Genomic DNA, 141,174 nt, shown 5'->3' with positions numbered 1-141,174 from the left:
CAAGAATAACAACACAGATACCTTTTAGGGTCAGCCACGGGCCCAAAGAATAGAATTTGTAAATAAAAATATGATATACGACTCTCACAAGTCACAACACCTCTCAGTCATATCGACCTATCCAATGGCAGATCCAATAATGGATTCGATGTTTCGACACAACACTATATTTTGATGTTGAAATTTACATGTATATAGATAAACTTATGTTTACATGTCATGTCAGAGTACATTTTCTTAACTCAAAAATAATTCGTTACTAAACCTACTGACGAAAATGGTGTCATAAGACGAATAAAAAGATAAGAATAAAAGGTGTCACCCTCAGAAGGAAAAGGCATTAAATGCACACGTGTGGCATTTAAGAAAGACTATGGTGAAATAAGGCAGAGTATAATTTCATTTAGCGAAAGTGGTAGAAGCAGAGTACCTATACGGTATACTGACAGTTTTGTGGACACAAAAATATGGATGGCTCTGAGCTGTTTATGGGCCCACAACACACGAGGGCTTTTTGATGGAAGTTTTTGCACGGATTTCCCTTCAAACACACTGGTCTTTTATTTTTGCCATTCATCTATGTTGTCTTTAAATTTTATCTTAATTATTTATTTAATGAAAATATTCAGATCAGTTTCGCTTGGTATAATTTTTAAATTTTGTAGCGTATTTATCTTTAAAAACTAAACTTTTCTTTCACTTGCCACAAATTTGAGAGATGAAAATTAAAAATCATCCCGAAATAGGGGACATTTGTGCGAATGACTCCTTTTTGATTAGGATAGATTTGTGGGCCAAATGGCCTAATAGTCAATAGTCACATTTGTCTTTGAGCGGGGACAGTAGTGTAGAGATATCCTTTTCATTCACTGCTCTTTTCCTGTGTTAATGTTTTCTCTTTCACTGAAATTAATTAATTCTAAGTTCAAGATTGTTGGCTATGCTATCTGTGCACATCTGCATGTTTCTAGTATGGATGGCAAAATTGATCCAAATCTGTGTATTCGTTTAACCTGTTCAAGTTTTAATGAATTTTTGCTAATTAAAGTGATTTTGATGATTGGTTAATTTAGGTTATTGCGTGAATAACTCATAAAGACAAGCAGTCCCAACATATCTATCCATGTTGCCCAATTTTAATCCATATATGCTCAATTTTAACCCATGATAATGTAATTTGGATATTGTATTGCCTATTTGGTAATGCATCCGAATTAGCATTTTATTTATGTTGTAGCTCTTTCTTATACTAGGGGAGTTATAGAATGTAAATATGGAATTGTAAAAATAATGAGTCAGGTTGGACTAGACTCATTATTTAGTTTTAGTCTATCTTTTTTTTTTTTTTTTTTTTTTGTCAGTTTTATAGCGCAGTTTAAAAATGAAACACAAAAAACAACTTTTTAAAAATCTTTTGGCTAAAAGCGGTTTGTGTTTGTATTTAAATTAATTAATTTAAAAAGTACTTTTGAGCAGTAATTAGTGTTTGGCCAAGCTTTTAAAAAGTGCATTCTATGTGTATTTTTCTCAAAATTACTTTTAAAAAAAAGTGTTTTTGGGCAAAAGTTATTTTTTTAGCTTTTGAAAAAGCTATATAACTATAAAACACTTATTTTCCCAAAACTTGGAAACACCTCACCTTTTTTTAAATAAGCACTTATTGAAAAAATAAGTACTTTTGGGGGAAAAATAAACTTGCCCAAACATGCTATTAGTCTATCTTGACTCAACTCATTTTTGCCCATGTAATTTTTTACTAGAGTTAGGCAATGATCCATTTATTGATTCAATCCATTTTGATCCGATCATTTGTCACCCCTAATTTATCCATAGCAAAGCCAAGAATTTAATTAAGAAAATCAAAATATGAAAAAATACATATATATACACAGCGTCTATATATATATATATATATATATATATATATATATATATATATATATATATATATATATATATACTTAAAAACTTTATATATATATAGACACACACATAAAATAAGTTTTAACATACCTACACATTATAGCCAATGGCATTCCCTCAGACCTTATAGCTCCGACACTAGTTTAAACCATAAAAAACATGTGTGACAACCCTTGAGTACGGAAATGTGGGAGATGATGGACAGAAAATTGTCCATATGATTGAAATATTGTAAATGAAGAAGGAAGTCTAGTGATAATGAGAATATTTGAATGGGAAACTTACAAAAATGACTACATTTTGAGGGTTAAAAATTTAGCATAGCTACACTTTAGCTAATTACATTTCGTAGCTACAGTAGATACGCGCTACAGTAAATTGTATTCAAAATTCGGATTGTATTAAAAATTTGGCTGAGTCAAATTTTGCTGTATTCAAGTTTAAATTTCGCTGTATTCAAGTCAAATTTCGATGTATTCAACTAAGTTGTATTCAAATCTTTTTTTTTTGGTAATAAAGTTGTATTCAAATCAAATATATTCAACTCAACTGTATTCATTTGTAGCTACTTTTTATTTGTATTCATGAAATAACTATCTATATTCATAAACGAGCTCGCTATATTGATGAATACAACGAGTAAAAAGTTTATTTAATTTACTCGGGTTTCTAAATTTTCGACGAGCTAAATACTTTATTTTTCACAATATTTTATTGCTACTACTATTAATATCACTACTTTTATTTTCAACATTATGAGCATTACTTTATCACAAATTTTAAACGGTTAGTCATCGTTTCATTTTCGGGTTCGGACCGTCAAATTAATCACAAGACAACACTTTGCTAAATCCTTATTTTCTACATATTAATTGTTAATTGTCTTCACATATCATATATTGTACTATTTATCAAATTAGAAGCCCAAGAATAATTAAATAGCGGAGGAAGAATCCACATTTTCGGCCAAATTAATGGCCCAAAATACAAACACAATATTTTTTCAACTCTACCCAAATAAACAACACATTAATTAATTGGACCCAACCCACATTTCTTTAAATCGACCCGACCCAAATCCCGCCTTTGACCCGGGTCCACTTTTTAACAACAAACCTAAATCCTCTTTCTCTCCTTTCATTCTTTTCTCTTCGCCTCTCTCCTCTCTCTCTCTCTCTCTCTCTCTCTCTCTCTCTCTCTCTCCTCTCTCTCCTTCTCTCTCCACTCCCCGCGCCTCCCACCTCCTCTCCACTTCTCTCTGTTCTCCCCGCTCCTCTCTCTCATCCGCTCCTCTCTCTCCCGCTCTCTCTCTCCTCCTTTTTCTATAAAAACTATAAATGATCGATCTTGAACATTTAGAAAAAAAAAGGGAAAAAATCACAAGATTCGGAATCAATATTTACCTACAAAAACATAAAGCTTACACCTTGAACAAAAACATACCCAACAATTTTCGTAAAACAAAACTTGTTTTTTTTAATTTCTTTTTCCGCGACAAGGTATGCGATTAAAAACTTTAATTTCTAATCGTTCGTTCGTCGTTCGAGTAGATCGGATTCGACCTCGACGCCTCGTTCATTGCGCCAACAAGAGGTAAACTTCGATCTCTTTATGTTATTGGATTTTTTTAGTTATGTTTTGTTAGTTTAGTATCGATTTAGCACAATATAGTTAATTACGTCTTAGTGATTTTGTCTAGTCTAAATGGAGTAATCGGTTATGTTAGTAGTCAACGGTGTTTGTTAATTTATCTGTTCGGTTATGTTAGTTAAACAATGTTTGTGAGTTGATGTTTTGATCAAGGATTGTTTTATTTCTAAATTTTAGAACTATTATGTTGACTTTAAATTTTGTGTAAGACTTGATACGGTTTATCCTTATGATATGACTTTGTATGTTGACATCATGAGTAGTATATAAATTGATGCGTCTCTCTTGAGGCATTGCAAGTAATATACCTAATGTATAATTTTGATAGCTTGTCACGCGATCTGACTATATTCATGTCTAATTTTGGTTTCTCGAAATACGTGTGTGGTAGATATATATACTCATACTGTGTATGTCTTACTTTTCTCTATGTTTGTCCATGTCTACTTAGTTGTTAGATAATCATATGGTTTTGTTTGGCTGATTATAGTGATTGAGAATGTTCGTTTCATAATCAATAATCATATTTGTTTGGATTCATGTTTTAGATCGGTCATCGGTCACATATGTCCTAAAAGGTTTTGAGATGAAAGTAGCTTCGACCAATATAATATCCTATAAGATACTTATTGTCTTGCTATTGGTTGGGAAGTTCATCCCTTACAATATTACATGAATGTGTTAAGCTAAATTTCGATATTTGAGTACACGAAACTTGGTGTGTCTTCCTCAAACTATGCCAAATTCACAATGATTAGTAGCTTATTTATGTTTAGGTTTGATTAATCCTCCTTTACTGCATTGGTGCTATGTGATTTTGAGTTCTTTTTGCTTTAGATCCCATGCCCTTTGATCACTTAACCTTGTCCTTCCAACCGTCTTGCCGAAGTGCTTTGCACACCTCAAAAACCCATCTGTGTGTCTATGTTCAAAACGTGTGTCTACCACCAAATTTGCCTTGTTACATAATATGGTTTTGTGCTTCTCAACTCAATTCATATGTGACCATTATATAATCATAAGTATTGAACATTTTGTATGCCCATCAAATACCTTGAGGAGTTGTTTTTGGACTACTTTAATCCTGTATTATAGTTCATTAGTCTTGCATAGTTAGTTTCCTCCTTGAGTGTAAATTGGGCATTGTATCTCACTTTGGACATCTCTTGTCATAAACATCATGTTTGTCGTTGTCATGTTTTATTCCTTAAACTTCTGCATTACTTGTTTATGATTCACCACTGAAATCCTTTCTCCATATATTCATCATGTATCATTTTGTGTTTTGCATAATCCCTCCTCTGTGATGCTCTTCCTCTTGTCCTTGGGTGTTTGAAAGATGAACATGTCGAGTTTTGGTCGTTGTTTTGAACCAAGCATTTTAGCCTTATTCTATGCTTACTTTGTTGATAAAATTTAGGAATCGAAATCATTGTCATTTTCTTGATCACGTTTGTTCTTTCTAAACTACATATGTTTTATAGATTATTCCTTTAGTTGTAAAATCGCTTTTAATCCTTTCTTTGTGAGTCCAAGAAATTACTATTGAAATGATTAGTATTTACCTTGGATTCGTAAATGAAACTTAGAGTTCCAAAAATTTCTCTGCTATTCCTTGTGTCCTCTCTAAATATATACTATGAGCAAATAACCTACGGGACTTTGGGCTTTTCAATGAAAGATGTTTCAAGGTTCTTGAAATCTTTAGAACTTGTCGTGATTTGAAATAGGATGGTGGTGACTACTTAGTTTTGGTTTCTAATCTTCGTTGCCATATTTTTTAGTTGATAAAATCGCTGTTGCATTTTGTTATATCTCTACATTTTCTTCTATCTTTGTTTCTATACTCGATTAAGTTGATTATGTTCGAAGTTTAGCATTTTGCCTCATTTTTACTCTGAATCCTTTGGCCAAAGAATAATGAGGACTCGTACCTCCGTCTTTGAATGTTCAAGGCCATCATGCTAATAGTATTTTGAACTTTTGGAGCTACAATAAGTCACTGCCGTTGTTTACTATAACAAACCATCGATAATTTGGTTTTTAATTTGTGTTGAATCCTGATTTTATAAATATCACTTTGGCCAAAACATTGTTGACTAGTGTTGGTTGTTGCATAATTGATATGACTCTTTTCGGTTCGTTATGCGGCTATTAAAACTCTTTGTGAATATCTAATCCGAACATGGATTGGATCCATTATTTGGTTTAATTTCTTTTCTCATTATATGGTTAATATACCAATTACGGGCGGTTGTTTTAGTAAATATTGCTTATTTTTGGATTCGCATCATATATGTTAAGCTTTATTTATTGACACTTTACTAATCCTTTCTTTTCTTTTGTTCTTATGCATGAACATCGCATACGAGTCAAGCGACTCGTCGTCTCCTCCCGCATTTGGCGTTGGGCTAAAAGCCCAACATAACTCCCCTCGGTCCAATCCGCGGCAAACAAGAAAACAAAATGCGGGCCAAAGCCCAATAGACAAACATATAAACAAAAAGATAAGGGAATTCTTGAGGCCGAAGCCCAATAACGTGAACATCCGCGGCAATTGGGCCTTAATAAATGGGCAGGATCCATTTAACCTTTTCCTATCTTCCTTATTTTTATGGTTGTGTATTTTATTTGCCTTGTATGACTAACATTTTATTTTTGCCTTACTAGATTAAATAAACCTTAGTGACATTAAGGGTTTTAGTTTAATAATGGGTAGTTAATTTCACAAATTACATTCACTTCTATTTTTAAAACTATTTATGGTATCTACAACATTTATTTAAGTAATTGATTTTCAAAATAGCATGACTACATCTTTTAGCTAAGAGAATCATAATTTATGTTTACTACCTTAGAAGTTTAAAACGTCACGAATCTTACACTAATGTTAGCTTATTCTAAGAAATAAAAGGCAGATTAGTTTCAACGGATAACTTCTCACTTTAGTTCCTTTCCAACACTTGAAATACATATTTGTTTTAAAACAACTTTAGCACAATATATATATTAAACTACTAGTCTTTATATGAAACCTTTAAAATTTCTTTAACATTAATCTTACAATAACTCTTTTTTTTGCGAGTCGGCATAACTCACTTTTCTCCAAATACATATAAACATCACATGTCCTATTTCTTTTAGTTTATTTTATAACTAAACTCTTTATGCAACTATTATTTTCTACAAGTTTTACTTTAAATAACTTTAAGAATACTTAAGATATTTTCTTAAATATTTAAAAATACTATATTTACACTTAGCCTAACTAATCATAAGTCCGGTCGGTTAACCATTGTTAATGGGTCTTAAAGGGTGCCTAATACCTTCCCTTTAGACTAATTGAACCCTTACCTAGAATCTTTTTGTTTCGTAGACTTTAAAACAAATCAACTTTAAATAAATGACTTTAATAACCTTAGGTGCCCTAATTCACCATAAATAATTAGGTGGCGACTCCTTAACTTTAAATAACCCCGGAATTACCCGGATGTTGTAAACTATTTTGACTTAGGTTAAAATAGGGTATAACAGCTTGGCGACTCCGCTGGGGAATCATCTAGGTTCTAACCATAACAGACTTAGTTTTAATTAGGCTTGTGTGCTTGTTTTAATTTTTTTATTGATTGATTTTACGTGCTATTATTAATTGCTTTTGATATAAAAAGCTGTTTAAATGTTCTTGCTTTGATAAATTGTCATTCCGTATCATTTCTTCCACTCCTGGAAAACTCACACATATTCACACACTTAAAACGGCTTCGCGGTTCGCGCCCGTGCACTACTAAATTACCCCTTTAGTTGGATTGGTCTAGTGGATTTAGTCGATCAGCGGTGCAGTCGACGGCCACGGACTTTCCACTCCCAAGTTGTCCGCTTGGGGGAGCCTTGTGTCATAGGAAGCCAACTCTTAGTCGGCCTAAGATAGAGCTAAACCAACACCCGTTACTAGGGGCATACATTTCATGACCTAGGAGGTTTAATACCCTTGGTGTATTAAATCCATTAGACGACTTTACCCAAACGTCCAAGCGGGTTCACGACCCCAAGTGACACCAATCATACTTTATGTGCATGTTTGAAGGATAACTGTGCCTAAATATGGACCATTTGCTTTAACTAATTAAACTTTAGAGGGGAGGGAATGACTAACGTTTCTATGACGGTATGGATTTGCGTTGGAGTACAACAAGTGACGAAGACCAAGGACATCACAAAATAGAGAGCTTGTACACTTAGACATAGGAAAGCTCGTATTTACTTTACTTAGATTAGGAAACATTTTATGTTGTACTCATTTGACATTACATTACTTTTTTTGGGAAATAGAATTCGTTTAATTAATCAAAAGCAATGGAATGACATATTATGGCACACTTTACCCTTCAAACAAACGTTAGGCCTACCTCGACACAAAGAGGTCACGTGCATAATAGGACGCGTTATTATTGTTTGATATAATCGTTTACATTTGTTCGACAACTTGTTTGACTTTGTTTGATGAATTATTTGCTACATGACTTGCTTGACTCTACGTGATCATGACTTTGTGAGACTAACATCGGTTACACTTTATGTTTCTTATTTTTATTCCCAAAAAAGAGAGTTGATTCGTGTTGATATTCGATGGCCGACCATCCTTACCTCACAAGGTCAAAGACATCCTCATTACCTCGACGTATTTCTTTGTTCAAGGAGATGAAATTATTACGTCGATCCCGATCGCACCTATTTCAACTGGTTTGGAAAACATTGTGATCTCTAACGATTCTCCTGAGACTTAGAACACGAACTACTATCCAACATGATGAACACTCAAGAGATTGAGAATCTATTGGAGAACTAAATCGGATTTTCAAGTTGCGGAAGTTGAAATATATAATGGTTGCAAGGCAAAAGATTGCGCGTCAAACGGGGCATATTCTTGAAGGATATCGCATAGTATCAAGTCGGCAATTGCAAGATTCGGATAAAGCAAAGGGCAAAGCCAATTTAATACCGATTAAATTTGAAAGGGTACCATTGTCCCAACTACTTTCTTCGAGTAGCTAATAGGAACACAAAAAAAAAAAAAAAAAAAAAAAAAAAAAAAAAAAAACAACATAAAAGCAAAGTTCAATCATGCAAGGTTGGGCTCTTTGGAAGTGAAACAGTCAGCAAGAAATAACTTAATGACTTCATCTTCATCATCTTCCTCTCCATGGCCATAACCAATAGCGACGTCATTGTGCTGCAACTTTGGACCACTATCGCGATGTAAGTACCAAAAGAAGCTGCCGATTCCGCCATACCCATAAGCCTTCTCTTCTTGTGGTTAGCCACGAAACAATATTGCCTTAATCTCTTTGTTTTCTCCTCAAGTTCCATGTATACGGAATTTCTTCCATCCTTTTCTTCTCTTCCTCTAATGAATCTATCACATCCTTCCACTTTTGTTCCATACCATTTCCTTCCCCCCTCTTCAATTCCTGTAAATATTCATAACCGAAACAAGGGTTACATGTTTATATAGAGAATAAATCTTAACGTTCTTTTTCTAAACGAAATATTAAGAGAATCTAATATCATTACAAAACTGAATTTTGAATTTTTTTTTTTCATCACCATAATATTATATGCAATTGAAACAAGAGTGTATAAAAGATGTGTATATAGAGAGAGTGAACCTTAACATTCTTGATTAGTGTTTGAAGACTCATTAACTTCCTATGTGGCCACCTTCGAATCCCCAAATCCCTACATCTTATCTTCAAAAATGTCACCCCAATATTGAGTTCCTTGGTTGCTTGAATTATTGGCATGTAAAAGTACTTTGAAATTGCTTCTCGAGACAACATTTTTTGCTTCCCTTTTTCCTCAACACGATCATTAGTCATTATCCTTTCTTGATTGTTGTCACATAACAACAATTCCTGGTTCTCAGTTCTCCCAAATAATTGGGTACTTAATCCAAATCCACCGCTCATTTCGCTCCACATCCCTGCACCCATAACATTATAATACATTAGCTAATTTATTTAGAACAAATACTATTAGTGTATACAAATAGATATTCGAGAATATGACCATCACCAGGGTAGGGTTATAAAAAGATGAATAAATTGGATCTTCAAGAGTACAATCCATCATCAAAGGATTGTTAGCAGCATCAAAAGCGAAATCATACTGATGATCGATAGCGTAGTGTCCTGAATTACCTTGCATTTTTTCTTGGATTGGATTCATAAGGAAGGATACCAGAGACGTATATGCAGCATTGGTTCTATATGCACGGATGTTTACAAGTGGACGGCTGATCTTGAAGATGCCGTCTGCTTTTGCTTTTGGAAAGTAGACAGCTCCTTTCATAAAGTTGTCGGCCATCGGGGTTTCACACGGGGTAAAAGACTTTTTGAAAAGTGGAACGGCTGCTTTTTATAAAGCATGTCGGCCACGAAAAATCAATTGAAAAAAAAAAAAAAAAAAAAAAAAATCCGGAATTGTGTATAGATACGTATTTTTTTAAATGTAATTAAGAATAGACGTATATAACCGATAACAAATCTGTAATACGTCAAAACCATGATATACAAATCAAGAATCAATTAATTACGTTTTATAAGTACGGTTAAGAAATCTATTGACAAGAAATAATTTGTATTAGTACTTATACACATGAGAAATATATAAAGACAAGACTAGTACTTTAAAGTAAATTATCTACCCTAAGTCTACAATACAGTGACTTATACCTTATATTTGACTAAACATTTTAATTTAGGCTTGTCCGCCTTACAATAGGACTTAATCATTTTCATTTGGGCTTTGTACGCCTTATAATAAGACTTTGATAATTTATTTGGTGGGATACGTAGGCAATCCACATCGGGTTCGGTCCCTTTATTAGAAAATTTCAAACCATTTCCACGTGTCTTACGAACTACGTTCTGACCTGATTCCTTTGGCGGGATACGTAGGCAACCTATACAAGGTTCGGTCACACCACAACGTAAGTTTAATACATCCTTTTGAATCAAACTGGGGCATATTTTGAAAGATTAGACAAGAACGAATGAGTTAGACATCGACAAGACTAAGACTAAGACTACCGACAGAATAGTATAGACAAATGACTTTCCAATTGTGTCACAAAAAAAGATCTAAGGTCGGCGAAATATATTTACAACTTATATACAAATACTTACATATATATCTTTCCTTATATACATACAATTACATATATATTTCACAACTTATATACATATAGTTACATTTCCTTATACATATACTTATATACCTACTTTTCAAATGAAATACTTTCTTTCAATTGTTTCGCTACTGTTCATCTACCGAGGTTTGAACGGAGATTACAAGATCCAAACAAACAAGACGAATGGAGGGCCAACAACGTCAAGCTTCGAGTCAACACGAATCAACTTCCCCCCTCCCAAACTAAGAATTTTTCTTTGAGTGCAGGAACCTAAAACCACGAGATCAACAGTCAAGTCCATCAAACATAGCCGAGAAGCCTCGCCTTAAAAGCCAAACGGCTTTATTTCCAACTTTATCTCTACTTTCATTCTTTATTACAATAACTTTATGACTTTATTAACAATTATACCTGTTTTGTAGGTTACCGAGATTGAAGATGAATTAAATCAGGATTACGTGTCGCTAGTTTGGCTTATCACGATACCGTCAACATCATCAGCCAAACGGCTATACTATCACTTTCCCCTCTCTACTTTATCATTTATTTTACCAATTTTAATGATTTTATCCGAAACTTTACAGGAATCTACATTCTTATCATTCACTTTACCTACTTTAACCACTTTATCCTGAACTTTGCAGGAATCAACATTAAGTCTCCGAAGACAACCGGAGGGATCATCATTAAGTCTCCGAAGACAACCGGGGCATCATTCGGCTACACAGCCTCACATGCATAAGCCAAACGGCTACACTATGACTTTACTCTCTACTTTATCATTCACTTTACCAACTTTAACAACTTTATCCTGAACTTTACAGGAATTATCATCAAGTCCCCGAAGACAACCGGAGACATCATCCACTTTACGACTTTACCCCGGACTTTACGGAATCTGCATTAAGTCTCCGAAGACAACCGGAGATATCATATGGCTATACAATACGAATCTTCATCAAGTCACAAGACAATCTGCATAAGCCGAATGGCTACACTTTTACTTTACTCTCTACTTTACTACTTTACTTTACCATCCACTTTACCTACTTTAATGCCTTTACTTTAAATTCCGCAGATATCATTTATCATCAAGTCCCGGAAGACAGTAGGAGGCGTATTATCATTAAAGTCTTCAAACACAACTGGAGATATTCAGCATAAACATCGCGCATTCATTCAAGTCCCTGAAGACAACCAGAGACGACATTTGGCCACACTGCCTCATTATAAGCCACACGGCTTCATCCTCATTCTCACACTCATATTTACTATCATGTTACACTCTTTATAATTTTATACTTTCCACTTTATTACTAATTTTGACATGAATTTCGGTCTTTGACGAGAAAGTACAACCTACAGAGACATAGCACAACGTGGAACTTTATCTTACGCAGTGAACTGGGGCAAATTTGCTGAAGAGGAATATCAAACTCATAAGCAAAGGTCGCGGATCTACTCTCGAACTCGACTCCGCCTACGTCCACAAACATGTGATACGTAGGTTATCAAAAAAAAATTTCCTTTCATATCCCCACTAAAACTCTATTCAATCAACTCTTTCCACAATCTTACATTCCTTTCTACATCCCCAGCGTCTCCATAATTCAACACTGGGGCATTTTTTGAGAATTTACATCGTGTCTAGTAGAGTCCTACTTAAAGGTGTGTTGCGCGCCACATTTCTAATTAGGAGGCTATAAACATATGTTCCATTCTCGAATATTCTTGTCATCTGTCTACAACCCCCGCACAGTTATAAATCCACAAAAACTTTCGAACTACACATGGCCTGATTCTCGTGCAGCCCGAGATATGTAGGCGACTCAAAACTGAGGTTCGGCCATAATTTTCCCTAATTCCTTCTGTCCTCATAATATTTTCCACCAAATTCTCCTAAATAGTACTTTCTTACAAATTCATATTTGTTGATCGAAACAAAATTGGCTACTATGTCAACTTCTTCTCCCGAAAACTCTTACATCGTCTCCGGTCGAAGAGGGGCATCTGTTGACACCCAATTTTGTCCCTCTTTTATTTAATTTACTCGGGTTTCTAAATTTTCTGACGAGCTAAATACTTTATTTTTCACAATATTTTATTGCCACTACTATTAATATCACTACTTTTATTTTCAACATTATGAGCATTACTTTATCACAAATTTTTAAACGGTTAGTCATCGTTTCATTTTCGGGGTCGAACCCGTCAAATTAATCACAAGACAACACTTTGCTAAATCCTTATTTTCTACATATTAATTGTTAATTGTCTTCACATATCATATATGGTACTATTTATCAAATTAGAAGCCCAAGAATAATTAAATAGCGGAGGAAGAATCCACAATTTTCAGCCAAATTAATGGCCCAAAATACAAACACAATATTTTTTCAACTCTATCAGCCCACACTTTAATTAATTGGACCAGCCCACATTTCTTTAAATCAGACCAGCCCATACCCGCCTTTGACCCGGTCCAGCCCACTTTCTCAACAAAACCTAAATCCCTCACTCTCCTTTCATTCTTTTCTCTTCCGCCGCTCCCCCTCTTTCTCTTTCTCTCGTCTCTCTCTCTCTACGCTCTCTCACGCTCCCTCCACTTCTCTCTGTTCCCCACGCCTCTGCCACCTCCACTTCTCTCTGTACCCCCGCTCCTCTCTCTCATACGCTCCTCTCTCTCATACGCTCCTCTCTCTCCTCATATTTTTCTATAAAAAACAGAATCACTGAACATTTAGAAAAAAGAAAAGGGAAAAAATCACAAGATCTGGAATCAATATTTACCTACAAAAACATAAAGCTTACACCTTGAACAAAAACATACCCAACAATTTTCAGAAGAAAACAAAACTTGTTTTTCCCTTTTCCGGTGAACTTTATCCGCGACAAGGTATGCGATTCGCAACTCTAATTTCTAATCGTTCGTTCGTGTTCGAGTAGATCGGAGACCCGACGCCTCGTTCACTGCGCCAACAAGAGGTAAACTTCCCATCTCTTTATGTTATTGGATTTTTTTAGTTATGCTTTGTTAGTTTAGTATCGATTTGAGCACAATATAGTTAATTACGTTTACCAAGCTGATTTTGTCTAGTCTAAATGGAGTAATCAGTTAGATAGTAGTCAACGGTGTTTGTTAATTTATCTGCTGGTTATGTTAGTTAAACAATGTTTGTGAGTTGATGTTTTGATCAAGGATTGTTTTATTGGGTCTAAATTACTGCTATTATGCAACCAGCTTTAAACCTTTTGTGTAAGACTTGATCCTGGTTGATCCTTGTCTCATATGACTTTGTATGTTGACATCATGAGTAGTATATAAATTGATGCGTATCCTTGAGGCATTGCCTGTATTTGCCTAATGTATAATTTTGATAGCTTGTCCAAGTATCTCGATCCCTGTGGGTCTAGTTCTGTGTTTCTCAAAATACGTGTGTGGTCTGATATATATACTCATACTTAGAACAACTGGTGATTACTTTTCTCTATGTTTGTCCATGTCTACTTAGTTGTTAGTTAAATCTGCTGTTTGGCTGCCCATGTATGTGTTGAGAATGTTCTGTCAACATATCAATCACAATTTACTGTAGAAGCATGTTTTAGATCAGTGTCCAGATCACATATGTCCTAAAAGGTTTTGAGATGAAAGTAGCTTAGACCAATATAATATCCTATAAGATACTTATTGTACTGCTATTAGACTGAGGAAGTTCAACTGATTACAATATTACATGAATGTGTTAAGCTAAATTTCAGAACTGTGTACACGAAACTTGGTGTGTCTGCCTCAAACTATGCCAAATTCACAATGATTAGTAGCTTATTTATGTTTAGGTTTGATTAATCCTCCTTTGCTGCATATGGTGCTATGTGATTTTGAGTTCTTTTGCTTCTTGTTTTACATCCCATACCTTTCATTTAAGGCACTTAACCTTGTCCTTCAAATATTTGTCATGCTTGCATGTATTAAGTGCTTTGCACACCTCAAAAACCCATCTGATAACTTCATATTCAACTGTGTCTACCTGAATTACTGCCTTGGTGACATAATATGGTTTTGTGCTTCTCAACTCAATTCATATGTGACCATTATATAATCATAAGTATTGAACCTGGTTTGTATGCCCATCAGTACCTTGAGGAGTTGTTTTTGGACTGCTTGAATCTTTTTTGATAGTTCATTAGTCTTGCATAGTTAGTTTCCTCCTTGAGAATCTTTATGACATTGTATCTCACTTTGGACATCTCTACGATCATAAACATCAAACCTTGTCGGTGTCATGTTTTATTCCTTAAACTACTGCATTCTTGATTATGATTCACCACTTCTCTTTGTTCTAGATATATCATCATGTATCATTGAATGAATTTTGCATAATCCTCCTCTTCAAACATGATGCAACTTGCTGTTCTCTTTCATCTTGGGCTGTACTGCTTGTTGCTAAAATCGAAATCTTTGCGTTAGGTTGAACCAAGCATTAGGCCTTATTTATCGATTACTTTGTTGATAAAATTTAGGGCGAGATCATTGTCATTTTCTTGAGGACGTTTGTTGCTTTCTAAACTACATAATGTTGCCATAGAATTATTCCTCTCTGTTAGTTGTCGCTTCTTACCTTCTTTGTGAGTCCAAAAATTACGATGAAGCGATTACGTATTTACTTTGTAAATGAAACTTAGAGTTCCAAAGCTGTTGCTATTCCTTGTGTCCTCTCTAAATATAAACTAAGGCAACGAAGGACGGGATCGACCTCTTTCATAGCCTTCCAAATCTTTAGAACTTGTCGCAGCATTTGAAATAGGATGGTGGTGACTACTTAGTTTTCCTCATTTCTAATCTTCGTTGCCATATTTTTAGGCCTGAAAATTTCTTGTTGCATTTTGTTATATCTCTACCTGTTTTCTTCTATGCTGTTTTGCCCTGCTAAGTTGATTATGTTCAGAAGTTTAGCATTTTGCCTCATTTCTGCTAATCTGAATCCTTTGGCCAAAGAATAATGAGGACTCATGCCTCCATCTTTGAATGTTCAAGGCTGCAATAGTTCCTTCTTGAACTTAGCTACCTGTTACTGCCGTTGTTTACTATAACAAACCATCGATAATTTGCTGTTAAAATTTTGAATCCTGTTGCCCTATATCACTTTGATCATTGTTGACTAGTGTTGGTTGTTGCATAATTGATATGGGCTGCTGCTCAGTTACTCGTGCAGCTATTAAAACTCTTTGTGAATATCTAATCCGAACATGGATTGGATCCATTATTTGGTTTAATTTCTTTTCTCATTATATGGTTAATATACCAATTACAGGCAGTTTGTTTTAGTTGAAAGCTATTGGCCTATTTTTGGATTCGCATCATATATGTTAAGCTTTATTTATGGGTCACTTTACTAATCCTTTCTTTTCTTTTGTTCTTATGCATGAACATCGCATACGAGTTCAAGCGACTCGTCGTCTCCTCCCGCATTTGGCGTTGGGCTAAAAGCCCAACATAACTCCCCTGCGTCAGTCCAATCCGCAGTCAAACAAGAAAACAAATCTGGGCCAAAGCCCAATAGACAAAACGACACAAACGTCAACAATATAAGGGAATTTCTTGGGGTGAAGCCCAATAACGTGAACGATCCATGACAATTGGGCCTTAATAAATGGGCCAGATCCATTTAACCTTTTCCTCTCTTCCTTATTTTTATGGTTGTGTATTTTATTTGCCTTGTATGACTAACATTTTATTTTTGCCTTACTAGATTAAATAAACCTTAGTGACATTAAGGGTTTTAGTTTAATAATGGGTAGTTAATTTCACAAATTACATTCACTTCTATTTTTAAAACTATTTATGGTATCTACAACATTTATTTAAGTAATTGATTTTCAAAATAGCATGACTACATCTTTTAGCTAAGAGAATCATAATTTATGTTTACTACCTTAGAAGTTTAAAACGTCACGAATCTTACACTAATGTTAGCTTATTCTAAGAAATAAAAGGCGATTAGTTTCAACGGATAACTTCTCACTTTAGTTCCTTTCCAACACTTGAAATACATATTTGTTTTAAAACAACTTTAGCACAATGTATATATTAAACTACTAGTCTTTATATGAAACCTTTAAAATTTCTTTAACATTAATCTTACAATAACTCTTTTTTTTGCGAGTCGGCATAACTCACTTTTCTCCAAATACATATAAACATCACATGTCCTATTTCTTTTAGTTTATTTTATAACTAAACTCTTTATGCAACTATTATTTTCTACAAGTTTTACTTTAAATAACTTTAAGAATACTTAAGATATTTTCTTAGATATTTAAAAATACTATATTTACACTTAGCCTAACTAATCATAAGTCCGGTCGGTTAACCATTGTTAATGGGTCTTAAAGGGTGCCTAATACCTTCCCTTTAGACTAATTGAACCCTTACCTAGAATCTTTTTGGTTTCGTAGACTTTAAAACAAATCAACTTTAAATAAATGACTTTAATAACCTTAGGTGCCCTAATTCACCATAAATAATTAGGTGGCGACTCCTTAACTTTAAATAACCCCGGAATTACCCGGATGTTGTAAACTATTTTGACTTAGGTTAAAATAGGGTATAACAGTGATAACAACAGAGCTCCGGCGTCGCTGGTAGCAAGGTGAAGAGAAAGCATCGGGTTTCGCCGGAGAAGATGAACGGCGATGGTTCCGACGGAGAAGAGAGAGTGAAAGAGGAGAGAGAGTTGAGGGAGGAGAGAGAGAGAGGGGGGTTTGAGGGAAAAACACGGATACAATGAAATAAGAGGAGAATAGTTCCATTGTGTAATTGATATACAAAATTTAGCTATGAGATGTAATTAAAGTAAAATGTAGCTACTAAATATAATTACCTACTAGTGTTTGCCACACCATGTAGATTTTCCTATTTGAATTATCGTTTAAAATTTCTTTCAAATTTTTGTATGTACAAATCAAAACGGCATATTGCTAAAGGTCTACAAGACTACTCGTTATTTCATCACACGCGCAGATAAAAATACTAATAGTGGAAATAGAAATTAGAAAAACTTATGCCCTTCCCTGGTACAAAATGACTATTTCTCGTAAAATCGTGCTATATGAGGGGCATGCACACATCATTTTACAGTAAAGAATTAACATTGGAAACCTCAATTAGGAGGGGAAAAAGAGTATACAGAAACAAGTTAAGTCTATAAAGTTATGTACCAAAATGGAAAATTGGGGTATAATTTGAGGTTGAAATGCTTGTGAGTTATTTTAATAACGACATCTTAAAATAGCCGTGACTTTTGTCTATCTCTCTGGCCACAATTTTCGTTATTTAAAATTATGTAGACTCTAACGGTGACTCAATCATACAACAAGCAAGAGATGTTGTGGAATGATAGGGCTCCTTTCGCATTTAATTAGATGTCTCGGATTCGAACTTTGTAAATTTGTTAATATAATGAAATAACTTATTGTTAGGAAGTGTTTTATTCTCTATAGTGAATCAATTCGAAATGAATTGGAATTAATCAAGCTAGTGTGCTTCCAATAGTGGACCACTGAAAAAAATCCATCGTACTTGTTGATTTTAGTATGCAACTTATCGGTTTTCTATAAGTCTTTTAAGCATCGACGATTTAAAGGGGGGAAATTAAACCAAAATCAATTTGTCGCATTGTAGCTTTTTATCATTCTGAATCCCTCAAACGAAAATTTCTTAACATTCGAACCTCTTTAACTTAAAAAAGAATGTCACACATTTATATCTGTTTAGGAAAAGCTGTGAAATTCTAGTTTTTGTACCTTCAGAAGAAATCAAAAGTTTAAACTAGTCAGTGAATTCATTGGCGTCCTCATCAAATACTGTGCAAACATCAGTCATTGTCCCATTCATTGCTTTTGTTTTGGTTTCAAGCATTAAATTAGACAAATTTTCAGAGATTGGAAAGGGTCTCATTGTTCTTACCCTGGTAAGGAAAAATAGAAGTATTAAATTTGCCTACTCTCTTTTTACCAGCTATGTTTTCTTCGACAAAACTAAATTGTTTAAAAGTCATTATTAGTTCTTTAATTCAAATATGTCCGTGTTGTTCCAATTAGTGGAGTGTTCATCAGTTAAGATACTTAACGAGAGAGACATGATAGTTTATACAAGTATTCTTTTGATTAAGGCCTCTTTTCTAAGAGATGTGTAAGAATCTTAAAAGACAAATAATATTGACTTGATGGAGTATAATATATGTACTAGTGGACATCAAATTAAAGACTAGTTTGGACGAGTAATAACGTGTTAATATGATAAATATATATATATATATATATAATATATATATATATATATATATATATATATAAAGTTAATTTTTTCTGTCATTATATCATGTAGCAAAAGCTTTTTATGCTTGTATATATTGCGATGGTAAACAAAAACCATTTGTAAGCTTTGTGCCTTGGATGAGGGATTGGGTGGTCATCCTTTTTATAGTAGGGGTTAACTATATCTGAAACATAAGGAGATAAATTTGGGTAAAATCCAACGCAAATTGAACAGTCCTTCAAGTCTGGCTTAATTTGCAGCACAATGATATGTATACTTGAGGAGAAAGAGATGGCCTAGTTCAACTTTCAGCCCCAGTGATGGCTCTTCCCTCTTGAAAAATAGTATATTCGATTGAATGGTAAGTTATATTCTAATTAATAATAAGATCGAATTAATTCATATTCGAAAATAGGATTTCATCATACCTCGCCTTCTTCTTCTAGCCCTATCAATATCACGTACTCACAAAAGTAAGAGTTTTACAAGCGGCATTGTCCTTTTATTACTATCGCGATATTATGGGACTGGCCTTTCGCTTATTGTCCAAGTTTTTCCACTGTTACCCCATAGTGAATTTTACTTTTGACTGGCAGTTGATATCCTTTGAGGAGCAATATTTAATTTTTTGCAATCATTTGTTTCCTTTTAATGGAGTACTTCCTCCTTTTATCAAAATATCAAAGATCTGCTAAATATATAGTACTTATCATTTCCATTAGCTTTTTAGTTTCCAGTATGCAACTAACTTTCAAAGTTAGAACATCTTTTTAAATTTGCCAGGATTTATCAATACTAGCCTAATATCATGAACAGACAAAGGTAGAATTAATATAAATAGAGTCATAATTTTAGAATAATGGTTCATATGAAGAGATTCTTGTGAAATACATTTTCAACTCATGAAATTCTCAGATATTAGAAACTTGTTGATGACTATCATATATTTTGAAATTAAATCAGCCTAGATCTATCATATATTAGCAAAAGTTCCAGGAGCACAATTGTTTTTAATAGCAAATTGTCAATGACTATTAGATTCGCCTGTGACCATTAGTTTACTCTACTCTGATCAAAATATAATCTCAAGACACGTTCTGAGCAAGCCTACCCACAAAAACAAATGAATTTTAATTGAAAGAATACTATTACTCATAATTGGAAATCATAATTTTGTTGCGTATATAGGGACAGACTGAAGAAATCAAAATAACTTTCTTTTCTTAAAAATAAAAAGATTCTTCATCTTAGGATAAAAAGAAAAGAAAAGAAAAAAAGAAGAAGAAGAGGAACCTCCATTTCTAATGTATAATGATATTAAAAAATGAATTCATGTAGGGATGTGGCGGTATGAATAAAAGACCTCTCCGTTCTTAAATAGAGATCTCGGGTTTGAGCTCTAGAATGGAGAAGCCAATGGTAGCAATGGGCAGATCTACAACACATGATACGGGTTCAATAGAACCAACCATCTCTAATCTAGTCCTTGTTTTATATTAAGGAATCCACTTAATATGTATAAATAATCCATCCCGACCCAGTCAGCAAAAGGGTTAAGAGTTCAAAATCCATAAACTTAAAATTATAATTTGTCTCTATCCGGTACGACATGCTTCATCTTTCAATGAATTCTATGTTGTGCGAATCTAAATTAGTACGGGCCAATGATTTCTGAATTCATTTATACTAAAAAATTATTTAAAAAGAATATATCAAAAAATCAGATTTTTTTTTTTCAAGATAAAAAAAGAGAAGAAAGACCAGTCAGGGATGTGGTATAGAGGATGAATTAGGTGCATTTATCCTTAATTAGAAGGCTCGCGTTTTAGCCCTGTAATAGAGAAACCTCTGGTAAGTAGTGGTTCCTCTTTCAGTGAACCCTATGTTGTACGAATATAAATTAGTTTACTATAATTATACTAAAAATTATTAAAATAGGGTAGACCAAAGAAATGAAATATGTATTGGGAGAGGAAAGTAGAAGGGAATTTCTTGAGAATAATTAAATTAAATAGTTGTAGGAGCACTAGCAAGCTAGGTTGTTTGAACCAAAGATGGCATAAGAGAGTTGGGTAAAGGTGAGGCTGGCGCACATGGCTTGAGGTTTGGAGGGTACATTACCCACTGTCCCCATTCCCATAAGCCTTTTTTTTTGGTTGTTGTTTGGCCCCTCTTATTATTCTCTCTGCTTCAATAAAGCTTAGCACATAGTTTCTCCCTTGTCTTGACCTTTTTTTTTTTTTCAAGAAAAAATAATTTTTGAAAAGCTTGGGTTGCCAGATATGTTTGTTTTTGGCCAAAAGGGGTGGTGGGTGTGAAGATATATAAAAAGAAAATTGAAAGAAAAAAGTAATTTATGAATATTAATCTATCAATTTGTGAAGATTTCCATTGACTTTGGAATAGTGGTTAAAATTCTGGAAGAGATTACTAAATATGTTTCTCGCTAATCTCGTCTACTCTTTGATGAATAATAATTGGATTCTTTCGTTTATCTTCCCTCAGCCAAACTTAAGTACTATAAGTAGCTCAAATAAACAAAATTTACACACTAATATAGTGATAGTATAGTATATGTATATTATATATGTATTTAAGTATAAATATACAAAATTTATACACTTACGGGCTATGTTGTAAATTAGATCACCTGAAGATATTTAGCTGTAATTATCCCATCCCTAATAATTTTATGCTCTTGTCGATAATTGATTACATTGGGGTTCACCTGGCGAATTACTTGGGTGTAAGGTTTATAAAAGAAACCACTTTTATCATGGGAAGTAAGAGAAAAAAATTCACTTTTTAACGCAATATATAATAGGATAAAAAGAGATGCAGATTAAAGTCCCTCAAAAGGTAGACTATTAAGTAATGCTTAGCATAAGAAAATGCAGTTTGTGCCTCACAAGCATAGGTCATATTAAGTACCGTATAGTGGTGTATTATAGTAATTAAATCCACATGTTCAGGTATTCAAGAGTAATGTTCAATATATATACTCCATATTAATTATTACATAATTTTATTTTGAGATCTGAGATTATATCATGACTTTATCCACAATATACTTGAGTCATTGGCATTAAACTTAATTATATATATCTTAGCTGTTTATCTTGCTTCTCTGTGAAATTGTCTTGTTCAATTTTATGAATTCTTTAGTTGTCTGAACAAAATTAAGATACTCATATGATTTGTCAAGTGCTGCAGCCCCACTAAACCGCTATGACATATATATTGCACACTGCGCAAAATCGAGGTGGTAAAAGTAGCCCGTAAAAATATGATCTGTTCAATCCGCTCAAGTTTGAACTGATATCTGTCCGTTTATTAGCTAAATTCATTTCAATCCAATCCATTTCGGCCCATGAAAAATTGGGTTGATATGTTGCCCAAATTGATCTATGAGAAATCTTGTCAAAATATTTTCAAAAACTCATTTTTAAAAATTTAATATGTTATATATAGCCATAAAAAGAAAAGAAGTAATTTTGTTAGGTATAAAAATATAAGGAACTAAAAAAAAAAAAAAAAAAAAAAAAAAAAAAAAAAAACTTCGTAAAAATTGGGCGAGTTGGGCTATCACTCATTTTTTAGCCCACTTTAGCCTACCTCATTTATTAAGTCATTCCGTTTTAATCTGTCCAAATTCAGCTCAACCCGCTCATTTGACATTCCGAGAGTAAGGTATCAGATATTCTAGTATTCTGGTAATGGTAACTTCGGACAGTATAAGTATTAGCTAGCTTTGATCAGTATCAAGTAATAAATATGATACATTAACATATATTGTGTATGAGATACATATATAACTTGGTTATCAATTCTGACATTTTTCTAAACCAAAGGGCTTCTGTATTGGATATTCAGTAAAGCTATAAACCAATATGTTTGAAATTAGAAATTAAGTTTTTATGTATTGATGGTGTAAAAATGATTCACACAATCAGATTCTTAAAAGATTATTACAGATAGCATTGATCGGTAATTTAGATGAAATGGTAGCAACAGATTAAATGATAGCACTGATTGTATAATAATTACATAACACCATCATAGTAACAGTATACATAGTATATTTTTAAATGTTTGTCCGTTCAAATTACGAATTGTGTTTATATCATTCATTAAATCAGTGGACTTAACATGACTCCTTTCATGCATTACAGATACACTGCTCCATACGATGATCTAGCTTCCCGTGAGTGCTATGATAATTGATCCTAATAATTATTATAGTTTCCATCGACTTGAGTTAAGAATATTTTGATATCAGTATATAAGTTAGACATATTTGAGTAGGTATTTTTGTGTGTGGTTAAATTGAGTATTTTTTTTCACACTCGATGTACGGTATTCGCTTTGGATCTCGAGTAATTTGATTTCATAACGGAAAATTTCACTTTGAGAACAAAGCACGCCCTATCAAAGGTGATTTCTTCAGACCCGATATCTTTAATTAATTAAAAATTGGATGAAAGGGTATTTACCACCTCAACACAACCTTTAATAGGGAGAGTGAACCAACAACGTTGTCATGAGCGCTTCATTTTGTGTTGTCACAACTATTTCTTAAAAAAAAAAAAATGATAATATCGCACTGGTTTTCGTGAAGATTGAGTAACAGTTTAAATCTTTTTCATTTATAAAGTATTGACAAATGCATGAGAACAAACAGAGTACGAACACCTTGAAATATGTTGCGTGGTAGTATAAGTTATTTGAACACAAGAATTAAGGCAGACAATTTAGGGGACATCTAGCTAATAAAAGAAAAAAAGTCTCTTGGCTCTTTCCTCGTCTCTTGTTTACTTTTTGCCTTTCTTCTTTTTAATTATTTTACCCTTTAATTAATTACCTGATTAATTGATTACTTTTTGTTTGCTGAGAAAAAAGTTGTCATTGTTGTCCCCTTTAATGTCTCATCACACTATTTATCTCATGATTTTTAATTGATTATTACCGGAAAAAAGGAAAAAAGAACAACAATAAGTGAAGCCTAGCAAACAAAAAGCAGACGCAAAAACAGTTGCCAACTTGCTTAATCCATTATTCCAAACAAGAAAACAAAAATTTTAAAATAAAAATAAAAGCTATAAAACCCAATCAAAAAACCACAACACGTCATTGGTGACATAAACTATCCGACAACCCGAGCCCAAACCGTTTAATCATTCACTTCGACGTGGCAAAATCCTTGCCGTCTAAAAAAAAACCTCAATTGCCCAACACACTCTTCACATATTATTATTTCATATATAGCATGCTTTCTCATGCTCATTATACCCTTCTTACACTTTCATTCTCACCTTATATTCTTCAAAAACACCAAAGAAAAGAGAGTAGGCAAAAAAAAAAAAAAAGTAAATTATTTTTATTATATTCTGAAGGATTTTCCACGTTAAAATCTTGATAGAAATATGACGAGCGTACTGGGAGCAGAGTGTGACAAAATTCGATTGGATTATGAAGCGGAGACGGAGCTGAGGCTAGGGTTGCCAGGAGCCAATGGAAATGATGTCGAATCGACTAATAAGAACAATGGAAAGAGAGCTTTTTCAGAAACTGTTGATTTGAAATTAAACCTTTCTTCAAAGGATTCTACAATGGATAATCAAGTTGACAACATGAAGGAGAAGAATAACAATATTAATGTGCCAAGCTCTAATGATCCTTCTAAGCCACCAGCCAAGTAAGTTAATTAATATGCATTTCTCTTTATATTAATTGCTTTGCAGATAATATTTTTTAGCCTTGTAGGAGTATTCTTTTTAGATAATTAGAAAGGTGATGCATTTTTTTTTAAGTTTTATGTTTAGAGTATGCTTATAGCTAGTAGTCTTGGAATTGTTGACAAGTTCTTAAATATTTACTGTGTGTTTTATGTTTAGAGTATGCTTATAGCTAGTAGTCTCCGAATTCTTGACAAGTTCGTAAATATTTACTGTGTGTTTTATGTTTAGGAGTATTGTATAACAAAAATAGGGACAGAGAAAGTTTCTTTTCTGGTTTTTGTAGTTGAATTATCTCTTTTGTAAACCTCTTTCTCATGCAAATTGTAATTACTTCGTTTCTTGTGTTATAAGGTACTACTGGATTTTTATTGTAGATCATGCTAATTGAATATATGCCTAACTAATCTATGTTAGGGATCAAACATTGAACTAAGAAAGAACTTTGGGTATGTCAAAACAAAACTTATTATTATTATTATTATTATTATTGGCAGACATCGATCTAGTTCGACAAAATTCAATAACTTTGTTTAGATCTTATATTTGTATCAAAAAATTTATTTAATATGTATAGCTAATTTATTCAAAACTCCAAGAGTTAATTCTAAATTTAGAATTTATATTCAAAATCCTAATTCCTCCTCGAATTATTAGAAATTTTATTGAATAGCAAGGAAATAACACTGTTTCGTATAAGATTAGGATTACTATAATTCGTTTTTCTAAAATTTGTCCCGAATGGGAAAAATCTAATGTTAGGTGTCAGAACTGCAACCTATCATTTTGAGAAAATTGGACTTGAGGGATATGGCTGTGGTTGGTTCTTGATTTGTCTGGATGATGGGGAAAGGAACAAAACATTTGGAATCTTTTACTTTCATGACCCAACATTTTTAGTGGAAAACACATGGACCTTTTATTTATTATCTTTTCTTCCTTTTTTGAAAATGCGAATAATTATTTTAGAAAACAAATCTGGAGGTACTTTACATAGCATTTCTTTGTTACCTCTTGGTGAGACAAGGCATGTGTGTGCTTAGAAAGATAATAATTTCATTAATGCTACTAGTAATACTATATAAAAGTACTTTACATCTAGCTAAATCACTTTATTATAAAGTAGCTATCTTTTTCATTTCAACAAATTAAATAAGTCCTAATTAAGTTCAACATATATCTCTCATACCCCAAAAATCTCAAGTGGGGTATTTTGGTAATTAATTATTTTCTCTTATTCCTAAATTCAATTTTACAGCAATAATTGTTACTGCGCTTCAATCCAAATAAATTAAGATTCATTATACGAATTCTCACGATTCACATCGCTCCATTTAAATTCGTCTCAATTCAATATCTTTAAAAATAAATTAGCACTAAAGAATTATAGGAGTAACATTTTTATGGAACTAGGGATGGGAAAATTATGCTCTATGTCTATTTTTGAAAATGTTTACGCCACGTAGCTCAAACTTTGTGTATAAACACCCGATTTAGCCTTTATCTCACCTTTGATACAATATTATACACTTTATACAAGGCTAATACATTATGTTTAATGCTTTTCCCCCTGTATAATAATGTTGTATATTAGGCTACGTGGCGTAAATATTTTCAAAAGTTGTATATTTTTTAAAATATCCTTTTTTTTTTAATTATAAATTTTAAAATTGGTGGAAATAATTAAGTGCATGGTACTAATGGAAAATTGTGTTTATTATTCCATATCTTAGGGCACAAGTTGTGGGTTGGCCACCAGTGAGATCATTTAGGAAGAATGTATTGACTGTCCAGAAGAACAACACCGGCACCGGCGAAAGCTCCGGCACCGGCACCGGCGCAGCCTTTGTGAAAGTTAGTGTTGATGGTGCTCCATACTTACGTAAAGTGGACTTAAAGATGTACAAAAGCTACCAACAACTTTCTGATGCACTTGGCAAAATGTTCAGCTCTTTCACCATTGGTAAATATTTATTTATTTATTTAATTAAATTCTTTGCAATTTATTATATTTACACACTTCAATTAGTCATTTATAAAGATAGAGAATTTAATTATGTCCGATCGGTTTCCATTTTGTTAGAACAAAACACAAACGCATAAAAGAGTTTTAAATCTCTAAGCACAGATAATGTAAAATATATTTACATCAGATCACTTATAAATAAAATAAATCTCGTAGATTACTTACTTAGTGAGTGTTCTTATAAAAATGATACTCTAATAGTTAAATTACGTTGATGGTATAAATTTGGGAAACTCTTATCATTTTTTTTTTTTGGTATATAATGATTCAATATTCGGCATGCATCTATTATTCGACTAATTCATGTCCTGTAGAGCCTGTTAAAGGGGGAAACATTTTCAATTAAGATTCACCATTTTCAATGCTCGAAAATAAGACCTCTAATTAAAAGTAGATCAAAAAATCCCATTCATCTCGTCACATTCTGGTGGAATTTTTTTGTCTATTAACATGAAGTGAAACGAGTAGTATTATTTTTTCTTCATTTTGTCCTGATATAATAATTTTGTCTTGATGTGTAGGAAATTGTGGGACTCATGGATTTAAGGATTTCATGAATGAGAGCAAATTGATAGACCTCTTAAATGGCTCAGACTATGTACCTACCTATGAAGACAAGGATGGAGACTGGATGCTTGTTGGTGATGTACCTTGGGAGTAAGTTTCTACTTACATCTCCAATATATTTTATTTATTTTCCGTCATACACTTTTTATTTTGTAATGTAAATTTGGTGATTAACTTGACTACTTTTTACTTTTATTCTAGGATGTTTGTTGATTCATGCAAACGACTAAGGATAATGAAAGGATCAGAAGCCATTGGACTAGGTAAATATACTTTTGTGTTTTTATTTTATTATCTACGGTGATTAACTTAAAACTATTTTCCCCTTTCCATTGTAGTTTTCCTTATTTTCTTATCCAAATTCTTTCACTAACATAAATATTTAAACTTTATGCAGCACCAAGAGCAGTGGAGAAATGCAAGAACAGAAGCTGAACTTGATGTTCCACTTAATTGTTCATTGTTTTTTTCTTTTTTCTTTTTGGGTTTCCATGGTCAAATTATGTATTGACCTTGGAATTTCTACATCTGTTGTAATTTGATGGTTTATATATATAAAAATTATGAAAATGTTATTTATGAGAAGAAGAGATCTGAATAGTTGTCAACTGTATGACAGCCTCATATTGGTTGGAGCCCAATTTTGGGAATCTTGCATTATATATTATTGTATGTGTGGCCCTATGTGTAAGTGACAATTGAAGTTATCTAATAAAATGAAGACAAGTAACATGACATATTAAAGTTATTGGGAAGCAAGGCCATGTGCTTTGCTAATGGGGACAAACTTATAGGGATCGCAATTATTTCAATCACTAGTGTTGTGGAGGTATCAATTATTTATATGTGTGTGGCCATCCCCATTATTTTGCTACATTTTGAGATCCTGTATGTCATTTGCTGTTGTTTGGATGGATGTTTAATTATATAGAGATGGAAATGTGAGGATTAGTCATTTCACATAAAATAATTCTTGTTCTTATTGATATTCGAGAGAAGGAATGATAGTACGTACTTGATGATGACTTTTGAGATGCAATGTATCCATTCAAATATGCTAATTTGCAGTTACATTACATGGTAGAAATTGAAAAGAAAACTAGGCTCGACTTTTGACAGAGATAACACTTGTGTCTATAAATTTTTGCAGGGAAATTTATTCATTTTAACTGTATGAGCCATTTTTTTCAATTTGCGTCAATTGACACCCTTTCATTTGAAAAATTTACATTGCGTATATAAGTATAAAAATTATTCATATAAACTTCTTGAATTTTCTGGACTTATTTGTATATATACTTTTTTATATTTTAATTCTTATTAGTGAAAATACAAGTTTCGCCACGACCCTACAGGCTACAAGAGAAGTTAAGGTGAATAAGAGAGCAGTGACAATTGAGTAAAGGCGTGATGCAAATGGATTATATGGATAAACAGCATATAAAGCAAAAGGAAACTTGAGATGTCAGTTTACATTGACAGCCCAACAAACCACAGAACTGAAAATGAATGGTTAACCCGTTTTCAATTCATTTTATTATGGGTTAAACAAGAATGAATCCATATTAGTTAATATCTTAAATGAGCAAATTGAGTACAGTTTGAACTTCAAACCAGTATTCCAAAGTGACTCGAACTTCGAAATTCAAAATTTAGACACTGGCCTGAAGTTTGCAATCCTCAGTTCAAACATCAAGTTATGCCTTGCATAATCAAAATGAGTTCACATCGCTTAAAGAAAAACATGTACATGCCACTATAATCAAGTGTCTAGATGACAGAGGTTTTATTTGTAATTTATAAAAATAGTGCCGCCCCAAGCTATGACAAGCTTCTAATAGTCCAAAAAAAATCACCAACATAAGAATAAGAAGAAGCCTCAGAAGAAGGCAGCAATTTTGAACATATTAAAAAGTGGCTAAATCTTAAATACAATGTGAATTGTGGCTATGTTTTACTGAGAATCATTAAAGCGGCTACTTGGATAATTTTTCCAAGAAGATTGGGTCATTTTACTAGACCCTGTGACCTTAATGCTTGTTTCATAGCTTTGAAAGGGAAAATAAAAACAAACTGAAGCATAAACTAGCTGCTTCTTTTTTGTGGTTATAGTCAGAAAAAATGCTAGTTGATTCCCCAAAAGAAATGAATTTTCCTTGTAAAACCGATAACTCTCCTATAGGTTCACATGCTTGTATGTTCAGTTGTTCACCACAATTTTGGGGAGAGAAATAAGAAAAATCCCAAATGACGAAATGGTACATAGTACTAAAAACACACTGCGAAATCTACATATCAAACCATCACACAATCAGCAGACAGCATCACCTAAGAGAAAATTGACTTTGCCAAGCTATCATCTCAATTTTCCAAATTTGATTCTGCCAAATGACTTATAGTGAAGCATTATACTGACACAGAGGATGCAGAAGGAAAAAAAATTACTATCAGCACTCCAGAAAGTTCAATAGCTGATTTCTCTTGTATGATAGCAAACAAAAAAGATGATTTTTTATATTCTACTTATCTATTAGCATATGAAATATAGTGCAAATGCAAACTATTGTTGACCCCAGCGTGTTCAGTAACTAGAATTGATTGTCACTACGCATACTCTAACTCCAAACATAACCATGTCTAATATTTTAACATCAGGAGTATCATCAACCTTAACAATACCCAGCATTACTGTGTTAGTCCAACCAGAGCCAGGGGTAGGTGCTTATTACGCCCTTGAACGAGGAGGACTCGACGGCTGAAAAATGAAAGGAAACATTACAATCACATTAAAAGAGAACAATCCAATTTACACAGAAATGAAGTGGAAAGAGAAAAAACCTGATATTGCAGACTTGACCCCCAAGAAGCAGGGTTTCCGTCTTCCCAATTGTCCCTAGCATTTTGCAATTGCAACCAGTTAATATCAAGAAAATGGAACTGCAACCCATAAAACAGTAAGAGCAACAAACTGAAATTGCGAGACTGTAATCTAAAGGGTGAGCCGGCCACCTAAAGTGTAATCATGAAATAAAAGAAGACCAAAAAAACCTGCACTTCACTCTTTGTAGCTAAATGCACAAATGCAAGCACTACACCATAATTTAATCTGATCCTCACCCATCTTATATACGAGAAATTCACACGTGAATGCATATGGACAGATCCGCATTTCCATGATCTAAACTATAGAATAGACATGAATGTCACGTTTTAAGTGAAGACATAGCTCATTTTCATTTCTTTTAGGATGATATCAATTAGTGTCTGGTCAAATAAGAACTAGGCAGGATGCATGGCCTTTACTTCTTCTATTTTCATAACCTAAGCCATTTGTCTTATTTTCTCCTATGATACAACATACCTAGGTGGACGCATTGGATTCCATGCTCTGTGAGGCATCAGCGTCCTCATGCCATCATGGATAGGTGTTGCTATTGAGGAAAATGACCAAAAAAGCGAAAGTCAAACAGCTGGAAAAAAGTAAAAACAGATGAAGAACACCACAGCAACAAAGCAGCAGAAAAATGGACCTCCAGGATCTCTCGTGGGTGTCATGACTGGATGAAGTGGAGTCCTCGAAGGATGTGATGGTGTTTCACTTCCCAAACCATGTCTAGATGGCTCTCCAAAAACAGAACAATAATTAGACAGCTAGCACTCAATAACTCAAAGTTTCCAGCAGAAATACACTTACCGGATTGGTGTGGACACATTAACATTATCCAAAATATAATTGCGATCAACTGCAAGAAACATTAAAGTCAACAATGAATGTTCAGCAATTAAAAGTTGGATAAACAAAAACTTCAAAAAGGAAATGATAGTGTCCATAAGAGGATTCGACTAAGCTTACCTCCATAAAAATACAAAGAAGACGGCCTTTTGTTTTTATCGAATCATTTTTGGTTCAACCCACCCCACAACCCAAGAAAGAAAAAAAAAAATGAGGGCAACCAGATTGAAGAAAAACTTGCCTCTAACAACTTTCATCTGGGCTTCCAGCTCAACTCGGACTGAAGTTCCTTCGATACCAAGAACACACCCCTTACAGCCTTTATAGGGCCCAGGGCTAATTTTCACATCAGCTCCAATTTTCACATCATGCCCTCTTCCACCTCTATGTCTGCCTCCATCTAGAGCACACCAAGCATGAAAGTTAGAAGAAACAATGATTTAAACAGAAAACAGGAAAGTAAGGTTCACAAATGTGAAATGTAGCATTTAATCTAAAAGGCCAATGATCAAAAAAAGGACTCCATAGGTATATAAAATAAAAGGAATGACTTAGAACATCAAGATAGCACCATTATCAGAAACTCATAGCTCATAGTCACGCCACCTCTAGAGGATCTCATTGGATATTGAGGAGCATGGGATGGAGTTCTGAGACCCGCAGATCTTGATGAACACAGGTTACCCTAAAGGAGTTCCATTTAGGCAAAATTTTCAGATAGCAAGAGAATAGTTATGATATGCAAAAACAATTGCTCAAACTTCCAGAAGCAACAACATACAGATATACATACATTTCTATCACCATTTGCCTGTGAGCCACCAATCAACTTACAAGATTGGCTTTTGGCACAAATGAAACCAGCATGCTCAAGGTGATGGCGATCATTAATAAAAACAATTCCTTTGAAGATGTGTTCTACAGGACCTTGTTTTCCCTATAATTAACAAGAATGGTTATGACGACAACATACACAACGTATGAACAATGTCGGTAACAAGAAAATCTTTGGAAAGGGCATACTCACTTTGAAAGGACCCTCAATAACTTTTACCAGGTCTTTCACCGCTAATTGGTTCTCACAGTAATCTTGGGCATATCCTTTCTTCTCAACTTTCTCTTTGATCTCTCTAAGTCTAACAAGTGCTACCTCAGGTCTATCAGGCACACCTTTTAGGACCTATTAACATCACCTAAATGTGAGCAACACAATTAACGTAATAATGTCAACCTCAAAACTATAGTACTCACCTGGAAGGCTTCACTGTCTACACTTATAATCACACCAAAGCTTTTATTGCTGCACAAAATGGAATCAATTAAGAAATTTAGATATTGGTTTGAAAAGGACTAAACTGTTTAGTGCAGAACCCTTAACCCTTATAAGAAGAAAATGCTTACTCTAGTTTTACAAGGTCATGGAGCTCATACTCCCCAAAACGAGTGGGACCAGATGTAACTTCAGAACTCTGAACAGCATTATCAGCAAACACACAGAGCTGCAGATACAAAAAAATGGTATCCTCATTCTTCTCAAGGACTTCAGATTAGAGACCTCAAGTTACCAGATATGCCCAACTTACACGCTCCTTAGTTGTATTTGATATCAAGTTCACCACATGCTCCTTAACAGATTCAACCATACCAGTTGCACCTTCAGATGAACCAGATATTACTTTCACGTGATCTCCCATCTGAAAGTACTTGCGTAGCTCTTTGTCACTAAAAGCCAGAGTTTCCTGCCAAAGGAAACATATTAATAGTAAAAAGTACAGTACCCACTTCTTCTAACACTCGATGCATGAACAAAACATTTTCAAAGAAGGGGGAATAGTACCATAGGAAGGTCTTTCTCATCTGGTCTGATATGAACAGTATCTTCCTCAACTTTCTCAACACAGCCTTTCAAGTTCCTTTGTCCCCCCTTCACCACTATAACGCGGTCACCCTTCATAAAACGAAGCTTTTCAATAGACTAGCTGTATTGCCTTCACCACCCTCACCAGTTTGGCGAAATTTCTCAAGTTCATCAAAAGTTGGATGTATGTTCTGAGTGCTGATTGATTTCATTGCCACTGTCTTATACAAGAAACCATCTCTGAACGACATATTTCCAATATTGTCAAAATAGTCACCTGTCCTCGTGACGTATATTCATCTCTCTGCAAACCATGAAAAACAGATTTAACAATTCTATATAGGCCATCGATTGTGCTCTTATTGAAGCTAGAGATACCAAGGAACAATTACCTAGCTTCATCAATATTCATTAAGCGCGGGGGAGGAATAACTGCCTTGTTCTTTGGAACTTCCCTTCCTTCTACAAAAGCAGTATCAACAATGCAAGAAGGAATATCTACTGTTCATTACAATATCAACATTTTCTTTTCTTCAGGGGCATCAACATTTACTTTTAGGTTAGTAAAAAATTTAGTAATTGCCAAAAACCAGTACTAGATAATGATGGGGATCTACAAAGGTGTATAAAGTCAGCAAGTTAACTAGATTAGGAAGTCAAAAAGTTCTAACGACATTAACATTTAATACTCGTGCATTTCCAGAATGCAGAACCTATCAGTCTCTTCTGCAAATGAAGACTCTAAGTCTCTAATAATATTTGAAATACAAGAATCGATCAAATAAACATACCAACTTGTTTGCAAGAGCCTGTAAGTTAACCCTTGGAATTAATTTTACAATGACCCTCTGGCCCATATCATCTACATGCACAACCCACAAAGCAGAAAGATTGAATATCACAACAGAGCATCAAATAATTTACTCATTGCAAAACACACGATGCAGAATAGTTGACAACCATTGCAAGGTCTGTCTTGTAAGTTCCAGTCTTCATTCTGACCCAAGTATCCTTGGCAAGATCAACCGCTTTGCTTTCAACCGTAAGGATACCTGTCATCTCTTTGATGGGAACTACCTTTACGTTAGCGGCATATATATTGCGCATACCCTTGCAAGCCTGAAGTAGATTGGTGGCGTACAAATAATGGGGTTATTGGGTACTCAATACACAAATTATGTTATATAACGCTTAATGTGAATAAAAAAAGGCGAAATCTATCATATATCACATACCTCCCTCACATGGGCTTCTTTGTCTGCTTCAATGTATATAAAGTTCTGAAGATGATCAAGGGCTACAACTGATCGAATTTGCAATTCTTGTCCGCTATCAATTGCCTTTTGCATTAGGCAAGCTGCAACCTTCCTCTCATGACCAATCTACAGAACACGATGTTGAAAGAAAATTACAAGATAAAATCTTGATGGTTACAAATAGAAAGAAAACGTTGAGCGTTAAGAGCAGAGTGCCAACACCATACCGCACATTTCACCATCCACAGCTTTGGATCTCTGACAGATGGCAAGAGAGCTTGCTGCTCAACCTCTGTTGCTTCCTCGTCATACTCCACATGAGCTGACCTCGCATATCTCTGCTGAATGCTCCTCGTAAGCTCCTCAAGGTCTTCTTCTTGGTCATCCTATGGCAACAGCCGGTGACGATATTCACGTCTGGCACCATCCTCATCAGGTATCTCCGCTCCACCATCCACTATGAAATCTGCAAACAAAAATCTAACAATCAACACCAACACATACATAAGAACAGAAAAAGCTCAAACTTGTTAACATTTATAAACTAAGTTTCCGTTATGTTTATTCTAGACAAATAAATTCAGGTCCTTCGAGCTCACAGTGGAAAATAAATTTCAGCAAACACAAAGTGGACTGCGAGCAAACTACATGTAGTACAATTTTTTTGATAGGTAAAAACTATATAGAGTATATCGAAATAAAGATTTCCACAAAGCTGATGCCACTGCCTACGACAGCTAAGCCAGAGAGGATCTGTGCCAAATAATTTCCTTTTAGCCAATGGTGGTAAATATAACCAAACCATTTGGCTGATGCACTGTGTCGAATAATTTTCCCGAAGCTGATGCCACTGTCTACAACAGTTAAGCCAGAGGGAATCTGGGTCAAATAATTTCCTTTCAGCCAATGGTGCTTTTTTATAAAGCAACGAATCCTTTCAGCCAATGGGATTAAATATAACGAAACTTTTTGATCCCAGCCTTAGACAATCCCAAGTAAACTAAGGTTCGTGAGCGACCATTTCTTCCAAATTTCTTATACGTAACATTTTTTATACAGATTTCATAGTCTTAAACATATCCAGTCCCTTCAGAATCCATCTTTATTCTACTTTCAGTAGACAAGAAGTACCTACAAAATCCTTGCACCAAATTCAGAAATGCGAATCACAGAATAGTTCCGGCTTACTGCCTTCTCTTGATTATCCTTTTTCCCCACACACACCATATTCCACTAGTCCCAATCCTCGTTGCCTATTCATCAGTGTTCCGACAAAATTACAAGCCCAAAATTTCTACTTTATAGCATTCTAAACCTAGGCAAGTGAAACCTATTCACTTGCTCTACATCAACTCTTTTGTCATATCAACTTTATAAGAAAAAACATCACTGAATTCTTCTCCATTTCTAGATATTTCTAGGTTATACTAGACATATTTTCCTAACACCTATGACATTTTTTTTTTTTGATGACATGGAACCCGCGGCCTATCCTTCTTAAAAGTGCGCACGAGAAACTAAACTCCGTGCAATAGCCTGCAAACCACACAAGAGAGTTAACCCGCACTAGACAAGTCCCGTGCGACGAGCTCGACCCAAAAGGCAAATCCCCTGTTGTCGTAGGCCGGGGATTTCGAACCTGAGATATATCCATGAGCTCCCACGCTTTCATATCACAATAACGCAATATGTATTCTACTCTATTAAAGAGCTATTCAAGCTTAACTTTGAACCTGAGAATTCTGCGTTTTTAATTGAAGCTATGGCACATTCAACTTTCATGAATCTTTTTCTAAATAAAAACTACTATAACTTTCAAATTTTAACTACAATAAATGCTTTCTTTCAACCTCAAATCAAAATAATTTTCAAATCCCGATATCAAAAAAACAAAAAATTTCAATACATTTCCTGATGAATTCTTAATTAATCAATGAAGAATAAGGAGTCTGTATGTCGCGTTTAGGCCGCTTGGGGGCTTTACCTGACTAACAAAAAGCCTAGGACGAAGTGATCTTAGAAATTAACCAATCGCATTCCCAAAAAAATAATCTCAATATCGTATTAGTCAAGAAGAAAAGCAAAAAATGTGTTTTCATTATGATCTTACGGTAATTACTTAAATAGGGTCAACTGGTCAAGTTTTACTACAATTACTTGAAATATGTTTGGAAAACAGCCTTGGGTATGGCTTCAACTATTCCCGCAGCCCGTTAACCATGGACATATTACGTCCTCTATCACCGCCCTCATCTTGATAAACTTCCTCTTCTGCTTCCACGTCGTCGTAGTGCCGTCGTCGCGGCATTGTGTAAATTGGAGAGTTTTTAGGGAATTTCCAAAAACTCTCTCTGTAGGTTACGGTTCAGTTTTGCTTGCATGGTATGGCGTATCATAATTTGCCCTTAATGTATATGTGTAACTTCTTTTTATTTGCATCATATCCTCCACTTCTAAAATTTTACACCCTAACCTATTCAGCCAAAAATTATAGGAGTACTAAATTTTACGAGGGACAAAATAAAAGTTGCTCCTATATAATTATATTTAAGGAAAAGGTCTATTATTATTTTTTTTAATTATTTTTTATTACATAGGGGTAGGGGAAGGGGAAATGGGGGAAGGGGATTACAATGTGGGGATTCGAACCCTCACCAACATTATTTTGTTATGTATATATAGTAGCCCTTCTTGCGTAACCAACCAAACTCCCTGGAAAAATAGATCCCGCCAATAGATCCCTAGAGTAAAAGGTATTATTACTATGTTGATATTGCAATCTTTCAATTATCAAAATTACTTTTGCGATATTGCATAATTCACTTATCAGCGGATACAAACTTACAATCATTATTAACGCGACCTCCCTATTAAATTGGTCGACAATAGACTGATCTACCCAATGTGCACCCACTTATTCGCAAATCGCAATAATCTAAAATATAATGAAAGAAAATCGTGTACTACCATTAATTTCTATATTAATTAACCCGATCAATCTATAATTTATCTGCATGTCTATTAATTTCTTAAATATTACTTCCTCCGGATCAAATAGAGTGTCCAGTTAGCCATTTGCACGTACAACCCTTAAGAAAATACTAATTCCTAAAAATAAAAAAATAAAAAAGGTAATTTGACTAATCTGCCCCAAATTAAATAGGTATTTCACTATTGACCTTGATCACATAACACTTAATAGGGCCAAATCTGAAAAAATAAGATTAATTTTTTCTTAATTTGATAAGTGGACATTCTTTTTCATTTGATAATTGGACATTCTTTTTCACCAAAAACAAAAAAGGCTAAGTGAACACTCTTTTTTATCCGGAGGAAGTTTTTTTAGCTTGCTCAGCTGTCCATTTGAATCTTTCACAATAGTTATGCCATTAGTTTAAGTCTCCAAATAGTTATAATCTTATGAAAATTGAAAATTGAAGAGGCTTCTTTTTCTTTTGTAATTTAAATAGAATAGATAAATTAGTGAAGATGTACTTTCTCTGATTCATGTTATATGGCGTTTTTCGTTTGGACACACTCCTTAAAAATTTCACTTACCTTTAAAAAGTAAGAGGATATTTTCACTAAACTATCCTTAATTAAATAGTACCCTTTTTAATCCAACCAATTTTATTGCAAGTTAAAAATGAGTAGCGTCATATTAAAGGTAAACCTGTCAATTGGGCATGGTCGGGCCGGGCGATGTAAATGCTGGCCACATGGGGGCCGGTTCCGGACCGATCGGGGCCATAGTTAAGGGGCCGGGCTGGGGGCCGGATTTGAGGAGGGGAAAGGGTGTCTGGCCCAGCCCCCTACCCGGGTAGGGGTACATAGTGGGCTAATTCAGGCTGGGCCGGGTTTTAATTGTTTTTAAAAAAATTCTAATCTGTAGTAAATCAACATTTGATAAATATTTTCGGGAATCACAATACTTTTGTTTTGTTTCAAAAGAAGTTGCAAAGGCGTATTAGTACAACATTTCTACATTAACTAGAACTCCACAAATCAAGTAACATATTTCAATCGTTATCAACCTATACCTATGATCTCTCATCTTCTTAATAATTAGCATTTTGTATTTCTACTCATTTCTCACCTTCTGATAAACTTTAACCCCTCTATCCAAAGATCCGCTATAAATTTCTTCACAAAATTGCTCCAACGCACTAGTTTGTGTCCTCTATTCCAAAGTTATATCTCGTATACTAGAATACTATTAAAGCTATAAACCATTAAACATCTATTATTATACTGTATATTTATATTATACATAATTATATATTATTATAATACTATGTATATATTTATTTAATTATACACTAGTATTAAATATCAGCATTATGTCGCTTATGTACATATATACTGTGTATATATTTATTCCACCTATATATTCAATTATCTATAATATATATATATATATATATATATATATATATATATATATATATTTTATTATTATTTTTTTTGTGTGTGTGTGTATTTAATATACCCCGTATAAATATATTTATTCCGCTTATGTAATAGTATAATATTGTATATTCCACGTATATATTTAAGCATACCTTGTATAAATATATATATATATTCCACTTATATATAAGTGGATATTAGTTAGTGTGATTTCCTCCTGGTGTATAGTTTGTACGAAAGTTATTTCCTCCCCTTGCAGCATTCATATGGAGGGAAGTAGACTATGAACAATTGGTTGTTTGGTTTAATTTCCTTTTGCTTCTCATTTAGCACTAGAAGTGAGAAGGCTTGTGCCAGTGAAGGCAATGGATTCATCATGAGTATGCTTCCTCAATTTATAGTGTACATTCAACCACATGAGGAACTGAATTAATCTCTTCTCCTGTTCTGCTTTGTGCAGATTTTTCTTAGCACCACAGGTACAATTGCAACTGTACTGAGTTTTCGCATGTAAAGTATTCAATTCTTTCCACAACTTCTTCATTCGTGTATAGTAAGTGGTAATGTCTAGAGTTCCCAGAGATAGTTCATTTATCTCTCTCTGAATCTGATAAAGCTTCGCACCATTTGTCTGATCATATCGATCATCTAATTCCTTTCACAGCTCAACTGAGTCATTTACATACTCCACATTATCTGTCATTTCTTTCGCAAGTGAATTTAGGATCCACAAAGTGACTATATCGTCACACCTTCCCCATTAACGATACATGATGAACCAGGATCTGGTCTCTTACATTCACCATTATAAACCCTAATTTGTTCGTAACTGAGAGTGCTCGAAGAACACCTCTCCTCCATGACATATACCCTGTTCCATTGAAAGGAACTGGCACCAACATTACCCTGGGATTATCATATTGATGCATATATAGTGATGAACTAGTATTGACAATAATGTCGCTAGATTGTTCATCATTTTGAGTAGATTGTTCGCTATTTCAACCGCCATTTGAATAGAATCACGATCTTCCAGATTATCACATAGAAAATAGAGATTGTGTGCGATTTAATTGTAAAAATCGAATTCGATAACGAGAAAAGATTAAGGAGAAAACAACAATGAATTAATCGCAAAAATCGAATTCGATCTATGAATTCAATAACGTGAAAAGATTAAGGAGAAAACAACAATAAATTCAAATATGTATGAAAAATGAAAGAACTAATCGCGAGCTAACCTTGCTCTGATATCATATTAAGAATCAGAAGAAGTGGAAAAGCATATCAAGTTCAATTGTAAGAGCTTTAATGGAGAATCAGCTATGGAGTTATCAAGCCAAAGCAGAGAGGAATTGAACGAATTGAAAGAGACTAAGAAGCAGATATTTGGGAAAAACAACTTGATTGATTTCTTTTTGTGTATTACAATTAATATATGTAAGTGAGAATCAATAATGAAAATATCTAAGCTCCTATACTAACTTATAGTTGTCAATGAGTTGTCACTCTACTTCAGCCGACTATCACTAACAACTAATCTAACAGTGAAATGTCTAACTAACAAACTGATTGTACTAATAAGTAATTACTACTCTTAACTGATTTGATTTTGATTTTAACTACGGGCGGCAAGATAAGCGCATGAAAACATGACCCGCCCAACCCGTTTAAGTTTGGGCTGATCATTGATCCACCTATTATTATCTAAGCATGTAAGAAGTTGGGCTGATATGCAGCCAAATTGATCCATCTGAAATCTTGTTAACATATTTTTAAAAAGGTATTTGTTTATTTGATATGTCATGTATAAAAATAATAAAGAAAGAAAATAATTTTATTAGGTATTAAAAACTTATACAAGAACAAGCAAAGAAATTAAAATATAGTAAGAATTGGACGGGTTGGGTTATGATCCGCTTTTTAGCCCATTTAAGTCCAACTCATTCTAACCCAAGTAACTTTTGGACGAGTCAATAACCAGCCCATTTATTAAATCAACTAATTTCAACATGTTCAAATTCAACCCAACCAGCCTATTTGACCCTCTAATTTCATTTTTTTGTGCGGACTACCCGTCAAAGGCATTGGTCTTTAATTTTTGCCCCTCAAATTGCTGGTCTTTAATTTTTTCCCTTCGCCTAATACCATGAGGTTTGGGGTTCGAACTCGGTTCTCTAAAAAAAAATCGCAAGGCAGAGTTTTGTAGCAAAATTAGGCTTATTTGGGCAAAAGTTAGGCCTTAAGGCACAACTTTGCAAAATTCCAACCGAATTAAAAAAAAAAAATTACCTTAATGCAAACCTCTACCTTAAAGTAGAGTTTTGACTTATGTCTGAACCCAAAACTCTATCTGATCAGGTAGAGTTTGACTGCAAATTCTACCTAAGGCAGAGTTTTAACAAAAGCCTACTTTACAATTTTTTTAATTTTTTTTTAACTAAGTAGAAGTTCGAATTCGAAACCCGAACGAAGGACAAAAATTTAAGACCACCAATTTGAGGGAACCCGAATCATTTTTTTGCGCGGATTGCCCTTCTTTGGGGGTGGTCTTTAAATTTTGCCCTCATATTTGTGGTCTTTAAATTATGCCCCTCATATTGCTGGTCTTTAATTTTTGCCCTTCTCATTGCAACCTGAGCGTTCATGCAGAAATCATGAGGTTCTGGGTTCGAACCCCCGCTCAAGCATAAATTAAAAAAAAAAAAAAAAAATTCAAGGCAAGGCAAGGTTTGGGTTGCGTGTATGCCGGACCCGGCATACATTTGTTAAGGAATTATCAAAGTTATGCCGGACCCGACATACTCATGCCTTATGGGCAGACTTAGCATAAGTATGTCGGGTCCGGCATAACTTTGATAATTTCTTAACAAGTTTATGCCGGTGGAGGCATATTTATGGGCAAACTTTTAATTAAGCCTTAACTAAAAGTCTTTTCCTAGTTATGCCTTATGGGGCAGACTTTTAGTTAAGACATAACTAAAACTATGCCCCATAAGGCGAAACTTTTCCTTAAGGCATAACTAAAAATTTGGGGATAATACTCAAAATACCCCCAACGTTTGACCAAAATCTCAACTACACACCTAACCTCATGGGTCCTATTACCCCCGGACAAATTTTTTCGTAGCAAAATGGCCCTTTTTTTGCCGATGTGGCGAGAGCGTGAATACACCGCCCGGGCGCGTGACGGCCTTTAAAAATCGCATCCGACCGTTTTTGGACGCCAACTAAGCCGCCACATATGATGCCAAGTAGATAAAATTTGAACTCCCTCCATTTTTAGGCTACTTCATCTTCATCTTCACCCTATTTAATATCCATCCCCATTTTTTGTTGTCAAAATAATATCCATTATAAACGAAAATCTCAATCAAGAAAATCCACATATGATTCCGAACAACTTGTTAAAGAACAACTTTTCACCATAAACGAAAATCAAGAAAAAAATGAAAAATCAAGAAAGAAAAAGGAAAAATCCGGAAAAAAAATAAGGATGAAAAATCTAATCTTGTTAAAGAAAATCCGACTGGAAGTTGCTTGTTTGGAGTTGCTACTTGTTGCTTGGTCGAGTTGTTTAAGCACTAATTTTTCGAGTTGATTTTGGGAGAAAATTAAACTCCATTGCTAAGAATTGAGGAAAGCATGAAGAACACCAAATGGGTTTCTCTAAATTCTTGATTGTTTAATCAAATTAATGGATGAACTTTGTTCTATTTGGTGTTAGGAAGCTTCCTTTCACATTTGGGTTTGTTTGGATTAGATTTGAGCAAGTTGGTGTGATTTTTTTTCAACTCCTAATGAAGATGATGATGATGATGATAATGATAATGTTGATGAAGATGAAAGGAGAATTGGGTATGGGTTTTGATCCTTAATAAAAAATGGAGTATGAAAATTGAGAGTTTTTTTTTTTTTTGAAGAAGAAGAGTAGATGGATGGAGGAAGAAATTAATAAAAAATGGGGCAAAATTAAACACGTGGCACGTGGGCCGAGCTGCGTGTGGACAACCGCCATTTAATATTTGGGGTTGGCGAGATTGGGACACATCAAGAAAAAGGACATTTCGATATCGAAAAAATTTGTTCGGGGGGGGGGTAATAGGACCCCCGCAAATGTTAGGTGTGTAGTTGGGATTTTGGTCAAACGTTGGGGGTATTTTGAGTATTATCTCAAAAATTTGTCTTATAAGACAAAGTCTATGTCTTAAGGAAAAGTTATGCCTTATGGGGCATACTTTTAGTTAAACCTTAACTAAAAGTCTGCCCTATAAGGTATAACTAGGAAAAGACTTTTAGTTAAAGTTTAACTAAAAGTCTGCCCATAAGGCATAAGTATATCGGGTCCGACATAACTTTGGTAATTGCTTAACAAGTGTATGTCGGTGGGGGCATAGCGAAATTTAAACTCTGTCTTGCGAATTTTTTTTAAAATTTTTAATGAAATGGGAGTTTCAAACCGGAAAACCCATAAATTTTCTTGCCGACGAAAATTTAAAGATTTCAAACAATTTAAAAAAAAAAAAAACCACCCCAAAAAAGCCAACCCGAATAGGGATAATCGTGCAAATTGTCCCCCAAATTTAAACCAAAAATCCACCCAGAACGACGCACGAACACTCCTGAGCGCGGGGGTCGAAGGTTACGGAGTGATTTGCTTTTTGTTTTCTTTTGGTGGTGCAGGGGTTTAAAGTTTGCATATCGGAAACATAGGAGTGGAGTCTGAACATTCTCATTTCTCGCCAACAGCCTATCGTCTTCTCGAAAATGCAGCAGGTGAGTGAACTCTAAACCCTAACTTTTACCCCCCTTTCACCATTTGGGGCTCCTCTAATTAACATTACTTACTATTGATTTTGTGGAAAAAAGGCTGGTACCTCAGGCTCTGAAGTGGAAGTAACATGGGAGGATCAGCAGAATATTAACAAATTTGGCAGATTGAATAACCGTCTTCACGAACTCCATGATGAAATCAAGATCGCTAAGGTAATATGCCCCGCTCTCTTTTTTAACACTCATGATACGTATTTCCACTTTCAGTAGGTTTGTGTATGTATTTGCCGAAAAAGGGGAAAAGTTAAGGAAATCCGATGTAGTTTTGGAATTAATTCATACTCAATCCAGAACTTAAAATATAGGAATCACTCATATCCATTCTGCTCTATTCAGGATGATTTATTCCAATCCAATAATAAAATAGGAGTAATTTGTTACTTTAGGACCAATTGGGGTTCTTTGGAACTATAGTTTCTTTAAATATCACACTAATGACATACTAGTGACAAACACTAGAAGCGAATGTGAGTGTTAACCACAAAAATTAATCTTTAATCCCAATAGTTGGTCTGATCTATATTGATCCATTGCTTTCGTTGTGTTATGTCTTTAGGTAGGTGCACGTTCTTTTCATATAGATTGTAGGTCTTTGTTGATGATTTAGATCTACTTTGTCCATTTTTATCACGTTCAATCATTATAATGTGGTACCCTTGAGCCAGTGCGTATAGAGGGCTGCGTATGACATGTCAGAAATTATAGAAAAGAGGTGGTTTTATCAAAAATTGTTGGTCCTACATGCTTCATGTGTATGAAAACCATACTTTTATAAGCTTTCTTGTTTGCTTTGAGGACCATACACGTCAACAATGCTCTCTTGTTCGTATTTAATACTCCCTCTATCCCATTTTATGTGACACTCTTCCTTTTTAGTTTCAAAAGAGTAGCTTTCTGTATTTAGAAACAATTTGACTTTAAGCTTTCCATTTTACTCTTAATATCATGATTTAAACATAACTGCCATGACCTGTTTAAGACTACCAGTTCGAAAAAGCCTTCTTTTCTTTCTTAAACTTCTTCCAGTCAAACATGTTCGCATAAAATGAAGCGGAGGGAGTATATGAGTTCAAGTACCGAGAAATTTATCCAGGCAATTAACTCTCCGCTTTCCTCCATTTGGCTCTTGAATCATGAGCAGCACAGAGTCGTTCATTGCCCACTATCATTCTCATTTGTTTGAGCAGTTGCAGACCTAAAACTGTTAAATTAATATATCTGTCTTCTCTAACAATTAAAACTTCTGGTGAGACGGTTCACATAATTTAACATGGTATTAGAGTAGTTAGAGATAGTGGTTCAGTGTTCATCACCAATAGTCAAAATATTTCCACATGATTGGCCGAGAAAAAAAGATTCAGGCACACACATGAGGGGACTTGTTTGCATGCCTAAAATAAGTAAAAGTGCAATTACAATTGAAACTACTGCACAAACAGACGTTTAGATGTGCAACGACTAGCTCTATCCCACCTGCATGGCTGTTAACTTTTGTGGAGTCAACAAGAAACTGGTTACCATTCTGTTTTGTAAATATGTGCAAGAGTAATAGTTAGAACATGCGTAATGCATATAGAGAGGTCACATCAAATCTATAATATAAAGTAGTATTGTCATGAATAATATGATTCTTTTAAATTGATAGAGTTTCATCTTTTTAAAGATTATATTATTGTGACAATCTAAACAAGAAAGTGGGTCAAGTAATATGGGATGGAATGAGTACATTAAAATTTAAAACTATGAGGTTCAGCAAAATTTAAGAGTTCTTCGTGACTCTGAGTGGGCAGGCTTCTATTTTGCTTAGTATTATTTGGGGTATTTTCATTTTCCAGAAGATTGACACGTTAACGTTCTAACTTTAGAAGAGTATGGGCTAGGCAAGGGAGGATAAATTATTCTCGTAAGCTAATGAGCAAGTGTTTTCTCAAGTCCACCTGTAAACCTCAGTCATAGAAGGGGCCCTTGTTATGCTTCTAAGATAAAATAAACGGAACGAGAAGTTTCATTTTTGGCATCTGCTATATATCCACCTACACATACCAGATAGAGGTGAATCTTATGATCCTTGATGCTTTGTCAATTCCTCCGTGAATCTTCTGTACTATACGTGTTCTATCATTTTGTATGTTTAGATATTATTTTATTAAACGCATCTATGTGCAGTGCAGAAGAAGGTGTACTGGTAATATCAGAATAATCTGTTGCTTTTAATGCTGATACATATTCGAAAAGCATATAAATGGGGGAGTCCATGAGTAAGCAAAGTTCAGCCCAACATTTTCATGTGGTCAACTTTTGGGTTTGCTTATATTATGGTGAAGTGCAGAAAACTATTAGTTAGTGTGTACAAGTAAACAGGTGGATCTTGGATAGGAAGATCCCCTTGCTTGTGTCGAAAAAACGAAGGCTAAAGGTAGTTAAGTGCAAGTGTTGATTATATATTATAGGTGTTTAACATAAGGAATTTAGGAGGAAAGCAGTTTTGGGTGTAAATATTGTAGACTTGCTGCAAGTGATCGAGAGAGAGGGACTACAGAGAAGCAGGACCTTTAGGCTAGCAAGAATTTTACATTGTTCGTCAAAAGTAAATGTCTTACTTCATGAGCAAGCTATGTGAAAAAAATTGCTAATCATGGCAATCTTATGATGGTTAAATTTCTCCCAACGTACTGTTCTGTCTCTACTAACTCCATTTAATCTTTCTCAGGAAACATGTGAAAATCTTGAGGACGCAAGCAATGAGCTAATTCTGACCGATGAAGAGATAGTACGCTTCCAGATAGGGGAAGTTTTTGCTCACGTGCCAAAGGATGAAGTGGAGACCAGGATAGAGAATATGAAAGAGGACACTAGCAAGAACTTGGAGAAACTAGAGGAAGAGAAGGAATCAGTAGTTGCCCAGATGGCTGAACTTAAGAAGATATTATATGGGAAATTCAAGGATTCAATCAATCTTGAGGAGGACTAGTAAAATTTCATAATTTTCGTGTGCAACTGCGTTTGATTTTGCTCTTTGTGTTTAAGGGTATTCCTCTTGATTGGATTTTTCCATGTCTTGTGTCTTAAAACAGTTGGGATTCTTAATTGCCTCAAGAATATTTTAAACATGCAGGTTTTTCTGTTTCTTTTCTTTTCCCCCTTTCTTGGAGGGGACTGTATCAGCTGTACTTCTAATCAAGCTCTGCATTTTTGTTATTACCAGATTAACCAATAACAAGTTAACAAAAGCAAGCCTTGTCAGTTGGTACTGTTGGACCAGAAATTATTAATATTAAAGCTCTAAACTAAAGTTGAACTAGCAAGAGAACAAAAGATGCCTAATGCACTAATTCAGGGAACTGCGTTTTGATGCGCTTTTTTTTTTTTTTAAAAAAAAGAAATTATTACATAGAGGTAGGGAAGGGAAAATGAAGAGAGGGATTACAGTGAGATTCGAATTTTCACCAACGGCGCGAAAGTTCGGTGGCGTAGAACCAATCAGCCTTGGGTGTTTACATTTTGATGTGCTTCGTTCTGCATCAGCGCAACTTTCCTATAGAGAAACAAAGCTAAAATGATCGCCAAGTAGAGCGGATCTGGTTGATATTCTCTATCATTTATATGTTTGATTAAGCATGAGTATATTAAATTTTCTAAATAGATTTTGCCAGGTACCCAAATATATAGTGTTTTTGGTTCAAAATTAAAAATATAAAATGGTAGGTATGTATCAGGGTGAAAGCCAGAGCAAATAGAATTGTGAAACTTTTACAATATATTCTAGGTAAGGTTATGAGAGAAAACTTCATTTCAATTTTTAATTTAAGAAATTTTCACATACCAATATGCACTCACACTTTTTATCTATTTAATTCAAAGGCAACTCATGCCGTCGAGTTAAAAGGATAGGTTATAATTTAGTGAATTATAACGGAAGAAAAAAAAGGGGAGATAGCAACGATCAAAGATTAATAATCATCTCTCCATAAATACACACCTTCTTCTTTCACTTTCATTTCTTTCGCTTAATTAATTTTTCAAATCATTGAAGCCAATTTTTATTTGTACAAGATCTCTGCAAAATTAACTTCCAGTGATAAAAATAGATGAGTGAAGTAGAAATATTATGGGGTGAAGATTAAAGAGAGCCAACAAGGATAAAATAGTCCAAGAAACATGATTTTTTTAGTTTTTTAACACATTCTCCAAGATAAACAAATTTTCTAAATCAACTCCCAATAAATGTCATAATGTTTTCAACCTACTCCATCAGTGTACCCAAACTAGAAAATCAAGAATTTCTAAAACCCCACCAACCAATCCTAGTTCCAAGGCCACGTTTTTCTTACAGAAAATTAATTTCTTGATAATAATAATAATACCCACAAGGTCAGCAGAAGCCGTACCCAATAAAAATTCCCCAAATTATCTCTCTTTTGCTGCACTAGTCCAACACAATCTTGAACAACAACACTGTAGGTCTTACCATCAACAAAATCCAGAAAAAATGGCAATCATCTCATCTTCAGCTATTGCTGCTACAACTCTCTCTTTATCCCTTACACCAAAACCCATTTCTTCTTCTTCTTCTTCAGCTGTTTCAACAGCCAAGATTCCAACTTTATGTTCCTCTTCTAGCTCTCTTTTCTTCAACAGCAACAGGGCCCTGTTTATGGGTCCTGCTAGAAAAGTGACTAGCAGTGGAAAAAGGGGTCTTTCTTGCAAATGTTTATTTGGGCTTGGAGTGCCTGAGCTGGCTGTGATTGCTGGTGTTGCTGCCCTTGTTTTTGGGCCTAAACAGTTGCCTGAAGTTGGCCGTACTATTGGCAAGACTGTCAAGAGTTTCCAACAGGTAACATTTCCAAGAAATTTAGTCCTTATATTGGATAGATAATTAAATCACGAACTAGTTACACAATCAGGTCATTTGTTAGTTAATTATATGTAAGTCTCTTGTGATTAGCTGAAATTAGTAGTCTGATAGAAATGGTAACTAACTTTCAATAAGTATCTGTCAATTAATTAACTGTGCTTCAATAAGAAATAGATAATTCACCTACCGGAAATTTAGAGATTTGATAACTTAAAGAAAAATTGAACCTTTTAGATTTCAGAATAGTGGTAATTCATTAAGAATTTTGGTGAAAGATCATGTTTTTCTAATTTACTTTTGGGATTTGAAAAGGGTGTAACTATGTGGAGGTTGTTCTCGTATATTTTGCGTGTGTGATAGTTTCTGGCTCTGATTTGTGTGTTGGGTTTTTATGTTTTGACTTTGGAAATGAGTTTAGTCCCCTTTGGGTGAAAAAGTGAAGGTCTTGATGTGGAGGAAAAGAAATTCAAACATCTAATAGACCTGGATGCATAAATAGTTCTTGATGTGGAGATAAGGTTTGATAGTTGGTTAGTAACTGAACGAGTTCTTTCTATGAGCTTGGGTTGGAAGAAGAAATTGAAATACTAGCTATTGTGCTGGTTGAAATACGAGGAGAGGTGATTTTTTTTTTCTCATTTCCACTGGGATTTTGCTTGTGAGAGGATATATATTTCATAACATAAATTCTCATGACTCTAGAATTTTCTTTGTGGCAATTGACATAGTCATTAAATCTGCATTTGGTTCTAGTGAACAAGCTAGAAAAGGAGGCGTTGTATCTTGGAAAATGCACATGTCTTCGATGCAAATTCAAATGTTATGGATGTGCAAGACAAAGGAAAGTGAACTATCAGATGGTCATAAGATTACAAAGCAAGCCTGAACCTTTAGGATGAGGGTTGTGAAACCATAAAAAAGAACATATAGATAAACATAATTATGTTAGTGTACCTGAGATCTTAGATGAAGACGACCTCTAGAAGTTACTTCAATCATCAGGCAAGATGACGTAGTTTTTCTATTTTCATTGAGGGAAATCAGAATACCTTTTGACTGTGAGATAAATTGGTACTTCATTCAGGGTGTTTTAAGTGCGTATTATTACTCATACTCATAAGCTCTTACCAAAGTTTGAGTTAGACAAAATCCAGAGTTGAAATTCTTTGATCGTAATCAGAAGATATTCATCCTAATTGATGGTGCAGATGTATTGGTAATGAAATGGTGTTTCTATATAATGTGCTGGACTTCCATTACGCTTTTGAAGTTTAGCTTTAAGATGATGTAGATAAAAAATATCATGAAAATCATGGGAAAGTTCTGTGAACTATTATGGAGGGTAGAGCGTAGGAGCAGTCAAAGTTTTCGAAGGAATAGGTCTGGTGCACATCTTTCTGTTTGGCTTCAGAATTCCCATATTTCTAGCGGGGATTTTGGTGATAGAATTTATTTTCTGGTGAAATGTTTGCAGATCAGATACATGGGAAAGCCACATTCTTGAATACTGACAGACATTTTACTTATCCACCTCCTGAGAAGGGCCCAACTCAAGAAAAGCAAGTCTTAAAAAAAAAAAATGACAAGGCTTGGGAGAAGAGGCATAGCCTGTCTCTGTGACTAAATAGGAGTGAAAACACCCATTTCTCAAAAAAAAAAAAAAAAAAAAAAAAAGGTGGATATTGCCTGTTCTTCAATTAGAAATAGATAATTCATCAAGTCGATGATCTTCAGAATCTACCATGGAACCTAGGTTGTCAAGTGGGCTCCCTCCCCACTAAGTACCTAGGGATGCCTCTAGGTGCTAAAAACAAATCCAAAGAAATCTGGGATGAAGTTTTGGAGAGATGTAACAAGAAGCAGGCAAGGTGGAAAACTCAATACCTCTCTTTGGGTGGCAGAGTTAGACTCATTAATTCTGTCTTGGATGCCCTCCCTACATACATGATGTCTCTCTTCCCACTTCCCAAAGGAGTAGAGAAAAAGATTGACAAATTGAGACGAGACTTTCTTTGGCAAGGTAATAAAGTTGATGATGAAAGGAGATGCAAGAACCTGGTCAAATGGGACTCAATCATTTTGAACAAGAAAGAGAGTGGGCTCAGCATTAAGAACTTAGGATTACACAACAAAAGTTTGTTGCAGAAATGGCTATGGAGATCCAATTCAGAGGACAGTGCTTTATGGAAAAGATTCATTTCCCAAAAATATGGGATGCTAGATCAATTGATTACTAAAGAAGTTAATGGACCTTATGGTACTAGTGTAGGGAAATCTATTAGGTTCCAGTGGAATGAATTCTGGGCTAATGTAGATATCATAGTTGGCGATGGCAGAAAGACTACTTTTTGGGCAGACCACTGGATTGGCCGTAATAACCTTCAATCGACTTTCCCTGACTTATACTCTATAAGCCTCCAAGCTCAAGCACAAATCAGTCAAGTTTGGAGCCCTCAAGGGTGGGATCTTATTTTCAGAAGAGCTCTCAATGATTGGGAAATTTAAAGCTTAACCAATATGTTCCAACTTCTTAGCTTCCTTTGGAAGAACTTCAGTTTATGCTGACAGACTAAAATGGAGATTGAACAACAAAGGAACTTTCTCTATTAAGTCTGTTTACTAGAACCTCAACCTAGAACAACATTGATGGAGATTAGGCCCTGGAAGCTCATTTGGAAAGTAAAAATTCCTTTCAAGGTCTCTTGTTTTGTTTGGTTGGTTGTGAGGAGGGCATGCCTGACCCACGAGAAATTACAAGGTTTTTAGATTTGTTCAAGATGCTCCTTATGTGGTCAAGATGGTGAAACCAATAAGCACCTTTTCTTACACTGCAACACAACTACAAATCTGTGGAACATGTTCTTTTGTATCCTTGGTATCAATTTGACTATGCCTAATACTACTGTGGAGCTTCTCAGATGCTAGAAGAGTGTAGGGAAGAGAGGTGGAGAAGAAGACTGGTGGCCGATCATCCCAGCTTGTGTTTGGTGGACAATTTGGAAGGAAAGGAATCCTAGAATTTTTTAGGGCACTAGTAGCTCTATCCAGAAAATTAGGATGAATTGTCTAAATCTCTTCTATTTTTGGTGTAAACAAAATTTGTGGAGGGAGATAGGACACCTGGTAGATTTAATAGGACAAGTGTAAATGTAAATTTTTTTTTTTTTTTTGTTGGGTGCTCCCTTATACTTTTCTCCTGTAAAATAATTTTTGTTTCAATTGAAGCTGAATTTTACTGTGAATACAAGTCGTTACCAATTTCAAAAAAAAAAAAAAAAGAGTTGGATATTGCCTGTTGCTTTTTAGGATTTTTCTTGAAGATTGAAGAGTTTTTGGGATCACGCAGTAGTTGTAAGGAAGTTTACACCATTGCTATTCTCTGTAGTATAGCTCATGTCTGTTGCTAAGAATATGGAAGCACAGAAAGATAAAAATACGAGATTTTTCAGACCAGCCTCCGCAGAGAGTCCTCGTAGTGCTGATCTACACATTTCGCAGACTGAAGCTAAGTTTGTGAATACATCGTAGTTGAATAGTTCGGTAGGCAAAAGAATGAAGATAAGATGAGTAAGTATAATTAGTTAAATTGATGCATCTCTGTAAGTGTTGTTTGAGATAAAGAAATTGGAACTCTAAAGATTGCTCTTTCAGCACAAATAATATCAGGCTGCTATCTCTCTGAAGATTGCTCTTCCAGCACAAATAATATTAGGTCGCTGCTGAACCTACTTCCTTGCTTTATAAGGTGTTGGTGACTTCAGTATTCTGGTTATTATGGTTTTGAGACTCGGTTAACCCGTCGTGTGTACGCATTTGATGATGGAAGAGAATTGTATTGAGGGTGGCAATCAGGAAGATGGCTTGTCTATCATGATATGGGAAGATAAGTGACTCTGAAGATGGGTATCTCGGTGAGTCGGTGTTACTACTCTCTGGAGCTTTAATATGGTTGCTGATCTTTCTTGATCATGATGGTTATTGGTAGGAGTCAATTGTGAGTCCATCCTAAAGATCTGGTAGGATAGATGATGAATTTAGCATTTCCCAAAGAGGAGTTTGTAAAATCAGGGTATGGATTAAAAGAGAGCAGTAAAAGAATGAGATTCAGTATAAAGACAGTTACTTTCCAAGGTTTCCTATTCACAGGTCTTTATCGGGGAAAAAAAGAGTTCCTATTCACAGGTGAGAGAGCAGCCTCTCCCTGTTCTTATGTCTCTACTACAATCTGTATTACATGGACTCCTTGAGGGTTATCTCATACGGGTGCATGTAAAAAGACATGCAACTAATTGCTGATTCTTAATGCATTTGTGAAGAATCTGCTCTAGCTTCCAAGTACACACATATCACTCTGTTCAATGTGGGTACATCAAGGCCAACAAATAAAACCCACATTCAATATCCTTAAATGATAGGGAAATGGCAAATGCGTACAAGCGAATCCGTAGTTCCAGAAGACTTTCCTGCTCTCAAGTGCTGAGATAATAGTTAAAAGACTTGTATATGGAATAGAGATGTGACTACATTTCTTTATTGTCTCATTGAAGTAGGAAGATGTCTTTATTGAATTTACATAAGTAGGGTACCACTTGTGTGTTATAGCAGAATAATTTAAGATTCTCTTTTTATCATCATACTTTTGGTTCAATGCTCTTGAAGGCTATAGAGGGTGATCTTCTGAAGGAGATGCATTACATAATTTCTAACATATGTCATAATACAGGCAGCAAAGGAGTTTGAAACTGAGTTAAAAAAGGAGCCTGAGCCCCCAGTCGAAAAGGCCATAGAGGGTAGTCAAGAAGAGAAGCAAGACGCTCAGGTTGCAAGCACCAACGAGAGTTCATAAAACCATATAATGTAGTTTGCCACTAGCTATAGCTTCTAGTTTTTTACTGTTCCTGCAGCACGATTGTTTCTTGTATTTGACTAGTAATGTTGAGCTATTGTGTTTGATTTACATTCCTGCATTTACCCTCATTGACAGGTTAACCATGCCTTGGCTCCAACTCTTCATTTATTCGATATGGTTGCCATATTCAGCTAGGTTCCAGTAAAATACGCTACTATAAACATTGATACAAAACACACACACACAATTAGCGATAATCCTTGCGATGCTTCATAACCGCAGACGCTGCTCAAGTCGCAAGCCTATACCTTCGTGCAGAGCATTGAAGTCACAAGTCCTTGCCCTTCCATAGTCCTATTCTACTTTTATGCAAGTAAATTTCAACCATTTCCATAACATTTTTCCCCTAGATAATGACGGTGTTCACCAGCTTACTATGTAAATAACTTTTCCCCGTCGCTGTTTAAGCATGCAAGAAATTTTATATATAACTTTCTAGAACTTGCACATTTCTTGTGTTAAAAATACACCACCGTTCCTTGATTCCTTTACAGGATCATGTCCCTCGCCTTACATGTATTGCTTGGTCTATTTAGCACAGCCAACAACATTTCACTCTATGCGAGATTCTACACCGCCAATCCTTCCAACTGTTACTACGTTTGCACCCATGAACCCACCAAATAAATTATCTTTCCTACAACTGAAAAAATACAACCATGCCTCATCTCCAAAGTAATAATGGTTGGCTATATGAATTGTGTAAATTCAATTCCATTTGGGAAAAGTTAAAAGTCTATACGGACGTATAAAACACATTTTCTGCTATTACTATAGAGAAACACACCAAGCTGCTGGTATTGCCTCATTATGTGCACTACCTTCTGATTTTGAAAATTCTCACTCCAGATCAGTGCAATGATGAGCATAGACATTACAACCTTTTTGTGCATGAAAATCTATAGGTCAACTACAACAAAAACCTGCTAATTACAAAAAATTTAGAAAAATTTCTTTAATCCTTCACATCCCACAATTTACAACAGTAAGCGAGTGATCCGTGGATTCCTTCTAATAGCAGTCAAGCTTATCTTGTCTGACCACCCAGAACTGATCTTTGTGTATCATCAAAGATTTGTACCACTCCAAGCAAGACGTGGATAAATCTATGTTACCTGTACAAGGGGATAACATCATTGCAATAGCCACTGCAACCCGTCATATACCAGAAAAAAGAAAACCTAGATTACATCCCAGCAAAATCCCAGCTGCTGTGCCACATGCTAATCCATACTTGCTACTTCTTCCGGTTAATTCTGCAGGGCAATTTTTCGGGATAGTCAGCACTACATATACGTATTGTTTAGAGCTACTTTATTGAAATATCTGTTTCACGATCCAATGCTTGCAGCAACCCCACCACCATCCCTCAGCCCCTGAAGGTAGGCATGCAGTGTTCTTTGAACACTGTCTGCAACAACCCTTAATCTTCCCTGATTGGCATCACCAGCAGAATTCCCATTCACTTCTACAGTTCGAGCTACTCTTTGTTTGCATCTTTCCCAATCATCAACTCTCAGCCAGCAAGCCCGTCCACCATGGCTCCCCTCCATTCCCAGAAACAATACATTAGCATTCTCACCAAATGCATATCTCAACCTGACAGATACACAGTAAGGCAACCAAGCAGCACCACCAGCGGCGTTAATATGAGGTATGTGTGCATGATCAAGAACAACCGTCAGCGCAAAATCAACAGAATTATGAGCCCGATCATAGTGAATATTGCTTTTGGATGCAGATGTATTTTCTGAGCTACCATCACTACTATATCCAGCATGATTCTCAAGACACAATTCAATACGGGATTTTTGTGTAGGGACCATGTCACCCCCTTGCACTTGAGACAACCCTTTCTTCCAGGCAATGAGTTTCAGGAATTCTCTCAAAACTGAAATAGGTAACGTCAAAAGTGTAATGAATGACGCAACACGGGAAGCGTCATATGGCTCTGACGCAACACGGCGGCTGAAGTAATCACATATTTCTCCTATTTCTGGTTGTGTTAATTCCTCTTGGGCACTTCCGGGATTTTGCTGCTGCTGCTGTTGCGACTGATGAAACCTCTTGACACTAATAACTTGCAAGAGAAGTTGAACCCTGTGAACGCTAACAGCAAATACATAGCCCCTGCAGCAACAACTCCTTTCAGAAAACAGGAACTCAAGATCACAAAAAATTAAACATGCTCAAATGAACCAAATAAAACTAGCTCACACCCAAGCGATTGTCAGTAGAATATATTGAAGTAGCAGTAACTTTACTAGACACAAAAGGCCACCATAAAAAACTTCAGAGAAGATATTCCAAATATGGAATATATAAGAATATATAATTCAGATTATACATTTAAAAAGCACCGAGCTTTCTGGCCAATTGAAACAGAGTGCTAACAAGTTAGATAGTTTAAGATACTAAGCAGAACAGGTTGAACATCAAACACAGTAGACTAAAAGAAATTGTGTGAAACTAAAAAAGGACAAAAATATCCGGTGAGAATCTTTTTTTAATAGATTGGGCTTGATGAAGTTCACCAGGCCAGGGAATACGGTTCTAAAAGGAAAAACCAAGAGCACAAAAACCACAAAGAAACATGGTATAAATGTTATTCCCAGACTCTTCTTTTACAGTAGACTTGCCTGACTCCTAAAATATAATATTAGAAGAGCATGAAGCCACAATAAAAATAACTCGCAAAAGATTCCGATATTTATCAGGGGGTTATAGCATTACTTCTTTGAGCTGATCATAAAAAAACATGCTGAATGAGCTACATTGCTTGACTATTTTGCCGTAAAGCCTAGGAAAGAAGTTGAAATGTCAACACTCATAACATAACTAGAGTTTGACCTGCTCCAAACACAATGAATGATTAAGGAAGAGCATCTTTTTTTAGAAATGAAATAAAAAAGATATAGTAACATTAGCAACAAGAGGAACAAGTTATATTTCTACAATTTAAAATAAATACAAAATCAAAATAGAATACTCAATCTCTAACTGTTACAAAAAGTATCTTTTTATATAGTATCTACCCTACCCTCAAATGCTCCAGAAAAACCTTTCAAAGTCCTCATTATTTCTCCCCACTTAGAAGATAGAAAATTCATTTCTTGGACTCTATTTCCACACTCCTACCATACTCACATATAAAAAATTACAAGGATGTGGAGTCATGTCCAATAAACATCCATACTTCTCAAACCTTGAAGAAATATTAACCCCGTTATATTGTTTCCACCACATAAGACACTGCACAAGCCAAGATTTTTTCTCCTATGCAACATAAGTGGCATCAATTACAGACAACATATTATTAGCAGAAAATCGAAGCTAAGTATCAATGTTTGAGTGACAAGAATACATGCAAAACAATTCAAGCAGAAATGAGATATCAAAATCCCAGGTAAAGGCAGGGGAAAACAAGGAGAATGAAAAAATGACGAGCACCACTTCAGAAGGGTTCACTTTCATGCATAGACAGTGTAAATTCATGTAAGACGCGTCCAATGTAGAGGAAAATGTGAGAACTAAGAACTTGGAGATTCTCTTCCATTGCCAGAAAAAAAATGGCAAGCACGACTTCAGACAGGTTCACGTCATGCATAAACAGTGAAATTCATGTAAGACGTGTCCAATGTAGAGGAAATGTGAGAACTATGAGTTTGAGATTCTCTTCAATCGCCAGGTTTACACATCCAATTTAGAGGATATGTGAGAACTTGGGATTCTGGAAGTCCCTTTCCAATCCCAAGTTTCAAGGTTCGCTTCCATCCCATTCTCTCCACTACTATTCAGTGCAGGAGAATTGGATAGGGATTAGATAGAATACAGAATGATTGGAACCTTACCCCACAAAGAAGCGTAAGGCTGGCTGCTCCTGATCCAAATTCAGCAATGCACCTTCATTTTCTTTCAGAATTGATCCCAAAATCTCCTTCAGAAGGTCCGGTAACTGAGCAAAGAGCCACAGCACCCCAAGATATTTTAGAATACCTCTGAGAACCTTCTTGAGAGCAACAAGAGGAACCCATCCACCACCATACCCTCCATCATCACCAAGTCCAATAATTGCAGTATTCAGTTCTCCTCTGACATGAGCAGGTACACCAGTACCAGGTGGTCTGCGCAATGGCATTCCTGCATTCACCCCAGCTAAATTCGATGCTGGTGGAAGGCCATTTGCAGCACGGTTGAAACCAGTTACAGTGTTTGCTGGGCGAGCTAATCCAGCAGAATTAGAGAGATTAGTCCTGTTGGTATTTGCAGCTGGAAGTTGTGAACCAGCATTTAAACTATTTGAGTTACTCAAACTAACTGCTTGTTGAGAACCAGAAAAATTAGAGTCAATTCCATTCAGCTCCTGGGCAACATGTTCCATGATGAAAGGTCGAAATTGTGGACATGGCAGTGAACCTCCAACTTCTGGCCCCCCTTTAGGTGGTGTAGCTGGTTGCAACCAAACCTGATCTCCAGCAAAACACCTCATGTCAACAGCAAATTTTTTCCGATAAATGATGCGAATCCAGTACGGACCACGTAGTACCACAGAGACATCTATTGGCAGCAACGAACTCGGAACAATGCCAGGACCACCTCTTCCAGCAGCTGCTGCAGCAGCTGCCAACATTGCAGCATTAGGATGGCTGTGCGTGCCATGTGTACCCACAGTAGCTGAAACAGGATTAACTCCAGGTCCGGATGCAGGCTGATTCATGCTAGAGTTCACATTGCTTGGTAAAGATGGACCATAACTAGTCTGCTTTCCAACAGAAGAAATAGGCGCTGTAACACCAGAAACTGGAGCTGCTCGTGCCGGCCGCGTTGCAGCAGCAAGAGCATGCAAGGGTCCTGCAGTGAGACGGATGCAGTCCAAAAGGGATGCAACTTCAGCCCCATTGATGAAATCTTCAAGAAACTGTGAGTTTGTCAAACACAGTAAAATGGAAGTCGTTAAGTATTGGAACCACAGTGGAAGTTTTGAGCTTAAAATATGGATAAGTCTGAAAAGGTGTATAATAAAAAAGTTAAAATAAAATAGAAAGGCAATGCCACCACATGCAGAATCTTTCACAGGACTTCCATAGTTTAAACCACAACAATGTAATGGAATAAAGTATAGATTCAAGCTCTCAAGAAAAGGCCAATTATAGGTTCATATGCAATTGAGGCTCATCGTATTGTAGACAAGAAAAACAAAAGGAATAAAAGGAGACAGGCGAAAAAACAGAACAATTCATATGTAACAAAATGGAAAGCAAACCTTTGTATGTGGCCAAAGTTGATCAGGTGAAACATGCATTGTGCAGCCCTCTTTACCCGATTCCCATTCAACCACGAAGCGAGCAAGCACCCCAGAACCGAAACTGAACCACAGACTCATCAGTCCTACTGCCTCAATCCTGAATTGCTTTCTCATCTGTTCAGAAATTCTATCAGTTGCATCAAAAGGTCCTTTAAGTGCAGCCGGTGCTTTACTTTCAGAATTTGCATTATTTTCTTCAAACTTTTCATCAGCCCTAGCACCAAGCAACTTTCGCATACCAAGCGCAAATGTTCGAGCATTAGATAGCCTTTGGATATCAGCCACTAACTTCTTTATGCTATCAGCATTAACTGAAAAATAGCTCAAGACAACACCTTCAGAATCATAACGGATATGAGAATCTGCATCAGATGTATTGGCAATCCGAATTCCAGAACCCCATGGAGTACTATTGCTTCCTTTCTGAAGCTCCCACAAGTCCTGGAAGTGCTGGTCATTAATTTTCACATCCCAATACATACTTCCAGGTCTACCTAGCCGCAAGCATATATGTTGCCATGCGTCATCTCTGGCAAATGGAACGCGGAACCATAAGTTCGAGGATGCACTTCTAAGACCCACTTCTTCAACGTATGGGATGTCAAGTGACTCCATCTGACTAGTAAGCCGGGCATGTTTGATACATAGTGAGCAATGCCTGACTACATGAAGAAGGGAAGAAACATATATACTAGAAGGTGCATTCCCTTTATTAGCTTCAGCTATAAGACTTCCATAGCTATACTCTTCGGTTTTACCAGAAATATCTGAAGAAATAAGCATCAATGACTTAGATATATGGGTGCCAGCAGACTCCACGAGTTTCCTTCGCTTATATGATCCTTCAATGGACTGCATTGCTTGAAGTGATGGAAGTGAATCCAACACATCTGACAATGTACGCTTCCTGGGCAAAATGTTACATCTGGAAGCTGCATCTTGCTCTGACTTAGTACATGTTGCTGAATCTATTGCTTGGGCTGGCAAAAAAAACATGTGCATCAAAAGTAAGCATGCCTACTGAGCATTTAAAAAAAAAAAAAATTGTAGGAGGCGTAGCTATAGCAGACAGATGTATATACACAACCATGTAAAGATATATAAACGGCAATTGCAGAGGTGCTTTGACTTACATCCAGGACTTAAGACCAATGAGTTGGACTCAGAAGTCCTGAAACCACCTGGTACAGTTCCCACAGCAAAGTTTCTTGGGCCACTAGCTTTTCCACTTGATCCAGAAGCTGGAGGGCAAACTCGCTGTGGTGGAGATAGGAGTCGAGCTGACTGATTTGTAGATACAGTCAGCTGGTCTTCATCCAATGACGTATAAGATCCAACTCCTGCAGAGTGAGGTGATCTGAGATTAGTCAAATCTTGCTCAGACTTCGAAGCTGTCAACTTTTTCCCAGTTTGACTCCTTCCTGGAGCCGCAGCCAATGAACCAGATGAGCCCGACTGTATCACGCCCTTGTACATGGAGCTACTGTAGTTTCCTGCTCCCCGATCCCACTTGGGGGACAGTGTTCCAACTTTAAGACTCTGATAATTAGCAACACCACAGCCAAAATGAGATGCAGGAGAAGAACCGAATGTTGATGGGGGAATTTGACCAGAGAAAGAAGGGACAGAGGACCCTTTCTCAAGTTCGAATACTTCATCAACAATAGAACAAAATGTTGATGGCACACGGGAAGCAACTATAGAGCCTTCCAAGCTGAAGTCAGCAAGAAGACTATTTTCAGATGTTTGGTGACTGCCACCATCATTAGGTAAAACTGAAAGCAGTTTCTTGCTGTTGAGAAGACTCAAATTGAGCTCATCCTCACATATCTGCATCTGACCAATGTCAACAGTTTTTACACGAACCACGTTACTCAGATCAGCAAGAGATTGAGCTTTTGCAGGTGAGTCTGACTGACTTTCTAGCAATTTGAACACAGGTTTGAAGTCTTTGTCAAGTTCCATCAGCAAAAAGTATGCGCTTCCACATTCTGGAAAACCCATAAGCAACAAATTTGTACCACAAGAAATGCTCTTTGGCACCTTAACTGCTGCAGACCCATGTTCAAAGACCTGGGGGTTGGATTCGTATATCATAAAATCATTAAAAAAGCTAATCTCGTCAATTACCACTAGATAAGCTTAAATGATTTAAATTAAACTCCTAAATGCAAACACCATAATTTGATCCAGCCATTGCATCTACAATACGTATGCGGCAAGATAAGAAGATCAAATGAAATGCTATAGAAACTTCAATATTATTGATATAGTGGCAACTAATAATCAATCTATGGGAGAAGCAATAAGCCATGCCAAGGCAAAATGGCAGTCCAATTTTCTCAGATTCAAACCAGGAAGGGGAAAGAGGAAAGAGAGTTTTAACTATAATTTTATTAGGGAGGTTTGACCATCGGTCCGACAATCAAAGACAATAGAGAGATGCACGGAGAAGGTTTATAATATCATGATGTGAAGGTCCCCTTGGTCAGAGAAATTCCACCATATTTTCAATTTCATCAAAGTCAAGGCAGAACAAGTCTGAAAGAATGACACAAGTGGATTATTACTCTTCCTTTTTCCTAGATTGCTAGTCCTTTAAAGCAGAATCTAACAGACTAGGGAGGAAAAAAGAACATTAAATATATGAGGCCCATTACACCTGTGGTGCACCTATTTGTTCAGGAAAATGAGAAAAGCGTGGTAATCTTCCAGATAAATATGTGAACAATGTACCCAAGGCCCGAGGGTGAACCTAGCAGTTCATACAGCTCAAATGAAGATGATGAGAGACCAAGGTTTGAATGCCAAACAGAGGCAAAAAAGCTAGGTGATTTCTTAACATCTAAGTCGTGATGGATAGAGTCACCAAAAGAAATGGGTGAATTTTCATGTCTATCTAATCCTTTATGGATAGAATTACTCGAAATCTGTGCTGATAGGAAGGATACATGTGCTGGAAATAATCCAGGTGTAGAAGTTGAACAAAACACTACAATTATCACAAAAGAGAAGACATGTAAAATGTGAAACTTATCATCTAGTGATGAATGAGCCATTCCGAAACCACTAGAAACACAGCTCTATTGTGTGCCACCGATTTCACCAACAAAAACGCCACGACCTTACATCAATCACGGACCATAATGCTAAAAATAACATATGTATGGGAGGAATGGAAAGGACAAAGCGAAAAAGACGACGATGTAGATGCACACACATTCTGAAGGGAATTAGTTTAGACATGGGGAACCTGCGTTTAGTGGTCAAACAACATAAAGATACTGTGGCTAGCACACTTTTCTAGGACATTGCAACGAAGATGAGTAGATGATTCCAATGTACTTCACTGCGTTTTGGCTCTAGATTTGTCCCAATCAATTTTAGGTTTATCCCGACTCTTTTAGAGGTAAAACAACATAACCTGCGACCAGGATATCTGTCCCAATTTAAAATGTGTGCAGGTTTTAGGAGTGACTTCTTTCAAATCAGAAATGGGATTCGTATTAGATTTGTAAGGCGAAACAAATATTTGAATTCTACAGGTTTACACAGACATTCATGTTCATAGGTTCATAGCAGTCCATTGATATCCATTCTGTTCAATGTTTCAACTCAATCTAGTGAAATTAGTCATACACTTGACGCTACCACTGTTGATGACTCTCCATGGGTGTGGCATGTGCAAGGCATCATTTGCAACTCCCAAAAATAGGCACCAATGACCATGAAGTTTCAAAAGATCTACTCCCTCCGCCCTAGTTTATGTGTCACTCTTTCCTTTTTGGTCAATCCCAAAAAAGAATAACAACTTTCTATATTAAGTAAAAATTTAACTTTAAACTTCCCATTTTACCCTTAATGAGATGACTTATAGCCATACAATTATCTATAGCTTGTTTTAGACCACAAGTTCCAAAAGTCTTGCTTTATTTTTTAAACTTCGTGCCACCAAACACCATACACATAAATTGGGTCGGTGGCAGTAATATATTGCATGGCACCTTGTCTGCATAGTCTTACTAATAAAGTTTTCTTATCCGGGTAATCTTACTAAAAAGTAAAACAATAATCATAGCTCCACGCAACCTAATGCTTAAGCAAAGCTTATGAAGTTAATACCATTCCTGAATGTTAAAGGAAAGCAACTGCGAGAAAATACAAGACAAAGGAATACTGGAATAATAATTAAACCTCTCTCGTCAGAAGCCTTCGCTCTCCAAATGAATAAACAGAATAATCTAATAGCCAAAAGACAAGGAAAAGAAAGATAAAAGATCCATGCATACCTCAAGGCCTAAGAACCTCCCAATACACGCAAACAAATGTAAAATGCTTTTGCTTCTCAAGCTAATAAAAGCCTCAGCAGCTGACATACTTCCCTGGTTTAGGGCCTCTTCACAGTCAACAACTACTGATGATGATATAACATTCTTGGAAGAGTGAAGAATGAAGTGTCCATTCCTGGAATATAACAAACAATTAAGAGTTTGCAGAAAATAATAGCATTCTAATTCTTGTTTCCTGGCTGGGATTCTCAAAGAGAGAACCAGAAAACAGTGCACTCGAAGCATCTCACAAACATCAGAAGCACTTATGACCGTAGATAATCTCCAAGGACAAGTATTTCTAGTCAGTTTATTTGATCAATTTTCTCCTTGGACATAAATTATCCAAACAAATCATAGACAATCAGGTAGAATTTCTTAACAATATCTGACATTTCTGCAAATATTGCAATGATCAAGCAACATCCAACGTTATGTAGACGAACATCCTAAAAATATATACACGCATATTTTCAATACAATTCGCGAAATAAAGGCTCCTCTAAGTAAATCAGTTTCCAAATTTTTTTCATTCCCTTATAAATGCCCTTCCTATCTCATTATTGTGTGTGTGTGTGTGTGGGTGGGGTGGGGGGGGGGGGGTGTCTGTCTTTTTATCCAAAGGCATTCGCCACAACTGGTTATCACATCATGGGCGAAGCCACACACTCTAGAGAAGTGAGCACTTCAAACAATGACACCTTGTTGGTTTTTGAATCTCAACTTTGAGGAAGTGGATTAATATCAGGATTATTGTATATAGGATGTAGAAATTATTATTTGTTATAGTACTAACTTCATAAATATGTGGTATGTATAGTTTTTGCGCTTATCACTCTTGAAATTCGTATGTATTATTTATTTAGCTTTATTTGCGCCTTTATAGACTAAACTCCGCGCTTTATTTTCGTTTTACACTTAAATCCCCAACAAACCTTAGCGCCTTTTTTGCATTTCTTTCTTTGATAACACTGAATCAAAGAAGATGAAAGGACCATAACACTTTTATATACGTTCATTTTCTTCACAAGCTGATATTCAAAAATCCTAGTGTATAGTTTAAATTGAAAATTAAGCATGGACGAGGAGAAGATTACAAAACCAGTTCCGTGGGCTGATGTTATTTGTCCATGCCTTCCAAAAACAAATAGAGTTTCCTATCCCCCTAAATCCCATGTCCAAGTTGATTCCAGATGACCCAAATGTCTTTTTGATGAGCTATTGTGGTTTGACTCTCAGGTTTGACGATTTATCAGTTCTATGTTTTTTTCTCTAGTATCACCACTTACAAGTGAGAGAGAGAAAAGATGAGAGAATTGAGTGTAGTTTTGGGGAAATGACAAACTAGTCCCTCCCATTATTAACATTTTTTTTAATTAACAGGGGTGTCAATGCAAACTTGCGCACACTTCAACTATTCACTGGTAACGAGCAAATCTACCCAAGGCTTAGGCACGTGCAAAGAAATCACCTAGTGTTGTTTTTGTCTTTGCTGGGACTTGAACGCTGCTGTTCAAAGTTTGCACCCAGTTCATTGACCACTACATCACACCCGTGGATACTGCTCTATTATTAATATATTGTTAGTGTGCTATTTAAAAGAACATGACAACCTGTCATTTCACAAACCAATTTACATTAGGAAATATCGAAAACTTAAATTTTGCATCTTTCGGTGTTTCACAAACCAATTTAGATTAGGAAATATTGAAAACTGAAATTTTGCATCTTTCGGTGTTTCCCATGTACAAACTCACAAAAAACATTCTTGGCCCACCTCTCTTGCCCTCATCCACAACAAAGGTTGGCCCTCAGTATTCTGCACCCATGGGCATATGTCCTGGTGGACTGTTCCCTTTCTACAGAGCTTCATAGGCGTTGTCCGGTTTCTCAATCAAATGTTTGGATGGGTAAAAATAGAGGGAAGAAAATAACAAACTGGGATCAGTTTTGGTTCCTTTCGGAGCAGACAGTGGCGTCAGAGCAAGAGGAAGAGCAGACTTGAGGTCGAGTTACATTCTTTTCTGGTGTGACACTGTATGCTGACCCAATAAAAAGACTACCACAGACTCAGCAGACCAAACTCAACAAAAGTGTGAAATGGTCCAAGGTTGTTCGAACAACTCAAGTGTTGCAATTGGTTTCTCATTAATCGGAGATAACTATTCCAACCCTTATCCTACCGATACTCATTTTGATTCATGCTAATACTCGGTGGCAATAATTAGAGCACATATACCAACATTTTCCATGTTAGTTCTAGATAAAAAGTTTAAAACACCAAGTGAAATCAACTTCCAAGGAGAAAAGAAAAAGGGGGAAACCTTATGTTTATTGCAAGGGTGAAAAACGATGAGCCAAAGGCACGTACACGCAGGACTTCCTGGCCTTGATACTCCCTGCTGTCGAACTTGTTATCCTTCTGCAAAGAGAAAACAGTTGGGCAAGAGTTAAAGAAGGAAAAAGCCTATCATGCAGATATAGTACCAGAAAGTCGAGACAAGATTAGGGGACACCTTTCAGGAAAGATTATAAGTTCTTCTTTTTTGATAAGGTAAAAGTTAAGATTATAAGTATACTTCATTACTTACAAATAGCATCTGGACCTCAGCTTGGTTGTCTTAAGACATCACTTTATTAACATATGCAAAAAAGATCCACCAAAGTTGGTCCCATGTCCAGACTTAAGAAACAATAGCAGCACTTTAACATGCAAAAAAAAAAAGCTCTGAAACTTAGTCATCTAGAATCTCCGCCTTTTGCTTTGGGTAGAGATGATAATCGAGCAATATTATGACTCTTTTTATGATCGTAATTGGGCTGCTTCACTATTCCATTTTCATTAACCATATATGCTCTTCGAGGATAAACTAAAATAAACGACAAAGAAGGCTGCTGATCAATTACATCATGTGCAATGTCATGGGCGGCTTTCCAGCCATGCCCCATGACCCTTTGGATGCGCCCCATGGTGCCATGACAAGCCTCTTATGACGGCCCCGTGCTCGGATGCCCCAAGTGACAAGGTTGCTTCTGCCTGTGTCACCCCATCAATGTTCCCTCGCTCGCGCCCCTGCGCTGGCCGTGCCCCAACGCGTTTGCAGCCCTGCTACAGTGCCAGCGCCCAGCGCCCAGTGCCTGCGCCCCAGTGTGCGCGCGCCCTGTGCCCTGCGCGCATACATGGACCCGCTCTATGTCTCTTTTGTTGTAAATATCCCTTTTGTTGTAAATATAGAATAGTTTACACAGCAAATTTATGTCTAGTCCCGTATTGGGTTTTTATTTTTAAAGCATTATTAGGGATCAACAATCAAAACTTTCAAGCAAGCAATCAATTCTTTGCTCTCCCCCTCGACACCGCTTGCTCTCATTGTAATAGCTTTCATTAATGCAAACAAGCTCTCTTTCTTTCTCATTCTCAATTCACTTTTCTGTTCTCTCTCAATTGCTCTTGACATTGGTTTTCCCGACCTGCGGAGGGGACCCCGGTTGGGCGGACAAGAACCTTGGAATTATCGGTTGCTTAGCCTTGAGAAGTCAAGGCGCCGTAACAGCAACAATGCACAGTTCACTATTTGCCAGTCTATATAGTATGTCATATCAACACAGGAATTGTTTTATTAGTGGATAACAAAGAAACTTACCTTTGCATACGAATTGCCTAGAGTGTCAATAAATAGACCTTTTACTATCGAGCATGTACCTTTTTCATAAAGATGGTCAATAAGTAGACCTCACTCATCAAATAGAAAAGTCAACAAGAAGACCTTAACACCCTAATCTCTGTGAACGAAAATAATGCATACTCCCTCACATCTCCAAAACCTTATCGTTAGGACTGACAACACATTGGCTGGTATAGAAATGACCTCAGTAGCTGGAATCATGCGTAATATTGAGTTAACACAACGTTCTTTTTCCTTTTTGCTTTTATCTCTTTCCGTGATTGGTAAGTTGCACACAGTTTGTAAGCTATTGTACCTGTACCGACTTGCAAGGTATTTAGTAAACCATATTTGGTCGCTACTAGCCTCTAAGCGCCCCATCTCAACTATTCTGTTAAGCTATTCTCAGTTATCCCCTAGTTTTTCAGCAGCGAATACTACATAAAATAGTAATTTAAGTACTTGATCCACCCAACAGCAACCAAACAAGAAGCTTTTTAGGAACACATTTTTTTCTAAATTTTAGATCCCATGTGCAATGGCACATAAGGCAGCCTAAATGAAAGAGAATTGCTACCTATATGAAACAGAACTCCCTCTAAATTTTCTAAGCATATCGGGACAACTGGCAAGTTCTTTCCTATATAACTGCTGGAAATGCCCGCAAGCCACACAGGAGAGATAACCCGCACTACGCAAGCCATGTGCGACGAGCTCGACCCGGAAGGCAAATCCCCTGCTGTCGTAGGCAGGGGGTTTTGAACCTGAGACCTCCATTATGGGAGCCCCATGCTCAACCAACTGAGCCACCCTTGCGGGTTAGTTCTCTGACATACTTAAATTGTTTATTATCAAGACTCCATCCTTATCACAACTCTACCTATCAGACTTGTATTGCAGGAAGCAGACGACATAATGACAAAAATAGCTGTTTGCAGGAAAAGGCAGAGATTGACTTGAACTGTTCCATCCTTGCTAAACCATACTTCAATTTCTTTTTAACTCAGTGGTTAAGACTGGTTAAGAAAGGTAGATCTATAAAACAACACGTCGTAGATAGTTTATCCAACCATGCATAATAACCAATATGGAACTTATGACTTGCATGAGTTCTCAAAAATTCCAATAGATGTATTTAAAATAACTAACCTTCCGAGAATCAGCAAGCATTTCTTCTACATGGCATTGAAGCTGAACATCACCAGGAACTCTACATATCTGACCATTTTTCTCAAGTTCTTTAAAAATCTCTAGCAAACGAGTATAGCGATTGCAGCATATCACCCTAAGCAGCAACTTCTCAATGTCAATACAACTCTGGTCAAGGGAAAATTCTGCTTCTTTTCCAGTCAGAGGATCAATAACAAATGTGCTATGAAGACACTTGATTCGCAGATCCGGTCCGGGTTCAATTTTTATAAATGGGCATGTTCCAATTTCGGATGTTCCGGAGTTTTTATCCATATCCAACCAATACAAAATCTTCAGCCCAGGAGTACGCAAACTGGCAGATTCAGACTCCCCATCTTGGGATGTTTGTGTGGAGCCAGCACTACCACCCTGTCCAGTAATACCATCAGTTATGAGCTCAAAACGAATAGCATCTTTCCACCTGCCCTGGCGAAGTGTTTGCACTTGCCTTATGACAGTGTCCATAACAAGTGCCACACAAAGCTCATGCAGGATGGAGTATAAGGTCATAAATGGATTGTCAGCAGCAGCCATTCTGCGTTCCAAATCATCACCAAGAGCATGCCGCCGAAAGTCATCCAGCTTCATAGGGCCACTTCTCTCACCAACAAGCAGTTCCATATGTAATATCCTCCACATTGACAAATGTCCTCGGTAACCAAGGGTAACTAGAACCTTAAATTCTCCTTCCACACGAAGCAGAACAGTACCGTCAGAAACTTTGACTTCAGTAATGTCCTTAGGAAGCGAAACCTCAAGGAGTTTAGACCTAACAATTGCGTCTAACTTCTTTAATGCTGGCTTTTGCTGGTCGTCATTTAATGTGCTCTGCAAGCCTACATCTTCGATACATTTTGGCAAACGCTCATAACTTCCGGTAAGAAGAACTTCAACAGCCGAAGGAACATCATAAATGGGAGCACGAGCTTGTTGTAGTCCTTCGTGCATAAAAAACAACGAGTCTGCAGCTTGGGTGAAACATGTATCATGACTAGATAAAGTTGATGCAAGTTGCTGACTATACTGTATCAGGGGGACCTGCAAACCAGAAAATTGCATTGGTAAAAAAGAATTTAGTTATGGAGTATGAACTGCAGGCTCTAGGAGATTGATGATAAAAGTATGTACGGCCAACCGTTATGTCCAAAGGTCCAGGAAGAGTTAACAACCATATTTCTACAGTCACCTAGATACTGAATACAGTACAAGTGAATCTTTCCTTTCAGAAAAAGACATATGAAGCAATGAAGACATGACAGGGAAAAAACAACATGAAAACAAGCCTCGTATTTACCAACACATACCTTTGAAGCGTTTATTAAATCTAAAATTACAGGTTCAAATGATGCTACAGAAAATTGTTTGAATTACAGGCAACTCATTGCTCTTTTGGTATGGGAACAGTTTTCGAAGAAGCACTACTCAGCTGAGGCTGCATAATGTCCTGAGTAGAAGCAACGGGTATGGGAGACATAAAAATGATGATCACCTTGAAGGATAAAAAATTGTTTGGTGTTTGATGATTGACAATGTTGCTTTTATACACAAATTCATAAAAAAAAAATGTTGCTTTTATATACAAATGGTCTTCTCCAAATAAAGAAGAGTGCTTTAAGACCCTTTTCTAGGTCTTTTTGCCCCGTGAACAGACAACTAGCTTTTTCAGGGACGTATAACACGGACCCGTCCATATTGTGCTGGTGGAGCTTTTCTAGAAGGTAGGTGGGTCGTATAGAGAGAGAGAGAGAGAGAGAGAGAAATAGGAGAGCTTTTGAGGGGATTGAAAATGATTTTGCACATTTAAGGAATAGTCTTTTTCCTTTGATTGCTTTTTGGTGCACCCTGGATATTCCTTCTTGTATAGAGGATCCTGTGGCTTTTGTAGAGAATCATGTTATGATGTAGTTTCTCTACTTTTGGTATACTCTTGTATACGGGAAATTTTTCTTCCCACTTTTAATAATATTATTTACCTTATCAAAAATAGAGGATAGGTGAGAATCACTTCTACAATTACCTAACGGTAGAAGGTCTAGTTCAAACCCAATACTAGGGAAGAGCTTTTTCATTTTGGTTTCCCGATTTTCTAGTAGGTTTTCGGTTTTGATGTTCAAAATTTCGGTTAATCAGTTTGGTAGTCCGGTTTTTAAAATTCTGTACTTTTGGTTAACTGAAATTACATGTTGTCCCCTTTGACCCATAATCCTTTAACAGTCCACTACAACACAACAGTCCAGATATCCGCCCATACCCATGACCATAAGCACATAAAATTGCTCCCTTTAGAAACACGACCAGATATGATCTCCCCACACCTGTAACTCTTTGCATGAATATATGCATCTTGTCAGCAGTTAGTACAGAAATGCCCGAACCCCGAGGAAAAACAAGTGCATAAGATGGATATAGTTCTTTATATCCGCTGTAAGATTTTCTCGGGTAGAATAAGGGTACTCCTATAGCTTCTTCCCTTCCCAAGAAGCCTTCGACAAGGAAATCCCTTATCACCTTTCTTCCACTACCATTTCGCTGCATTAATAGGGATTAATAAACAACTAACAAACAACCTGTTGATACAACTTGGACAGAGAATTGAGCAATCATAAAACCTTCGGAGCTGTCCTCGACTTTTTTTTTCCTTTTTGATAAGTGTGACATTTATATGTTACCAGTCTAAAAAACAAAGTGTCCTCGACATTTACTAGAACTAGAATTCCACCACCCCCCCCCCCCAAACGTCTCATTTTAAGTTCTAAATTGCGCCTGATGATCCATCTTTACCCATTCCAATCACCAAATTCCATCAGAACAATATACTTTCTTTTTTTTTTTAACAGTTCCATCAGAACAATATACTGTATAAATAGAAAAGGACAATCCTACCAATTCCACCACTACTCTTTGAATGCACCAACAGCTAGCATTATTGCAAGTTCCAAATTATTTTTCAAGATTAATCTATTTTGAATCGAATTCTAATTTCCGAAAAAGGAAAATGATAAGAAAACCACATCATCCTACTCATTCCACGGCTTACCTTTCCAAACTTCATAAAGATCCATTTTTCTCCATTCCAACTCTTAAATTTCACAAAAACAAACACATAACCCTATTCATTCTATCACTAGTCTCCCCCAATGCATCAAAACAAAGAAAGAGAATTCCTTTTCTCCCCATTCCATTTCTCAAACCCTGAAACAAAAGAAATCCTAGAAGTCCACCGCTACTCTTCAGACGCATCAACAAAGAGCGGGAAAAAAATGCAATCTTTATATTCCCCAAAGAACTCAAACACAAATTCCAACATCTTCCTAAGCCACGAATGAGAATTTTACCAGTACCTATGCAGGGGCAAATTTAGTGTCTAATTTATGGGGCAAATTTAGCATCTTTAGTAGTGCACCCATGTTCTAGAAATCCTAAATTCGCCTCTACTTCTGCTGGTGTGAGGTAACAAATTACGCAAGAAAAAACCACCATTACATTTAAACAAGAAAAAGTAAGTGATAGTCTTCAATGTTGAATGAATTAAAAGTAGAAAGCAACCTGTTGGCACCATTTGGATAGGACATTGAGACGAAGCATACGTTGTTGAGTCTTAACTACGTATTTTAAAATCCCAATTTTCTTCTCAGAATCGGATAAGTCAGATGACTTGCACTTATCCACTAACTCCTTTAACGTCACATACGACTCTTCAGCTGTTCGGCTTACCAACGCCGAGAAATCCACCGTTTGTTGCCCTAATTCCGCCATCTCCGCCGCAAAAAAAAACTCTTCTCCGATGCGATAACGAAGCTCAATTCCTACTTTAGGAATGCCATTTAAGGTGAATTACTATTTAGGGTTTCGAAAAAACGTGGAATTTGAAGAGTCAATTATGACCTGTAGATATGTGTGGGTGTTTGTTTATTCTTTTTTAATGACGCGAGTGCTTTGTGAATTCCTAAATATGACTTATGCGGAAAGGAGTGTGTGTGTGTGTTTTTTTTTCCTTTGGATTAGATCGGATGTCTAAAGGATGCGTAAGGGCGAAGGAGAGGACGGGCTAATGGAATATGGTGCTATACTACTACTAGTATTTAGTCGGAGAGAAGTCAAACTTGGAAAACCTTGATTGGTTTGACCAAGTTCTCAAAATTGATTTATTTTGGAAGAAATGGTCTCAAGTGAAGTTTAAGATGACGTCATCAGATGAGTAACAATTTTTATCATTGGCTAAGAGCCTGATTGGATGGACTTAATCTAGCTCTTTTAATGTCAAAATAGTTTTTAAGCACTTGCATTAAGCTAAAAGAAAAAATTTATAAGTTATGATTCCTAACTTATAATTCAAAAGCTATAAGCTCATCTGAACATGCTCTAAACTAGAAAGTGTTTTTGTAAGAACAATCAAAATAAGTTAGTGTTAATAGTGCTTTACCAAATAAACGATTCAAACTATCTATTACCAAAGACTCGATCTGGACTACTGATTCCTGCACCATAGCTATAGAAATTACCTGCCTTTAAATTTTGTTATCCGGATCCGATGTGTGTGCGCCTTGTATTGTGTTGCATCGTTCCATGTAGTATACATCTTTCCAGCTTTTGTAGAACTGTAATTTTGATTCCTTTAAATTGAATGTTGATTTCTTTTTCTCATTCACTAAATACAAAGTACACGTGAAATTCATCAACTAGCATCAAATTAAATAAATAATCAAGCAATGGATTGAGAATAGACAATTATTGTATTATGTAATTTTGCTATACCAAAATGTCCTTCGAGAATTAAAGATTGAAATAACATTTTTGTGTCATCACAAATAACATTTGTTTTTACGGTGTTCAAAACTTCGAGTAGCCGACAAAGGATGCTTAGATGAGATAAGATCCACACACAACTCAAACGAAGTTAGAAGGAACCCCTGCTACCTCATTTGTCATTGTGCTTTAATATTGTAGTGGAGATTTACTGTGTGCATTGAGTTCATCTTTGAGTTAAACAGTTATTCAAGCATCAGCATCATTATCTTTTGGTATTTTTAGTCATTTCGGGTAGCAATAAAATATGTTTTAGTTCAAGCTTCAAGCAAGTCCTGCTAGTGATTGATTGAAACACGTCGCCATTTGGCTGTATGTTCTCCCTCAAATAATACTGCATTTTATAAGGTGATTTTGGTGATCGAGGAACAAACTGATCAAGTAGGATAGCTCGTCCACAACTTTTTCTTACATGTTATTATTCAATTTTTCAAGGTCTTGGTCTAACCAAAATTTATTTGTAATCACAAAAAGCCGGTTATGACTTAGTTCATGCATTCTAACACTTAAATTAATACTATGATTCAAAATACAACCGAATTTAAAATACAATAAGTTGAATACAATGTAAAATTAGTTAGGAATGAATCCAGCTTAATTGAATACATTCGAATTGAATACAACGAAATACAACCGAATTCGAATACACGTTACTGTAGCTACGAAATGTAATTAGCAAAAGTGTAGCTATGCTTGGAAAAAACCCAAAGTGTAGTCATTTGTGTAAGTTGCCCTTAAATTAGTTAGTAAAAGTTTTAAATGCTATTTTGAGAGAATTTTTCTTTCATAATTCTTTCTTCTTCTTTCTTACAAGGAAAGAGAAAAAATAGTTTTACATTCCAACCACATTTTGTTCTACAAAGGAGATTGTTTATTAATTATGATGCCTAATGCTAAAGATCGTCATTATTAATTGGGATCCTATACCATCATATTCCATTTCGGATCGTTCAATTTTCATATTATGTAAGTTAAAAAAAAAAAAAAAAGTAAAATTGCAAGAAGAATTCACTTGAGAATTTAAATTTGCAAAATAGAAAGAAAAGAAGAAAGAGAAAAGTTGAACAAAATTAGAAGAAGATATGAGTGTTCAAGAATTGCTAGAAGAGCAATCGTATCCCTTTGATTCCGGCGATCGAACATTTAGCATGGTTGGCCTCACACACCGCTAAAAGTGTCTCTGAGGGGTATAGGGGTATTAACGTATAACGTGGATCGATCCACGTTATACAATTTTTTTTTTTTAATTCGTTTTGTGATTCTGACAGAGGGAAAAAAAAGTTGGGGTATAACGTGGACTGATCCACGTTATACCCCTTTTGGTATATATATTTTCGGCTACCCCCTTTTGGTTTATACCGTGTATTTTTATACCCTTTAGGCTCCGGACTCGAGTATTTTCACCCTAATCCATTTTTACCCTCAACTGCCAAGAAGTAAGTATAGCTTGTTTTACCAAATAAAGCTTGAAATTTACCTACTTGGTTTACATTTTGCTTGATCAAATCAATTCATTGGACATAAATTCAAATTAGGGTCCTACTCTTGCAGACAGACAGTCCTATTACGAGCTAACTTAAGGCCATTCTTATCCCGTACCTTAGCTAAGGCTATTAGCTCTTTACAACAAAGTTTGCCTTTTATTAACTAAGGACTTGTTTGGCCACAAGAATTATTCACTTTTTTCTGGATTTTATTTTTCACTTTTTTCAAAAAATAGTGTTTGGCCATGAAAATTCCAAATACAACTTGAAGTTGAATTTGGAATTTGAAAAACAAGAAAAACTTATTTTTCAAGTTTTTCACTTTTTTCACAACCAAAATAAGTACATTTCAACAAAAAAAAAAATACTATTTGCATAAACTATGGCCAAACACCACTCTAACTCTAAAATTCCAACAAAAGTGAATTTTTTTTTGGTTTCTATGGTCAAACGCCTTGTTATATCCCGTATTTTTATACGACGGATTATTCGTAAGTTAATTGACATAAATCCAAGGACAAGATTATTTTTGGATATGAGACAAGGACTTTTAATCCCGATTTTAAAAATTGCACGGTTTGCTAATTAATTATAATTAGTGGAAATATTAGTGGAGATTTGGGATTAATTTACCATGATTAGATTATTAAGTGGGGATTTAGGATTAACTAGCCTAATCATATTATTAAGTGGGCCCCACTAAAATACATGGACAATTATGATTGGCTCATGGATGTAAATGGGACACATGTCATGTGGCTGTACATGTGTCACCAATTTGGACAGCATATAAGTTAATGAAGAATGAGTCATACACTTCATTTTCCAACTTCAACAATAATGAATTAGACATGAGAGGAGTTCAGCCATGGCAGCTCACGGCCATGGCTGTTCTTGAGCAACTTCATGATCCTAATAGCTAATTAAATCCCTAAAGTGTTTTACATATCCTTCTTCATATTCCAATTGAAAGAGAAACCACAAACATGCCATGGTCGCTTCTTGTAAGCTCACTACCATGGTCAAGTGCAATTTAAGCCCACAAATTTTGATGCCAAAAAACTAATTTTCTAAGGTATTTCAACCAATTGAGGGTGGTTAATAACGTGGAATTGATCATTAGAGGCAGCAAGGATGGTGGTGATTAAATTTACTAATTTCAGCAAATTAAGGAGCTAAGTTCATTAAGGTAAGATTTGATCCTTTCTACACGTTTTAGAAGGAGTTTGACCGGTTGTAACTTGGTAGATATGAATTGAATCCATGGAATTATATATGTTGATGTTGAAACCGCTCTGTATTTTTTAGTGGAAATTGGTGAATTAATTTTAAGTAGAATTTTGGTTGTTGTTGCTATGGATTATATGATGAGAGTGATGGCATTAAATGGTTAAAGTTGAAGTTGAATTTGTTTTGCGGGTTGTTGTAAAAATTATGGTAATAATAATGTAGTTTTCTTGCATACGGATAAGTGATGTAGTTGTCGTGTGGTCACTATATTTCACTAAATTAGATGGAAAGATTGTATGAAATAACGACAAGAAACGTATGTGGTTTGCTTGGTGTATTCGTAAGTGTTCGTAAGGTTATCGGACATCTTTTTATGTTGTTAGTTGTGAAATGCTTTGGATATGTTGTTGTTCTTCTTGAGCTTGGAAGATTAAGTATGACTAAGATTATACATTATGTTATTATATTGGTTGGGTCGTATAAGGTCGCTTAGATGAAAATGTTACGATTATGGATCGTTAAGAATGACTTGAATATGTCGTAGTCGTTATGTTAAAGATTATGGAATGTCGTAATGTGTGGCTAATTTGGAATGTTGTGCGATCGTCTGGACGTTCTTGTACCGTGTCTTGATTGGTCTCGATCTAGTACTTGACGTGTGGTTATTGATGTTGGCTTAATTGTTATGTGGTTGGTTTGAATATAAGGGAAACGTCGTCTAATTTTCTAGAAAGGAACTATTAACGTTGGAATACGTTTTGAACCTTCCCGTAGCTTAACCATAATTCTTGGCGTCTTAATATAGGTTGAGACACTTTGGGCAGCGTATACGTATTGTGTTACGGATAAGCGCTAAAGGTATGTAAAACTATCCCTTCTTTCTTTTGGCATGTCTTAGATATAAGTGATGTATGAAATGAGCTTTGGGGTAATTCCATTCATAAGTTCCGAGTGTGATTCATGATTCTTATTCACTTCTTGATGTTAGAACTCGTAAGGTAATTGAGCTACTGGCCCTCGAATCTTCTATACGTTGGATAGTAGTCGGTATGTAAAAGCTCCTGTTCTTAAAGACTCTACAATGACTAATGTCCTTGACCTCTATAAGGTATTTCATATTATCTTGATACATGTCTATGATTCCCGAGGCTCTATTTGATATAGTCCATAAAGTGACATTCAAAGGGCACCTAATATGACTATCGCATTTGATACTCGAGTGTTAGTTTATTCTACATATTCTATTGAGTCTCGTATGATGATTTAGTTTGCATATGGTTGCTCACTACTCGCTCGTGCAAAACCGTTATTACATCTTTCACCGTGTCCCGGCCGGTATGTTATCACGCACATTTTACTACATTATCCACCGAGTCCCTCGTTCTGTAGGCCGGCACGTACGATGATATGATGATACGATAATACGATGATATGATAATACGATGATACGATGATATGATTATGGCACCGAGTCCCATGATGGGCCGTGCGGTATACGTGTACACGACTTTATTCACCGAGTCCCATAACGGGCCGGGTACGGTATATGATAATGATATGCATGACTTGTTTTATAAGGCACGATGTGCACAATGATTTCTTGATTATCATACTTGTCTCCGGAATCTTTACTTTAGTTATGATCTTCCATATTGTATTTCATGCTTTATATACTCGGTCACATATTCGTACCGACCCCCCTTTCTTCGGGGGGTCGTTTCATGCCCGTTGTGCACACGTATGCTCGCTTTGGTGACCCTTCGCTAGGATTTCTACTCACTGTTCGGGAGTGCTCCGTTGTTCGAAGTTCCGACTTTTAACGTATCTTCGATATATGTATATGTTTATCCAGGCTACGGGGGTCCGTCCCGTCATATGTTCATACGCGCTTGGTTGTTACTCTGAGGTCGTAGACATACGCGTATATATATATATAAGGTTGTGTATAGATGTTGTCGACCGTATATAGTCGCATGACTTATGTTTTGGGACGTTTCCATTCGTAGTGGCGTTATATTGATCTACACTTGTCGGACGTATATATATATATTGGGATATCATGTAGTGGCGGGTCCCGTGTCGGCTTGCGTATATATAGTTGGGGGACGTTCCCACGTTATAATGATGCCCCTTGTTTGCTTGTGTACTATGTTATCTTTTGGTGCGTTGTGACTCGCAGAGAAAAGTTATATTTAACGATCTACACGTGACGAATTCTAAGATGACGTTTTGTTTTTACAAGTTCTATATTATGTTTAGCTTTATACAGTTGATTATAGCTAACATTGTGTATACGAGTGTTCCGGTCCTACGGCACTAGTCACGGCCTACGGGGTTGGGTCGTGACACGCCTACTCAGCCAGAATAGGACAACTTATGTTAATAATTAAAAGCTGAAATTTAAGATTGAGAAAATGGGTTGCTTAATGTTTGCCGACTATAAACAGTCTAATTGTTGTGCTTTAGCTCAACATCAAATGCATGATGGTAATACTATATAAAAAAACTGATTATTCAACTCAGGGTATACATAAAAAAGAGAAAAAGGGGAAAATCAGATAGCCTTATATTTAACCTGATGGTAATACGTTTTTCTGATTATTCTATTTTCTAGAGATCTAGTAGCTCAATTGGTTGACTATCTGAACTTTCACCTTGTTGGTGAGGGTTCGAATCCCCACACAAGAAGTATTTCAACAACAAAATATATTTAAAAATTAATTTAGTTTATACATTTATGCAACATTTTATATTACATTTATATTTCCTTTCAAGCATTTGGGGTCCACATCTCTTTTCCGTGTTGCCCATTGCTAGCTAATAAAGTTAAACCCTATTGTTTCAATAAGAAGGTAGTAAACGTCTCAGTAAAGCCAGCAAATAAAATTTTACTACTATTAAAAGAGAAAATAATTTAATTCTTTAATATCATAGTAAGAAATGAATAGAAAGAAGAGCAAAATGTCAATGAGCATGATTTTAGTTGAAAAAACAAGAAAAATATTAATTGTAAAACAAGGGAGAAGGATAAAAATAAAAAAAATAAAAAAAAGCCTTATTGCAGGAGTGTTGGTACACATTGAAGATAGAGTTTTCTTGAGGCATCATACTAAAAGTGCTCCTGACCAAAAGTCAAAGGTTCTACAAAATGTTGATGGAGTTGTTAGGTACTTTAGCATAACTATATGTCACGTAGGCTTATCCGGTACACAATTTTGCTCCCTATATATGTTCAATAATTGATTCTCACCAAAATTCTCTCTTTCCCTTATTATGAACTGGGACTCTCACATCGAAATACATTTTGAGAAGATTGTCCCATTATTCAAAGAATTATTCCAATGGGAATTAGCTAAATTTACATCATTACCCTCTTTTTAATCTTAGAAAAATTCCTATGATGTGTTTAACTAAACCATGCTTTAGAAAACCATCTATATATGGCCACAAAATAATGTTACACCATTAACCATTCCAATAATCTTTGGAAACTTACCACTTGTAATATGTCAAAATCAGGTGTCAGAAAACCATTTGTATGAACCAAAAAGTGTGTTTCATTTTGTTCCCTCAACTTGCCCGCCCAATCAAAATGTGTGGAATACATTTTTTCTCAATAAATAAATAAAAGAAAAATTAAAATGGCAAGAACAAGACAGAACTTTATAGGGAAAACTACGTATATATACATGTTAAGGAGAAATATTTACGAAACGTAACGATAGTTTTTCTTATTTACAAAACATAACGATATATTACAAAATACGACGATTTTCATATATTTTTCGTTTTTTTATTTTTTTCCAGAAAATATATATATTTTTTATAAAAAAATATATTTTTTTAAATATTTTTATTTTTAAAAAAAAAATATTTTTTATATTTTTTTTTTAAATATTAATTTTTTTTTTTTTGCTCAATGGCTTAAAAATTACCTCATATTTCGTGTATGAAAGTTGTATGAAATGTGTATGTGTGAGCAAAATTTTTAATATAATTTTCATATACAAAATTTTGAATAAAACTTTAAGCCTCGAATATCAGTATGAAAATTGTTACAATGTTGTTGTAGTTGTATTAATTTTCCGTAAACCTAATATGAAATTTATATACAAACAATGCGAATGAAATTCTGTTTCGAAGATATACACATTTCATACCATTCTCACGCATAAAATTTTAAGATAATGTTTAAACCTCGATCAAAATATACACATTTCATACGTTCTTCATACATAAAATTTGAGCGAACTTTTTAAGCCTTGAGCAAGATATACACATTTCATACACAAAAAATTGAGCGATTATTTTAAGTCTTGAATGTTGTATCAAAGTTATATACAATGTTGTATAGTTGTATTAATTTTACGTAAATCTAACATGAACTTTATACATGAAAATGTGAGCGAAATTTTAAGACATGAGCAAGATACAAATTTCATATTGTTTTCACACACACAATTTTGAGCGGATTTTTAAGCCTTGAACGAGATATACATATACACATTTTTCATACACTAAATTTTGAGCAAAAATTTTTTAAGTCTTGAGCGAGATATACATATACAATTTCATACATAAGTTTTTGAGCAAAAAAAAAATATTAATTTTTTTTAAAAATAAAAATAAATTTTAAAAAAAATTTTTTTAAAAAAAAAAAAAAAATATTTTTTTTAAAAATGATTTTTAAAAAATAAAAATAATTTAAAAATATATATTTTTTTTTTTTAAATATAAAGCATGTTTTGTATAGTGATTTGTAATGTTATGTTTTGTAAATATAAAACTATCATCACGTTTCGTAAATATTTCTCCTTAAGATGTATATATATGTCAAAGACCCAACTTTATATGCCTTTAAAGTGAAGAAAAGCACCTTGGCAAATAGGGGCCGGGAACCACATGTGGGCCATGAAAAGTATGTGGGCCGCATTTCATATTTATCCACAATTCACCAATGGGCCACACCCACGGAAGGTTTATCCAATAGAAAAAGGCACAATGCGACCATTAAAAAAAAAAAAAAGCAGAATTGCCCTTCTTTTGGGGTGGTCTTTAAATTTTGCGCTAAAATTAAAATTCGTAGGTTGGGTTTTGAGCTCGCGCCTTAGCTAAAATTTTAAAAAAAAATTCGCAAGGCGAGTTTAAATTTTGCTATGCCCCCAACGAAGATACACTTGTGAAGGAATTACCAAAGTTATCTTAGATATTATGCCTTATCGGCGTACAAGATAAGTATCACCGGGTCCGTGCATAACTTTGATAATTCCTTCACAAAGTTATCTTGTCCCAGATAAAGTTTGCCCATTAAAAGTATGCCTCCACCAGCAAGATAACTTTGTGAAGGAATTATCAAAGTTACGCAGAACCCAAGATACTTACGCTAAGTCTGCCCATAAGACGATTTAGATGCGGGTCCGATAAAATTTATAATTAAGCAACAAAAGTATCTTAGGGTTTAGCGCTACACGCGACCCAAATCTTATCTTGCCATTTTTTTTTTAATTTATGTTTGAGCGGGGATTCGAACTCGAACCCGTAATTTCTACAAGTTAAAGCCAATGCGAAGAAGGCAAAAATTAAAGATCAAAGAATATATGAGATAATTTAAAGACTACAAATATGAAAATAAAATTTAAAGATCACCCCAAAAGAAGGGCACTCCGCGCAAAAAAATGAAAAAAAAAGTCGTACCTTCCTATCGGCCAACAGCGACAAGACACTATTGGATGCTCCTCACGTGTACGTCTTCCGTAATATGTGCCACAGCCTACAGCCAATTGCATTTTTACACTTCTAAATTTTCGTTGCTATAAAGTTTAGATATATATGTTTCTCCTTTTCTTTTGTTCTTTCTTATTTTGTTTGTGGTGATTAAAAATAAAAAAAAGGACAAGAAAACCAAGTATAAAGATGTTCAGTTTCAAAAAAAGAAAAAGAAAAACCAGTTTAAAAAAAAGGGGGTATAAAGATGCAACAAAAACTATATGTGTATTTCAAAATCCTTACACTAAAGATGGTCGGATGAATGCATCTATAGAAAGCGAGCGAGCAGACAAGGCATTACTTGATGATTTTGAAATCATATTGATTGGACGCTTTATTTTTTTTTTTCAAGTAATATGTTTTCCTCGATTAAATCATTTTATTATTTGTTTTTCATAAGTAATAAAAACATTTCCTAAAGAAAACAATTTATTAGTGGTATATTAATTTTTTTCTGCAATTATCTTAACTCATGTTTTATGTTACTTATTTCTAACTAACCTGTAAATAATTTTTCGAGCTTTAATACTCGAGAATTATCACCACAATACCACCGTCATGTTTAACACATTTTAGTGTTAATGTAGGCCATTTACCTAATACTAAATAAACCTCGTAAAAAAATAATAATCTAACAACGAATTTTCTAATTGGTCGTTTGGTGCATGGTATAAGTTGGGATATCCTTAAAGACTAATTTTTTGTCCATGTTTATCAGAGATGATAAATTTATCCTTTGATAAATTTATACCTTGTACCAAACAAAGCACAAAATGCATCCTGGGATAAAAGATGAGATATCCCATCTTATCCCACATAAAATAATTCCAACTCTTAGGCTAAATTAGTTCCGGGATTACAATCCCGAGATAATTTTGACTATCTACCAAACGACCACAAGTTAAAATATTTTTCACGGAAAATAACTTTTAACGGAAACATCTAACTATACCTAATCTATTGGTACTTAGACTTGCTTCGTGCAAAAAATATTTCCTGATTTGTAAGATGGACATTATTATTTTATTCTATTGATTATTACTTTAACTTTTGTTACTCACGAAGTCCACGCATTAGGATGACATTAGTTCTTGATTTTTATTTAAATATTTTCCTGAATATGGTCCTATTAAAAGCTACCTTTTCATTTGTTAAGTAATACTCTATTAAGGAAAATTTGTTTTTTTTCTTTTTCTTTTTTGCTCAAAGCTGCAATGGTATTTCACTATTACTTGGATAATGGACCACTTACTTTTCCCCACAGGACTCAAAAATGCCTCTTAAACACACCAAAGGACCCCCACCAAAAAAGTTTCAAAATATGTAGAAACCAAAATCTTTTGTACTTTAATCTTGAGTATTCCTTCAAATTAATGGGATTGCAAATGCATTTAATACAATTAAAGTGATTTCAATGAGGACGAATTCAGGAAAATAAAATAAAGAGAAGTTGCTGAATTGCCACACCAATTTGACCCAAATTTGGCCATACTTATGTAAAAATTACCATAACCTCTATTGTACAATTTTAAGTTAAGATAAACCTTGAGAAGAAAATATAGAAATGACATTAAATAAGCATAAATTATTAAATTTACCTAAGAAATGATCATATGAATTTACCCCATTTAGCCTATGGCAAAAAATAGTGTGCCAAAAAGACCTTATTGTAAAAAAAAAAAAATGTCTACACTCTTTTTCTACCTGCTAATTCACCCTTATCATTGAAAACAATATCATAATCATATAAATGCGTTGAAGTAAAACAAGTAACAATATGGATTATAGTAGAATGATAAACACTCTTTTATTCTTATCCTCAACCTCAGCCGGACAAACTTCTTTAAATTACATGTTTTTGCACCAAATTTAGTGCTTTATCAGGTTAATGATAAATTGATTGATATATTAAGATTTCCTTGTCCCTAATTATCAAATTTGGTGCTTTACCATGAATAATTGATAATCCATATGGAAAAGTCATACATCCACTTATTTGATTTAGTGCATGCATTTTTACCATTCGGGTACTCAAAGTTCACTGTTCATTTACTTATAATTATTGACAAAGAAATCCTCATCTTTTTGTCACGTTCTTCCTAAACAAATACTCCCTTCGGTTCAAAATAAGTATCCCCTAACCCTATGTTTGGGTGGTTGTTTCCCATGGTTCATTAATGTACAGTATGGTATGGTATTATATTATATTGTACTGTATTAATGAACACAATGTTTGGATAGACTGTATTGTTTGTTGTGTTTTAATAACATTTGTATTGTTTGGTTTGATTGTATGGCACTGTATAATAACTTGTAAGTTTACTAAAATACCCTTAACTCTTAATTAGAAATTAGTTTATATATATATTAATAAAACTCAGGTAAAGAATAAAATAGGAACTTTAAAAAATAAGTAGGTATTGGGTAGGGGCGGTGGAGGGGTGGGTGGTGTGAGGTGGGTAGTTGTGGGATGAGGGTGGGGGTGAGTGGTTATGGGGGTGGGGTTGGGTGGTGGTTAGGGGTAGTGGGTGGGAGTGGGGGTGGGTGGTGTGAGGTGAGTGGTTGTGTGGGATGAGGGTGGGGTAGTCAGTTGTAGGGTGGGTTGGGCGGTAGTGAGGGGTACTGGGTGGGGGTGGGTAGCAGAGGAGTGGGGTAGTTGGCGTGGGGGTGGGTGGTAGGGCTGGGGTGGGATGGGGGTGAGTGGTAGAGTGGGGGTGGGATGGATGGTGGAGGGTGGGGTATAATGGAGAAATGAAATACGTAACCACTTTAAAAACCACCAAATCCGTGTTACAAAAAATTGGGACTTTTGATGGCTATATATCCATTGACGAACCACGAGTTTATAATATCACACCACAAAATTTTAAGAACAATGGAAACAAACATGGTTTCATAGAAAATCATACATTAATGAACCACGGGAAACCACCATCCAAACAGGGGGTTAGCGTTTAACACACTCCTTAAAAAAATACTAACTCCAACATTAAAATAGGCATTTGATTAAATTACCCTTAATCAAAGATTACTACCTAATTAATATAGTTTTTTGATTATATAAAAACTCACTTATCTAAATAGGGGTAAATTTGGAAGAAATAATAATTCCTTCTTGATTATGTAAATGAACACTTATTTCAAACCAAAACAAAATGGCAAGTGAACAGTATTTATGAACCGAAGGGAGTATTAGAAAAAAGATACTCATTCTATTCCAATTTATCTGATACACTTTCTTTTTTAGTCTGTCCTAAAAAAAATGATACATTTCTATATTTAGAATTAATTTAACTTAACACTTTCTTTTTTAAAGGAATTACATTCACACAAATATCAATGACTTATTTTAGACCACAAATTCCAAAAGTATTAGTATGTTCTTTCTTAAACTCCATGACTAGTCAAATAATTCACATAAATTGTGGTCACAAAAATATTCTACTATTTTTTAAACTCCGTAACTAGTCAAACTACGTCATATAAATTGTTATATTCTTTGGGTTATATCCCTAAACAAAGTAATTAGGAAAAGATTAAAAAAGGAAAAGAGAAGGGTAAATAAGTAATCTGCTGGAATCCATATTTTCCCACCATAATAACCCATACACATACAGACAGATGTTGAGTATATATAATCAAAACTCTACCCAGTCTCTTCTCTCTTTTCTTTCCCATTAAAAACTAAAAAGTCTCAGCTGTTTTTATTTCCTTTTCCGTATAGAGAGAGAGAGAGAGAGAGAGAAATGGATAGGGTGTTTTCAGTGGACGATGACATGAGCAACCATTTCTGGTCTTCGCCGCCCCCGCCCCCGACGGCGGATTCACCTACCTCCTCCGCCGCCGCCGCCGCCGCCGCCAATTCCTACTCGAAGATGATGATGAATCGCAGCTCCTCCGAATGGGCTTTCCAGCGCTTCCTCCAAGAAGCTGCCGGTACCACCACACCTACAATGGCGTCTTCTTCATCATCTTCTCACCAAAACGATGTCGTCGAGATCAAAGATGAGAACCTTTCTTCTACTCCTAATAATAATAATAATCTGGATTCCAGTAGTACGGCGTTGAATTCGAAGCAGGCAACGACGTCGTTTCTTCCACAGAATATTCCCGTTGATTCTGAAGAGTATCAAGCCTTCCTCAAAAGCCGCCTCGATTTGGCTTGCGCTGCTGTCGCCTTGACTCGCGTAATTTTCTTAATTTATTTACTCATTCTGTCCCAATTTATTTTAAGATATATTTTTTGAGAAAAGTTGCAACTTATAGTAGTACTTTTCATGCTGTTTTCAAATAGATAATTTTAATGTTACCATATTGAGTTAATCTAATCCAATTTTGCCTCAAAGTTTAGTCAAATTGACTTGCGAAAAGCGAAAAGTGTCACATAAATAGGGACAGAGGGAATAATAATCTGATATTGTTTTCAGCTAAATGGTAGAGTAATTTATTTACTAATTGAATTGTACTGGTATATTTGTATTGATATTTGATAGGCGAAGAATCTAAAGCCTCAAAGTTCAAGTTCTAGGGCACCTGACAAAGGATCAGAGACTGCTAGTGTATCACAATCAGGATCTAAAGGTAAGTGATTGACCAATTTTGAGATGGATTTCGCTTTTCTATTGTGTTGTTTATTTACGTATGATGTGATTTGCATGTGGATTGCTGATGTCATCTTTATTTCCAGTGATTATGTATGATGTTTGGCCATAGAAACCAAAGGTTTTTCACTTTATTTGGAATTTTTGAAGTTGGAGTTGTGTTTGGTTTTGTTTGAATGTACTGAAAGTATATATATAAAAAAAAAAAAAAAAAAAAAAAAAAAAAAGTGAAAACATGGTTTTAGGTGTTTTCTAAATTCCAAACACAACTTGATTTCAAATTGTATGTGGAATTTTCATGGCCATACGCTGATTTTCAAATAAAGTGAAAATTTTCCCCCCAAAAAAGCGAATAATTCTCATGGTCAGAAAATAGTGAAAAAATAACTCAGTTGTGTATGATGTTTTTGATTTTGGTGTTATGATGATACTCTGTGCTGCCTATCATATAAGATTTATCTTAAGAGGGTTGGGGTCTGGAAATTTGTGAAGATCTGTGATTCCTTCTTTGTCATATTGGTTTTAGGATGCTGATGATTGATGGCAGTTGTATGGTTATGTGAACATTTGAATGAACTTGAGTTATTCCTTGATGAGGCAAATTTTGTCTGTATTTCCATTGATTCCATGCCTGTGTCACTTCGTCATTAGTTTCCGGAAAGTGAACATTCTTTTTACATAAAAAAAGAACAACTTTAAAGGAATCTGAAGATTTAAACCAAACAGGTGGACCCTTAGCAGTACGTCATGGCTGTACTTGTACCTTATCTTGGTAGTGCCTAGATCTCAAAAATAATTGTCAGTTATATACTTAACAAGTTCATAAGAGTTTCAAACAAATAAGAAAAATCATTAGAATTATTTTAAGTTAGGAAATTTGTACCTCTGCCTAATTCATACTCTCTGAGATTTATATGAAAATTCAACATACTTTGTCCATTATTCATCATTTGCTATGATGACAACACCTTCCAATCCCCAATTAAATGCTCTTTGATGATATTTCAAAACTTTGTACCCATAGTTGTAGGTACGTGGAGCTGCAAAGTGCAAATAAATCGAGCCAACTTGAACATCCTGATGTTTGAGCTCAATTAACGACCTCTAGAAATATAATTTGGGCTTGATATTAATTTGAACTTGATCCAAAAGGTAGATGTTAGTAATCAAAGTTGGTTCATGAGCTTTATCCAATAAATATTGCTCTTGGATACAAAGCTAGTATCACGCTCGAATTCCTTCCGTATGTTACCTTTTAGACTTTAGTGTATTTAAAAAGAAAACATTGAATACTGAGTATGCTAATGAACTGCTTAAATAATATCTTAAGCAAATATTGTGTTAAAAGGTAAAGTTGTGACTCGAGTAAGTGTGAAGAAGGCTCAAAACGCCTCAGGTTGAATCGGGGAACAAAGTTTTTTGGAACTACCACCTCAATAGGTCAGATATTTGTACCGTGCATGCTTACAACTTAGATTATCTACTATACTCCCTGGAATATTTTCTTTTTAAATATTTGATAGTACTTGCATGATATGTAAGGTTGACTCAATTCAGTGTATTGTTATGTTGTTATGTCTTATATCGGATCAATTTGTTCTTTCAAATTCTTACAATTGTACTTTATTTACCATAATTTTCATTTTTTATTTACTGTACTTTCATTATACACACACACACACACACACACATGAAAATAAGTTTACATAGTAATGATAGTAAGATGTATGTTAAGTAGGTTATAGATTTGTTGAAAGTACTCCAGTTTTACTAAATCGTAACTTTACGAGCAACTAAATCCCATATTTATATTTTGCTTATTTATTATCAAAGTCCCATAAGAGGGAAATATATGAAAAATTACATATTTGTTCCCTTCATAGTAGCGGAGACAGAAAATGTTAGGTCATTTCTTCCTATGTGTCTAATCCATGGTGGACATAGTTACTGTCAAGGGGGCCTGGAAGCCACCATCACAAAAATAATTGAGAATGAAAAGAAAGAGTGTATATATATATATGAACACATAACTAATTAGCATTTGTTTATGTCCATAGTGATCAGATTTATCAGGTCATTTAGATATGATAAATATATGCTTCCTACTTCAAGATCATAATAAAAAAGCTCTTTCATTTACCTTAATTGGAGTCGGTTTGTCCTTAAATAATTAGGAATCACAGTCCCTGAATATATGGTTTGATATCATATAGAAAATTGTAAGAAAATAATATAATATAATATACACATAAAAATGTCCATGCATATCTACATGCAACCCATGAAAACCCCAACTTCAAGCCACAAATTTGATAGTGATCTAATTTGCAACTTTTGGTTTTATCCCCTATATGTTTCAGTTTGCTAAAGCCTTATGATTCTGAAATAAATCTTAATCAAAGTGAACAGGGTTGGTGGGCACCTTATCCTAGAATAATGAGAGATTTCATTGGGATAAAAGGTGAAGTGACGAGTTTACTCTGATTATATTTTTTTCCCCTTGATAAAGTTTTTATTTAAAAAATATCGCAAAGTTGGACAATATTAGAAATGACCACATCTGACAGAAGATGCAAGTAGCATACCTAGAGGAAAAAAGGGAGAAGGTCGCTGGAAATACTTTGACCATGTCCTACATAGACCTTCTGATGCATTAGTCTGCATTTGCGAAACTAGATCGCTTCAATACAGTGAGGATGTTCTAGAATGTATCAATTTTACTTTTGTTGTACTTATATTTTTGGTGTAAGAGAGAATATTTATGGTTAGACAAACTTGATCCATATACTCAAATTGTAAACACTTTCGGCACTGATTTGTTTGTTTATTATTGAAAATTTTGATTTTCCAACCTTATTAGGAGAGAATTGGCTGGGCTAACTTTTGTATAAGTTGTGTCAATAACATTGTCGTAAAATTTCATTTGAAGAAGAGGCTATGTAGTTCAATCAAATCCTAACTAGAAATATTTTAAGAAAAGAAGAGACATCATTTGGGCTTATTCTGCTGACAGAAACAAAAGGTCTCTTAAATTTTTTTTTAAAAAGTCAGGCTTAAATCTTAATAAACAGTTTCTCTGTACTTATAAAAAAGCATAACATTCTTTCCCGGCCAGAATAGAATGACAAGGTTTTTCTTATTTCCAGTTTCTCTTTAATAACCTTATCCAAAAAAAAAAAAAAAAAAAAAGAAGAAGAAGAAGAAGAAAGAATGACGGTGTTTTCTTTAATGTGATCCTAACGCTACACTCCTACGCACTTCCACAAACAAGAAGTTCTAGCACATTGCACAACATTGAAGCAGCTAATTGTTGTTTTCTTATGACACCAACCCATTCATAACTAATAAATGAGTCTGCTTGTTGCTCTAGTTTTTTAACCCTCTGCGTAACATAAAAAGGAGCCTATTTTACTCTTATTAACTTACCTTTCTCATTAATTAAGACACACAAAGTAACTAAATGGGTCCACTCTTGCCTCTAATTATAGCCTAGTAGTACACCAGGGCATTTGGTGGAGGCGTGGAGTAATTTGTCCTCCAAGCTCCAATCATGCCTCACATAGGATCCCCGTGCATAGGAACTAGTCTACCCGTGTCAATAAGAGAATTTAACAGCAAATTGTTGGCTTCTGATTAGTTCGTCTTCATCTGCATTCATCATTCTAGTAATTTTTCTGTCTCCTTGATGTAATGTTTCTGCATTCGCTTAATTACTGATGTAATTTTATGGTTCAGTTCTTTTCTTGACAATGTAACCATCTGCATCAGCAAAGCAGCATGTAATATGCAACTGAAGGATAAATGTAGGTAGACATCCATTTAATGACAGGCAAAGACTTGCTGCAGGTTACTGTACGATGTATCATGGAAATTAGTTTCATGCATTTAGTCTTTAGTTCCTTTTTATCTACAGGATCTGGCCAGGAAGTGACAAAAGTTCAAGATAAGGATTCTGGTGGTCCAGTTGGAATACCCTCCTTGCCCCCAGTGCAGAAAAAACCTGCAGTGCAGGTGAAGTCAACAACCAGTGGTTCATCTAGAGAGCAATCTGATGATGATGAAGCTGAAGGAGAAGCAGAAACAACTCAAGGGACGGATCCAGCAGATGTGAAACGTGTGAGGAGGTAATATTGTTTGTAGTTTGTGTACAAGTAGTGTCAAATCTGAGAAAGAGAGAAGGGTTAAAAGATCTATTAATATCTTGGGGATACACATCATACTAGTTCATTTATGAATTTCTGATGAAATGGATGCTGTTGGTTTCATTTCTTACATCTGATATAAATGACGTGGCCAACGTTTTGTGAAAAGTAAATGCCGTTGATATACACTCTGAATTTTGATTCATACATGTTATTCGAGAACACTTGCATGACTATTGATGCTTTTTGAAGGTAATAAGTTTTGTTTGAATGCCGCTGAGGTATACCTATGTGTGACTAAAAGGGTTTAACCGAATCCTCTTTCGCAAATAATAAACTATTACTTATATATGTATTATACAGCAGTTTATGTACGTACAAACACACAGGCACATGTATACACATACCCACACACACATGTGTATCAGTTTTTGAAGAGACAAACTCGGCTAATTAAAAGAATTGCTATCTTTTTCATTCTTTCTCCTCTCTCTCTCCCCCTCTTAAAGGCAACAGGTATGACCAACACTGAAATGAAAATAAAGCATACATTTTGCCTTACCGTTTAAAATTTAAAGAGCCTGGGACCAAAATGACTTGTTTATAGGTACCTTAAAAAAAGGACTTGTTTATAGGTCGTGTATGAACCGAATAGAATTAATGGGAAAAACTTGCATGTATTTGGTACAGTCCTTTACTGCCGAAGAGGTTTGTCTTAGTCTTTGGCTGAATTCACTTGCGCAAAATTCTGGATCCGCACCTGGTGTGGTATAAATTATATCCTCCATCGTTGCATATTAAATCCCTCCCCTCTGCTAAAGATCTCCATGCACCCTCATTTAAGTATAAGTGTGGACTTCAAGTATGAGGCTTATAATAAAAGGACCATACAAGATGCTTTTTGGCTTTGCCAAAACGTCTAAAAGATTCTGAAGACAATTTGGTCACTCTTGGCTGTCAAATAGTACTGCCATTTCCTGTCTCAGAGAAGGGAGTGTCATGCTATTAATTACGGTCGCCTCCATTGAACCAGAACCAGATGTCTCTTTGCCTCGGAAGGAAAGAGATTGCACTTCAAATGGAAGGTCTCATAATATAAAGGCTGCTGGCCCATTACATGCAGAATGTTCCTTCATTGGAGAATAATATGGTTGGAGGAGCAATGATTCACCAGTATAAGATGCTCCAACCTTTTCTGTTTAGAAACTTTTTCCTGCTTGAATCATGTGTCCCAGTGGTAATGTAATAATAGGCATCCAAAATGTAAAGCTTATTATTGGCTTATCTGATAGTGAAGTTTACCTTGTCAGAATCCTGATAATATCAACCCCTTTGTTTATCAGAATGCTTTCAAATAGAGAATCAGCCAGACGTTCAAGGAGAAGAAAGCAGGCCCATCTCACAGAACTTGAGACACAGGTATGTTTCTTAAGTCGTGTGTAAGTTAATGTTGGTGCAAGACTATTATCTTATGAAACCTTATATGTTTGGTAGGTTTCTCAACTGAGAGTAGAAAACTCCTCCCTACTGAAACGTCTGACTGACATAAGCCAGAAATACAATGAAGCTGCTGTTGATAATCGAGTCTTAAAGGCAGATGTTGAGACAATGAGAGCGAAGGTAAGGCTACTTTTACTAGTTGTGGTTGAGAAAGTAGGTTCAGTAATTTGTTTAGAGGAAAGTGCAAGAAGACACCTGCTATGTGCATCAATTGTTTTAGTTAAGGCACAGCGAAATGACTTTTTCCTGTAACCAAAAGAGAAAGAAAAGGAGAGTTTTTCCTTGGCCCAACTCCCATTGCTCATCCAGATTGGAATTGACATTAGGTGGAAATTTCATGTTGCTTTTGCTATATATCTCTTTTTTATTTATCATTTCATGCTGCTTTTGCTATCTCTTTTTTATTTTTCATTTCATGCTTCTATGCCTTTCGGACTCCATCAACAAATATAAATTTACATAGTTTTTGGTTGTACTACTCTTGCAACGAGATTTAATTCCTTTCCTTATCAAAGAACTACTCTAGCGAGTAGCAACGAGCTTATCTTGTGCTTATACCACCTACTTAAGGATAACTTTGCTGGCTGGGACAAGTTTGGGATCCAAAGAACGTCATGAACTCATGATGACAAAATTCTTTATCCTCTTTTCCTTCTTACTAAAGGAGCACTATATAGTAGATTGGTAATTTTTCAAATCTTAACAGGGAAGAAAGAAGTTGAATTATTGTTGGTGTTTCCTTTTTAAAATCATGCCTGGTATTGTTGAAAATCATCTGCTTTTAGAAACACGTATAAAAAATTCTTCCTTCATCTGCTGTTCGCTGTGCAGGTGAAAATGGCAGAAGAAACTGTTAAAAGAGTTACTGGGGTAAATCCATTGTTCCAAGCTATGTCTGAGATATCCTCAATGGCAATGCCATCCTTCTCCGGTAGTCCTTCCGAGACATCAGCAGACACTGCTGTGCCTGTGCAAGATGATCCGAAACATCACTACTACCAACAACCGCCAAATAATCATATGCCAACCCATGATCCTAGAATCCAAAATGGTATTGCTGATGTTCCTCCAATAGAACATGTACAGCAGAATCCTGCAACTTCAGCAGTTGGGGGGAATAAGATGGGTAGAACATCTTCAATGCAGCGGGTGGCTAGCTTGGAGCATCTGCAGAAGCGCATCCGTGGAGAAGTGAGTTCCTGTGAAACCCAAGGCCGGGGAGAGCAATAAACAGGGCTAAATCCACCAGCTGCACCGAAGATTTTGCACATATGTTTGTTGATAAAATTATACTGTTATTGTCCCTCTGTGGCAGGAAAAATGCCCTTCTTTTGTATGCAATGCCTTCTTGGATGAGACTAATGCATTGACATCTCTTTCTCATCTGTACTTGTCGATACTTAGCTTCTGTATTTTCACTTTAGCATCCTTCAATCTCTGTCTCATTTCCCCTATATTGGGGTGTTAATGGAACCTATATTAACTCCATCAAACATGTTACAAAAGCACCGAAAAATAAAAGTTAAATAGCTTAAAAGCTCAACACTTGTCTAGATATCATCGACAGTTCTGGGTAGGGGTGTCATATGGCTCAAAAGATGATGGCCCGCCCAAAATTTTATGGGGTTGGCTCAAAATAATCTCATATTTTGGCCTGATTTTAGTCCAACTTAACATAGCTCATTTAAAGTAATTTTTAACTTAGCCCAAATCTAACCCGTTTTTATGATTTACTTAAATTTGAGTTTATCGTTGGAGAATTTTTTTTTAATTTTATTTATACACTTTTCTTGTATCATGTATCTTATAAGTTTGTGGTGTATTTGATATGAAGGGAAATATTTTTCACGAAAAATGATTTTCTCGAAAATATTTTCACAAAAAATGTTTTCCTCAAAAATATTTTCCGCGAAAAATCCGCCAAATTTTATTTTAGGAAAAAAAAGATCCCGAAAAATGTAACTAGAAAATATTTTTCACGAAAAATGTTTTTGTATTTTCTAGAAAATAGACCCTTTAAAAAAATTGGGTCAAGTTGGGTGGGTCATGACCCAACCCATGTTTAAGCCATTTCAGCCCAAATAGCTTTTGGGCCAATATTAACCCAATCCATTTATTACCTTAGCCCATTTTGATTGGGTCAATTTCAACTCAACCCGCCCATTTGACACCCTAATTTTGGGCTGGAGATGCGAAGAACAAAGTTATATGTATAAAAATCGAATTCAATGCAAAAGGTATACTCAATCCTGAATAAATGCAATAAAAAACGCCTATATTTCTTATTCTATAATGTTAATAAGGCATCTAAAAAGTAAAATGAATGGCAGTAGAATTATGATGTCGTTTCTCCCATATGAAGCAATGAATTACTCAAGTTGCGCTTTTTGGCAAGCTGCATTATATTGCACTCAGAACCCTAAAACTCGTACATTCTATTCTTCTATCTCATGATGAGATTCTCATCTAGAAGTAAATCCATTGGCAGAAAGGCCAGTAATTTTTGCTTCGATCCTGTATATGTATAAATATTTATAAGTAAGCTAGGAGGGTTCAAAAGATACATACAAATATAACTTGACACTAGAAATTCAGATGTATTGATAATAAGGTATTGCGCGTCGTCGTACTACTAAAAGCTCATATAACCGAGTGGATTTACATGCTACTGATCATATTACGAATTCCGATTCAAATATAGCTTTGGTTCACTAATAGTTCGTTATGTTGTCGTTTATTTGATCCCTTGATAGTCTATATATCACCTTCAGAATCTCAATAGGAGAACATAAATATTACAGATGGACAATATTTGTGCAAGTAGTCTTTAGAATTTCGATTCTTAAATATTACATACCTAACTTACGGTCTTCTAGTTTGGGGATATGGATTGTTCAAGAATGGCGCAAGTAAACATTTTTGGTTCTTCTCAGCCCAACTTACACATTTGCACGATCATCCTTCAAAGGCACTGGTCTTTAATTTTTGCCCTTCGCCTAATACCATGAGGTTTGAGATTCGAACCTCGGCTCAACAAAAAAAAAAATAAAAAATTTGCAAGGCTGAGTTTTGTAGCAAAGTTTTGAATGCAAACATCTGTCTTGCGAAATTCCTTTTTTTTTTTTTTTGGGTTTACCACCCGGTGTCCGGTACCCACATTAGAGTTCGACTATATCCGGATTCGCATCGCGCAGGGCCCCATTCAGGGGAAGTGCTCCCTACCAAGAATTTTTTCATACCCAGGACTCGAACCTGAGACCTCTGGTTAAGGAAGGACTAGCCCCATCCGCTACACTACATCCTTCGATGGTAGCCTGAACTGTTTTGAATCGTCAAAGAACAAACAACTCAACCAAAGATAAATATAACATCTTAAAATGTTTTTGTGTGTATCATATGAGATGGAAGTACTAACAATGACTGTGAAGGTACTTATTAGGTAGAAAAATTTATTCGCATCCGGTGTTACGCCACATCATATCAATGTATCATTGTCGAATAGATAAATGACACGAGAATATACATTCATTAGTTAACTATGATTAAGTGAAAATATATATACCAGTATATAAACATATGTCATACATGGTCGTTTGGTTTGAAGACAAGTTATGCTGGGGTTAGTTATGTTGGGATTAATTATACTGAGAGTAGTTATTCTGGTATTATTTCTTATTAATTGTTTGGTTTGTTATATTAAAAGTAACATGCATTGCATAATTTTTAAGAAAATGTTGCTTGTTTTAAAAAAAGACCCTCCACCCTATTTAGTAGAAAAAGGGTTTGAGGGACCTCAGGGCTATGTTTGTTATTTTTATTGTTTTATCCTGAAAATGTTATTCCACCCTCCGTCGACTGTCAGGGATCTGATACTATTTTTAATCCTGAGATAACTTATCTCAGAACTAGTAACCAAATAAGGAATAAGACGGTATTAAATTTTTATTTCAAAATTATTTTTCCTTATTCATCCTACCAAACTACCCCTTAGTTTGATGTAAATAACGGGAAGATTGGTTTATTAATCAAATCTATGGGGATGCTCAAAAAGATGCGTACTGGCTTACTGCAATTTCCTATTTGTCTTTTAATGTGTTGAGACAATTGTCGTCTTATGTGAAGAATTTTCTTTGAAGCTTCCAGGTACCTTCGTTTTTTTTTTGCCCTGTCAATTCATGTGTTGCTCTCTGTTTGTGATAAAAAAGGTTCCGCTTTCTCACGCCTTGAATCTTGATCATGAGAGGATTCTTACAGTGATAGTACCAACCGTACTTAATATTATTCTTTAATCCTTGCCAAAAGAAAAATGATTGGATTTGAATTACGATAGTGACCGACCAATTTTCAGAGCGAATAATAAAATTTTAATATTTACAAATTAAATAAAAGAATTGCTGGAGACCATCAACATGTAATGCCTCTTATGAAATTTCATTTTTGTAAAAATGTTTTTTAACCAACCAAACGTAAAAAAATTATTACCAGAGAAGGACAAATTTGACATCTTAAGTTACAATCATTTTCATTTTTGTAAAAATGTTTTTTAAATGTTTAAGTTACAATCATTGGAAATGTTTTCGTGTGACACACTTGCACTGTGAACAATATGCTATAAAATATTTTGAAAAAGAAACTTTAACTTCTCTTCTTTTTGTATGTGTGCGTGTGTTTAATACAATCCTTAGGATTATGAAATAAGATAAGATTTTGAGTGGGATAAATTTCACAAAATAACCTTTAAAGTCAAGAAAGTGACTTATTGTTAAATTATTAGATTGAACTTTGAATGAGCGTTCTTTCGTATGTCTTCAAGACATCTGAAGTTTTCCATTGCTGTCTATAGCATGTGATGTAGGAGAAGTCTAATAATTTATAATTTTTTTAGACAAATCAACGGTTCAGATCAATTGATATATGTGTATCAAACTCATGGGAGAAAGGTAAAGGAAAAAGTTTTAAGAAATATTTACTTGGGGCCAGTTGGTAGACATGGCCCACAAATTTATACTAGTTGTTAATTGCGTTTTAATCTAAGCAAAAGAATATTTAACTACTAGTTCCTAGAATTTGTGAAGTTTGGTTGTAAAATCCAAAAAAATTCATAAACTACTCTTCCACTTCAAAGATAATTTACAATAGTTTACTTTAATTTGGTGTGTTGTACCATTAAATTAAGGGTGGAAACTAATTTTTCAAGCTAAATCAAATTTAAATGATTAAAAATTGCTAATGATTCAACTAAACAAAATTTATATGATTAAAAATAGTTAATGATTCAATTAAAGGAAATATATGGTTTTTAAATAAGTTGATGATTCAACTACCCATATGTTGGTTGCATCAGCTGGTCAATGTTCATGCACGTTCAATTATTGCGTGCGATAGATTCGCTGAACTTGTTAGATATTAAAGTATTTTATACCCCCACCCCTCAAGATTTTGTTATTGCAAAAGCACCCTTTTTCTATGGCAAAAGAGCAGCTGACGTCCAAATCTACAATAAGTACTCCCTCAATCTCAAATTATTGGTCGTAGTTATCTCAAATTATTTATCGTTTTAGAAGTTCAAGGCGTAATTAATTACATTTTTTTCAATTTACCCTTAGTAGAATTTTGTTATTAGTGAAGATGCCACATAAATAGAGTAAACATTTAATAGAAATACATTATAATTTAGCATAAATGAGGATAAAGTAGTTAAATATCTTTTCTAATTAATATTTCATAAGGGCTTGTAAAATAAAAGCGACAAATAATTTAAAATGGAGGGAATTATTTTTAAAAAAAATTATGTAAAAAGATACATTTAACACAAAGGGCGTAGGTGATCTCATCATTATTAAAATGTAAATTTGATTGTATGTAATCGCCTCGGTAGGTACACGGGGAACATCAAATTTTCAATAAAAATATTGAACGACGTCTCATTTCCTAGGTACTGTTTTTGAGTATCATATTTCTTCGGGATATGAGAATATATTTGAATTAAGTCATATGATATGTGAGCTCTGGATTTAACAACTTCATCATGTGCTCCTTCCATTTTTCAGATATATTTTACTCCATAATCCAAATAGATAACATTTTATATTCTTTTCACTTTAAGAATCCAGCATCCAAAGTTTGAACCGATTAATTTAGGTTTGTGATCGAAAGAACTAATGAAGGGGTAAAACAATTCATATGAAATTTGTTCAACTTCCATCCACGTTTTTTTTTAATTTTGTAATGGAATCTTTTTATATCCAGAATTCGAACCCAAGTCATCTAATTAGGGGTGGGAGAATCATATATATATATATATATATATATATATATATATATATATATATATACACACACTAGTGGCATTTGGCCGTGCAGTCTTGCTTTTAACCTAAGATAAAAATCCAAAGTTTGTAATTATTTTTATTATTCCCCGCTCTTTGTGACATTAAATTATAGAAAGATTAGTTTGATTGTTTCGGCAAAACTCTAGCACGGGCCCAAAACTAAGATTAAAAGTTAAATTTTTAATTCTTTCTTATTTTTTCTCTTTTTGTGATGTTAAGTTATTGAAAGATTAGTTCGATATTTTCTGTAAACTCTTAAAAATTAAAGACTTCCCATATATTTAGATTGCATAAAAATATTTAAAAATTGAACAAAATTTCTTTTTTTTTGTCCTTACTTTAGACCTTTTTTTACTTTCAAAGAACTACGTGACATAAAGTCCTTAATTTCTAACATTTTCTAATATGAACTACAACATTTTCTTCCAAAAACAAGACATCAACTATATATGCTATATTTATTCTTTTGTTGAGATTATAATGAGGTTACTTATAAACAAAGTTAAATTTCAAATAAATAAAACTAAAATTTTACACTTTACTTTACTAATATTTGTGGATGACAATTAATTAAATTATACAAAGTATATCGAAACGATGAAGAAAATTATTCACAATTTCTTAAGCGTTTTAAGAAGACTTTAAAAGTTTCTAAATTTATCAAAATTAGGTTTGGCACCTCAAGTAATTAAGAAATAAAGTAGGAGTAAAATAAAATATATGAAGAAGTTAGTAGCATGTTACATCACCTTAAAAAAAAGTTAGTCTAGGGAGTTTTGTATTATTAATTTTTTTTTTTTGAAAGTGCCTAGATATTTTTAAAACACCCTATAATAGATGAAATAATACAAGACAAATATAAGGATAAATTTGAAAGAGGCAATCTTTAGTTGGCAACCCTTAGTTGTAATGTACAGAGGCGGATCCAAGATTTAAACTTTAGGAGTTCAACCTTTTAACATTCTTAGCGTATAAACCATTTATTTAAAAGTTATGAGGTTCATGTCTACTATTATTGCAATTTTGATAGATTTTTACACATAAATTTATACTCCGTGTCGAAAGTCCAATGTGCTACGTACGCCCCTGATAATGTAACTAAGACTCTAGCTAAGGACTACAAAAAAGTTACATTAACCCTTATTATATATAGTAATATCCGTCCCATCCCACCACAACTTTATTGGTTCATCTACGCTTTATTTAAGTCACTATCTCATTTCTCTGGTGTAGTTTTAAAGAAAAAAGATACCAATTTTTTTTTCCTTAAAAGCTAGTAATATTGAATCTTGGCAAATGCTTCCTCCGTTCCAATGTATGTGTCGATTTAACTCGGCACACGTAAGAAAAAAAGAAGAGACTTCTACTAGTGGAAATAAGTTGACTGTGCGAAGATAATTTTGATAGAGATATTTCTGATTCTCAATATGTTGTCATTCTCATACAATTATTGTATGTTACTAAATGGTGTCATCTTATTATCCTCTCGTTCGTCGATATAAATAAATTATGACACTACGAAAAGTTTACGGAGCAGTGATATCGATACAAATTTTTTCACATAATATAATCAAGTGAATTCAAATCTTGTTGTCTTCTTCCTTAAATCTTAACCAATCATTTGGTTTAAGGTGTGTTTGACATGAAAGAAAATGGATTTCAAAGTTTTTTTTTTTTTTTTTGAAAAATAGGTAGTTTTACTAAAATAATTTTTTGGTAAATAAGCAGAAAATATCGTCCAAATGCATTTATATAAAAGAGATAGTCTTCTATGACCACTTACAATTTGAATAATAATTAAAAAAAATAGTCTTTTCACATAATATATTCAAACACTACAGGAGTAAGAGTAGAGTAGCGGTGTCAGGGTGTGTTGGAGGGTGGGAATGAGAGCCATGGGCATCGACACAGTGTCTTTGGGCATTGACATTGCCTTTAACATGTCACTATGTGTCGGTCTTGTGTTTGACAGCTCCAAAAACCTCTAGTGTGTCACTATATGTTGGCCTTGCATTTGGCAACCCAAAAAACCTCTAATTATGACATATCGACGTATGGACGTGAGTGGTGTCCAGCTTGTGTGCTTAGGTTGGACCCCTATTTAAGCAACGACGTCCTATCCCAATATGCCATCTCAGTCAGGGGCGGATTTAAGTGGAGGTGAGGGTGTTCGAACACCCTCGGTAAAAAATTATAATGTATATATAAGATAGATTTTCTGTGTTTATATACATATCTTAACTTTTGAACACCCTGAACATATGCAAAAGGTTAGCTTAGGCGGTCCAAGGTGATCAAAATTATCTCTAGCATCCCAGATTCGATTCCCATCAACAATATTGTTTTTTATATTTAACTTTTATTATTTTTTTGAATTTTAGAAAAATTGAAAAAATATTTTTCTCCCTACCAACCACCCCCTTAAAATAGAAGATAATTCACTTAACGTCAAATTTTTCATTTTGTTTTTTGACCCCCTCCGTCGCCACAAAAAAGGAAAAAGAAAAAAGAAGACAATCTCCTCAGTAAAAATATGTCTAGTGTTGTGTGTAACTGTGACACATGATTTCCACAATTGGATCGACGGGGGGAATGGGAACGAGTGGAGTGGTTTGTGTAATGTCATCTCTTGCACGTTCACCCTTTCTATAAATACCCAAAAATTTCTCGTTTATCATAATCATCTCTCATCCCTTCATCTCTCTTTCTATCTCTCCATTTCCTCAAAGCTAACTTTTAGAGGTAAGGGGTTCAAGACTCTCCCTTTTTCCCCTTTGTCCTTGTGCTTTACTTTTGTCCTTGTGCTTTACTTTTGTGAATCTTGGAAAATGCCTTTTGATTTGTAAATTTGGATACTTTTGTGTTTTTGGGTTCTGTGTTTCTTGAAAAAAAGTTTCAATCTTTGTGTTCTGTTCACCTGCTTGTGTATTCACCTTTCTCTTCCATTCTGAATTATTTGTTTGACCTCTTTTGTATTTTGTTTATTTTTGTGTTTGGGGATGGATGGGTTGTGGAGTGAAATTTCACTGTTTTCAAAATTTTATTTTGGGATGCTCTGGCTCAGTAATGTTCATTTATGTTCTTGTTGCCACTACCAAATGAAAGAAATGTTTTTGATTTATAAGTTTTATTTGTTCTTAGTTCTGTTATGAATATGTATTTTTGGTGTGTTGGAACTCATTAGGTTGTTAAATACAGGAATGTGGTCAGTTGTTTTAGTGCTCACACTTAACTAGATTTTCTTATATATAGTTTATTGAAGTTCCTTGTTATATCTATGACTTTCTAGCTAAGAATCTTATGGAGTCAAAATTATTTGTGCCTCTGTTTATGTCATTTAAAGTTCCTCTTTAAACTTATATGTTCATAAGGCTGAACAAAATTTTACAACTTTTTTATACTCACTGTGGTAGTGCCTTACCCTCACATAGAATTAAGGAGAAAACATGGTCAATAATTCAACATTAGGATGTTCATTAGTGTGAGTTAATTAACTAGTTAATGCTTTTTCTAGAGAAATATCATTTGACTGGCTGTAGTTTTTTCCAGAATGGGAAGCTCTGGTGGTATTGACTATGGTGCTTACACTTATGAGAATCTTGAGAGGGAACCTTACTGGCCATCCGAGAAGCTCCGTATTTCCATTACTGGGGCCGGAGGATTTATTGCTTCTCACATTGCTCGTCGTTTGAAGAGCGAGGGCCACTACATAATTGCATCCGATTGGAAGAAGAATGAGCACATGACAGAAGATATGTTCTGTCATGAGTTTCATCTTGTGGATCTTAGGGTTCCGGATAATTGCTTGAAGGTTACAAAAGGAGTCGACCATGTCTTCAACCTCGCTGCTGATATGGGTGGCATGGGCTTCATTCAGTCCAACCACTCGGTTATTTTCTATAACAACACTATGATCAGCTTTAACATGATGGAAGCTGCTAGGATTAATGGTGTCAAAAGGTCTTTATCTTGTTTTGATGCCTTTTCGTCTTCTAATTTTAGTAATTCAAGTTTAATTCGTGCTTAGGGTTTAAAAGTTCCAGGACTTTATTTGTCAATTTAGTTTAAGTACATTCATTTGGTGTCTGACTATGGTATTATTCAGGTTCTTCTATGCATCTAGTGCTTGCATTTACCCCGAGTTCAAACAACTTGAAACAAATGTCAGCCTGAAAGAAGCTGATGCATGGCCTGCAGAGGTTTGTTTCCCAAAAATAGAATGCTTCTTTAGTCTGCCATTTCAATAATTTCAAAGTAACGGTTTTTAACTTTTCCTCGGTTTGGGTTTTAGCCTCAAGATGCTTACGGCTTGGAGAAGCTCGCCACAGAAGAATTGTGCAAACATTACAACAAGGATTTTGGAATTGAATGTCGTATTGGAAGGTTCCATAACATCTATGGTCCTTTTGGAACTTGGAAAGGTAATTTATTGAAAGTCGCTGCTGATGAGACAAATTTGTAATCTGTCTTTATATGTATTACGATAAGTTTTTTTTTTTTTTTTTTTTTTTTTTAAACTTTTTCTGCAACTCAGGTGGAAGGGAAAAAGCTCCTGCCGCTTTTTGTAGAAAAGCCCAAACTGCAACGGATAAGTTTGAAATGTGGGGAGATGGACTTCAAACACGTTCATTCACCTTCATTGATGAGTGTGTAGAAGGGGTTCTCAGGTCAGTACAACCAAATCTCCATTTCTTTATACAATTAAAGCGATTGATCGAGAATTAGTTACTATAAATAACCACTTATTCTGAATTATTGGTAATTTGGTATAGTCGTGTTTTGGGGTTGTATGCTTTGACTGCTTAGACTGGATTCAATTCTGATAATAAGACAGCCTCCTTTTATGGAACTTTTCGCTTTGGGCACGTGTTACTGATGAGATCGAGTTTATCAGGGGATTTTACTTTTTACTTTGCGGAAACAAAATAAATGAAGCTATAGCGTAGTTTAAACAAATTAATTTTTAGTTGCTCAATATTACATTTAACAATGGTCATTGAAGAGGTTTTTGTCTAAATGGCATGTTTTGTTTAGGAGCCGTTTGGCCATGAGAATTATTCACTTTTCTCTGGGATGATTTCATTTTATTTCAAAATCAGTTTTTGGTTAAAAAATTGCCAAATCCTACTTGAAGTTGGATTCCAAATTTGGAGAAGTGCTCCAAACCTGTTTCCAACTCCATCTTCTTCGTAAATTCCCAATAAAGTCCTCTGTTCTCTCCTTTGCAAAAAGTATAACCCAACACAACTTCATCTTCAACTCCAACTTCATAAATTCCAAATAAAGTGAAAAATATATGCAATAGATGGCCAAACGTCTACTTATTTCTCTGTTAAAGTGCCGATTCAAGTGACTTTTATGTATTTGTTCATATAGATTGACAAAATCTGACTTCCGGGAGCCAGTGAACATTGGAAGTGATGAGATGGTCAGCATGAACGAGATGGCTGAGATGGTTCTCAGCTTTGAGGACAAGACGCTTCCCGTCCACCACATACCTGGACCAGAAGGTGTCCGTGGTCGGAATTCAGACAACACGCTGATAAAAGAGAAGCTTGGTTGGGCTCCAACAATGAGATTGAAGGTACCATTAAGCTCCTTAGTGTTGACATCATAAAATTCTTCCAGATTTATAGCCTGTTTGGCCAAGCTTAATATTAATTTTTTTTTTCTTTTTCAAAAAGTACTTACTTTAGAAAGTTGAGTTGTTTGGGGAAATATGTGCTTTTGAATCATAGTAAAAGCTGTGTTTCAGAAGCTAAGAAAAAATAGTTTTTCCCAAAAGCTACTTTGAAACATTAGCCAACACAAAGTACTGCTCCAATATTGACAAAAGTGTTTTTCAAATTGATTAGCCAATCATGAACTGCTACTCTCCAAAAGCACTTTTGACAAAAGACACTTTTCAAGATAGATAAATTTTTAAAAGCTTGGCCAAACTGACTATTATTCTATCAGAAGTGAATGTTATCATTTGCAATTGGCAAAACTATGTTCTGCACCAAGTATAAACTAATGATCATTGTCCGAGTGCAGGATGGTCTGAGAATTACGTACTTCTGGATCAAGGAGCAGCTCGAGAAAGAGAGATCTCAAGGAGTCGATACTGCAACCTATGGATCCTCCAAGGTGGTGGGCACCCAAGCTCCAGTTCAGCTCGGTTCCCTTCGTGCTGCTGATGGCAAGGAATAAGTTCATCCATTCTGTTAGCTTTTCAATTGGAAGCATTGCTACGGCAGTGCTGCATTATGCAATATGGCGTCGTAAAAGATTTGTTGGCTTTTCTTGGTTTTGAACTCATGGCGTGTAATCTTGACCCTCTCAGCTTGTGAAGGGGATAGTTTAATGCTTGAGCTGTATGTATTTATCAGTAATTTGAATAACTGGCAATGGATCCTTTTTCCCTAGTTCAGGATCTTGCTGTTGGTGACATGTATGTCATGTAATCAGTTTGTTACCTGAATTAAGGTTTTAAGATATATGCGAGACTTTAATCCAAAGTTCTTGAATCTTGTCAAATAGCAATGTCACTGAAATTTGGAAGGTGGGCTAAATCTTTATCTAGACTGCAGAAAATGGGTTTTGAATTCACTCTTTGGCTTCCTGGACAGAAGTATTGGAATAACAACCAGTACTTTTCACCATGGTTTTAAGTAGCACAAGCATAATCATATTGCCTATTATGATTAAAGTCGCGATGACAAAGGTAAATTTGAGAAACATGTGGAAAGAGCAGTTGACATAACACGAAAAACTCTGCAATAAAAGTGCTTTAATAACTTTGTTTAATTCTTCGAAAATGAATATATGGGATGTAGCATTGTTATATCCCATTTAGTTCCTTAAACAGAGACTGTACAATAATGCCTAGACTATGTTCCAAATCACAAGTAGATGATCAAGGGGAAGTGGCTGCTGGAATACTCAGGCAAAATGAAATCTACTTTAAGCCTTGCTACAAATTACAGAATTGTGGAGTATCAAGCAAGGGCTACATGTCGCAAACCAAATGGATTATGAAGCTGTAGAAATGGAAACATATTGCTTATTGGCTGTCAAGTTTTTCAGGGAAAAGGATGTACAACATAATTCACTTAGACATATTATTGAAGATTGTAGACGTTTGGCCAACAAGGCTACAATTAGACACGTTTGGAGGGAGACACACCAGTATGTTGATTTTCTAGCAAATGAAGGACATAATCATGAAGAGGCTTTGATAATATGAAGTCATGATTTGACATGGAGTTTCTTCTCCCAGTAGATATAAGCCGTGTTGCTTATAAACGCTTTTAAGATTTTTTGTTACTTTGTCTTTCCACTGTACCAAAAATAAAGAACATAGAAAGGGAACTACAAGTTTGTCTTGGTTATCACAATTATTACATGATGGCTGCTTTATTTCTTGAGTGGTCCTTGTATATCATATATGGATCATAATTTTCCACAGGTCACAATTCATACACTTTTTCAAACTGGTCCCATTTGGTAACCTACTTTTTCAGTCCCTCAAGAGCCAAAGATTCAAATAGAACAAGTGAAGTGGCTAATGGGATGACTCAAGACTCAAGCAACAGGAGTTCGCAACTTAAATGACCCAAAAAGTGACTAAAAGTATCAAAATAACCCAGAAAAAAAGTTACCGAAATACCTTTTGCGCACTAAATTAGTGCGCAATAGGACCTAACTGTTAAGTCCGATTGCGCACTAATTTAGTGCGCAATAGGTGTTTAATAAAACGCCCAGCCCTTTTTCATTGGCCAAAAGTTTTGAAATTCACGTTTTTTCTATAGTTTAAAAATGCCGAAATATCAATATTTTATATAGAACCTGATATCTTTTTCTGCGAACAATAATGTAGGCTCAACACATCAAGTATACCTTTACGTTTGGATCGTCGTTTTAGGGGTTGTAAAGTGCCCCGAAGTAAGTTTTCTTTGTTTGGAAACTTGTTATCTTTAGGTTTAAGTGTTTTATTTTATAGGGTTTTGATTAATTTAGGACGTCGCACGAGTTATTATTAAACGACAATAAAAACTAAGATAACTAATTATCATTAAGAAAATAATACGAAAAAAAATTATAATATTAACATAAAATGTACATTTTTTTACAAATACACAATCTGCATCCCCTTAGGTCTCACATGTGGGAGCCTTTAGGTTAACCTTAGGCCTAAGGCGAACCCCACCACCCCCACCGCCCTCACTATCATCTCCATCCCCTTTCTTCCTCTTAATCGGTACATGCTCTATGGCATGATCATCCTTCCTTCGCTTCCTTGGGGGCTTGTTAAAAATATGCTTCCTATGGGAGACGACGGTGGCCGAAATGTGAGCTTCAGGAGATAACTCAATCTCAACAGGAGACGGGTCCATAGGCGCAGAAGAATGAACCTGAAATAACATATAAACAATTTAGTTTAGATTTATGCTAAACTAAACATGGAATAACATATAAACAATTAATTAATACATTATTTTATTGTAAAAAATCAAACCTGTGTGTCGACGGGCTCCTGAGATGGCTGGCGAGAGGGCTCCTTAGGGCTCGTAGTGGCTACTTAGTGGTCTCTGAGCGGTCCGAGGTCGGAGATGTAGATGGTACCGGAGCGATGAAGACGGTCCACGAGGCGCGAAGAATGAACCTGAAATAACATATAAACAATTTAGTTTAGATTTATGCTAAACTAAACATGAAATAACATATAAACAATTAATTTAATGCATTATTTTATTGTAAAAAATCAAACCTATGTGTCGACAGGCTTCTGAGATGGCTGGTGAGAGGGCTCCTGAGTTGGCTCCTCAGCTGTCTCCTGAGCGGGGGCCCAGAGTAGGAGACATGTCAAAGTCCTCGAATAAGTAATCGAAGTCCAGCTCCGTGCCACCACAGTAGATCGCTGGCTCAAGCTCGCCTCAGGGATGATGACACGGCGGGGCATGCGGGCGATGGCCAGAACATGTGATCTGAAAATAAATCCGGCGTATATACAGGTGTCGACGGATGCTATAAAGTCGACGGCAGGTAAAAAGTCGACGATATCTCTGAAGTCAACGGAGGCTACTGGACTGGAGCATTCTCGTCAGGCTCATCTACTAGACCACCACCCCCTCTGTCCCCACCCCCCTCTGTGACTAGCTCCTATGGCCCTACCACCTCGGCCACTAGCCTCTTTCGCCCCTACCTCTCGGCCGCCGGGCTCTTCCGGCGTGACCACGACCACGACCGTCGTGCCCCCGCCTGATGCGGGACCTCTGGAACACGCTTGTCGAGACGTCTAAGCTCCTGGGCCTATAGCATACCACCCTCGGCTAGCTGAACCATCCGCGCTGCATATCCCGCTGTCTCAGGGGCATCCATATGGCCCAAGCTCTCCCAACGCATCCTTTGTACGGTCCGTAGCTGTATTTGTTTGCAAATATTAATGATTGAATAAATTTGTAACGTAATACATAAAATGATTAATTAAGTTTAAGATTAATAAAACTTACCAACGCCTCATACTGTCCTACGAGTGCTGCATATCCTCGGCCATCTGCACGAGGCCTCGCGGGGTTGCCAATCAAGTTGCGAGTGATTCACGTGTACCACTCCATGTACCTCTGGACCAAAGTCCCATGTCCGACCACCACTAGCGTCCCCACTCTTTGATCCCAACGGTGGACCTGGAGCTGCATAAAGACCCGCCATACATCAATGACGGCCGCACGCTCGTCCCGGGTATAATGGTCGTGCTCCTAAATAGCCTGCTTAGGTATATTTTCTACGTGGCCGAACTGTCGTAAGACGCGGTCTGGTGCGTGATCCTCAATGATATCCATATGTATCAACGAATACCGCGACCTCCACGTGGGCTCACCAGCCCTACAAAACACCGACAACTGATCCAAAATCTGATCATACGGCGTCCATATAAAAGCCTATAAAAAGAATTGAATTAGTTAACAATAAAAGACTAAAATAGTAAATATAAATAAATAAATAACATACTAATGTTAAATTAAAAAAATTACCGTCTCCGACGTCATACGTTCTAGCTGATCCCTGAGCGGGAGAATACTGTGGTGCATATCCACATCTCGGATTACACCTCTTGTCCATCTCTGCGCGTATGACATCGCCTCAATAATATAGTCGAGCGAAGGTTCAACAGCTGTGGGCTGAAAAGGTCTCATTCTAGTCCACACTCATATTTGAAAGGGTCATTAAAAATTTATTTTATTAGTCGTCGTTTCAAAAAGCTATATTTAGAATAAAATTGCACACACTTAAATATATTACCTGGAGGAGTGGGCAAAATGCAGTGACATTGGTCCTTGCGCCCATAGACGATCGACAGAATCCTCGATACATGTAAGCAAGAACAGCAGCGCCCTAATTGTAACATCCCAGTATGGCCCAGATGCTCCCGAAATGACAAATACCTCAAGCTTACATGGGAACCCGATGTGTTCGAGAACATGATGCCCCCGAATATGATGCTAAGGTACAAACGAGCACGTCGGTCAACATCCACCTGAGGTGTGTCCTCTGTAATCGGATGCTCCATGTCTACGAGGCGTAAGTGAGTAACGAGGGAATGCATCCCCATATATTAGCCTCCTGAGGCGCGAAACCAGTGAGCCTAGTCAACTCCTACTGATACGACGGAATCTGCTAAGGCTATTCAATATATAGAGCGCGTCCATCTACCTGTAGATCGTAAATGACCTCCACATCCTAAAGGGTGATGGTGGCCTCACCAGTGCAGAGATGAAATGTATGGGTCTCCGGTCACCATCGCTCAATCATGGCCGTCACAAGAGCCCTATTATATTGTACGCGACTAGCAGCGATGCAACAGTAGATACGACCCTGATATAGTATTGTCACGACCCAAAACCCACCCAAGACATGATCGACATCCGATGTCATGAATAACATCAGAAGAACCTTATAGATCAATAACCATCAAGTCCATTTTTAATATTCTTTCATTAATAGCTTAAGAGATGTTATAAATAACTAATTAAAGATCATGGTCATAATTTATGAAATAAAAATTAGCGGAAGTCTTATTCAACATTTAAATTAAAATGTGGCAACATGTCTCCATAAAATATAAGAGACATCCAAGACGCTACCCACAAGTTTATAATTATCTATGGAGCTTCTAAGAAAATAAAATAACTCAGGACATAGCTTAAAACTGCTAAGAAGTAATAATTGACTCAATGAAAAACCACGAACAAATGTGTGGGCTCACCAACAATAATCGGAACACTTTAACGAGTACTCCCCAATGTCACGCCCGAACCATGGCACAGGCGAAACACGGCACTCGGTGCCTTCTTTGCGTATGTGACCGAGCGAACCACGTGGCTTCTTTGAATCATCATGAGGCATAACATGAGCGGAATATAACGTGAATGCATGATGAGCCTTTATAAAACGTAGTAAGTCATAATACTTAATAAAAATACTTGTTTAAACATGAGTGCGGAAATAACATGAATGAGCCAAAATGGCTATACGACTCACGAATGTCGACATAACATAAGCGACTTGTCTAGTCTATGAAACCTCTATCATGAGTATGACTGGAAAACATACTTACTGGGACAAGGCCCCCAGCATACCTTAGATGCATAACTAATCATAAAATAAAAGTGAATGAGATGGGGCTCACCAATAAGCTGATACGAATGCTGTCCTACAGAGCAGACGTGTCGTCCTGTAAATCAGTACCTGCATCGTGAAATGCGGGCCCCGGGCAAAAAGGGACGTCGGCACATTGAATGTGCTTGGTATGTAAAGCAAGCTTGAATAAAATAACATGGGACATGAAGTAATAAAGATAAGAACGAACGTGAAATGAAACACAGGTTATCGGCGTGGACATGAATACATATATAATATAAAGCATGGTAAAAATATCATAAGTAGGGAGAGCAATAACTTATAACCGATCCATGATGCAGTGCTTGCGTCCCTTGACGGAACACTCGGTCCTTGCCCGGGGAACAAGAGATTTAATAAAAATATGAAAGGATCCGGTCATTATGAGAGATCGTCGGGACATGGGTGGAGCGATCCTCATCCTACGGTGGCTACGTAGTTTCGGGCTATCACAAGCCTTCCTTGGTAATTAAAGCAACTCCCAAAAACTTGAACGTGTAAAATAAGTGGCACTTTACTTGCCCATGGTTTTCATGAATATAACTTACTTGTACATGGATATCATGAATTATAGCTTGCTTGCATGAACTTGTAAAACATGTATAGTATTTTCTTGAAAATAGCATAATATATCATAAACTAGCATGCATGAACCCATGGAATGAGATATATGGGTTTTCATGGATTACGGACAGATTCTTAATAATCATAAAGAAATATTAAGAACTCAATGATGGAATTATAACAATTCATACATAATGTAATCATGGACATGGACCTAGGGTTATCATGAACATGGTATAGAAACCCTAGTTTTCGTAAAGAATCATAATTTATGGATTATGAGGCGTGGGGAAGAACAATGATGTTCCCACACATAGATAGTAACTCTACATACCTTAGTCTCTTCAAAACTTGAATTAAAGACTTGAGCTTTGAAGAAGATTTCCAAAATCTTGAATTCTTGAACCTTGAGATGAGTTTTCTTGAAAACCCTATGTTAAGAATGATGGATTCTGGCTTAATGATCATGAACGTATGTTGGAATTGAATTGGATTGCATGAAATAGGCTTACCTTAAAGTTTCTTGAAGGTTGGGAGAGAAGAGCTTAGTCCTTAGGGCTTGAGAGACTTCTTTAGGGTTAACTTTACCTCGAGAAAAATTGGTTTAAAACGAAGTGGGAAAGAATATAACGAAGTTTAGCTCTCAGAATGTCGTGGTCGGTGCGCGGTGGTGCAGCTGGAGGGTACTTCGCGCAGGTGATCCTGCAGCGAAGCGATAACTGCTTGCCTGCAGTGCGCGATCGCGCACACAAGAATGGTACTTCGCGCGGCCTTTCGCGCGAGTAAAACGGGCATAACTTCTAGCACAGAGCTCCGTTTTAGCTCCATAATATATGGTTGAAAAGGTATTGCAAATACCTACAACTTTCATGTTTTGAGTTTTCTCAAAATTCCTAACGTAACTACCGAAACCGGCCATAAGTACAAGCTGTCTCGGACTTAGACGAATTTAGAAGGCCTTAAGAACTTCACTTTTTGGTTTGACTTCAAAGCGGCGTTTTATCACCCGAATGGATTCATATAGCTAAAATATGATCTTTATACTAGTTTCATACGTTCACATCTAACTCGAATTTACGGGATATTACACCTAACCCGCTAGATCTGTAATCGTACCTGCTCTTCTTCGTTACCTAACATATCGTCAAAAACAATAATGGTATGCCTGAGTACTCAGTACTCAATGAGTGCCTCGGGGACAATAATTAATATAGCAAAATAATACAATAATGATTAGTGAAAACAGTTCTAATAGAATAATCTGAAATCAAAGACGAGATCAATCGTAAAACTCAAAAGCATCAATAGAAAACCATCAAGACAAGTATATATCTTTTCCGATTCAGTGTACTATTTATTACATTTGAGTCTTTTTCATTCAAGACTAATATCATCAACAAGCCACTCACAGGCGAACAAGTTCATTATCATCAATAAACCACTCAAAGGCAACCAAGATATGAAATAAGCCACTCACAGGCAGATCAAACAATCGATACTCTGGACTAGGAAACCACAGAGGCTAATCATCCTTTGGACTAACACAACAATAAATGCACCGAGCTATACGCCTCGGAGGTCAATCGTCCTCTGGACTGACACATCAATACTCGTATCGATACGTTAGGATCCATAACGGCTAATCATCTTCTGGACTAGCACAGCTTGCCCATACAGGCCCAAACATAAACAAGATACAAATCATAGCATTTTAGCTGAATCATCAATCATGGCATAGAAGCCGAATCCCAAGTCATATCATGATAGCCAAATTATTCCTTATGGATTATGTTCATCTTTCCATTATACAGGTACATCAATTCATTCAATTTTAGAAACCGAATTCACTTCTTTAAACAAGTTTCAAGTTCAGCACAATCTATTATAGAGCACTCCCATGAGGTAGTCAAGCTTTCCAATTATCAAGTTTAAACATCCCTTATGGGGTAATTCAAATTCAAATACCAAAGCTTTATATCTCAATTTTATTCATCCTTTAGAGAGGAATACAATCATGAGTACGTATATATAGTATAGTACAAACAAGGTTTAATGTGGGCTTGTCCCTCACGCACACAAACCATAACCAAAGTCACACAAATCGTTTAAAAGAGTATGTTCAAAAAGAGACATACAAATCACCTTTATAGTCAAAAAGGATTTTTAAAAGAGACATACGTCCAAAGAAGGTTTTCAGAAGAGACATACATCAAAAAAATGTTTTCAAAAGAGACAAACATCAAAAGAAGGTTTTCAAAAGAGACATACCTCAAATCCCTCTAAAAGCTAGCAAAACGGAATTCCCAAGGTTCAACAATCAATCTACAATGGATTTAGATAAGAAAGATTAAAGCTTGAATCGTTCTTTAAGTTTTCTTGGAATTTCGCAATTAGGGTTTTTCGTAAGCCTTAAATGTGTTCTTGAACCCTTCCATGAATCACTAGCGGATTCTAATCTTGTAGAACTTTCTACTCTAACCCAAACTTAATAGTAAACTCAGGAAACTTAGAAGTCTTACCTTTTAGACGAATTCCACACGCCTCTCTTCTTCCTCTTCTTGAATTTTTTCAAGAACCTAGGATTTGGAGAGATGATTTATGATCAAGAAGAGATGAACTTTGGTGTAAGATTGATGGAGATGGAGTATAGACTCACCTTAGGTTTAGAGAGACATCTTTGGTGTTTTTTTCCTCAGAAAAATTGGTTTAAAACAAAGTGGGAATGAATATAACGAAGTTAGGCTTTTAAAACATTTTGGTGTGTGGCCGCGCAGCTGGAGGCCCACTTCGTGCAGCTGATCTCGTAGCGAAGGCAGTAACACTGCCTCTAGTGTGCGATCGCGCACCTGAAGGGCACTTGGCACAGACTGCGCAGCATCCAGTAAAATGGGCATAACTTCTAGCACAGAGCTCCGTTTGAGCTCCGTAATATATGGTTTGAAAGGTATTTTAAAGACCTACAACTTTCATGTTTTGAGTTTTCTCAAATTCCTAACGGAAATACCCGAAAACTGATCATAAGTAAAGATTGTCTCAGACTTAGACGAATTTAGAAGGCCTTAAGAATTTCATTTTTTTGGTTTGACTTCAAAACGACCGTTTATCACCCGAATTCATCCCGAATGGATTCATATGGCTAAAATATCAACTTAATACTGGTTTTCATACATTTACACCTAACTTGAATTTACAGGATGTTACAAGTATACCTAAGATATGAGGATATAGGGGCCGAGCAGCTAAAATATCCCATGCTTGTTCCATCAACCTGGGACGGACCAGGCGGGTGGGATCTACATCCCTAATCCCATACTAGGCGGGACCTGTCTTTGTATTTGTAGATGAAGTACCTCTGGCTCGAAGGGCCCCGGATGAAGGGGGCGGGATCCATGGAGGTGTCGTATCTGTTTTACGCATTTTTAATTAATTATTAACATGTAAAGTTAATTATGTAATCTTTTATCGAAAAATTCTATTAAGGATGTTCAAACATAAACTAAGGATGTTCAAACTTAAACTAAGGATGTTCTGTTATACTAACTAACTAAGATTTTAATGGGAAATTATATTAACTATCTAAATTTGCGAATTAATAATTGTTAATTAATTATTATACTAACCACAATTAACTAACTAATATTATATTAATGCTATTTAAAATCTTAAACTAAGGATGTTCAAACCTAACCTAAGGATTAAATATAATTAACTAACAAATAGTATAATCTTAAGGATATTAAGGTTTAACTAAGGATGTTCAAACCTGAACTAAGGATGTTCGATCCTGAACTGAGGATGTTCAATTATACTAACTAACTAAGACTTTAACAGGAAATTATATTAACTATCTAAATTTGCGAATTAATAATTGTTAATTAATTATTATACTAACTACAATTAACTAACTAATATTATATTAATGTTATTTTAAATCTTAAACTAAGGATGTTCAAACCTAACCTAAGGATTAAATATAATTAACTAACAAATATAATCTTAAGGATATTAAGGTTTAACTAAGGATGTTCAAACCTAAACTAAGGATGTTCAACCCTAAATTAACAAATATTTCACAAATAAAAATATAAAGATTAATAATTCATTATCATACAATTAACAATTAGCTAGAAAACAATTAGCAAATAATTAATAAATAATTAACAAATAATTAACAAATAAACAATTAACTAATGAAACTATTAAAAAATATTTAATAAATAATTAACAAATAAACAATTAGCTAATCCGACAATTAAGAAATACTAAATAAATAATCAACAAATAAACAATTAGCTAACAAACAATTAATTAATAAAAAATTTAAAAAAAAAAACCAAAAAAAGTGTGTAGTATTTTTTTTCCCGAAATCCGCAAAATAAATAATCAACAAATAAATAATTAGCTAACAAACAATTAAGAATTAATTAATAATTTAAAAAAACAAAAAAAGGGGCAGTAGACTGCCCCATTCGCGCAAAAAAAAAAGTGCGTAGTATTTTTTTTTCTTTGAAATCCGCAAATATTACACAACAATCATGCTTAGGATAATAATATATTTAACAATGTAATAGAAAATTCGTAGTGAAATACCTAGATTGAAGGTGGTTTTTAGTTTTTGAAATCGAGTTTTACGCCGCTTTATTCCGAAATCAAAGCTTCGAAACTTGTTCCTTGCCTTGAATATACCAAGAATATTGACTTTTGGGTTAAAAAAAAAACACGGAAAGGACGTTTTTGGAATGTGGGACCTCGGTTTTGCTCGTTAATGGCGCTTTTAGTTTTTTAGAAAAGAGGGGGGGACCGTCGGGGTGGGGAAGATGGTGGAGCTTTTGGTGAACACCTATTGCGCAGTAAATTAGTGCGCAAAAGGTACTTCGGTAACTTTTTTTTTTTTCTGGATTATTTGGTACCTTTAGTCACTTTTTGGGTCATTTAAGTTGCGGACTCCAAGCAACAGAACCAGCCACAAGAATTTCCACATTTGCATCAAACTTTTTTGGGTTGGATTTTCTTTGTGGTTGAGCCATGGGAAAAGAAAGAGGCACAAAATAGAAAAAATCTAAACCCAAAGGGGAAGTATTTATAACAAAATCTACAAGTATGGAGAAATTAATTGTGAGGGACTTATTACATTGGGAATATTCTAAGGCAGATCCATGATTCGAATATTATTGATTTGGATTCAGATTTTTTTTTTTAATAACGCACCACGATTAATTTCACGTGAAACCTGATATCTCACACCATCACATGTACCGTACACCATCATAGGTATCGGGTAACTTCATCATGTGCAGAAATCACCTGATGATTTTGCCTCTGCTAAAATTGAAACTTAAGACCTCCTGGTTCTCAATCTACTTTATTGATCATTCAGTGACGCCCTTGGATTCATAATTAACACAACCCATTCAATTTGTTATACAAAATTTGAAACCATTACTTTTGCACTAGTCATACCATTTTGTAAAACTTAATTTTGTGATACTTTTTTTTTCTCTCCCTCTTTTTTTTTTTTTTTTTTTTTTTTTTTTTTTGGGTAATATTATGTTATATCCCGTGTTTTTGCACATTCGGAAAATTTGGACATAATTGTGATTTGTAAGAATAAGGCCATGCTTTGATTTTATGTGGTGTGTATGTCGTTACTTATGGAAAATATTGACACGAGAACATTGGAGAAGGCCAAGGGCAAAAATTGGAATCTTGAAATTTGTTTCGGGAATTTGCAAAATAAGATTCATAGCCTCTCTCTTTAGCTCAAAAAAAAAAAAAAAAAAAAAATTGAGGCCCAAATTTGGAAGGGTGGCCGGCCAACTTATGGCCCAAACCCACCAAAAAAATTGATTAAATTCTCCATGTGCAAATTAATATAAGGATTATTATCCTTAGAAACTTCAAGAAATCGAAGGAGAAATCAAGAGCAAGCCACCAAAGCTCCACGGCTATCTTTGAGAGAAAGAGAAAAAAAAAAAGAAGAGAGAAAAATTTCCAAGCCTTTTTATTTTTATTTTTTTAATCATAAACTTTGATTCAAGAATTATAATTCTCTTGTATTCCTACTAAGTTCAAGATTCTCTACAAAGTGGTGTAATTATTTTGGCAAGGAAGTGATATTGGTGGCAAGGAGAATTCATTGGAAAAAGGTAAGAATTTCTTGTTTCTTTTATGTTATAGAAGATTTATGGATGTTAGAGTGAATGACGTTGAATGGAAATCATGAAAATTATGGTGTGTGCATGCATGGCCGTGTGGTGTGTGTGTGTGTTGTGGCCGTGTAGTGCCTATCAATAAGATGTTATTGAATTTGTTTATATGTTAATTGTGTTGTTATGGTATTAGGAAGTTAATGGAAGGTTAATGGTTCTTGTTGTCATGGAAAATATGTTGTAAGGTTGTTGTAGGAAAATATGCAACTTTAGTTGTTCATTAAATATAAGAATGAAGTCGTTAAGATGCAAAATATAATTGTTGTTAATGAAATTGGAAGACAAAAACGTGTTATGGAAGTTTATGTTGAAAGTTGGAAGCTTTGGATGAATTATGGTTTCGGTGAAACTTTCGTATGATTTGTGAAATAATGTGAAATGCTTCCGAATTGCGTTTGCATGGTCTTGAATTAGTAAATGAATATGGAAATGTTGATATTAGCTTGAAAGTGTGAAGTTGGAGTCGAAGTTGTTACGTTATGAAGAAAGAGGGACTATTTGTGTTATAGTGTGTTTTATTGAAGATTGATGTTGCTAGTGTTGTTATTGGTTGGTTGCAGGAAGAGAAAAACTCTATCCTTCTCGGGCTCCAAACCCAAATTTGAAGGATAATAGTTCATTTTTTTACTTTCACTTTATTCACGGATAACAAGAAAGGGCCAAGAATGAATCTCTAAAGACTTATAACTTACAATTGGTAATTGTGACCATTTGGCATGGAAATGAAGAACGAAGAGGATTTGAGTTTAAATGAGCAAATAAGACGTCCAGAGAGAGGTATGTAAAGCTATTCCTTTCCTTCTCTGGCATGTCTAAAACTAACAGTTTGGATTTGAGCCTTGGGTTATTTTCAAGAAATCCAAGTACATTTGAGTACTATTCATTCAATGTGATTGAATTAGGATCTTCATATCTTGTTGGAAAAATGCTCAAACATCTATAACTTGTATAAATGTAATTGAATTGCCTTGAAACTTTCATAAATGACTCCACTAAGTTCTATAATATATCTTGTGGAGTAATAACGTTCTAAAAAGATTATCGCTTCGGTTCTTTAAAAAAAAAAAAAAAAATACTCGTAACTTCCTCGCACTTGTCGGACCTGACTCGAAACTTGTTTACCAGGCTTTTTAGGTGTCGGTTCCAAACGTGAGTTTGATTTTCTTTTTTTTCAAAACCACTCCGGGGAAGTGCGATATCTTATTATATAAGACTCTAATTTAAACCACTCCGAAGGAGATAGATTTTACGATTTCATTCCACCTGAAATGTTTTATGTCTCATTCCACAACGTAGCTTATTATTATTATTATTATTATTATTATTATTATTATTATTATTATTATTATTATTATTATTATTATTATTATTATTATTATTATTATGCCCGAAGGGGCTGGGATTATTATTATGTCACGAGTGGCATGCCGAAGGGCGGGGCCGGGGGTAGCTCGTATGTCACGAGTGGCATGCCCGGGTGGGGCTAGGAATATTTACTCATCAAATATTATTGAAGAACGAAAAATTGCAAAGTACAATTTGAAAAGCATATTTAATTGAAGAACCAAAAATTTCATCCACAAAGTACAAAAAAAGCACAATGAAATACATTGAAAAATATATCAAGTTCATCCCTCTCTATTTCGCAGACGTTGTTCTCTTGTGGCATCTTTTAATTATTGAGCACTTGTTTTTCCTCCCTTTTACACGTCCTTTGGGCTTCAAAGATTTTGCGATGCCAGGGATACACTTTATTATCTTCCTTCCAAGTTGGTTTGGCTGCCTATCACACTCTTCGACATCAACATCATGATCATTCGTATCCATTGAATGATCACCCATGCTCTCATTTTGCATTGAATTTGCATCCAACGGTTGTTGTGGCTATGGTGTGGGTGGGGCGAGGGGGTGCGACAAATGTTGACGTTATTTTAGAGACCTCGAAACAATTTATTCTCAAAATAGGCCTACAACCATCAACAAACATCAAGCATATACAACACCACATGTTTATCATTCGTTATAATATTAATTGTTCCCCGATTAAGAGATTAATCATATAACTAATGCGCAAATTATATGTCATAATCTTCCCCGAGTTTGTCCTATTTAGAATATTTATTCATTATTATAATTTTGCATGTTACCAATACTGATATAGTTAGATTGCTCATTTGAAGTTTCAAATCCAACATTTTGGGGTCTCCAAATATAACCCATGTAATCACCACTATAATAACTATTCTCCAATGATACCATGAATAATATAATAGACTATCGATATGGTCTATAATTGGTCGACCCCTAGACTTAGAACAGTACCAAATTCAGATAAAAAAAAATAGGAGGGATACGGCTCTTTTAATGGAGAATTGACTCCACAAGAGAATTAGAACAAAAAAAACGAACTCCACTACCAGTAGATGCGGACGGAATTGGCACCTGATAATTGAGCTTTGACAACAATGGTGAAAATAATTAGAGCTTCTTTTCAATGATTTCTAAGAGATTTAAGTTACAATGACTGAAGTGGTGAAGAAATCCGTCGATTTGGTTTTTTTGCATAAAAAGCTTCTAGCCTTTGGTATATAACGGAATCGAAAAAGTGCAGAAATGTGGAGCAACGAGCTTTTGGAGGGAGGGAACAAAAAAATTTGGGCTGCTAAATTGGGCTAATTAAATGTTGGTGGTTAGGGGCTATTTTAGAACTTTTTAAAATTTTGGGTATAAGAGTAACAACATGGGAGACTTCATTTGATGATGTTATAAATAGTGACCCTTTAGCTAATTTTTTTAGACTTATGGCCTTTTGCTAAAATAAGTATTGAGAGTGGTCTTTTAGCAAACTCCCCTAGTAAATTAGGTCCCTAATTATTGAGATTCTAAAAACATGTGATTCCGGGCCTATGACAGGATATATGAGTCTGACGTAATATCCATAGTACGATATGGTCCTTGTCTCTTGTGTCATGTGTGGGTTATATTTTGCTGTTTGGCTTATCATTTTTCCGTAAAATAAGAGGAGGAGATTATCAAAAGAAAAAGTGACCAATAGGTGATGTGGGGGTTAAAAAAAATATTTTTTTGGCACCGCCAACTGATATAACATAATAGATCAAATTTTTTCATTTTTAATTAGAGTCTTCGTTTTAAGCTTGGAAATAGAGAAATCAAAGCAGAGAGTGATTTTCCCTTAATGTACCTTAACGCAGATTAAATTGGATTAATCGAGTTAGTATCAAATGGTTAAAGAAAAAGATAAATGTTCATGGAGGGTGTCGGCAAGGTTGAAAAATAATTATGCTAGCATGTGCCACAATAGAACATTGCAATTGAGCACGTGAAATAATTGGTTAATTCAGTTCTAGCTCAAATTGAAGAGCAGGTAACCCGGCTATATAGGTGTCTTAGAGATTCGAGAAAACAATAAACAAAGTATGATTAATACATACATCAACCAACTCAACCCTAATGCAGAGTATTTTTTGGGTACACTGCACATGTAACAGAAATTATGGAGGTTATTGAAGTAACATGGATGAGCTAATAATACATAATTTGAATTAAATACATGTGATGTATTTTTCTCTCTCAACAACATATATGTAGGAAATTAGACTAAAACATAGAAAAACATAATAAAATAAGAAAAAGAGACATTAACATTAATGACAAGCAGTACTAGTAACTTAACCTAATCGCTTAACAACTTTGTGCCAATTTTGTAAGCAAGAAAAGCTTCCACTGATCCAAATTTAACCTTATCATCTGAAAGAAAGTCATACACAGATTCTGTATTCCACCAGTTCATATTAGCAGGCTTGTTCACCCAAAACCTTCTTAGCCAATTTCAACACATCACAATTTTTTGTAATGTCACCATAACCCTTTTCTCTAGCCTTAACTCTCAAATCAACAAACCTGCTAATCTTTAAATAAAAATCCTTCTCCAACTTCTTGGACACATCCTCAATGCCTACACCAACAACTATTGTTTTGTCATCAGAAAAAAGTCTCAAGAGAGACGTCGGGCCAGGGGCGGATGCAGTAAGAGGCCAGAGTGTTCACCCGAACACCCTGAATAAAAAATTACAGTGTATATTTAGGGTAAATTTTCTGTGTTCATGTACATATATTAACTTTTGAACACTCTGAACATATATTATAGTGTATATTTAGGTCCAGTTATTTTTCTGAACACCCTGAGTGAAAATCACGATCCGCCACCGCGTTGGGGGACTATACTTTTGATTGTAATCGTGATCTCTTGGAGTTTTGGTTTCATAGAAAAGGATGTGATTATCAACACATATTTGTAGTAGCTCGAAGGGGTTTTTTGACATGTGATTTGGCCAATTTGTTGCCCACTTAAATGTGTTTCTCCTGTAGTTATCACTGCGATCAGCCACGAGACTTATGATTAGGATTTTTTTTTGTTTCTTTTTTCTAGCTTGAAGATTTTTTATCCAATTGTTGACTGGTGAGTCGTCTCTAAAATTTAAATATCTTCCATGATATAAAGTCTCCAATGTGATTGTTTTATTGTCGACTCCTCGTATAGTGGTTGTGTAACTATACTCGTCTTGATCATCATGTTGTAAACTAATCTCCATGGCTCTAATTAAAGTCCCGATCGATATGGTGGCTTTCACAGTTTTTTGTTTTTGTTTTGTGAGAGGTGGCAGTATGACGCTATATATAAAACCACGAAGACCCTGTGTAATTTCGTTGGCCTTTTTTTTCACCTTTTAGAAAATTATTTCACAATAGAAAAAACAATCATTTAATTATTCTTCTAATATTTAAAAATTATATTCCTAAACTTTAGGACTTTCTCCCAACCTTTTAGGTTTAGGATTCCTTTTTCCACCGACTACGTGAAAATGTTTCAGTCACTTTCAATTTCTTTTAGATGAGTCCTTTTATTCCTTTGATATTGGAAGTGGGCATTTTGAATTTGTAGTGTTATAGTTGGAAACAAATTGTAAGGAAGAGACAATAAAAAAGAAGGGAAAATTAAGGGCAAGAAGAATTCTTCCATTAGGGGTCTAACTAAAATTGCAATGGAAATTTTACCTTATTAGTATTTTACTTTATATGTAACGAATTTTCAGAAATTTATAAATCCTTTGAAAAAAAATATTGGCATGCCTCTAATTAATATAAGTGAATATTTTTAACAAAGCTTGTCATCTTCTAGGTTAAATAGGATTGACGGGCTTGTTGGATCCAGATCCATTATTGCTGAGGCCTCTAGTTGTGCTCGGCCCAAACCTCTAATCAAACGGGCAATTTGCAGGATTGGCCTTCACTGGGAATGGTCTTTAATTTTTGTTCCTCAAAATGGTGGTCTTTAATTTTTGTACTTCGCCAAAAATCTCTTGGTCTCGGGTTCGAACTCCCGCTCAGTCAAAATTTTTTTAAAAATTCGCAAGGTAGAATTTTGCAAAATTATGCCTTAAGGCGCGAATCCAAACATCTGCCTTGCGAAAGTTCCTTCTTTTTTTTACTGAGATGGAGTTCAAACCCAGAATATCGGGGTATTAGGCGAAGGATAAAAATTAAAGACCACCAATTTGAAGGAAAAAAATTAAAGACCACCCCAAATGAAGGCCAATCCGCGCAAAAAAAAAAAAAAAAAGCAAAAAGCAATCTAACATAACGGAGCGGTTTCAACCGGAACCCCGGCCCAACCAATCCCATCATAATACTTTGAGCTCCTTGATGAAGAGAGGTTTTTACACGGATTAACCTTCAAATGCACTGGTTTTTAATTTTTGCTCTGCGAAAATATAGACCTACTTCGCTTGGCATAAATTTAGCAACATTTTTATCTTCGAAAACAGTTATGTGGCATAAGTTGTGTAGTATTTTTCAAATTATGTTGAGTGTTGAAAGGTTTGCCTTTTCCGACATAACTTATGTGGATGTTATGAAACATATGCCGAGCGACATAGAAACTTATGCCGTTTTTTAGATTATGCTGCAAGTTTTGCCTTGTCGCAAAAGTGTTGAAGGCCAAATATTAAAGACAACAAATTTGAGGGACGAAAATTAAATTTTTGTGCGTGGATTGCCCTTCAAAGGCACTGGTCTTTAATTTTTGTCCTTCGCCTAATACCCCGAGGTTCTGAGTTCGAACCTCAGCTCAATAAAAATAAATAAAAAATAAAAAAATCACAAGGCAGAGGTTTGAATTCGCAAGACATAGTTTCAAACTCTACCTCAGGCATGCAAAACTTTGCCTGATGCCTAACTTTGGCTCGAATAGGCCTAACTTTATTACGAAACTCTGCCTGACTGACCCGGGATTCGAACCCTAAACCTCATGGTATTAGGCGAAGGATAAATATTAAAGACCACCAATTTGAGGGACAAAAATTAAAGACCAGTGCCTTTGAAGGATAATCGTGCCAAAGCTCATGACCCAAGGATAAGTCCAACTCCCAGCCGGGTCTGATCCGCATCCATATTTGAAGCTCCAAACTCCATTTGGACCTATACTATCTCCTACTTTACTTGATACTTCTCTTCTCGGAATGATCTCAAAAGTCAAAACAATGAATGAGAGATATGAGAAGAAAAGAGTTCACTAATCGTCAACAAGCCAACTACATTTAATTGTCATCCTACTTTGCTCTTCGGGGTATGAGATGGTGTGCGAACTCTTAAACCACCTCAAAAAAAAAAAAAAAAAAAAAAAAAAAAAATTCATTCCCTTGATATTTGAGTCATGAAGAACTTGTTTCATTCTCTAGCAAAAAGGTAGTTTTGATTATTATATTGACAACTAATTAATATATGGACTCGAGAAACTTAATCCATCCATCAAAATATATAGGATTACTAATTAATAATAATTTCTTAAGTATAAGTCTGAGATAAAATTCATGGAACAGCTAAACATTAATATTATTTCATGCAAAATTTATCCACTGTTTGGCTTGGAAGGAGAGAAAACTTCAGGAATGTTCATTTATTTCACTTCTCTTCCCTAGTTTCCAAACAAGGGTGAAGAATGAAAGCACATGCAGCATATGCATAGAGACATCTGCGCCAAAAGACTACCAACAAATACTACTCTTAATAGATGACAAGGGCTTCTTCAGAAAATTTTGCTTATTAAATTTAAGTGGTGAGTTATCAAAAAGAATATCTATGTCTTGCGATTAACGAACTTCCAAATTCGAATAAATATTCTCCACAAGTGCTAGCAAACAGGGGATATATCTTAACATGCCTAATCTGGAGGCTACTTTGGATTAACAAACTTCTTAGAAATCAGAGCATGACACCAATATCTGTTGTTCATAACTGCACATAGGAGGTTGGACCAATTTATTTCAAATATCAGAATCGGTGCTACTAAAGCTCAATCAAATTCTAATGATAGAGATGCAAATGAAATGCGTCGCATTAATCTTTAGTCACATGAATACTTGTTATACTGCAATAATATAACTAAACACTATTGCCTTGGCACCAAAAGCAAAGGTTTCGATAATATATGAACTTATCTGGAATAACTCGATATAGCTTCAGTTGTCAAGATCATGAAAAGTTGGGTTAACTTCAAGTTGAGCAGCGAATTTCTCAAGGATCTCTTTCAGTAAAACCAAGAATTCGTCCTTCTCTGATGTTCCATCGGTGTTTTCATCTTCTATATCAAGTAATACGACATCATATAGAAGAATCACCACTTCATCATTCTTCAGAGGTGGCAAGCCCAATGATGCTCCATTTTTCTCGAGATAATGCCGAATGACATCTTTTTTACTTAAACTATCTTTCTTTTCCTGCATTATCTTCTCTACTGTTTCACTTAGTTGCTTTTCATCAGCCAAAATCTGCATCACATGACCAGTTGAACAGATTAGAACAAACAGGGGAGAAAGTTACATAGATCCACCGGGATTATGGAAATCTCCCATTAGAAAATCTAAACCACTGGTAATGCCCATTATTCAACCAAGCTGCAGAGAAATCCAGCTTAGCTCAAAGGAACTACAGTTACTGCTCTTGTACATACTCTTTTATCCATGTTTGAAGTTTATTTTTTCATATAGAGATATCTAACTGTAGGAAAACACAAATCTTATATTAAATATTACCTCAATTTTTTATGTAGATCATCATTTGTCCTATAGGGTGTGTTTGGGATGAAGGAAAATGTTCTCCATGTAAAATGTGTTCTTGGACAACAAGTGAGTTTCTTACCTATTTTCTAGTGTTTGATAAGTAAGCAAATAAAAATATTATCCCAAGAGCATTTATATGTAAACTAGAAAAACACTATGGGGATGGAATGGGGTGGGGAGTGGGGGTTCGGAGGTGGCGGGGTGAGATGGTCAAGGGGTGAGGGTTGGGGGCTTTGGGTGGGGTGGGAGGAGACAATGAACTTGGAATGTCACTTATGCAACTTGTTTTCCCTATTTCCATTAGAGAAGTCATTTTTCTCATTTTTAAGGAACTTGTTTTCCTAGAGAAATATTAACATAAACATATTTGACCAAAATTAACTTGACCACTGAAAGTCAGATGTGGGAAGGAATCACAGGACATGGAGTAAAAGTCTAAATTTACCAAAGGTAAGTCAATTAGTTCTATTGACTTCGAGGATCAACCACAAGTCTGAAATGTTTCTCTCTTATGACATGCATTTCTTATGTCTTAATTTATTGGAAGTACATATCAGTACATACCTTCATCTTACTCACCAAGCTATTTGAACATTAAAAATGCTGACCAGGAAGATATAAAGAGGAAATGAAGTGCCATGTTAACAAAATGTGCATGGATCATAATGAATAAAGCCTATGTTTCCTTCAATAGACATTGAGCTACAAAAAAAAATGAGTCAAGTAGCTACCTTTCTTAATTTGGAACCATTATTGATCTTCATTTTCTGCAGTACAACCACAGGCTTCTCAGCAAGAATATCTGCCAGTTCCTGAAGCACAGGTTGAAGTAGATGGGCAAATTGTGCTTGCCCCAATTCATCCTCTCCTTCAGCTCCATGCCTCTTTAAAATGTCACTTAATAGAGGAAACTCTGCTCAACAACACATCTAGAAATTAGCACAGAAATAGGCTGTCAAGAAATTTTTATTAAGCTGCACAGAAATCAGCTGCCAAAGTTACGATTCCAATCTTTTCGGATCGGACTAAAAAGGGAAGCAGTGGCGGAGCTAGATCTTTCGGCAAGGGTGTGCAAACTTCAAAGAAGTAAATCGTGGTTGCGGAAAAAAAACCCCGTGAATGGGTGCACCAATTTTTTAAAATAAAATTACATACTATTTAACTAAATCATAAGGAAAACATGTAATAGAACTACCAATCGTATAAATCAAAGCTAATATAAAAAAGGCAGAATAGTCTGGTAGACCCCCGTACTTGTCCAGTTTTGTCATGCCGGTGTTCGTACTTACGAATTTGTCAACCAAACCCCTCTACCCTTCAAAATTGAGCATTTTAAACCCCACTCATCCTATGTGGCATTTTTGAAGGGAGTGCGTGTGATACACTCGTTTAAAGAGCGTGAGACTTGTTAAAAAGGCACCAACAACCATTTTTTTGGTGTCATCTTCTTCCCCAATGTTCATCCTCCATTGTTGAACAAAAATAAGCTTTTTCTTGGCTTTTTTTTCCTCTCTCTCTCTCTCCAATTCTTTCTGTCCAATTCTTTCTCCCTTCGCCTATCTTCTTTGTTTGTTTCTTCTCTCAAATATCTTTATCATGAATATAGAATCCTCTGGCCAATAATCCAAATTTTCTTTATTAATTCAATTATATGACCTTTGTAGAAGGAAAACCCATCAAAATTATCAAAAATACCAACAAATAAAAAATGGGTCAATCAAAAGATCCTCAAAAATCACCACACCTCAAAATTAACCCATAAAGGATTTTCAAGTAGAAATTATGCATCTTTTACCCATTAGTACTTTCAAAAGATTTGAGTTTTTTTGAGAAAATTTAGCCTCAAATTTTAAAAATCAAACAAGGAAAGATTTTTTTCCAAATTAGTAAAAAAAAGAAGAAGAAAACAGTGATTATCCCACTTTTCTATATGGACAAAAATGGACCACCAAATTTCTTCTCCACCACCTAACGCCTTCAGCCATGGAAATGGACCATCAAACTTCTTCTCCCTCCATCTTCAAACTGCTGCCTCCTCTTTCACCATCTTTCCCGTCCTCATCCTTAGTTTCTACCACCACCTGAATCTCATCCCTCCGTAAATCATTGTCAAAGAACATCAAGATTGTTCACACAAAAGTAAAGATTGAGTTAAGCAAAAGTGGAAGGACATATCAAAACCCATTTGAAGTCAAAGCTTGAATCTGAAAATTTGGATTTCGCTGGAGCATTTGACTTCGAGATCTGAAGTATTATTTGATTCTTAAGTTAATATTGTGATTGCATTTTGATTTAAAAAATTTCTAAACCCTAAAATCCAATAAAGAAGATTATGACAAACAAAACAAAAAGGAAATGAAGAAGATAATATAAATAAACTAAAAAGAGGTGAAGAACTTATCACTGATTGGAAATTTTTCAATGGCAGTGAAATCTACAAAAAATCGTGAAGAAGAAAGGAGGACCCCCGGGGGGGGGGGGGGGTGGGTGGATGCAGGAGAGAAGAAGATGAAGAAAGAAAAAATGTTTTGTGAAATGAAGTTGTGGAGGTTTAATTTAATTTTCCACATTTCATTTCCTACGTGGCATTAAAAATGGAATCCAATGTGTAGTCAGTTGTATTACACGCATTGTGAGTGAGCTTAAAAAGTGTTTAAAATGCTCTGTTTTAAAGAGCAGAGGGGTTTAGCTGGCAAACTCGTAAGTACAAACACCGGCATGACAAAACTGGACAAGTACAGGGGTCTCCCAGACTATTCCGCCTATAAAAAAGTCAACTAAAGAAAGTTGACTAGTGAAAATTCATAAAAATAATACGTATAAATCAAAACTAACATATAGAAGTTAACAAAAGGGTAATCAAAGAAGACAGTGAAGGTGTTGAAGATTTAATTAAATAAAGCTACTATGTTAGTTTTAATAATTTAAAGTTTTAATTGAGACAGTCATAATATTTAACATATTTAGAGAAGAGAAATCAAAGGTACATAAACTTGAAAAAACTCGAATATTTTACGCACAAAATTATATAGAAGAAGACTTAAAGTTGCTGAAAACTTCCAAAAAGGATTAAGCTCCTAACAAAGACATAAACGAATAATACTTCTATGATGACTATATGTATATAGTACAAAAGGGTAAATAGAGATAAAGGTTGACTGAAAATAAAGAAAAATTAAGGTTGATAAGAATATGAGAGACTTTCAAAGAATAAAAAGGGACGAAAGAGAGAATAGGGAGAGAGATAATCATTGAAAATTAGGGACCTTTATGTTTCACTTGTCAATTAATTTTAAACAAGCAAAACTGCCTTGAAAAAGGCTCATGATGTAATGAGCGCAGGTTGGATCTCAAGACACGAGACACAAAGCATTTCTGCACACCCTTCACCGCTGGACTAAAAGTTGTGTTTGTGTCAAGGGTGTGCAATTTTCTATATGTCCTAATATTTAATAGAATTTGACCTATATACACCGTATAATTTTCCGGCGAAGGGTGTTCACGTGACCACCCTTACATGGCTGTAGCTCCGCCCCTGAAGGGAGGAATACCAAAAAAGATGGAAAAGAGGGAGTAGTTCAAATGACTATGAAACAGTTGGGTTCAGAAAAAACAAATAATATCATGATATTAGATTCTTACACCAAACACTAAGGAGAAACAATGATCTCTATGAAAGATTCTTATTCAAATTCTATAGATCACATGCCTCTCAGTTGAAGTCTTTGAATCTCTAATGAAGCGTAATAAACAGTATGGAACCTCAAGGCAGAAATACACCTTATGGGAAGAAAAACACATAGCATTTATATGTATAAGATGGTTCCCGGACCTTATAAGGGTGAAATATATAATTACCATTTCATTTGACTTTTGAATAGTCAGTGCATTGAGATGTAGCTAACTTCTAATGGGTTATGCATTGAAATTCAAATATTTATCATTAAGAATAATACAGAAATTATTAGAAGAATATGGACACAGATTTAATTTCTTAAAGTTAACTTAAACATTACAAATCAACTAGTGATTATTTAAATTATATGGAGTTATCTCTACTATGGAGATAGTATACGACTTATACTTATACTGTAGCTCCAAGTTTCTATCCTTCCCAGAATAATGAAATCAGATGAAACTGTACGATTCAAAGACATATATGATTAGGCTTGAATTCGGTGCACAGGATATCAACTGCAGAATGAAGGGTGTCTTGGATCAAATGTGAAGCTGCTAACGATGCTTAACAGTTATGGTGATGGGTGATATATAAGAGAGCAGCAGTAAGAAGCAGAGAGATCAAAGAAATACCTGATTATTTTTAAATAAAAACCCTATTTTGCCATCAAACTCAATGGATGGGTAAGTTGTTCCCTCTATGATGTCAAAGCGTTTAGTTTCCATATTAATAAAAAGTTAAGGGGCAAAAAGTCGAAAGCTATGGGTTGAGGGGTTTTGTGGCATTTTCTCCTAAGAAATAATATTTGCAGAATTTTGCATATGCAGAAACATAAAATGTCAAATGAAGATACATACGAGAAGGGGTTTTGTGAAGCTTCATCATTTGAACACATCTTTTTTTTTTTTTTGATAAAAGTCATTTGAATGCATTTAATAATATCCAGCAATGCTAGGGAATGTACAGTGTTTGGTGCTTCTTAGGGAGGAGGGGAGTAAACCTGAAAGAGGAGGAATTCCCATTTCAACACCCATGTGAAAGAGAGCATCCTGTATTTGATTTCTTTTGATCTTTCCTCTATCTTCTGTGTCTAAATCTGTGAAAAGATTCTCAGCCAACATGGCAAAGTCATCTTCATCTTCCAAAAATATTTGAAGAGTTTTTCCATCCAAAATTGCAACGACTATAGGATCATCTGAACATGCGAATAAGAAATCAGTATGTTTTTCATATCTAGTTAAATTGGATCACTGATCGAATGACAGAAAGTCAAGTATGGCACTTAAATACCCAACCCAGCGTAGAACAATGCAAAAAGACACCAATAACATACATAGCCTATTTCAAAGAGCATGAAATTCATATAGTCAAGGTTTGAGCATGTTTATCTTGCATAAATTGTAAGGTCATTCAAGACATTATCCTCTTTCTGAATTTGCAATATTTAGTTCAACTTCATCCAAAAAAATTGCAATGTTTAGTTCAAATAGAACTACTTAGTTCTTTTAACAGCTACTTGACTTACAGTCTCCATAGTAAGAAGCTTTATGAAAGTGCAACTACTTGAAAGGTTGTCACTGCAAACCAGTTGGGAGGTGAACAAGTTCTAAAAGCATTTTCCAACCTATTTATAACAAAATAACAACAACAGCAGCATATCGCTCGTAATTAATAACTGGGGGCTTCAGTGAGACCGTCAGTTCACCAATTCATTATGTGGGAGAATTGAGAGTGCAGGATTCTATTCAGACTTTATGCCAATAAGAGCTTGGCTTTTAAATAAAACAAATTTTATAATGGTTATTTCTAACCATCATCAGACAGTATGTTTTCATCTCGTTCATTAACAAATGAAATGTTACAATCAATATTACAATCAGCTTGCTTGAAGTTTTCATCATAGCTTTAAGAAAAGCATGAAATGATTAGTTGCATGACTTTTCAATTGCATGACTTTTCAATGGCAAAAGATCTCTTTCATCAAACTTTATATGATCATGCACAGCACAATTTTCTGAATGGCCTAAATAGTGGGTTTTATCCGAACTCATGCGAGCCACCTACATCTGTTCAGGAAACAGACCTAGAAAAGTTTTCAGCAAGTTTCCAGGATTTACTACCCTTCAGAAAAGCTCAAAAACAATCTGCTCCTTATTTCATGCTACACTTTACTGGTAGCACTAATAACAAACTATATTAGCTAAGTTCTAGTAGAATGGAGACGTTAATACTCCTGATCTCCACGTCCAACACCCCTTCCGCTCCGAAAAGAAAATGAAATAAGAAAACAGGAAAAGGAAAATGTCTATTTGGTTCAAAATGGTCCTTTTTCTGGAAGACTGTCTAGAAAATTAAACATGCTTCTGAAGTACTGCTAGTAGCTGAAGAATACCAACAAGTATCATCGAAAATTCACCACTCTGAGGAGCTCAACAACAAAGTATAAGATTGTAATAACATGATGGATGTACAAATACTGGTGCGCATGATATAATCTAAGGCGTTTGTACTACATCAATAAAGCTTATTATCACTTGGCCTCGGATTTTGTATCTCAGCTTAACTAGAAAAATACCAATCAACTACACCTCAATCTCAAACTAGCTGGGGTTGACTATATGAATCCTCTGTTAAAAAGCCCATATCATTCCAATACTAACCTAGGAGTTCCCTAAAACTTGAGATTCTCTAAATCTTACATTTGGATACCAATATACAGGATTATGTCTTTCCCTGTTAAATAATAAATATAGTTAAACAAGGCAAAAAAGGGTTCTCTGCTAAGCCGAGGTTTTGGCGAGGAGAGTAAGACTTCATCATTGTAGTAACTCTAAATAAGTGAATAGACTGAAGGTCTTACAGAATTCTAGAAACAGGCAAATTAATCATAGTTCGCCTTGGTGGGTTTACAAAGTTGAGCAAACACAAAATGCCCACGCCCCTCACCGCTACCGCAACCATTACTAAGAAAACATGCTTGAAGGATGATTTAGCAGAGCTATCCAACTGCTAGTATTACCTAAACTTTTCAGATGTAAGAAATTGTAGATAATCTGATCATCTAATTGCTCAAGCAAAACCAAAAATATATAACCTCTTCAATTTCATCCTCACTGTGCTCTTTAAAATGATACTTTGAACTTCAATTGCATGTAATTATCAGATTCTTTATCCATCACACTTTAAATTAGCTACAGAAGTGGAACCAAAAGATTCTAACTTTACACTTTCTAGTAGCCATGCATATTCACTATTAAGATTGCCGGAAAAAAAAAAAAGTTCACAAATTCTATTACTTTGTTTTGGTGTGGAGTAGCTTTTAGTTCCCCATAGAGACAAATGTACTAATTTATGTCCACTTTACCTTGACTTGTCAATTGGACCCCAAGCAATGATATACAACAATCATACTGGTAGGCAAGAGGCACTGGACTGAAGCAAACGTTGATCCCACGCTACTAAGCAGGAATAGAAATGTGCACTCTTTTCCTTAGAAAGAAGAAAATACATTGAAACAAAATAAAGATAAATGAAACAGTATCAGCATCAAAAAGAGAAGACTACCAAAATTTTAGCTTCTTGGCTTTCTAAAGTGAAGGGAAGTTTACATGAAAAGAAAATGAAGCAATGAGACACTGCTTTGCAAAACAAATACACCCATTTTATTAGCATTTCTTTCTTAAATTAAATCCGAATCAACAAGCGTTTTTACTTTCAATGAAAGAATATAAATTTTGACATCTGTAAAGGAATACAGAGTAGAACAAAAACATACAGCAGTACCGGCAAATAATACAGGAATATAATTCAAAGTCCACATCCGCTTCTAAGTGAGCTAACAAAATTAATACAATATCACCATTTGATGAACAAAAAGCAAAACTTAGTCAGTTTTGAATACTTTAAGGTTTTTTAGACTAAATCGGACATAAATTGCTTCTCTTTTGACAATAAAATTTAAATACTAAAACTACACAAACAGGCTTAATGTGATCTCTTCCCAGTGAAGTTGAAGACACAAGAAAGTGAAAGTTTTTGCTAAAGATTACTACTTTCTCCGACTAAAGTGAAAATGGCCTAAAAGTTATGGGACGGAGGGGATCCCCGAAATTCTGACTTGACAAATATAGCACTTACTCTGTTTCAATTTGTTTGTCTTACTTTCCTTTTTACTCCGTTTAACAAAGAATGTATCTCTCCTTTTTTTACAACTCTTCAATTCCAAATTTCCACAGCATGTTTAAGATCACAAGATTAAAGGCTATTTTGATATATGCTACATATATTTAGTTTAAGACCACAAAATACAAAAGTACTCTTTACTTAATTATACTCCGTGCCAACTCAAAACCAGACAAACAAATTGAAATAGAGGTAGTATCTAATTTTATCTGATCTTTTGATCAATTACCAATAATTTCATGCTAGTAAAATTTATATATAACAAATATAAAAGTAGTTCTGAACAAGTCAACAAACTTACCTTGAAGCTGATTGGCAATGGCATCGACGTAATTCCTGAGCAAAGACGGTACATTTTCAGGATCAACCTCTTCACATCGGAATTCCACGTCATCGGTAACGCCGATGCGGTTAAGAGCAGCCAACTTGACAGTATCCGGCAATGAGAAGCCGAAAAGTGATTCTGATACTTTAGATTCTGCGAAATCGAGAACCTGAGCACCGGTGACTGAACTGCAGGCCGGTGACGGTAACGTTAAGTTGACGGCTCTGAGTTGTGTTCCGTCCAAAACCGTTAATCCTCCGTCTGACATTTTTCGTTTAATGAGAGTGTGAGAGAGAGAGAGAGAGTTTTTCAGAAGTGTTGAATTGGCGGAGAGTAAAAGAAACGTAAACGCGTTGTAAAGTGCCTTTGCTTGGAAAATGGAGGAAAGGGTGGTCAATACACTGTATTTCCCTTTTAAGTATTCTGACGTGGCACGCTTTTATTTAGGACCCGTTTGGCCGTAAGAATTATTCACTTTTTTTCGGAAAACTTTTTTCACTTTTTTCAAAAATCAATGTTTGGCCATGAAAATTTCAAATACAGCTTAAAGTTATATTTACGTGCCGTTTGGCCATGAAAATTATTCACTTTTTTCCGAAATTTTTTTTTCACTTTTTTCCGGAATCAGCGTTTGGCCATGAAAATTCCGAATACAACTTGAAGTTGTATTTCGGAATACCAAAAATTCAAAAAACTTTTTTTTTTTAAAAAATCACTTTTTTCACTTTTTTACAATTACATTTCACCAAAAACTACAATTTCAAAAACTATGGTCAAACACAACTCCAACTCCAAAATTCCAAAAAAAAAAAGTGAATTTTTTTTTTTTGGTATCTATGGACAAACGGGGCCTTAAAATTTGAAAAACAACCAAAATCTTATTTTTCACTTTTTTCACAACCAAAAACTTGTTGAAAAGTACATTTCAACAACAAATTATTATTTGCAAAAATTATGGCCAAACACAACTCCAACTCTAACTTCAAAAATTTCAAAGAAAGTGAATTTTTTTTTTTTTTTTTGTTTCTATGGCCAAACGCCTACTAAGACATTTTTCCATAATCCAAGAAAATTATGGGTACTAACGAATTATAAGGGTGGAAAGGGATGGAAAAGTCTTCCTAATAGTAGCGAAAAAAATGAAAGAGATAAATATCACTAGGTCTCCTAAAAATCGAAAAAAACGAACCAAACCGATAGCAACTAAACCGATGAATACGTATTATATTTGGTTTGGTTTTAATAATTAAAAAACCGACTAAAATGGGATAGTTATGATTTTAACCAAAAACTTACCCAAATCGACTCATGAACCCCCTAGTTGTATCTCTCAAGAACAAGACAGAAGGCCTGTTAGAATAATTTAGTAGTCAGGGGCGGACCTATATATAAATTCGTGGTGTTCTAGCACCCGTTAAACCCGACGTAGATTAGATATAGTTATCTAAGAAATATATAAAATTTGGGTATGAACATTAAAAAAGCACCCTGGAAACTAATAAGACAGTTGGATGCTCTGGTTCTCAGGCGGAACTTTAAAGGCTTGGATGGCTGGGACGTCCTGTGTTCGAACCTCTGCTTAGCGTTTCAATTTTAGTAATCATAATATTAATTGCAGTTATAAGTTTAAATGAACATCAAAGGAGCAAACATCTTAAACAAATAGACCATGATAACATTAATAAAATCTTCCAATTAAAACGGACAACATTAATTTCCTAGTTAATCAGAAAAAGCATTGTTACATGCACGCTCTTCTGATATTCAACCATACATACACAATACAAACACACACACACACACCAAAAAAAAAAGTATATATGTACCATCACCTTGCTGATCGTCATGTTTAATTTCCTTATGAGATTATCCTTCTTCTCAGCAGTATTTTCCCTAGTTTTCATGTCAATCAAGTTTTGTGCATCTTCTTTGAATGACTTTGAGATCAGAAACAAAAGTATTTCAAGGATTAATCATTTAGTCAAAGATCTTTCTGCATTTAAGAAAGGTAGTGTAAATAATACAAGTCAGAAATTCTAGAGTGAAGATAAATTGCTACACAGAATAAATCGGAAGATCATTAACTTATCAATTGAGAAACATTGAACTAAGTCTTGCGAACGTCCATTTGATGTCCATATGCATAGTAAAGCATTTATTCTTGAACACGGATATTCCTGCATACAATCACAAAGAAAAGACACTGAGATATATATCCTCACCTATTCGCTCACATCTTTCTCGGTTTTACTATTAGTCACGCTCTACATATCCTCGAGTGACTCTAAATTTGCAAAATGTACTTTAAAGCATGTGTAAAAGTCAAATTAATCAATCATCAAAGAAGCTTCTATCTTAACTTTAATTCATAAGAATTGACACCAGAGAACTAAACTACTCTTTTATCAAATTACAGAGATCAATGGAAAGAAACCTAAATAACACATGGAAACTTGAAATTTAAGAAGCAACACGATAAATCGTCATGAATATTTTGATTGATATTCTCACAAACAGTAACATAGGAAATAACTTGGAGAACATTAATGAACGCAAACTCATCAAATAAGAAAAATTAGAATTGTCGTCTTTGAGATACAAGTATATGTCCTTCCGCACAGGAAAATATTTAGACAAATATGCAACCAGACGCACAAAAGATATACCTATACCTCCCCGTCGCTTAATTCTCCACGCTTCAACATTGTTATCTCTTCCAACTTCTCCTCCATAGGCTCTCGCTCTTTGAAGAGGATTTTCATAGTAGTATCCACGAGCATTTGAGCAACAGGACAAGTACATTCAGTACGTTCCATTTCCAGTTCATTGATTTTCTTCTCAGTGTGTTGAAGCTCCGGGTGAACTTAGGATTAAATGAACTGTATTTTAGAGATTGTATCGTAATCAAAGCAGGGGCGGCTCAAGGGTGAACCTATTAAAATTTTGATTTGAGCCCCAAAATTTTGAGGCCCCAAACATTATTAATGGTGAATTTTATGATTTTATTTTCTCTTAGACAATATTAAAAATTGCAACAAAAAAAAAGAGTATAAAATTTGTATAAAAAAGAAAGAAACAAAAATTACTTACTTTTTAACAGAAATATTATAGAACTTTGAACTAAACTAAAATCTTCATATTAATTAAATAATTTTTTTACAACATCCAAGATGATGTATTGAAAACACATGACTGATATCTTATTAACTTGAATTATACCTACTATTATAAATAACAATATTACTAGGTGAAGTAAAAGCTCTATGTTCTTAAAAATATTCACTAAAACAACAAGTATGAAAAACAAAAAACACTAATTTTTCGATGTATTAAATTTTGACCTTAGGACACTAAATTTATTAAGATGCCCTTGAATCAAAGCATCCTTATCGAAGCTTTTTCCAGTATCACTACCATATTCAGCTATCTCAGATCCAGACGATGACAGATCTTGTCTGTTGTCATCAAAACTACGATTCTTGTTGAAACTTTCTTCTCCGGTAATGATTGTATGCTCAGCCATTTGTTCCGATTCTGAAAAACAATAAAGAAATTGTGAAGAACAGAGGAACTAGAAAATATACTTTATCTTATCATGACAAATATTCTCACCATTTCATAACGACTGAAATTCAACTTCCCAATTTCATTTTCAATGACGACAACATTTCTATTATCCAATCGGCATGTTTGTACCTCGGTTAAAATAAGTGTTATCTGTTTGAAACTATGTTCCACAAATTTTTTCAAGTGCTTACGTGCAACATTATAACTCCAACATATCTATTGATTTGCTTAGATTTGTCATCAATTTTAAAATTCTCCATCAACCAGCATTGCTTTCAGCCCTGAATTCCTCTCCAATCTCTCAGCTTCATGCTCTAGGTAGAAACTAAACATCTGTAGTTGTTCAGTTAAATTGGTGAGGAATACAATCAGAATTTGGACTTTTGATTCGATTGAGTTTATTATTTTGTGAAAAAGACAGAGTGAATTGGGAGTTTAGAGAAATGTGGAAGATTTGAATCAGGCGAGAGACTATATACTGAATTAGTTTTTTTTTTCTAAAAAAATAAAAATAAAAAAAAATTGGGTCATCTGGAACTCGTGCAATCCACCTACATTTGTTCCAAAAACAGACCCTAAAATAGTTTTCATTTTCAAGATATTACCACCCTCCGTAAAAGCTGAGATACAATCTGCTTCTTATTTCATGCTACACTTTACTAGTAGCAATAATAACAAACTGAATTAGCTAAGTTCTCGTAGGATAGTGACATTGATACTCCTAATCTCCACATCCAACACCCCTCCACCCCCAAAAGAAAATAAAATAAGAAAATAGGAAGAGGAACAAATGTTTATTTGGTTCAGAATGACTCTTTTTTTTTCTGAAAGATTCGCATCAATTTGTCCATTTGATTTATCTAGGTGGCATAAGAAAAGATAATGTTCAAAAGAATATATTTTTTTTAAAAAAAAAAGGAATTTCTTTTAGTATATAGAAAAACAAACATGCTTCTAAAGTACTGTTATTACCTGAAGAATATTAACAGGTATTATAGAAAATTCACCACGCTGAGGAGCTCAACAGCAAAGTATAAAATGGTAATAATGTAACGACCCGCTAGGTCGTTATAGGGGGTGACTTAGAAAACTAGACCTTCGTTGAGAACTCTGAGACCGCTAGTGAGTCCGTAGCGTGATCTTATGTGTCTGTGCATGTTTTGTTTGCGTCTGTAGGGCCTTGGATTGGTATTGGTATTTTTGGGTGAAAACTGGTACAAAAATCCGAGCTACTGGTCAAAATGGACCGCTGCAGCGGGTGTGGGACAAAGGCAGCGAGTGTGGACCGCTGCAGCGGGTTCGTCGTAGCGGGTAGGGGGTCGCCGCCGCAAGGAGGCGGGACTTTAATGAGGCCTGCCATAGCGAGAGCTTTCCCGCTATAGCGAGACCGGCTACTTGACGAGTTGACGGGAGCGGAATCGGTGTTTTATATTCTTTGTCGAACTCGTTCCCCACGCTTTAAAACAGTCTCGAAGAACTACTGTGGCGAAAATTCAAGGCTAGTGCTAAAGTACTATTGAAAGGTAAGTGTTAACTCTTAACGTTATTAATTCCATCATCGTGATAGATTCCATGAGTAGTTAAAGGTCCATTAATGGTTAATAAAAGGGCTAAAACCCTAGAACTTAATAAAACCCTTGATTAATGAATGGGTTATTGATTTTATTGTTGTTTTATCATCTAGGAGTATATATTATCGCTTTCTTGGATGAGAACTTGTCTATTGATGGTGGAACTTGCTGATTAAGACCTAGGGTTTCATAAAGATGATAACTTTGGCATAAAAACTGCTTGTAAAAGGGTTGGAACGATTAGAAAACCTATGAACGGATAGAATATGATTAGTGGGGTTGATATTATGATGAAATAGCGCTTATTAATAGTTCACCCATTTGAAAGGGGTAGAAATAGTTGGGTTCTTTTCCCCAAAGTGTTGTATTATTTGAGTAGATGATTTGAATACTCATATAGCTCTATATTTCTAGACTTTGAACGTTCAGAAGCTTTGCGAAAGGGGAAAGCTGTTCTGCTTTGAGGTAGGTTACGATCTACTTGAGTTAGACTTTGATTAGTTGATTGTATGTTATACGAAATTGATAGGAGAAGCATGATTAGTGCTTCGGACATAAAGTGTGGTTAATAATTCCTACAGTTTGATATAGATTGATTAATTATATGATAAATTGATATGAAATGATAAAGAAGGAGTTCATATATACTTTTCTTGTTGACTGGGAGTAACCCCTTGTTCATGATTATTAAAGAATTGATTTCGAGTCTTGATATGACTTGTAATATGGTAACTTATGTTCCCTGATATTGATTCTTAATTGTTCACATTCCTTATTGATTGTGGAACGGAAATACATTGTGATCAGAAAGATATATAAATATGAAAAGGCACATTTGACAGGGGGTGAGGATGTGGCCTAAGTTAAAGGCTCGTGATCCGAGATAAGATTCCGGAGTGAGGGTACATGGACATCATGGGTCCCCTACAGGTCATGACTAATGGGTCAAACACTACCATTTAGCATGTGTGTACGGATATGTGACAGAATTGAAATAATTTGTGATTTACGATTGTGTCTGGTGATTACGTGGGTTGAGTTACTCTTATTGCTTTCTATTTGAGTGGATTTACCTTATCCCTGTGTTGGCTGATATTTCGGTGTTGGATGATTTTTGTTGATAGTTCTAGAGATTATGTGTTGTTGTGCCTATCTGTCTATTTTATTGATTTTGTGATTGTATGCATGATACTAATCTTAGTCGGCCTATGATATCTATCGATACATAGTATTTGTACTGATACTACCTTGCTGCATTCTTTGAATGCACATTATAATCCAGAGACCTCTACGAGACCTCATATTTAGCTTGCAGTTTCCGACAAATTCGAGGGTGAGCTACTATCCATTCCAGGCCACCTGAATATCTTTCCGACTTTAGATGTCTATTTCATTTCAGGCATTTATGTTATTTTATTTTTTTTACAGTGATTCTTTCTTAGACAGTTATGTTAGAGTCCTTGTACGATGACTTTCGAATTTTGGAGTTGTAATAGTTTAGACTTCTGCATATTTTATTTAATTATGGCGTGACTAGACATTTGGAGATATTTATACTTGTTATATCCTTGAATGTTTAGAATTTGGCTAAGTAATTTGATAATGGTTTGGATGGTTGGTAGTAGATGGTTCGCCCCGGGATTTGGTTGGGTGCCACTCACGGCTGTTTGGGTCGTGACAAATTTGGTATCAGAGCTTTAAGTTCGTCGATCTCGTTGTACAAGGACATGTCTAGTAGAGTCTTGCGGATCGGTACAGAGACGTCTGTACTTATCCTCGAGAGGCTATGGGACACTAGGAAAATTTAATTTCTTTCTTTCGTGCTACTTGATTCCAATTGGTATCTGGATGATTCAAATTGGTATCTTACTTTTCCTTTTATTCTCTCATAGATGGTGAGGACTCGTGCGGCAGCAGCAATGAGGTACCCGCGCTAGCCGCTGGGGTCGCAGTTCGTGTAGGAGGCTAGGCCTGAGGCCATGGTCGTGGTAGAGGCGGGGAGCAGTAGCACCAGCTAGGGGCGGGGCTTATACGGATGGTCAGCAACGCGGTGAGTCCCCTAAGCCTCAGAAAATTCCAGATGAGGCAGCAGAGTTTGCAGCAGCACAAGCACAGCCAAATATTATAGCTCCTCCAGTGTTGTCAGACGTGATGGTCCGAGTGTTGAACCTGCCTAATGGTTTGACAGAGACAGGCGTGTTACCTGCTGTTCCAAGTGCACAGGGTGCCAAAGTGGGTGATCCAGCTCCAGGCGGAGTTCGTGCTCTTGGGTTACAGCATGTTGCAGCTGTGACTCCTCGTTTGGATGAGGCTACAGAAGGCGGGTGTATATTCTAGGACAGTGGGAGGTGATACGCTCAAATTACACCTATTAATGGTATAACGCGGACGTTGTCAAATATAGTAACCCAAAGAGGTTGGGGTCGAATCCCACAGAGAATATGGCATGAAAAGTTTACTAAACGAGTATTATACTAATCTTGCGGTCCTGGTGTATTCCAGAAAAGGGTTTTATAGTTGATTTGGTTTGTGGACTAATTTAAAGCGAACTATTTGGAAATTTAAAGTTGTAAATATATGGGTAAAAAGAATCAAGGTTGTGTCCCTGTCAGATAAAGTGTATGATCATGGGTATCGATCTTGATATACTTCTAATGGTATGGATGCACTTAACCTCTATGTGAATCTAAACTATTTCCCAATAAGAAAAGATTATTTCTTTCTATGCTTTTTCCAAAAATAAGAAAGTATGCATGAAGACCGGTTAATTATGTCAAGTAAATTCCTCTTATTCCTAAGTGAATTTATTAAACAAGGTTTAAAGCCACAGAGTTCTTGTTATTTGTTCTTACCTAACCCTAGCTATTTTCCCAAATAAACTAAAGTTTATGGCGTTAGCTAATGTTTGCAACCACTAACTATATGATGAAAACGAAGAACAAATAAACCTTAACAATCCATTATGCGTATATCTTTCACTATCCCCAATCACAACACACCCATCCTTGGGTTCACAACCTTAATAAAGGTGTTTAGCTACTCATGGCAACAAGAAAACAATAAAAGATTGAAGATTGCATAATTGAATTATTGTATTGAACTTACGAATAAAACTTGAAAGTAATGAATGTAATTGTCTAGAAATCTTCAAAAGCAATAATAACTCAAAAGTAATTACTACAAGTCTAAAACTCTAGATGTTTGAAAAATAAAACCTAAACAGGTATTTATACAAGTTAAAACTCGGAATAATCAATCACAGTCCTGTTCCATCTCTGCTAGTACTTCGACGGGTCATCTTTGCACTTCGACTGTCGTCGACATGCTCGACGACCAACTCGACAATCTGAGTACACTTTTATCACCCTGTAGGAATTCCACCGTCGAAGCACTTCGACGAACCGTCAATCATGTTGACGGTGCAAGTCGACGATTTGAGTATGCTCTGATGTTTTTGTTACTTCGCAGGAACTTTTTGACGATGCGATTTGACGGGCCGTCGAGCATGTTGACGGTCCGTCCTTGTCTTACGGAGGAGATTACCTATTTTCCTCGTTTTTTCACTTTCCGAGCATTCTAACTTCAAAATACCTGCACAACACATAAAACACATCAAACTACCACGAACTTACTCGAAAACAAGTAAAACTTAGAGTTAAAGAGCATT

The 141,174-nt window shown here is 35.4% G+C and overlaps 8 protein-coding genes and 1 pseudogene across 10 annotated transcripts; 5 read left to right on the top strand and 4 right to left on the bottom strand.

The window, feature by feature from the left end:
* Positions 1-8,909: 8,909 nt before the first annotated feature.
* LOC132062000 (protein RKD3-like) lies at positions 8,910-9,936 on the bottom strand. The gene is made up of 3 exons (XM_059454661.1): positions 9,693-9,936; positions 9,240-9,553; positions 8,910-9,041 (listed from the first exon to the last, which is right to left on the bottom strand). The coding sequence occupies exons 1-3, from the start codon at positions 9,934-9,936 to the stop codon at positions 8,910-8,912; spliced, it is 690 nt and encodes a 229-aa protein (XP_059310644.1).
* A 14,426-nt stretch (positions 9,937-24,362) lies between these two features.
* Positions 24,363-27,995, top strand: LOC132063638 (auxin-responsive protein IAA16). Its single transcript, XM_059456291.1, has 5 exons — positions 24,363-24,774; positions 26,548-26,777; positions 27,362-27,497; positions 27,609-27,670; positions 27,805-27,995. The coding sequence occupies exons 1-5, from the start codon at positions 24,503-24,505 to the stop codon at positions 27,840-27,842; spliced, it is 738 nt and encodes a 245-aa protein (XP_059312274.1). The 5' UTR covers positions 24,363-24,502; the 3' UTR covers positions 27,843-27,995.
* A 1,478-nt stretch (positions 27,996-29,473) lies between these two features.
* Positions 29,474-35,621, bottom strand: LOC132063639 (putative transcription elongation factor SPT5 homolog 1; annotated as a pseudogene).
* Positions 35,622-43,266: 7,645 nt separating this feature from the next.
* LOC132063637 (prefoldin subunit 4) lies at positions 43,267-46,607 on the top strand. The gene is made up of 3 exons (XM_059456290.1): positions 43,267-43,440; positions 43,534-43,650; positions 46,208-46,607. Exons 1-3 carry the CDS (start codon positions 43,432-43,434, stop codon positions 46,466-46,468), a joined length of 387 nt encoding a protein of 128 aa, XP_059312273.1. The 5' UTR covers positions 43,267-43,431; the 3' UTR covers positions 46,469-46,607.
* Positions 46,608-47,748: 1,141 nt separating this feature from the next.
* Positions 47,749-53,309, top strand: LOC132063636 (sec-independent protein translocase protein TATA, chloroplastic). Its single transcript, XM_059456289.1, has 2 exons — positions 47,749-48,331; positions 53,076-53,309. Exons 1-2 carry the CDS (start codon positions 47,987-47,989, stop codon positions 53,196-53,198), a joined length of 468 nt encoding a protein of 155 aa, XP_059312272.1. The 5' UTR covers positions 47,749-47,986; the 3' UTR covers positions 53,199-53,309.
* Positions 53,310-54,008: 699 nt separating this feature from the next.
* Positions 54,009-71,791, bottom strand: LOC132063635 (mediator of RNA polymerase II transcription subunit 14). Its single transcript, XM_059456288.1, has 8 exons — positions 71,297-71,791; positions 67,709-68,788; positions 65,219-65,316; positions 62,856-63,030; positions 59,700-60,639; positions 58,525-59,546; positions 57,113-58,179; positions 54,009-55,391 (listed from the first exon to the last, which is right to left on the bottom strand). The coding sequence occupies exons 1-8, from the start codon at positions 71,504-71,506 to the stop codon at positions 54,593-54,595; spliced, it is 5,391 nt and encodes a 1,796-aa protein (XP_059312271.1). The 5' UTR covers positions 71,507-71,791; the 3' UTR covers positions 54,009-54,592.
* A 12,905-nt stretch (positions 71,792-84,696) lies between these two features.
* Positions 84,697-92,713, top strand: LOC132063634 (light-inducible protein CPRF2). 3 transcript variants are annotated; one of them, XM_059456287.1, is made up of 7 exons: positions 84,697-85,223; positions 85,530-85,617; positions 89,551-89,761; positions 91,123-91,198; positions 91,274-91,399; positions 91,986-92,037; positions 92,111-92,370. In XM_059456287.1, exons 1-7 carry the CDS (start codon positions 84,783-84,785, stop codon positions 92,134-92,136), a joined length of 1,020 nt encoding a protein of 339 aa, XP_059312270.1. In that variant the 5' UTR covers positions 84,697-84,782; the 3' UTR covers positions 92,137-92,370. The 3 variants fall into 3 exon arrangements, with proteins under 3 accessions (XP_059312270.1, XP_059312269.1, XP_059312268.1); XM_059456286.1 differs by lacking the exon at positions 91,986-92,037 and adding an exon at positions 92,504-92,713 and having other exon boundaries at positions 84,699-85,223; positions 92,111-92,470; XM_059456285.1 differs by lacking the exon at positions 91,986-92,037 and having other exon boundaries at positions 84,699-85,223; positions 92,111-92,713.
* A 7,482-nt stretch (positions 92,714-100,195) lies between these two features.
* On the top strand, positions 100,196-104,111 carry LOC132063633 (GDP-mannose 3,5-epimerase 1). The gene is made up of 7 exons (XM_059456284.1): positions 100,196-100,353; positions 101,161-101,571; positions 101,717-101,810; positions 101,903-102,032; positions 102,146-102,278; positions 102,988-103,195; positions 103,648-104,111. The coding sequence occupies exons 2-7, from the start codon at positions 101,162-101,164 to the stop codon at positions 103,801-103,803; spliced, it is 1,131 nt and encodes a 376-aa protein (XP_059312267.1). The 5' UTR covers positions 100,196-100,353; position 101,161; the 3' UTR covers positions 103,804-104,111.
* A 19,300-nt stretch (positions 104,112-123,411) lies between these two features.
* LOC132063632 (uncharacterized) lies at positions 123,412-132,667 on the bottom strand. Its single transcript, XM_059456283.1, has 4 exons — positions 132,346-132,667; positions 128,863-129,057; positions 124,915-125,096; positions 123,412-123,892 (listed from the first exon to the last, which is right to left on the bottom strand). The coding sequence occupies exons 1-4, from the start codon at positions 132,635-132,637 to the stop codon at positions 123,584-123,586; spliced, it is 978 nt and encodes a 325-aa protein (XP_059312266.1). The 5' UTR covers positions 132,638-132,667; the 3' UTR covers positions 123,412-123,583.
* Positions 132,668-141,174: the final 8,507 nt, after the last annotated feature.

Source organism: Lycium ferocissimum, chromosome 7 (assembly GCF_029784015.1).
Source record: "Lycium ferocissimum isolate CSIRO_LF1 chromosome 7, AGI_CSIRO_Lferr_CH_V1, whole genome shotgun sequence".
Taxonomy (NCBI): Eukaryota; Viridiplantae; Streptophyta; class Magnoliopsida; order Solanales; family Solanaceae; genus Lycium; species Lycium ferocissimum.
The sequence above is the reverse complement of the archived record's forward strand: the minus strand, read 5'-3'. Positions and strand labels throughout refer to the sequence as shown.

Excerpts from the sequence above, each read along its gene's own strand:
- LOC132062000 (XM_059454661.1), bottom strand. The coding sequence starts at position 9,936 with ATGGCCGACAACTTTATGAAAGGAGCTGTCTACTTTCCAAAAGCAAAA. Across the intron at positions 9,554-9,692 it reads CAATCCTTTGATGATGGATT|GGATGTGGAGCGAAATGAGC; the intron begins GTACTCTTGAAG and ends TTATGGGTGCAG. Across the intron at positions 9,042-9,239 it reads CACTAATCAAGAATGTTAAG|GAATTGAAGAGGGGGGAAGG; the intron begins GTTCACTCTCTC and ends GAATATTTACAG.
- LOC132063638 (XM_059456291.1), top strand. The coding sequence starts at position 24,503 with ATGACGAGCGTACTGGGAGCAGAGTGTGACAAAATTCGATTGGATTAT. Across the intron at positions 26,778-27,361 it reads GTTCAGCTCTTTCACCATTG|GAAATTGTGGGACTCATGGA; the intron begins GTAAATATTTAT and ends CTTGATGTGTAG. Across the intron at positions 27,671-27,804 it reads ATCAGAAGCCATTGGACTAG|CACCAAGAGCAGTGGAGAAA; the intron begins GTAAATATACTT and ends AACTTTATGCAG.
- LOC132063637 (XM_059456290.1), top strand. Across the intron at positions 43,651-46,207 it reads ATGAAATCAAGATCGCTAAG|GAAACATGTGAAAATCTTGA; the intron begins GTAATATGCCCC and ends AATCTTTCTCAG.
- LOC132063636 (XM_059456289.1), top strand. The coding sequence starts at position 47,987 with ATGGCAATCATCTCATCTTCAGCTATTGCTGCTACAACTCTCTCTTTA. Across the intron at positions 48,332-53,075 it reads CTGTCAAGAGTTTCCAACAG|GCAGCAAAGGAGTTTGAAAC; the intron begins GTAACATTTCCA and ends GTCATAATACAG.
- LOC132063635 (XM_059456288.1), bottom strand. The coding sequence starts at position 71,506 with ATGGCGGAATTAGGGCAACAAACGGTGGATTTCTCGGCGTTGGTAAGC. Across the intron at positions 65,317-67,708 it reads TGCTTGCTGATTCTCGGAAG|AAGGATAACAAGTTCGACAG; the intron begins GTTAGTTATTTT and ends TTCTCTTTGCAG. Across the intron at positions 63,031-65,218 it reads ACCCTTGCAATAAACATAAG|GAATGGACACTTCATTCTTC; the intron begins GTTTCCCCCTTT and ends GTTATATTCCAG.
- LOC132063634 (XM_059456285.1), top strand. The coding sequence starts at position 84,783 with ATGGATAGGGTGTTTTCAGTGGACGATGACATGAGCAACCATTTCTGG. Across the intron at positions 91,199-91,273 it reads TCACAGAACTTGAGACACAG|GTTTCTCAACTGAGAGTAGA; the intron begins GTATGTTTCTTA and ends TATGTTTGGTAG. Across the intron at positions 91,400-92,110 it reads TTGAGACAATGAGAGCGAAG|GTGAAAATGGCAGAAGAAAC; the intron begins GTAAGGCTACTT and ends TTCGCTGTGCAG.
- LOC132063633 (XM_059456284.1), top strand. The coding sequence starts at position 101,162 with ATGGGAAGCTCTGGTGGTATTGACTATGGTGCTTACACTTATGAGAAT. Across the intron at positions 102,033-102,145 it reads TCCTTTTGGAACTTGGAAAG|GTGGAAGGGAAAAAGCTCCT; the intron begins GTAATTTATTGA and ends TCTGCAACTCAG. Across the intron at positions 102,279-102,987 it reads TGTGTAGAAGGGGTTCTCAG|ATTGACAAAATCTGACTTCC; the intron begins GTCAGTACAACC and ends TTGTTCATATAG.
- LOC132063632 (XM_059456283.1), bottom strand. The coding sequence starts at position 132,637 with ATGTCAGACGGAGGATTAACGGTTTTGGACGGAACACAACTCAGAGCC. Across the intron at positions 129,058-132,345 it reads CATTGCCAATCAGCTTCAAG|ATGATCCTATAGTCGTTGCA; the intron begins GTAAGTTTGTTG and ends TCGCATGTTCAG. Across the intron at positions 125,097-128,862 it reads GGGAATTCCTCCTCTTTCAG|AGTTTCCTCTATTAAGTGAC; the intron begins GTTTACTCCCCT and ends GTTGTTGAGCAG.